The 144,179-nt window shown below is 37.4% G+C and overlaps 2 protein-coding genes across 3 annotated transcripts; both read left to right on the top strand.

Annotated features, from left to right (window-relative positions):
• The first annotated feature begins 4,776 nt into the window (after positions 1 to 4,776).
• Positions 4,777 to 70,909, top strand: POT1 (protection of telomeres 1). Of its 2 annotated transcripts, XM_039383589.1 has the most exons (22): positions 4,777 to 5,091; positions 5,809 to 5,894; positions 9,421 to 9,533; positions 11,612 to 11,745; positions 14,884 to 14,956; positions 16,389 to 16,480; positions 20,072 to 20,182; positions 21,922 to 21,990; positions 23,123 to 23,237; positions 32,146 to 32,276; positions 39,643 to 39,933; positions 44,689 to 44,844; positions 50,923 to 51,083; positions 53,819 to 53,907; positions 55,001 to 55,045; positions 55,491 to 55,647; positions 60,463 to 60,668; positions 61,707 to 61,842; positions 64,249 to 64,343; positions 65,911 to 66,002; positions 67,878 to 67,983; positions 68,995 to 70,909. In XM_039383589.1, the coding sequence occupies exons 4-22, from the start codon at positions 11,623 to 11,625 to the stop codon at positions 69,105 to 69,107; spliced, it is 2,361 nt and encodes a 786-aa protein (XP_039239523.1). In that variant the 5' UTR covers positions 4,777 to 5,091; positions 5,809 to 5,894; positions 9,421 to 9,533; positions 11,612 to 11,622; the 3' UTR covers positions 69,108 to 70,909. The 2 variants fall into 2 exon arrangements, with proteins under 2 accessions (XP_039239523.1, XP_039239521.1); XM_039383587.1 differs by lacking the exon at positions 9,421 to 9,533.
• A 34,737-nt stretch (positions 70,910 to 105,646) lies between these two features.
• On the top strand, positions 105,647 to 120,883 carry GPR37 (G protein-coupled receptor 37). The gene is made up of 2 exons (XM_027720883.2): positions 105,647 to 107,128; positions 117,960 to 120,883. Exons 1-2 carry the CDS (start codon positions 106,430 to 106,432, stop codon positions 118,776 to 118,778), a joined length of 1,518 nt encoding a protein of 505 aa, XP_027576684.1. The 5' UTR covers positions 105,647 to 106,429; the 3' UTR covers positions 118,779 to 120,883.
• The last annotated feature ends 23,296 nt before the right edge of the window (positions 120,884 to 144,179 follow it).

The raw sequence follows: 144,179 nt of genomic DNA on the forward strand, positions 1-144,179 counted from the left end.
TTAAATAAATCAGATTTATTTTTTCCAGTAGCCTTCTTAGCCAGTGTAAGCTTATAAGCATCACTGAAGGAATCACAAAGTTCTATAGATAGTCAGGCAGCTGAGGCTTTAGAATAAAGAACAGTATTTCAACATTCGTAAAGCTACTTCACTTAGTATTTCACTTAAAATACAGAAAAAACTACTATGCAAAGAGATAATAAATTTCCATCATTGTTCAGTTCTACAGTCGGCTTTTGGGTAGCTGCCTCATTAGAAGATAAAATCCTATTGCTAAGAATATTAGCTAAGAACACAACCACATAGCAAACATACTTAATGAGTGTATTACATTTTGAAAAGAAAAACATGCCATTCTAAACAAAGAAGCATATTTAATACCTGCAAACAAAAATCTAATCTTCAGTATCTGTGATGATTCAATAAATATGAAACTCCTGAAACCAATGGAAACACTAACACTGACTTCAAACAGCTTTGGGTCAGCTTCCAAAATTTACACTAACTGCAATAAGTCCATATATTCTACTAATATCTATCTTAATAATGCTCAAAACCCCAGTAAGTTTTGAAGTGGCCAGTAGGCACAAGAACTAATTCTTTATGAGAAACTCCTTGTATCATATATCATCTTCTTTTACAAGAAAACCTGGAGATTTTAACATGTATTTTACAGTTGCTGAACCACAGAATTGCCACAAGCAGAGATATCTCCAGAATCACAATGGTAGAGACTTTCTTCATTCCCTTACCTACATTCAGTTTCTTGCTTTTCCCTGGATCCTCTCCCACTTCTTTTTCTTATCCCCTACATAGAGGAGAAAATTGTCTCCTGCACAAAATGAGTCTTTCTTCACCCACTACCTCATTAGTGAGTTATTTAAAGGTGGCTTCTTCTGATCAGGGAGCCAGTCATGAACCTGTTCTTGATTGAGATACTGAAATATCAGCAATAATCTGTGAAAGTGTTCCACTGCTATCATATAACTTGTACAATCTATAACCTATACAATTTTGTCTAATAAAAGATTTATCCTCCTCTGCAAATATTGCTCCCTATCATAACATACCCATTAAATACTTATTAAATGTATGCTCCAATTATTTTTACATCCACATAAGCTATATCCATGTAAGTGAGCTTCAATCACATAGAACACTAATATAAAACAAATAACAAAGAATTACTTTAGTCCTTCATATGTATTTATTTCAAAGTACTCCAGTTCTAGCCTCTGTATTTCAGGTTTGCCAGCAGTTAAAACAAAAACTTCTGTTCTTTACAGAAGGAAAATCCTTTAAGCAGAGCACTTTGTAGGGAGAAGCATGCTATAATCATATGATTTTTTATTGAGTCATTGCATGTGAACTATATTTATAAAGATGGAATAAGTCAAAATGCATTCCTGGAAATCATCTAGAAATTGTTAAACATTTATACTGTAATATTGTCAGTAATTTTAATAAATCTAGATTTTTGAGTTCTATCAGCCTATCAACTCATAATTTCAGATGTACTGCAAGGATCTCTGCCTGAATTTGGCTTGTACGCATAAAATTTACTAAAAAATCAAGTGCTATCTACCAAAGCAAAGTTAAAGAGGTAGAAAAGAGCTACCTTTAGCTGTGGAGGTATTTGGAAATAGTCTTACAACAGCTCTCAAATGAAATGAAAGTTGATCCTTTTGGGAGCTGCATTATATAGAATCTGAGTATATACTTCACATTTCACATTATATCAGCAGCCTGTGAAATGTCTCATGCTGGACTTGGAAAATATTATACAAAGGCAGCTGCTAATGAATCCCATAGGACAATTCCTTTGCTACTGTTCAGTAAGATATCAGAGTAAAATAAGCTTGAATAGATAGAATTTTCAATATTGCTGAAGGAATCGACTGTCACTTCAATGCGTGCTTTTCAAAACATACTTGAAAATCTTGCCCAGTACTCTTTTTTTGAAAAAAACATGGGCTTGAGACTAGTTTCCAAAACCCCTATCTAGTTTCCTGCCTCATTAAGAGTACAGTTTTCACAAGCCCCTGTGCCTAGGTATTGATTTAATTTATAAGGCTTCTATTTCTGAAAGCTTTGATTCAATGTGTTATGTTACATATATTTTTGTTGCACAGGGGGGAAGTTTTGGTCTTGCTTCAGTGATTGGAAATTTTTTATCATTTTCCATGGGATCCAAATTTCAGTTATATTTGGGATTTTCGAAAATTCCTAAACTGCTTATGAGTGTGGGTAACTGTTACATGTGGACCCTCCTTACAAGTCCCCACTTCAAAACAGAAGTTCAAGAAATAAGGCTGTCATGTTATTTATTTATGGACTTTCATTTTGTAATGTAAGCTTTAAACATGATTTATGGAAAGCCACAAAGCAAAACAATGTTAAGATCAGAATTCTGATTTTGGGGATTTTTTTTGTTTTCTCTGCAGAGGTACTATTTTCTACTATGATATGTATAAATTGCAGCACATTTCAAGATTACTGAAAGTACTATGAGAATATACAGCACACACTTACTGGAACATTAAAAATCACCTCCTGATACAATGTAATTAATCTAACTTCTCATATTGACTGTAATATTCTCCCAGCAAAAACTGGAAATTTTCTTGAAGAAAAATGAGTAACTGAAGAAGATGACTACCATTATAAAACATTTCTTTAATTAAAAATTAAAGAAAAACAGCTTTCAGGCAAAATTTCTGACAGACTCAATTACTGTTTTGTTGACACATAAAACTGGGATCTTCTTTTATCAAAATTCTGCTTTTCTACATCTTCTTCTTAATTTTTCTCTTTTGATTATATATAGGACAGGACATAAAAAAACTCCAATTCCTCTAGGTTTAGCATTACTTTATAAAATAATTTAATAGTAAATTTAGGAAAAGTAACTGGAAACAAAAGCAACAAAAGATGAGAGAAGTAAGATGAGAAGAGTAACCATTTAAATTACTCTGGAGTGCTACTTGACGTTTCCAAATTATTTTAATTTAATTCACCTATAATGTATAAGCTTTCCATGATTTCACTTCACCATAATTTTAATTGCTAAACAGTTCTTTTACAGACATGAAACCAAGAAACAAAACAAAAAAGAGAAATGCATCAGTGGGTTAAAGCATAATTCCCTCACCTTGCACTCTTTCAAATTATCCAAGTTTTTTACCTAACGACAAGAGGCTCTAAAAATGTTTAATTTCTGAATGTATCCTTCACCATTTATCAACTTTTTTTGCTGATAAATTTTTATGATCAAAACTGTTGTTTTTAAAATATAAATTTAAAAACAGACGTCGTAAGAGAGGACAGACAACATTCCACCAGAAATGCTCACTTGGCAGAACTTAACAGCCTTCAAATAAGGTTGATTTCTCAAAACGTTTTGATGGAAACAAAGGACGTGGGCAAGTGATGTCCAACTTCTCAGCCTATATTTTCTGCTGTAGCTGGCTCTTCAGATGGCCAAACCATTACTCCTCCACGTAACCAGGTGTGCTTCAACTCCCAGCTTCATCTGAGCTCTAACTGGGGGCTATTTTTATCACGCCTGCATAACAAGGTCTTAATAATATTTTCGCTTATAATCAAGCATGCTACATTAATACCCAATGGAAGGTACAGGATTAGAATTTGTTGAGAACAGTGATGATCAAAGAAAAGAAGCCTGTTCCAGAAAAGGTTGTCAAAAGTAAAAATGAGTATCAAGCATAGATGTCCCTCCAGAGGCTTCCTGAACATGGGTGGATACAAGTTCCATTTTTTTAATTGAATTTGAATTCCAAGTGTAACTGTAAAACACTCCAGAGACATAACTAAAACAGTTCCAAAACAGGAAAAGGGTTCTGAAGAAAACAACTTAAAGGTAGAGAAAGAAGAAAGTTATTTCCAGTGGGACTTATTTAAAGTTACTAACTGATAGGAAACAAGAAAAGGAGAGCTGTCCCAGATATCCAGGACTGCAGAGATGAGAAAGGAAAGAGAGTGAGCACAGACTGGCTGAAGACATATCTGTGAAGTACTAGAGAGAGCTGAAGTCTCTAAAGGAAGTCTTGCTGTTGTGATGCTGAGCCACAAATGCTCTAATTTTGAATTGGCAAGCACTGCAAATGGGATCTTGGCATGTCTCAATTTGCAGCATCCAAACATCAGCAAGCCTCAGCGTCCCCGTGTCGCTGTCAATGACGAATACTGGTTTCCAAAGCCTGGCCTGATGCCTCCCACCCTTTAAAACAACAGACGCCAACAAGCAGTAGGATGTTTTTTCCCCCCTATTTTTTAACTTTCTGCACGTGACAGCTCTTAATTGCGCCCGAACTCGGCCTCGGCATCCCCCGGTCCGCGGCACACTCCATATGGGTCCGGTCCCTGCCGGCACCGAGCACCCCGTTCCACGGAGGCTTCCGGGCCTTCACCAGCTCGTCGGCAGCTCGAGGAGAGCAGGGGAAAAGCCGTGAGGAGCCGCCCGCGGGGCCGGCAGGGGGCCTGCCAGCGGCTCTGCACCGCCGGGACGGCCCGTGCTCCCCGCCAGGGGCTCAGGGACAGCTCCCCGCCTTTCCCGCTCCTGTCCCTGTCCCTCTCCCCGCCCCTGTTCCTGACCCTATTCCCGTTCCTGCCGCGTCCCCATTCCTGTCGCGGTCCCTGGTGCGCATGCGTGGGCGCGGAGGCGTAGGGGGCGGGAGACAGATGCCGCCTGCGCGCGTGCGCGCGCCGCCCGAGCACGCGCGGTTTGGGGCTGCGGGCGGGCGGAAGCGGCGCCGTGGGCTGGGCCGGGCACTCGGGCGGGCCGGAGGGACGGATCGCTGCGGGCTGGAAGTTTCTTCTCGGGCACCGAGTGCACTGAAAAGGAGTTTCTGTTGTTACTACGTCTGTCCTAATACGTCTGAGGTCTTGGTTTTAAAGATCTCGGTTTCTTGCAGCTGACCGTTTGACTCTGAAGCAGTTAGTTCATATCCCGAGAGGATCCGCAGTGTAGTCCAGGCGGCCCGAGGTCTCTCTATTTTCCAGTGGGTTGCTGCTTTCTAGAGCTTGAAATACTGTTGAGATAATGACTGTGTAAGAATCCACTTTCCTCAGGTAACGTTTGATTGTGACCTCTTTTGCATAATGTCAGATTAGTAAATTTTAATCTGAACTAAAGACGATTTTGGTTTGATTTTTTTTGGTCTGTTTGCTTTGGTTTGGGGGTTGTGGGTTGGTTTTTTGGTTTATTTGTTTGTTTTGGTGATTTGTTTTTGGTTTTTTTTTTTTGAGAATTCTAGTTGTACTCTAGTGAAAGTAAGTGCCAGCTGTGTTATGAATAGTAAGAATAGGCTAGGGCTTATTTCCAGAATAAGTGCCTGGAGATCTGCAGCAAGAGCAAGCTGAAGCCTTGCAGCTAAGGAAACCAGATGTCATGCTACTAACTTGGTTTCTCCTATTTTAGTTAGCTGACAGTTCTTATTTTCTCCTCATGATAATTCTCAAGGAAATCATAAGTCACAAGATGAGACTTACAGAAATTCAGATTGCACATTTTGTTCGTTTAGGGCCCTCTTGATTTCACTAAGACTGCTGTCTGACGAAATACTTCTCTTGTTGACTGCAGGTTGAGTTTAAGGTAGTTCTGTGTTGTCAACTCAGTTCAAGGTGTAAATATTCATTTTTATGAGAAAATTTTGCATAAACTATAGTAAGAGTGTATGACTGTCCACACATGTTTGCTTTTAAAATGACACATTACCTACATTGTGATTGTTTTAACTTTTGTACAGTTAGTTTGGGTATCGCACTGACTTGTATTTGTATTTACAGGGGCTTCATATATCGACCATTGTGACTGACCACATCAATGAGATACTGATGCTCGTGGCTGTTCCTTCATTCTTCACAAAACTGTGGTGAGGTTTCCTCCAGAAGTCCACACAGTCATGTGATTTATTCTTTGATTTGGAGAATGAGTTTATCTGTCCTCTACAAGTAGTATCTGCTTTGATAGATGAGGAATCTCTTCATGCCTTTGACTACTACAGTGTCCTTTTCACAAAAAGGCATTAATCCTCTTTATGTCATTTTTGTGTATGACTGAAGTATTTCCTGTTTGTAGAGAAGGGAGTAAACTTTCCAATTTACCTCTCACTTCTTGTGTTTTCTTTGCTTTTGTGCTCCAAAGCTAATTTCTCATTAGTTCTTGAATAAAAGTAGTGTTCTAGAGGAGACTACAGAGGAATAGTCTGTTTCTTGTAGTGAGAACTAGAGTCAGGACTCAATAGTGTATATCTTTGTCTCGAACAAAGGCTTAAATGCTAAGTGGATCTGAGTAATCCAGGCAGAGAGGTGTTAATTACGTGCTATTCTGTGGATTAGATTGATGTATTATGATGATACACCATAAGAGAAGAACAGAACTAACTTTGACTTCCTCCTCAATTAGATTAATTCTGGAGTCAAGGTAGAGAATATTAATATGCTTATTTTTCAGTTTTGTTTTTTGCAGCATTAAGTGCTTGCAGTTTTTTACAGTGGAACTGTGTTGTCTGTAATATTTATATTTTGATTTTTTGCAGTATGCACTAAAAGTGGTAAAGCTTATCTTATTTATAATTTAGGAGGCTAATAGGGACTCATTTTTTGTTTGTATTTTTTTTTCTTCTTTTAAGTGTGTCTTGATGAATTTTACTGAAGAAAACAGCAGAATTACAGTGTTTTAAAGAACTGGACTTGGAAGACATATGTCTTCAAATATATGAAATCTATGATGGGACATCATTCCATTACTAGTGAAATGACTTTTCTTCCAATTTGTTATAATCTGTTAGTTCAGTTAATCTTCACTGAATCGTAGTGATTCTCCTTGCTCAAAAAAATTCTGCAGCTTCTCTATTCAGAATGTACATGGAACAATTCCTGGTTCTGACAGGAGGTCAGCTTGATCCATCTGTCATGGCTAATAAAGTGTTTTTCACTGCTAGAATGTTCTGTTTGCTTTAGACAATTCTAAGGCATGTTGGTACCTTTAGTTTAACATTGTCCTTTTATGACAATGTCTTTGTGTACCGAGTTTACTACCTACAGGTTTTTGTACTGAATTGTTTTAGAAACTTTGTACTGCTTTACTATGTTAATTACCATACAAAATTTGGCTATTTCATGTTGCATAGAGAATCATGGAGGAAGGGGCGAAACAGTGATGAATTGTCTTGATGATAAGAACATATTAGCTTTTTCCATGTAGCTTAGTTTTCTTTTGTTCCTGTCTTTCAGTCATGTTGCACTGGTGTTGATGTCAACAGTTCTGTAGTGTTTGTGGCTGCGTGGTTTTAACTTCACTTGCAACTGTAGCTTTTGGTTTATTAATGATTTTTAGTGTGCGCTGAAGGGTGGTATAACAAAATTTTGAGAGTTTAGATTCTGATGTTTTTCCAAACATAATTTAAGATTTTTTTTAATTAAAGTGAAAGTTAAAAAAGCCTAGAGGAAAAAGAAGGCTTACACATAAAGACTTAAATGGTCAAGTTCTTCCTACCATTCTGTTTTGCAGTGCAAGGCTCAAAAATTGCAGTCTTTAAAAGCCACTGTCTGATTCTATAAGTGCATAGATCTTTGCATTTATGCTTGAGTTTTAAGCATTGAAGTTACCAGGCTCTCAGAGCATGTATCTGGGCTGTGCTGGACTTAAAAGGAAATGCTGATTGTTTTTCCTTTCTGTGGGAACTGATGAAAAGATTGTGAACCTGAAAGCTTTTCAAGTTTCTGTGCATGCAACCCAAACAATACCTAGATGCCTAATTCAAGTCTGTGGGTGTGTGTATTCTCAAGCTACAAATGAGAAGGATGGAGTCAAGTTCTTCAGAAATATAGGAATTTTTCTCTTGCTCCTGGACCTAGAGAAAGAGGGATTCTTTGCAATATTTTGATGGACTAATGTCCTCATTCCAGAAAAAAAAAAAAATAAATGACTGCTTCTTTCTGTCGAAGGTTAATCCTTGTTCAAAGCCATTTCTACTTAGCAATTGTTTTCTGATGTACTGTGGTTTGAGTTTTATGCTTTTGAAATACATGCTACTATTCTGTAGGCAATACAGACAGTTATTGTATTGAGGTAGATTGTTCCACTGTCTGAAATTTAAGGTCTAGAAAATTTGTAGGTAGAATGTCAGGGACAGGCAGAGCAGCGCATAAGAGTTAAACCCATAGCCATCCTCAGTGTTATATTTCACTTAAGCAAGTGAGATATATCATATTGTCATTTGGGGTGTTGACTGGTGGGTTACGTCCTATATACAGTATACAGTCTGTATATCCTTTCTGGTTTCTCATACACTGTACATCCTTTCATACAATTCTTTGTTAAAATCATTAAGCTATTTGGTTACTCCCTCTCTATATTTTTGTCACTTTAATTACTGGAAGGCAAAAGTTACTTGTAGTTCACAGACCTCCTCCTTCACTGTGTGCATGTGCTGTATGTCCTTCCTCTTTTAGAAGTGTCCATGATGCTATCTACTGTTCTTGCAGTCTCTGTTGGTATTGTTTGGTTTTTTTAACTACCCATCCTTATGAATAGCTCTGTTTACACCACTTACAGGCTTTTGTGCAGCAGACTGAGGTTGGAATGATTCTTGTCAGTGTTAAAGTCAGTCTTTTGAGAACAAGAAAGATACTTGACAGACTTATTTTCACTTTTTTGCTCTTCAGAAGAGTTGTGAACACCAAGAACAGCACTAACAATATCTTCACGTAGATTTGGGAAGCCAGTGCCTATCAGTTGATTTTTGAAAATTTACTTCTATGGCTCTTAGAGCTGCATATTCATGTCTTAGTTTTTTAATTCCAGAGAACAAGAATATGGGAGCCTCAACAGTTAGCAGTTAAAACACATGGCCTTAGTTTTATATCTACAGAAGTTTAATATCTGGGAAAAAAACCCATTTGTTTTGTACCTGAATATTAGTTACATAAATAAATTGTAGGAATGTACAGTAAGTAAATAATATGGGCAGGTCCCACTACATCATCCTACATATGGCTTCTTTTTAGAAATTCTCCTTTGTAATTTTGAAGGCACATATGGAATATTTGTCCCATTGAAATAAGTGGCAAAGGCTGTTTTTAAATGAAGGGATAGGAGCTACAGAATTGAGGGTAGTCATCAGAGAGATGAGTTACTAAACCTCAGTTGATTTCTTTGCTTTGTTTTAACAGTGATGTTTGAATTATAACAAAATGTTCTGTGTTGTTAGATATCTTTATGGGGAAGAAAAAAAAACAAACAGAAAAGTCTATTTAATTGCTCAAGTACCGTAAAAGAGAAATAGGGAAAAAAAAAAGTGTTAATCTGTTATGTTGTATATCTCCCTAGCTCATTATACTGTTGCTGGGTGAAGATCAATATTGCTGATTAACTTTGAAGTTGATTCTTTCTAGGTGGAATAGATCAGCTTCTCAGCCTGCTGGAATAAAGTGTGAAGTGAATACTTTGAACTAAAAAGCTGTGTAAATCTTCTAGTTGCTCTTTTCACTAGAGGCTTGGAATCCTGGTAAGCTAATGACAATGCTCTCCTGGTTGGTGTTTGAAAACATACAGATAAAGGCATCATTTTTAGCCTCAGTGACATTTCACAGAAATTGCAACTCCTAATACCTCACTAGTTAAAGCAATCAACAGAGACAGAACAGCATGTGCCCCTCTGTAGCAGGCTGTGACCTCTCCTTCAGCTCAAGTACAAATTGAAACCTGTCTGGTTTTGTACCTCCCAGCTTTGTGCTGTCCTAGGTTGACACTGGCTGTAAGCTGTGCCCACCAAAGCCTCAGGAGGACAGGGGAGAGAAAATACAACTAAATTTTGTGGGATGAGACAGGGAGATCACTCACCAATTACAACTATGGGCAAAAGAGACTCAAACAATCTAGTTTAACTTATTGTTGATCAAATCAGGATAGGATAATGAGAAATAAGAAAAAAATCTAAAACCACCTTTCCCCCACCTCTCCCATCTTCTGGGCTTAGCTCCACTCCCAACTACTCTACCTCCTTCCCCTGAGAAACACAGGGGACAGAGAATGGGGGTTGTGGTCCATTCATCTCTGCCACTCCTTCCTCCTCATGTAAATTGGAAGCTAGGAAAAAACAAAAACCAGTCATCCTATGTATAGTCATTTTGACTGAGAGATCCTTGAGCCGAAGTATTTTATTTCATGGAATGCTCATTTAGTGACTGTGACTTCTTGCTAATATCTGTTAGAAGGGGAGTTTCCTGGAAAATGGAGAAGAAAGGAAGATCATTCACAACTAGAGAAATAGTCATGAGTAAATAGTGAAGTCTCATATCTTTAGATACTGTTTTTTCTGAAGAATAAGGTATTTTTTTAAAGAATATCTATAATGTTGCCATCAGCAGCTATATGAATGGACTCATTTCTAACTTATGATCTTTTCATTTTGCAATGGTTTCCCAATTCCATTTATTATAACTGAATATTTTGTAAGAATTCAGTCTGCCTAGCACTGAAAAAGCACTTTTGAACTGAATTTGAAATGTATTTTTAGCTTTTATTGAGTAGAATACCCAGGTTTTATGTCCATTTAAAGGACAGGAAATATTTTTTTTCCTGTTCTTCACTGTCATATAAAACTGTCATTGCTAAAACTCTGTCTGAAATTAGGACTGTGGTTATGATACTGCCAGCTGAGTTTTAGAAAACAGGTAGCATTTTTTCTTAGTTTATTAAAATGTACTTAAAACAGAAGACTGATAATGCTGTGGCTTTTATGTAGATACCCACTTGAAATAAAAATTGTACGGCAAAAAAGCAAAGATAACCCAAGAAGAATGAGATGACCATGTAATTAGAAAATATAGCAATAGCTACTTATTGCTACATCGCTTCTTTCTGTTTCTCATATGTGTAACTTCACTGTAATAGACTATTCTTCCTATCCCCCATTCTCAGCATTATAACACTATCACCAAAAATTTACTTCATTGACTTTCAGCACAGTGAGTAAGCAGTAGTCCACACAGTTGCACATTTTCTAGCTTTTTCCCAGTGTGTTCCATGTTTAGCAACTGTAGATGCCCATCTTATATTCTTTATTATTTTTTCATTACTGGAAAATTGATGAAAATTTTTAAATCTGTACATAAGTTTTTATTTTTTTCATTATAAGTTGATAGACATTTTATTTTCATGTAGTCAAATTTTCTTATAGGGAAACAACTGAATATAGAGACTTCTTATCCATGACCTTATGAGGAAGGAGAAGTCTCTTCTTGGTTTTTATCTGCATTTCTGTACATAAAATATTAACATTGTTTACATTGCCCTTTTCATTTATATGTAAAGCAATATTTTCTTGCCACTTATGGTGTTTTGGAATGCTTGAAAAATCAAGTAATTTGGATGACTGTCTATTGCCAAGGAAGTGTTACTTTCTTCTTGCCATTTATGGTACTAAGAGACGTGACCAATCCCTCTGAAGATTCTTAGTCTTACATAATTAAACTTTCCTGTTGTGAAATAGATAAATATTCCCCTTCTGAGTAAACTGCAACCTCTAGTAATTTTTGATTTGAACAAGATGAGTATCTTCAGGACTCTCTATAATTTTTTAAGATAAAGGAGCTATGCCTGTTCAGTTGCTGAAGATCATGAAAGAACAGTCTGAGACTCCACTACCAAGCCATTTGCAAAAGGAGGATTTGAAACACTTGCAAGAAGGCTCTGATCATACCAACAAATATATTCAGGTAACTGACTAGTAAAAAAATTTTGTCCTACTTTGAAATAGCTCCTGTTATATTTACAAGGCACCTCGATATTCCAGCTCAGCTGGAGAGATTCTGCAGCTCTGTGACTTTGTGTTCATCTGTTGCATATCTTAAAGCAATGGAGAATTATGACCTTGTTGAACTTCATTACCTGTTGCTAATGCCTTCATTGTTTCACAGTCCTGCCCCTTTCTGTGACTTTATCAAACTGAAATTTTATAAGAGGTTTTATTTTCATAGTTTATAAACTATGGACCTATTTAAAACCACAATAATATGCAGAATGCTGTGCTGAAAATGGATGGGTTGTGGCAGGTCAAGTGGTACTTTTTTTAAAACCAATATTAATAAGCACCCCCATCCTGTTAGATATCAGATTTCGGAGTAATAATTTCTAAAGCAGTTCTCCCTTTGTATGGAGCAATGCAGTTTTATGAGAAGAATTTGTAGCAACTACCACCATCAAGATACAATTGGGTTTTTTATCACTACCAGGTGTTCACTTACATTTTGCAATAACCCCAAATATATTTCAGATTGGAAGTACAATGCTGCTATACTAGTGAAAAGCAGAAATATTTTGTTCTTACCTAAAACATGTATTCTCTGTAAAATGCAGTGTCAATTCTTTAGGGTGTTCTTTTTTATCCTGTTTAACTTTTTTTTTTCCTGTGGCTCTTTTTAGTCATCCCTGATGCTTAAGTGTCAGGAAATAGCATTAATTGAGGCTTGCTTTCAGACTGTTACCAAAAAACAAGGAAAAAGAAATTAAAGCAAGATAACTGTAGAAAACTTTGAGTGTCTTGAATCCTTAAAAAATGGCACAAACACTTTAAAAATATAAGCTGAAATGGTTTAATGTTTTTCTGTATCCAGAAAAACATTTTTATTTCCCCAGCTCTATAGTCCCAGTTCCAGCTCTAGTGCTTATCTGACCTTGTGTTTGAGTCCACTAATGAGAAATAAACTGAAGAAGACTATCCGTATAGTCTATATACGGATTCTAATGAGAAATAAACTATAGAAGACTATCCGTATGGAGTGAGAGAGGATAGTTTGCTGCTCTCACTCTCTGCACTGGATCATTGTGGTGTTGAAGAGATGCCAGGAGTACTGCACTTAGGTATAGCAAAGGAACAAAACTACCCCTTTTGGAAGCAGGCAGCAGTTGAGTGTAATGGGAGGTGATTTGGTTCAGAATGATCGAGCCTCCTTTAGGTCTTGTAAAGGAACGAAAGGAAACATCAATAACCAATGCTGCTAGCAAACAGGGTTTTATTCCTCAGGGTGTAGTTTCCTGTCCCTGTTCACTTGGAGGATATATAGGGTTTCCTGCTTTGAAGAGCTATGTCTGCAAGCAGCCCTGACATGGAAGAACATGGATTCTTATTCAGAAGGAAATGGTGAAGGAGACAAAAAGGAATTATAAATTAGAAAATGTTTCTGCCAAAATAAATGTTTCCATTAGGAAAGCAGAGCAATTATTAGCAGACTATGATTTAAAACATATATACAGTGCTATAACTGATGGCTGAAAGGAAAAGTGTGTAGAATGTCTTTCTTAGACTTCTGCCTTATGTTAAGAGAACATGCTACTGCTGACATGGATTAGTAGGTGACTAAAACAGCTTGGCATAAAAACAGTGCAGCTGCAGAGCTGATAAAACTGGTGCTAATGCAGCATTAAATATGTAGGAAAATCCACTTCTGCAGTCTGAGCTTGAAGTAAGCCTTAGAATACACTGATGTTAGGTTGTCTTAATGGCACAGCACACTCACTCTAGACTGCCAAAATAAGGATCAGATCCTGCTTTGACAAAGGAGGAAGGGCAGATGAGGATTTTTATGAAGCGTGTTCTGAGAAAAAAGCAACAAAAAACATTTGAGATGCTTCTTTCTGACTTGTGTGCCTCAGTCCTGTCATTCTTCTGAAACTTTTTTTCTTCCTGACATCCCTCTGAGAAATGCAGATTTTAAATTTGTGGAACAACAGCACAAGCAATGTTCATACATCCTCAGACATCATGTCTGTTAACTAAACGTGATGCCTTCTCTCATTCGTTCATCATCCCCTGGATTTTGCTGTGACAAAGCTGAAAATCAGCTACCAAATCAGCTATGGGAGCAGACTGAGGGGTGAGGCCTGACAAGGAAGGAGACAGAGTCACTAGAGGAATTGCACATAGTCAGTTTGAGAGTGAGTCTAGTAGCATATGGAATGTGGAGGGTTTTGAAAGAAGTTTGCTTATGAACTCAATAAACAGTGCAGGATTTGTGGGGGAAGAGTCAATTTGAGCAAGTTTTACAAAGGTAGTTTTTGTTTAATTTTGGAGCCCAAGTGTTTTGGGCACGTGGAGAAAGCAGTGGGTAAAAGTAGTATGTCTGCTGAGGAATATAACTAAAGCATAGGTGTTTGGGATACAAAGGAAAGTGTTGGGGCCAGACTATTATAGCAAAGAATGTGGTCCAGAATTTGAAAACTCTTTGGAATATACTGGGATGTAAAAGGAAAAACAAAAAGCAAAAATAGTCAGAAAGCACTTGCTATCTCATCACTGTATTCTGTTTGTAAATAGCATGCTGGTATGGATTGAAATTTCCTAGTAAGAAGAAAAAAAAAAAAGATATAAACGTCAAGTGTTCCTGAGGTGACTGTTTCATTGAAAAGACATTATTAGATGAAAAAAAATTTCTAGTCTTTTATTTACCCGAGTACAGTTCAAGAGAATCTCAGCAAGAACAATTACATATATTAGTTGAAATTTTAATCAAAGTTGTAATTTTGAAACCAAGTGACAAACCTTTCTGTTTTTAACAGGTTAGCTTCTGCTTTTCACAGAGAAGACTGATGAGTTTTGTAAGGAGCCTTAAGTGTCAAATTATTTTAAAAATCAGCATCTGCAAAATAATATTGAGGTTTTGTGGAGTCTTAGTATTTCTTTATAAAACTGATAGTAAAATGTTGTTGAATTTGATTTAATTTCCTCCTCAATTAGCATGTTGTATAAAAAAATTTTACTCTGAAATGCCTCTACAGTAAAAACTCACTGCTGCATATTTTATCTTGATTTGGTTTAGTCTTAGTTCACAATATTTTATTTTATTTTTGCTTTTTAGGGAATAGTTGTTCTTTCCTACCCATTAACAAAACTCGGAGATGGGACAGACTTTTTCAAGATTGTTCTTCAAGGTACTACATTTAAGTATACATTTTAAATTTATGGTATTACATCAATAGCACCTGCTCTTGTGTTCAGTAAAATGTTATATTTAAAATGTTCTCTGAAAGTGTTTATTTCCTACAAAAAAAGCTTATCTTAAACTTAACCAACTAAAGTAATGGAAACAACGCAGTCTTTATATTTTAGTAGACTTCTTGTTGCATAATCTTTTAAAACACTTTCCTGGAAATGTATTAGCTATATATGCAGCTTTAGTTGTGTATTTTCAAACTGCTTATCATAAAGAAGGACTGAGAAAATTGCACACATAATAGTTAGCATGCAATATACATAGCATATACTATGTAAGTGAATGTTTAATATAGGTCATTATGTTGATTAGCAGCAAAATAGTTGTGTTTCATTCTGTTTTAATATAAACAGTTAAAAAAATTGAACTTCACCTGATTACTCAAGTATTTGAATATCAGTAGATATCCTAGAGCCTTGAAAGATCTAAGTTTTTCATCATGTAATAAATATACTAAAAATAATATGTTCCTTTTAAGTCTAAAGCTCATGCCCCCTCCAGCCAGGAAGGTGGAGAGTGTCATTTCTCAGGTGTCTGTTGGATTCAAGGAACTTTGCATTTCCTGCCTTTTCATACTCAGCTTACTCCTTACAGTGGTTAGAAAATCATCAGTTGCTCCCTCTGAGTCTCCTGATTCCTGTGACTGAGCATCAGGCTCAGATCTGCCTCGGGGTGCAGATCCTGCCTGGTGATACTGCTTGTGACCTGTGTTAGCAGAGGTGAATGAAGTTGATGGGACCTGAGTCCCTGCTGGCTTCACGGTTCTCTGAGGGTTGCTAAACCTCCCTGAATGTTGCTAATTTCATGTGACTCTTCAGGAGGGGGGAAGAGTTTCTGCACATACTCCACGACCTGGAAATATAAGTTTGCACATCTAAATCATTAAGGTTGTTTCTGAAACAGTGAGAGGTAGAAAACTCTTTAAAGTAACAACGTAATTTCTGCTTCAGTCCTTCTGGAAGGCTATTAATTGATATGTCAACGTCCTGGAATATCTTCAGTTTATAAGTTCTGCGATAGGGTCTGTTTTAATGTGAAAAATCAAATGTGACTGAGTAGTATTTCCTCTCTAACAATATACGCTCAGTTGTCCAAGTGGAAATCTTTGTCATTTGTATGTAATGTGCACTAGTGTACAACATGTGCACATTTTAAATGATCCTCTTATGAAAACTATTCTGAACAGTATACCTATAGTTATCACATAAAAGCAGTTTTATAACTATTTGAAAAGATTTTCTATTTGTAGATTAATTGAAATGAAAAAGTGTTAGACTCTGTAGATTAACTTGTTTCCCATCGCTTCCCATTGCTGTTTTGTTTTGGAGAAGGTATGGTGATTGGAATCACTTCTGCTTTTTTCACTCTAGGTGTGGATGACTTGTGTTCCCGGATCAACAGCATCAATATTTTAATATATGGAAAAATGGCAGAGGATTGTGCGAAAGTTACACGCCATGGGGTAACAATAACCAAAAAAACCCATATTATTGTTTTAGGAATTGTTTTTCACAGCTGTATGTTGACATCTTGTCATTGTCTGTCTGTCACTAAAATTAGAAATAGTCTGTTCAGTCCCTTCAAATCTATAAATATGAACTAGAGAAAAAATTTGCTTATGAAAATTCTTTCTAACAGTAATATTGAAATAAAGCAAGTCTTTTTGTCCGTACCTTTTACCTAACAAGTAAAGGATCATGAATACAGATAATAGGGAAGTCATCCGTTTATATTCATATTTTGAATGTTCTACCATTTGATAAGATAGATTTTAGAATTTAATTGATTTAAAAGACAATTACACTGAAACCTTTTTTTTTTTTTTTAGAAAAAAGAAATAAATTCAAAACTATGCATACAGTTTTCTTCACTGGCTGGTGTTGTCCTTTGTCAGGAATAAAAGTTTGGTTTGATTAGCTCCAGGATAAAGGACTTCACACTAAATCGTAGAGTAGTTTGGACTGGAAGGCACCTTTAAAGATCATCCAGTTGCAACCCCCCCTGCCATGGGCAGGGACATCATTCACTACACTGGATTACTTCAAAGCCCCATCCAACCTAATTTTGAGCACTTCCAATGATGGGACATCCACAACTTCTCTGGACAAATTGCAGTCTATACAGATTTCTCAGTTCCATGGAATTTTGATAGTGAAGCCAGGAAGGGAGGTTCCTGAACTAATTTGCTAAATATACAAGCTTCAGAATCTTTTTACATTCAAAGAACAAATCAGTTTTGTCCCAATTAAAAATACAAATCTCAAACAAGGCACTAAGCAGCAGATAGAAGATAAAAAGATCAGTGCCAAAGAGCTGAGTAGGAAACCACAACCCACAGGCAACACCCCTTAGGTGGCCAGAGTGCACTAAAACCAGAGTTTGTTCTTCCACAGTGAACTGAACCTTCATGGTGCTTTCCACATGTCTCAAATGATCTTTTAAATTTGGAAGAACCTGAACATGAGGAAACAATGATTTCTGAAACTAGCAGAGTTGCAGTTCAGCAATTATGGACTAGATTTAATTTTAAAACACTACCAATTTTCAGCTGTTAAAAAGTTACTTTAGAGAAGTCCAGTACTTTCTGTTATTTGCTTGCAATTTCAAATTTTAGTGTTTTTTTAATTTCCATATTGTTCTTGGCATACTGTAACAACTTCAGCTAAGTAGCCTAGCGAGAGGAGCAGGCTATTTCCAAGAATGTGAATAACCGTGTTGTCTCCTGAGAGTCTTCTCATTCTGTAACAGAATAACCATCAGGGAAAATATTGTTCTTCCTGTATTTCACACTTTTTGAATGAGGGAAGTAAGATTTCTTTTTGCTGTTTAAAGATGTTGGTTGAATCTGATAGTTTACCTATATATGTAATGTAATACTCTTCTGTTGAAAACCCACCAATTTATGTAAATACCTTTGATTCCCAAGCCAATTATAAGAACTTCTTAGCTAAAGATGAAATGGAAACTAATTGATATTGTAAACTAATGCAACATTAAATTTCAAAGCACTATGCAATATTACAAAAATTTTTTGCATGTTTAGAAACTGTAAGTCACAACCTGTTAAAATTGACTGTGAATTTGTAACAAATCTGAGAATATACCTGTTCTTTCTCCTAGTATAACTAGATTTTGAGGTTTGTGCTGTCTTTTTTTCCTCATGGAAATTGCACAGTCCTTTGAAAGGTTTTGGGGTTTTTTTTATGTCATGATACATATGGCATATGTATTACGTGCAAGTAATCAGTAGTGATTAATTCACAAAAAAGTTTCCATTTATTATCAGCCTGTATACAGGCTGAGTCTATGTAATTCTGAAGTTCCTTCTGACACAGGAGAACAGGACAAGTCAAGTCAACTGTACAGAACTTCACTCCTGACTCAGCAACCAAGTCCCAGAATCTTGTGCAGCCTGCAATCTAATAAAATGCTGAAGTGGGAATAATAGCAAGGCGTAGCTTTTTAGCTGAGGGCTGATTTTACTGTTGAAGGAACATACTGGGTAGCATCAGCAACAGTGAAAGGAAAGACACATACAAAAGAGTTTCCTAAAGCTTGTGTTTTTGTATCTGGAAAGAATGAAAAAACTTTCATATATGTTCGTAGGGTGGTGTCTTCAGAGATTCAAGGCATACTGAGTTATGGAATTGTTCTGACACATTTTAACTTAGCTCTGAGTGTAGCTTACTTCTAGGTGACTTCCTAGTACTTTTTAGACAAAATATACATTGTATTCCCATTTATGATACTACCTAAAAATCACCATGCCCTACAGAGTTTCATTGTGTATTAAACTGTCTGATTAGGCTTACATTTTCTGCAGAAATTTTTTCCCCTATGTTTTAATAACTAAATATATCACTGTCACTTGATCTAGCAGCCTTTCTTTTTCTTGCATGAAACATTAAGGTTTTGGATCTTAAATCATTTAGAGAAGCATTGTCAGATTGCTGAAATAGCAAAAAAAGAACCGTCATAGGACAGTATTTGGCTAAAACTGTCAACTTTAATCAAAAAGCACTTTTATTTGTTGTAATCAAATAAACACATGAACGAAAGTAATTCAGTAAAAGTTTATGGAAGTGCTTTTGGTAGAAGCTTGAATAGAAACAGAATCCAAGTCTAATATGTTTATCAGAGTGGATCACACTGGTACAGACCTGCTGTACAGTTCTTATAGCAAGGAAACTGACTGTAAAGGAATTTTACATTGTATCAGATACCTTTTTTTAATCACATCTGATTTCCTAAATGTATTTTATGTGTTTTCTATCTTCTCCTGCTTTTTCTTTTTTATTTGGTGAGGCTGCTGCTAAAAAAGTGCGTTGCTGCTGGGACTTGAATCACGTACCTTTTAAATCCTCCTTTTCTTGTTCACTTTGTGGTGTCTGAGGAACTTTATACTGAAGTGAATTTTATACTAAAGTGAAAGTGCAGTTATAATTGCTTGATGTGCCAGAATCTCAGAAGTTATGCCAGAGAAGTTTATAATGTCTCTTTTGCTACCAGAAACCTACCTATTGATTGACCCACCTATTTGACCCTTAAAGAAGAAATTGGAAGATGTTGGTCCAAACAAAACAGAAAATATTTACAAGGAGAGTTTTTTCAAAGTGCAACTGTAACTCAGTGAGAAAGAAGCTCCAAGAAAAAAGGGTTTTGTCACTGCTGATTCAATGTGTGATTTCTTTTCTACCTTAGTTAAGCTTAAACAGAAAGGAGTCAGTCTTCAGTGTATTCAAAGAGAAATGATTCTTTTGCTTTATTCAGTGTGAATCTTCCCCTCTAGGCCTTGTCAGAAATAGCACTCAGTCACAGTAGCATCAAAAGTGCAAAAATTTTAGCAGAATTTGAAAAGAAAAAAGCTTGCTGGCATTGGTTGAAAATATAAATTCCATGGGTAGAAGAACCAAATTAGTTTTTACAATTTGTTTGGTATTTTTGTTTCTTCAGTGTCGTGAGACTTTAGGGTGAGATTTCACATCACATACATTTAAAATAGAGCATATGATACAGTCTGTGTAATTTTCTGTATATTATCCTGTCCCCATAGGACACCTTCATAGTTGCAGGATTTAAGGTGATAAAATCGCCTACAGCGAGAGAGGATGGTAGACATGGTTGTCACCTGGAGGTGTCTGAAGAAGACGGATCAGCCATTTACGTACGTGGGTACCCGATTTTTTTTTTATCCCCCCCCCCCCCAAAATACTAACATTAACATTTTGCTCTATAGTAGAGAAAACATAAAATCTATTAGAAACTAAAGTGCTACAGATCTTTTTACCTTGTTCATCAGGAAACGTGTGTGTGTGTGCATGCAGTTTTATAATAACACTAACCAAATTATTTCCCACTCAGCTACTTGTTGAGTGCAGAAATTTGGCTTTAGTTGGCTTTAGATAGATTCCCTAGAGCTGCTTAAATCACTGTTGGGCATAACACATTTCAGTAATGCAGACAAGGTAGAGGGTGCAAGAGTGGTTTCAGGTCTGTAATTTTTAGTTTTCTCAGGACTATGGGTTTGTACTGCTTTGACTCACATCATTAATTGTTGCCTTTGAAATACATGAATTCCTAAATTCTAAATTTTTAAAAGAGAATTTCACTCTTTTTGCCTGAGTAAAATATTCATTCTTTTATACTATTCTCACATTATTGATGTTCATTTTTATCTGTATAGTTGTTGTCTAATTAAATTTTAAGAATTTTTTTTTTTGTATTTCAGAAAGGCATTTTTATTTCAGAATGTACCTCTGTATAAAATTAAAGCTTGACACACAGCTCAGTTAGAAACTAAATGATTTAAAATGGTAGTGCAGACTGTTTCATGAAATTATCTGTTGATAGTGATTAAACATAGGTAAAAAGAGTATATTTCATTGAAGATAATAGATAGCAAAACTGTGACCTGAATCTGAACAGGTGTATCTAGACTAAAAGTACCTAAATTTTAGGAAATACAGGAGGCATTCGATTGAGCAAGACCCCAGGACATACAGTCTAATCCCAAGGACTATGAGCCACTCACTGAATGCCTGGGTTGTGCTGAGGAGATGTCTGTCTCATCATTGACCACAGAATGGAGCTTGTGGCACTTAATTTACTGACACACTTGTTGGATGCTTAACATTAATACCAACGATCAGACTTTTTGTGTGCTTCACATTCTCAGTTGTGACTTTTGCCTCACCTGTTTAAAACAAAAAAAATGAAAGTAAAATTAGCTTCAGGAATGCAGCTGAGGGTGGAGAGCAAAACCTCCCTAGCAGGAGTCTGCACTCCTGGGACAACGCACAGCTGAGACATGGGACCCTGTGTCCAGCAGACAGGTTGTGGTGTAGCGTTGGGATGGTAGCTGAGCCCTGTGTTTCTCAGAGTGAGTGGGTTTGTCAAGTCACCAGGATTAGTTCTGTAAAAGACCTTACACTGACCATAAATCTGGCTTATAAGTATGGCTCGAAAAGCTTAGAAACTATCTTTAAATAGAATTTATCCCATTCTGATGAATTTGCTTTGCCTTTTTTTTTTTTATTTTTTTTTCCCTGAAAGGAGAGTTAACAAGTCACTGAGAGAGTTCTGCTCTAAGCACTGACATGTACAAAACTTAAACCCATTTACATTCTATGTTAAGCAAGTACAGTTTTAAATTTGTGGCCTACAACTTGCAAATGCTATTCTGCTAATGTGACCTAACTTATATTCAACTCATACAATGTATGTATTATTTTGAAGTACCTTTTGTCTACTGTTGTAACAGCAGTAAATATTTTTTTCTTCTATGGATAAAATTTTACTAGATTCAGAGGTGATTCATATGGCAAAATTGTCTATAGGGCTGTTTTGTATTTGCTTATAGTGTTATATTTGCTTTAGAGTTATCAAATGTTGTTATATTTGCAGTGCCTTCAATTTTGTAATCAGATTTACACTAAACCAAGAACAGCTACTGCTTCAGAAACTGCATTTGTGGTGAGTTTATATTTGGGATGTTTTTAAATCACATGAGACTAACTATGTAAATAAGAATGTGTGGAATTCATTTTTGTTCCTGTTTAATTTACTTCCATGCTCTTATCCCTGCGGTCACTTGTTTTGCTTTTAATTTTGCAAATAATATACCTGAAATACAAAATAAAATATGAAAAAGTAGTACATTTTCTATACTCGAGTTCCCATGTCGATCTCCAAACAGACTGCATGTTGGTAACTATTGTTCTAAATAAGACTGTATGCTTGTGCTTTTAAAAAAGGAAATAAGGATCTTCCTTTGATTTAAAATCAGACTTCAGGTACTGATCTTAAAATTTGTTTTGATTACTTTTTGGAACAAGCCTTTATGTGTCTAAATTAAAAATCTACAGGAAATATTAAAGGCATAGAAATTGGTTTATGAAATTTTTTTGGTCCTTATCATGACGTTAAAGATTCAGTACTAATGATGATACAGCTTGTTTTCAATGTTAATTTTTTTAAGAGTTGCATTTTTTTCCCTCAGTATAGTAGTTGAAAACCATAGTTATCAATCACTTTGCCAGAACTTACATGCTTTAAAAGAGTATAACCAGCATGTATTACAACCTTAAGACAGAGGAGAATAGTCCTTAAACAGTAGAAACTAGTCCTTAATGTCTTTAATTCTCCAACAATTGTGCTATTTTAATTGGAAGATATGCACAGTGGCTGTGAGAGGTAAACCCTCTCCCAGCCCAAGACAATGATTCTGTGTGGTGACACTGCCAATAAGAAATACAAAATTATTTATGTATGTGCTTTAAAAAGCCTTTTCAATGGACATGTTAAAATGGATCAGTAGAAAATTGTCTTTTATTGTTCTTAATTATAATGACTTTTACTCACCTTCATATATTGAAACTTACTTGAACTAACTGGTTGATTGATTGTAAGGAAGATGCAACCACAAAAAGTAATTAAATGTCTTATGTGCTTTCTGAATCTAAAGTGAATAAATATAAAGAAATAGGTAATATTTTTTTAAGATGAAATAGACATGTCTAAGGATGAATGATGTTAAAAGACAAAATTCTGTGTGAATGTTTGAATAATTTTTCTTCTGTTTCCTCATTTTCTCACGCCTTTCCAGTCTATTGCTCCAAAATATGTGTATACTCCCCTGAATCAACTTAAAGATGGAACTATAGTGAATTTGTATGGCGTTGTGAAATTCTTCAAGCCTCCATATGTTAGCAAAGGCACTGGTATGTACTATATACAAGAGATTTTAAATCTCTTACTATGTTCATTAAAATACAACCAGAACAACAAATCCACATAATCTTTTGGCCATGGTTCTCAGCTAATATCAAGGAAACAGAACGACAAATAGTTAAGGGATATCTGAGTCAGTTTAGGCAGAGTGGTGGAGATAGCAAATGAAGAAAGTATTAAGCTAGTACTATCAGAGCAAAACAGGGAAAAGGACCTGTAAAAAAAAAAAATTACAAAAACCCTGCACCTGTCCTTGTAGGAAAGGATTCTTGTGTAGCTGTGTGCAATTTTTCCTTGAGGTTTTGACAAGAAGTGTTATGATGTGCTACAAATATAGCAGTATATTCGTTACTTGTAAAGTTGTGGAATAACTGAATATTTTTTTCCTATCAGGTGAACACATTACTTATTGTGCTAGTTTTGCTAGAAGATTGTGCCCTTTCACTAGGTGCTCAGTAAGTACACAGCTAGGTGACATCACTGCTGAATTTGGATAAGCAGTAGAATTTCGTACTTAATTCAGAATTAATCAAAATATTTTTTGCTTATTATAAAGTTACTGTGCATTTTGAAGTTGTTTTTTTCCCCCCTTCTGAATGTAATTCTAATAAAACAAAAAAAAAACAGATTATGGTGGTGATTTTTGATTTTTATGATCTTAATTACACATGCAGGTCTCTTAAATAATGTCACTAGCTGTGAATTTAGCTTCTAAATACAGAAATTTTAGAACTGAGAACCAAGAGTTAGTGGCTTGTCTGCAAAGCCTTTTGCGAACAGATCTGTTTGATCTTGTTCAAAACCTGCCAGCAACAGTCTGAAGGTGATGTGCTCAAGGCAGAGAGAGCACAACGCTTGCTCCACCTGCAGTGGAGGTTTGCTACAGTTAGGTAGCTTAAAACAGCTAAAAGCTGCACAAACATGGTGGCACAGCTGAAAAAAGTTCCAGTCCCAGCTAAGGTTCAACTAATGGCTTCACTTTTTGAAGACCAAGCAATCTTCAGCCTTAGTTTGAATCAACTTAGTGTTTGAGTGGGAGGAACATCTGGGGAGTCTGTGCAGATTTGTGTCTGCCAGCTTCAGTATGTTCAGCTGAACTCTGCTGAACTCAGTATACTCTGCGCTGTGGGCATGCTTAATTACTTCCTTTTGGGGCATATAGTATTCTTCTAGTTAAACAGATATACTGGTATGAAAGACCTTATTGACAGGAAGTACTTGCTCCCACTTGTAGGTGAAGTGTTGTTTTACTGTACTTGTAGCTGCAGTTTGGTCCAGCTCTTGTTCACAGAAAAGACAGGATGTGCATGTGCTGGTCCCTGGGCCATTGTTCAGCAAGTGTCAGCTGCACTGAAGGCAGCCAGCAGCCTTATTTAACTTATGCAGAGCAGCATAGGATTTGTCAAGAATATATTAGATTAACTGAATAACTTTGGGGAACTCATCAGCATTTTTGCATAGTGTTGAATGTGTCAACAGAAGAAACAATGTCTGGACAGCACTAGGGCCCAGTGCCCTGCTCTCTGCAGGACAGCAGTGCTGTGCTTCCCATACAGTTAGTTGTGGAAATGTATTCCAATTACTGTTTCTTATAGTAGTTGGCATGGCTTGCTCGTAGGAAACCTTTCTGCTCCACATTCTTACACAACACTGAGAAGGCAGTAATGTTCTGCAAAATAACTCTGAAACATAAAAAAAAACAAGTCTGAAGAATATGGGATAATCAAATTTAAATGTTAACATTTAAAAATAGATGTAGTCATTTAGTTGGGAACTGAGCCAGTAATGGTCCATCTGTTTTTATAGCAAATAATAGTGTGTGTTTGGTTTTTTTCCTTGTGACACTGTTATACTATTATCATGTTCTACATAGTCCTTGATAACATTACAGTTATCAATTGCATTTTTTAAGATGAAATATGATTTTGATTGGTTTCTCTCGAAAAAAAGCAAATGCTAGTTGTTAGAGAAAGGTATGGAAAAGATAGCTGTCACAGTTCAGGAAAAAAAAAAACAAAAAACAAAACAAAAAAAAAAACAACACCACAAAAAACACACAAAAAAAAAAAAAAAAAACAAAACAAAACAAAAAAAAAAAAAACAAAAAAACAAAAAAACAAACAAAAAAAAAACAAACAAAAAAAAAAAAAAAACAAAAAAAAAAAAAAAAAAACAAACAAACAAACAAAACAAAAAACAAAAAACAAAAAAAAAAAAAAAAAAAAAAAAAAAAAAAAAAAAAAAAAAAAAAAAAAAAAAAAAAAAAAAAAAAAAAAAAAAAAAAAAAAAAAAAAAAAAAAAAAAAAAAAAAAAAAAAACAAAAAAAAAACAAAAAACCAACCAACAAAACAAAAAATAGTTGGTGTTTGATAATACTGTAGCCCAGTAAAAGCAGAGAAGTACAAATTCCAATTGTTTTATGTTAAGAAAGTTACAACACAACAGATATTCCTAGATGTAAATGAGGAATAATGGTAAGTGAAAGTACCTTCAAGAACTCAAAGCATTTAGACTTAGAAAACACAAAATTTGTTCTGACATCTAAATAGAAATGCAAATATTCATAAGATACTAAATTAAGCCTGTGCATGTTGGCTGTGAATATAGCAAATGTTTTAGCTGCAGTTAATACTTAAATATTAATATAAATACAATGATAACACAGTCTTTATGCTTTTTCAAACAGAAGGACCAAATTTAAAAATTAACAAAACATTTTATTTGTGTGTGAGATCTTACCACTGATACTCCTTCCTACTTGATGTGCCATTAATCTGTAAAATACTTCATTGTAAAAGGTGCAAGTATAATCTTGACCTGTACAGAGCAGAGAACAGTCATCTGGTATTTAAGGTTGATAGATCTGTTTTGCACAGGCTGCCAAACAGCATCTGTCTGTCACTGTAGCAAGCTTCTCAAAATCTTGATTTTGTGATGGTGTCTGGTAAGTGCTTTATCTGTAATAATCAAGGATATTAGCAGTGAGGAATGGAGGTTCTTTCCCCTTGAAAAATAAGAGACTCAGACTTAAAAGCAAATAAACAGGCAAAACAAACCCCACAAAATCTTTTAAAGATTCTATTTCCTTTTTTCACATTGCTGACATCAAAAAGAGTAAGGGAATTAATCAAATATAGAAAGTACTATTTCTGCTTTCTGAGTAAATCATGGAAGGGCAATTCTTAAAGGATCACATGGTTGAGATTTGTCATTTGTCTGCCTACTTTAGCAAGACTTTAGAGAACATCCTGAAGACGAGCACTGGTTGCTGGAAGTCAGTAGGACAACCGTTTTTTCCAGATATGTAAAAACAATGAATTTAAGTGCACTGACTTTCCAGACAGCATGTCTCTGAAACAGCTAGGACAGATTTTTGCAAGTGAGTTACTCACTTCCATTTCATAAGTAGTAGAAACTTAATAGGGAAAGTGATTATTTATTTAACTGCTCCTTATTACATATATTAAGACTGAAGCTTTGCACTGTGTTCCCACAAAGTGGGTACCACTGGAGTGGTACCTAGTGGTACCTAGTTTAGCTTCGTTAGTTTATATAATCTATAATTAAATATTCATCATTTCTGTTACCAGTTTTGCATTAGATGAATATTAAAACACTGACGAAGAAATGAATTTTCAGTATGAACATAAATCGTTTATTCCAGAGAAAGTTGTTTTAACTAAGCATGCTTCAGCTCAAGGCATGTAGTTTGAAATGTCTGTACATGGGAACTTTGTGTTCTGAAAACTGTCTGAGGAAGTACTTCCAGTCCTGCTTGGTACAACAGACAGATGGGATTTTGTCTGTTGTGAGTGTTCAAAACTATATTCTAACTTTTTTCTCCAACACTTTAAGAGTCTTAAGATACTTTAAATTTTTAACAAAGGTGATTTTCTCATCTCTCCTCTTCCTTAATCCCAAGGACATCTCAAGTATTTAACCTTGAGATTTACTGTAAAAACAGTCCATATAGGAGAAAAAGAGCTTCTGTCTTTGTAGTGTCCAATTACAGAGATTATGTACTTGACCATGAAAGTTTTAGGACATTGCAATATGACATTACTGCTTCCCCAGCTCTTTGTTTCATGTAGATATTCGTTAGTGTTTTCCATAATGCAAGGAAGAAGTATAGCAAGAATAATCTTTGCTGCTGGTTAATACTAAGTCATAGAAGTAATGTCCTGTTTTCATGGGGAAACCTCTACGTAGCTTATTCTCTTAGATACATGCAGTTAATTCATATGTCACATGTTGAATTAAACATTTTATCCTACCTAGACATGCATTTGGATTGTAACTATTTTATTTTTATGAAATATTTCTTAGAATCAAAATCAATAAAGGGTAACATTTTCAGAAAACGCACTTCTAAAAACCTTGAACGCTTCCAGGTCAGCATTCTACATGTTCAAAGTCCAGCTTAAGAACCATAAATCAGATTCTTAAGTGTATTTTGAAGCCCTACTTTTTTATTTTCAGTTTTTTATTTGATCTTGTGCCAAGTTCACCAACATTTTTAGGCTAGAATTTGTTTAAAACTATGTAGCTGAAAGAATTTACTGAACTGTACCAATTGGTCCACTTCAATTAAAATAGTTTTTAGTAAGTAATAGCAAACCAACTTTAGAATGCAAACCAAAATCTACAGTAGTTTTTTCTTCAATGTATTACATTTCATTTTATTTTTTTCCAAATCAAAATGTTGAGCATTTATTTAAATTTTGCAGAATGGAATAAAAACCGTTGCAGAGGTAAAGATAGTGATTTCATTTCTCGACCCCTGGGGGTTAATTTTCTGTTCCCTTCAATTCACAGTGGTTTGTATGCATTTCTTTTTTAAATAACCACTGTTTTTTATTATATAATATAAAAGATTAAAAAAAATTAAAGGAAATGAGAAAATAATTAAACAGTTGAATAAATAATTAATAGAAATCACAAGACAATCTCAAGTTACTTAGATCTACAATTTACAAATGATGGCATTAAAGCAGATGCTTAACAGATGTTAAGCCAGATGTTTCTGGTAGTTACTGAATTTTTGTATTTCTAAGGGGTATCACCATGTTAGAAGTAACAAGGTCTAGTTAAACATCTTCAGTTTGATTTTTTAGAGGTTTTGTTTTGGGCTTTTGCAATACATATTTGTATATAAATAAATATACATACACGTGGGAGTGTGCGTATATTTATATTACTTCTTGTCTTGATGAATGTGTAGGGTAAATTAGCCGGTTCAGCTGCTTGGTGTTAGTACAGATATTTGTGTATTGAATGGCCTCAGTAATTCTTGAACACATTAATAATGTTTCATTTAGTTATGAAGAGAGAATTTGCTACAGAAATTTCTGTCTTTTTTGTCTGTATTGAAATATAAGAAACAGAAGGCAATCTTTAGAGTCCCTAATTGCCAATGACATTGCCAAAAACCTTTTATCTCTCTGCAGTGGAAGTTAACAAGTTCAGGACAGTGGGTTTTCCCCTTAAATATTATTCAAGACTACATATGTGATTGCCCAGAAGGGGATTTGTAATGTGACCAATTCTTTCCCCCTTAAGAATTAATACAAGCATATTTGTTAGGAACTGCTGAAGTCCTCAGTAAAACTAAAATAAATGTTTAATCAGTAAGTACTAAACAACTTGTCAGTCCTACAACATAAGTAACTTCTAATATGGAAAGCAATTCTGTTTTTCTTAGGATGACCAAAAATAAATTTTTATGTGAAGCCATGGGGTTTGGGATTTTTATATGTTTGTTGGTTTGTATGTATCTGTACACTGTGGAGAGATGCTGACTTTCTGAGCATGCTGATGACTGATGTAACCCTCAGTGCATTTATGAAAGGAAAGCTATAACCTGAAGAATGACCCTAAACTGTCATGGTAGTGGAGGAAACTTTAGCTTTTCAATGGTTATTACAGGGCAACAAAACATTTGCATTTCAAACTATTTAAAGTCAGAACCTAAAGGCTTGTCAAATCAGCATTCTCCATGCAGATAATGTAACCTTCTACTGATCAGCACATAGTTGTGGGTTTTTTATGAGATTAAATAAAAAACTAATTAACAAAGCAATTGTTTTCTTAAAGAACAATAAGGACTAGTCTGAAAGGATATAAAAAGCATGTAAAACAGATGCATCACTGTACTTTCATTTAAACCAAACATCGCTTATCTCTCCTTGTTTTCATAAAAACCAACTCTGAGGTGCTACAAGTAGCATCCTTACAGATAGCTGTCCATAGCTGGTGGTTCCTCACATGATGATAAGCCTGAGTGAGAATACCACTTCATAACAATTAAGTATATTAAAAAAAATAGGGTTTCAGTTTGGAGTTCTCTGTAGTGTCAGCTGAAATCTGGTGCTTTTACTGAGTCAATCTAGTATGAAAGTAAAAAGCTTTTTTTTATAGTATATAAATTTACTGAACTGTGCATTTGTTGTGTCATGTTTTTAAGACAGATTATTACAAGTAAAATGTGTCAGTGGTAAAATTTTCTTTTTAAAGAAAAGTTAATCAGTGGAGTAAATTTCTAGAGTAAAGGAAAATTGACTCCAATATTTAAAGTTCCATTATTTACTTATTTATTTATTAGCTTGGTAACTAAGGGATTTTACTTTGTTGGAAAGTGTGTTGAGAAAAATCAAAAGTTGGACCAATGACATTTACTGTATTGCTTTGCTTAACACCAGGACATTATTTGAATTCCACAGTTCTGTTTAGAGTTTGAATCATTTTTTTCAGAAAAGTGAGTTCAGTCACTGAACTATAATGATGCTGTGGAAAACAAAATAATTTTCACATTTTAGCTGGAGAAGAAAAGACAGGTGGCTTTTGATTTTTAACCTTCAAACAGGACTTGCTGGATGAAGATTTCATTAAAAGAAAATCAGTCTTTACGCTTTGTTCTCAAATACCTTTACTGTAATTAGGTTTACTGTAGAAGTGATGTTTTGAGGTGATGATTAGGAATGGAAGACTAAAGTCAGACAGAGAATCTGTGTTATGTAGATGATGTTTCTAGATATATAAAGCATGTGTAATATTTTATACTGCTTTGACTAGGATGATTATCAGTCTTATATAAGTGTGCTAATTGCGCAGAAAATTAAGGCAGTGTGTTAACTTCTGCTATTAAATAGGCAGTTGCACATGTGTGAAGCTGACTAGGTTCTATAATCACAGCATCAAAGAGTAACCACCATTTAATGTGGAGTATTTTTGTTATTTCACTCTTGATTCCAATGTTGGAGTCTATCAATGCACTGTAGCATGTTACCCTGTATCCTCAAAGGATTGTAATTCCATGAAACATAGATTTTTCTTTTTAATTGCTTATTTTGCTTGTATTTGCAGCTGACCTGTTAAGTTAACCTCTAGAATTCATACCCAAAGAAATACAACAATCCGTCTTTGGATTACGGTAGTAAATACTTGCAGTTTTTTCAGTCTGTGACTGAGCAGTGTACATGCAAAGCAGGTATTTTAATCCAGTCTAACATATCTGTCTTCATATTTGGGAAATCTGTTCACAGAGTTTACATATGACGATTGTTGTCTTCTGACTGCCTTCCTGTACCTTTTATACATAAGGCAAATCTGTCAGTTTTAGTGGACTGATAGCATTCTCTTTCAAAGCAGTCTAGCAACAACTTACATGTCTGCATCTCTTTAAAATGCATGATGGAGCTTTTATTGACTTTGTTTTAGAACTGTGACACCTTTGTTCAGTTCCCAGATATGTAAACTCTGGTTTAATGTCATTATCGCTAACGGCCTCATAGATTTATAACTAAAGGAAGGTGGGGATTTTGATCATTTGGATTTTTTTGTTTTTCTCTTTGGGTTTTTATTTTTGAGAGATGAAAAGGTGTCTGTCAGGGCAAAACAGATTTGAGTTGAGGAATTTACTTCATTGCCAGTTAACATAAACATTTAATAACTTATTCAGAAATTGAGAAACAAAGAGAAACATTTGAAAACTTAGGGAAAACACCTTTCCTCCACCGCTTCCAGGATCAGCTTCACTCCAGACACTCCTCCTCCTCTTTCCTAGTCTCTACTCCCCTTGCTGTGGTTGCAGGTTACTGTGTCTCTTGGAGGGACAATGGGTGATGCAGGAGATTGGGGTCAGTAGGTAGCATTCTTCAGACAGGTGAACCAGCTACTACGTTGTGAAAGAGCAAGTGTGCTTTGACTCTGCTTTTATAAGCTGAAATGGAAAATACAGGTTTCATTTATGTCATCTGCAAATGCTGCTCTATTCTGGGCTGGTTTGCATTGTCATATTTTTATCTTTTTTTGATTTTACTTTTAAAGTCATTAACAGAAGTGCAGTTCTATGAAGTTTAACTTCAAAAGGGCATATTTCAGATTTTTGCTCTATTTTCTAACTACTGCTGTGTGACTGTATTCTTGCAGTATATGTATATATCTCCTGCATATTTTGTTGAAGTGAAAGATATGTAATTTATGTTTTAATTTGCTTTTAGAACTTGTAGAACTCATTACCTCTTCAGAAGGCAGTGCAAAAATAAATCTTAGAAAAGAATTTCATAAGATTGTACGTATGCTCCTCATTTTATGGAGAAAGTAATTGAAACTTGAAAGAATAGCATACCTGTTGTAGACAGAAGAAAAAGTTTTGTGTATTCCTGGCTCACAGACCTGTGCTTAATCACAAATTTCATTTTCAGTTTTTTGGGCTAATTATCGGCAAGATGGGCCACACTTCAGTTGTTACGATACTGTAAAAAAATTAACTTTGGAAGAGTTACACAGATCATAGCAGGAAAAAAATTGGCCATACGGGTGCTCATCCCAAATTTAATATCAGTGTGTTAATAATTTCATAATGCCTGTTACTGATTCAGACACTTTTTCATTTTACAGATTTTTGCTCAGTTGTAACACTTGTGGACCCATCAAATGTGAAGTTAACATGCACTCTTTTTAATGGAAATCCAGATTCCCTACCAAAAATTTACAAAGTTGGAGATATTGTTCGATTTCATAGAATAAAGGTATGTACTAGAATGTTGAGGGTTTACGTACTTGTTTTTCTGCAATGACAGGACCATAGGAATAATTTAATTCTACATGTACTGAAATTAACACTTGGAGCTATTGGATAAAGCAGTTGATTGATAAAACAGCTGTGGTTATGGTATGGACCAAAACTGAAAGTAAACTATTATTTTTTTTTTCAACAACATTTATTAAACTACTTGACAGAAGTCATGTGATGATACTTCTAGATGAACAGAGTTTAACTGACATAAATGTGCACGATTTATTCTTCAAACTAATAGGATTAAGGAGTTTGTTTAGGGCTTCCGTTGTGGAGCAGTTTAGGTCAGCTGGAGAGTTACTCTGGTAAAAGGAATCTGTCTGGCGTTGTTCATGTGCAGAATGCTCGAGCTGCTGCTTCTCTGTTTTCCTGACTTACACCCTATTCATCTGTATCAAAGGTCATGCAGGAAACAGTGTTTATTAGCTTTGATACTGCTTCTGCTGGATGTTTTTCTTACGTCTGCTGCAATTGTATAAAGAAGAGGAACCACACTACAGGGACTGAATAGAAGTCTTGTAATGCTGGACTGTACTTAAAGAGGTGCAGAACAGGACCAAAAACATGATTTTACCATGTTGCATATTAATTTGTAACATAACCATACATAACTATATACTTTCTTTTTATGTAAAATAATTGTAGCAGAAATGAATAAATGTCATGAAAGAGGCCAGTGGAAAAAAATAGTTTGCATATTTGAACACTCTTGAGATATCTAGAAAGTTTAAGATTTTACAAAAGGATGATAAAAGGGATAAAGATCCGTAGTACTAAGCATGTACATTTTGATATGCTGTAGCAGGAGAACAAAGAAGAAAACCCCATGACAATAAATGTAAAAAGTGGTAAGATTTATCCAGTGTTTGAGTTTTGTACCACTGAGATTATTAAGAAAGAATTTGTTAAGATTCAGAAAGAGTCTTCTGTTATTCATGTATATCATAAATATTTACAATTGAGAGATAAGTTAGCTAGCCTATTCTGGGTTAGTATAAAGCTTCCTTAAGGTCATCTGTATGTATAATTAGAACGGAATGAGACTGTATTTAGATTTTGAAGCCTTTGTTGTTAATCACTACTTGAGATGTGTTGTTAGTCTTGGAAGTTCATTAATTTAACTTCAGATGGGAAAGTCTTATGCTAAATTTTAATATTTTCTCTGCATCTGTCACTGTGAGAGTTACACATATACAGTCATTTCTGAAATTCAGTGGAGATAAAAACTTGTTTATTGCTTCTGAAAACAAAGTACATATTTTATAATACTTATGTGAAAAAGGAGAAAGTAGAAAGGAGTCTGGTCAAAATAAAAGAATTGAAAAGTTGCATGGGTATGGTAGGTTAATATTGGATTTTTTTGAGGTATGGGAAGTACACATTAAAAAACCAAACAAGACCACTGTCAGGGAAGTTATCTATGCACTCTCTTTTATGCAAACATAATATTGTCTCAGTTCTAATATTTATTTTTAACACAAACTTATTTAGGAAACCTACTGATACAGCACGTGTTAGGAACCTCACCGTTCTCTTGATTTGGCATCAGTTTTTTGAGGAGATCATTCTAGAATCCTTGTCAATTGGTACTTCACCATTCTCCAAGATCATGTTCCAGTATTTAAAGTTAGGGTCTATTAATTCCTTCCCCATATACACTTTTTTTCTCATCACAGTTGAGCTGTTGTAAGTGGTTTCCAGTCCTAACAGACGTCCAGCTGCTCACAATCCAAGCTGACAGCTGGTTTAATTACTTTCTAAGTTAGAATGATCTGGAGTCACTAAATTGTCTTTTTCTGAATGGGAATGTTTTGACTACCCCTGACAAACAGGCTAACAAACAGGTACTTTGGAAGTTTTCATATCTAATCTGCGCAGGTAGAAATCTGACACAAAAGGCTGGTGCCAACTGCTGGGAATAAACTGGGATGGGGAGGACCTCTTCCTCTCTTTCACCCACAACCAGCATAGTAGGTGTGATTGCTGTGCAGCAGTTTTCAATTAAAAAAAAAAAAATCAACTCTGACTGGAGTTCTAATTACACTTCCTCATTCACTCTCCTCTGCTTTTGTCTTCAGACCTTAATTACTTTCTATTCTCAAGAGCAGCAGAGGCCATAGTCTGTCAGAGCTGTGCTTAGCAATGAGGGCAGATAGATATACATAGTCCTTACAGCATGTAGTTTACATTTCGCCTGTCCCAGATATGCTTTTGAGAGACTTCCAAGAAGTTGACGTTGATAGCGAACATGTTTTAAAAATTGCTGCTTCCAGTTACACTCTCAGCTACTAACTTGTAGAGATGTTGCCAAGGTCCAATGGACAGACCTAATAAGAATTTAATAGAGAGCACTCTGCATGGGTCACTCTGCATAGAGAACAACTTTATTTGCTCAGTATTTGTTGTGGAGAAGGAAAATTTTAAGTGTGTTAGTAACAGAACTGAAAGATTACCTAGTTTTGATTGTATTACTGTTAATATTTCTTGAAGTACATTTTTATGCATTTCATCTTATTATGATTTCTCATGAATTATAAAATTTAATGATTTGCAGTACTGTACTTGGACCTTCAACCACAGTCAGTGCTCTTCAGAGATTGCCGGGGGGGGGCAAACCCCTAAACCAGCAGTTTAAAAGCCAGGCCTGAGATCTATTTGTCTTGTATCCTACATTCATGGCAAAAGAGGAGTTTCCTTAGGTGGACTTTTTCCTGGAACTTTTTTGATATGGTTCACTGTGGATACTCTTAATATCTTAAAATTAATGCCTAATGGCTACACTGTTAAAGAGAGGGAAGAGGCACTTCCAGTGAAGTGAATTGGCATTGAAGTGAATTGGTATTTCATTTCCATTTTAATGTTTGAGAATTGGAGAAAAATGAAGTGCATTCTTATTTATGTGTTCATTTTGTTCAGAGTAATCTAGTTCTTTAATACAGTCACTGTCCAGGATGTGTTCTGGTGGTTCTTTTTCCTGAATACACAGCATTGCAGAGCTGTGTGACTCATATGAAACACTTGTAGAATGAAGACCAAGGGAGTGCCCTCTCATTATAAACTTTACTTGGCATAACGCAATCTCTGTACCAATTACAAAGCCTTAATCCTCTAGCTTTTTGATAGTATTGTATTCTCCTCTTTTTGTGCCTTAACTTCTTCTGTACATAGGCTCCAATTGCTGTAACAAATGAAGTAGAGTCTTAAAGTTGTCCGCCTGTTATACAGCACTATTTCATGACTGCTGCACTTCTCAAGTCGTGCACTGCATAGGAAAATGTCCTGTAGAAAAATAGGGTAATGGAATGTGATATCATAACGTAAATGCACCATGGTCTGAGCTGAGTTTGCACAGACATCAGTAACTGTGTCACCTACTAATTTTGGAATAATTATGGATTATAATCTTCTTGTTTTATTTGTGTGGCCAGATTGTAGAATCAGAGAATCAGAATCAGAGAAGGTTGGAAATTACCTCCAAGATCAAGTCCAACTTTTGACTGAATACCACCATGCCCAGTGCAGCATCCTAGATATTTAGAGAAACAGCAGGAAAAACAAATTCCTTGCATGCTATCAGTTGCATATTCATCTGATTCAAACTCATTTGATCTACAATATAAATGCATTGCCTCTTTGAGCAAAAGGATTCCATAGCCATGATATAGATGTTTATTCCTTCCACGGGTCAGCAGGTTGACAAGTCTAAGACATATGTTTTGCTAGAGAGTTTCTAAGCTGTTTGCCTGTCCACAGAGAAGTGGGAATCTGAATATCAAATATATGGAGTGTGGCTTCATGACAATGTAAAGTATCACACTCCCTTTTTTGTTATCCTTTCTATTTCTGTTTTGTCTCTCTTCTTGTCCATCATTCTCCTAAACATAATACTTAACATAGCATTCGTTCCACTATGTTACCTACTTTGATCTTTGAGCCAGTCTGCTGGTATTTCCAGGAGCAATCTTACTTCTGTACTTTGCTAGCAGTTTTCCTTGTCTTTGTATATTCACTCCTTTAGTTTAATCCAGTTTGTATGATGATAGTTGATTTCTTTTCCTTCTTTCTATTTGATACAATATAAAAGGCACTGAGAGAAAGACACAGAAGAAGTATTTGCTCACTTCTTATTCCTGGGTAGCTCTGGCCATAGCTGTCAGGTTGATAAGGATCAAAGTCTGAAGCTTAGATATATAACATTAAACTTTGGCAGAATTTAGCTCTCAGACTCTTAGTGTCTTCTGACTAAATGTGGTCCAAATATATAAACTTGGCCAAAGTTAAGTTTGAGACTTCCTGCTAAAAAGGATGTCAAAGAACATATTGTTTGTCTGTTGCACTGCAACCCTGTTTCCAAATTCTTGCTCTGAAGAGTGGAAGAAATTAAATTTCTTTTTACTAAACAGTAAATTATATTCTTTTTAATACAGAGAAATCAACATTTTTCTCAGAAATACCACTATTACTATTGCTTTTGGCTTCCCTTCAAAAATTCTGTAAGGCATGAAACTCACTTTGAATGGAATTTAAATTAAAAACAAGTATTTTTCCTATAATAAATAACTTCAGGAAATACTGAGTGTAGGCAGTGATAGTTTCTCTGTAATTTGAAGTATTAAAAATTTGCACATGTATTTTCTGAAATTTTCATCTCAGTACTTTTGGTCAAGTTACCTGATCATATTTTAAATATGTAGAAAATATTCCAAAATAGTAATTTTTTAGTTTACTAGAATTTTCTTAAATTTACCATGCCACTTTCTCTGAGGAGTATTTCTAAAGCATATCACAATGCCGGCTGTTTTCAAAAATTATTGTCAAAATAGTAATTATTTCAGCCATCTTAAGTACATATGCTTTTTGCATACGATTTTTTTCCAAAAATAATTGTATGTTCAGGTGAATTGAAATGGTAAATGAAATCTACAATGTTTTGGTCATTTTCTTCTTTAATTTGTATTTCCATTGCTGCAGATGTTTCTGATAATCTTATTTTGCAGACAGCAATTCTCAGGAATGCTAGAGAATAAACTATAATTTATGGTCCTAATATCTAGGTGTGTTTATCATGTCTTCATAAAAATTCATTTTATTTCCATGCGACTATCGTTGTTAACTTTCTTTTTGCAAGGTGCCTGCAGAGAGTTTTTGTAGTTCAATTTTCTTCTTTTCATGTTTAAACATATTCAAAATGGCTTAATTTATACTTCAAATGGCTTCTCTGTTTCATTACTACCTCTCTGTTCTTATAGCTGGAGGTACAAGTACACCAGGATTACATTATTAAAATATAAGAAAATGTAATCAGTATTATGCAAACTTGTTTAGACTATTTACTTAAGATGAGAAAACATTTGCAAAAAAACCAAAATATACCAAATGCATTTTGGTGGGGTTTTTTTGACAGGAAACTTTTTGTCATACAAACATCAGTGACAATCATAAAAAAAATCTTCCTTCTTAATATAGAAACATATACATTATCTTAATGTTATGTTGTTTTTTGATATTCTGAGATGATCTGTGACTGCAGTGGTTTCACAATAGTCCTTTGCTTCTACAGTTTAACAGTTTTGATAGAAAACTACCTTGGAGATGCTATTATTCCAGCTTTATACACTATTTACTATCACACTTTTCCATTTAGTGAGAGGAATAACACCAGCTTCAGTTAAAAAAAAAATCAGTTGTTTTAGGTTACTGTAAATCTATTTATAACTATTTTAAGATTAGCTTCTTTTCAATAACCATATTCAAGATAGAGTTGTACCTCATAGAAATCAATAGAGTTTATTGTCTGTACAGTTTGTTAGGGTGACATTTCACCTATTGTTCTTTAGTTTACAGAAACTATGCCAAAGACTCCTTCAATATGTATTGGAATTCACTTGTTTGCTTGGAACAAGGCAAATGCATTTTATCTGCTCCATTTTTGTCCTAGAGGATATTTTTATTTAGCAACCATTATTTATTAAAAGTATTTAAAATTCTCAAGAATTTTTAAAGTCATCGCCATCTGCCCCACTTCCCTGTTTTTCCCACACACACACTCCCCCCACCAATTTAAAAAAAATATCCCCAAGGCCTCTAGAAATGACAGAAAATGTACTGAAGGGGAATTGTTGTCATATACAAAAGTCCGAGGTTGGCTCTTTTCTGTAAGTTTAATTCAATTTCAAAATCTCTTTTGTGGAAAATATAACACGTGTACAGAATCATTGCTTAACTTGATCTGAGATCTGCTTAAGAATGCTATAATGGAATAACATTTTCCCATGGATTTTATTCATTTTACACTCCAGTGATCCCTCATTACTTTAGCAATGATTTGTTTTTAAAGGACAAGTCTGGAGAATTTCTGTTGACCATCATCTGTTCTGTGGGTCTGACATAAGTAATTTTCCAGCTATGAAATACTTTTTTCTGTAACCCATTCTACAATTACTTCTTCTGTTTCCTTTGTTGGTCACTAAATAATATTGTTGAATTCTGTTTATCTTTGAGAGCGCTCAGTGGCTTCTCTACCTTCCTATGCCTAAGGACATTTCATTTTCCTTCAAAATCATTGGTAATATTCTCATCATGACAGTTGAGGTTTACCTTCTTATATATTTTATTTCTTTTGTTATTTTTTAATTGCCTTTCCATACATAAAGGCTGATTTCAAATTCACTAAATGGGCATACTGGGAGATGTCAGAAGTACAGTATATTTGAAGACAACCTCTTGCATGCTCAAAATGTGACATAAAGGATTTGGGAAAAAGGTAACATAGCTTATGGTGAAATATTAGGGGAAACCCAGGAAGACAAATGATTTCCTGAAAAGTTTGGAGTCTTCACAGAGGACTAGGACAGAATTTTTAGTAAGAAAGAAGTAAAAATATTTTTATGATGATTTAAAACAATAAGTGAAAAAATAAATGAGTAGGCAAATTGCAAATTAAAACACTTTGAAAAAATTTGACATGTCAGATAAGATACTAAAAATATTCTTGAAGTGTATTTTGATAGTGGATGAATGAGTAAAAGTGATGAAAGAGTTTTCCTCCTCACCGGATGTTACCTGTTTAGAGAAGCATTAATCTACCTCTTCAAAAATTTTTTGTGTAAGGTTATATTTTCTGCCTACTTATTTTGTTTTCTTATGTTAATGTTAATTTTATTTTTTTTGTTTTGTTTTTTTTGTTTGACTCTGTTCTTCCCATAGCACTAGAAACAAAAATGATCAATGGTCCCTTCTTTATGCACATGATAAAGCAGAAATGTCTTTTTATTTCCATGCGGTGCAAACTTTTCTTTTTCATTCATATTTTGTAACAGATCAGGGAATACAATGGACAAATGCAGGGAATTACCAGTGGAGGATTTGCATCCTTGACATTTGATGGAACTGTAGGAGCGCCAGTAGTTCCTCGAACTTCTAGCAAAGTGTACACTTTCATGGATGAAGAACATAAAACAATAGAAGAATTACGTGTTTGGGCAGCCAGTAATATTTCTGTCTCTGGACCAGCGGCAAAATTGTCTAGTGTTCAGCCAATGCTGTTCTTTGATCTCACTTGCCAGCTGGTAGGAAAAGCAAAAGTGGATGGATCTTCTTTTCTTCTAAAGGTAGACTTATTTTTTTTAATAATTTGTTAGATTTATGTATTCAGATGTTGTGATACATTTTTTGATAAGGCAGACATATTAATTTATACCCTGAGATTAGCTCACTTAGAGCACAGTGCTAATAACACTAAGGTTGTGGGTTTGATCCCTGTGCAGGCCATTCATTCAAGATGATCCTTGTAGATTCCTTCCAACTCAGAATGTTCTGTGAAATTCTGTGAAATAATGTTATGTAGATAAATGTTCTGACTGTAAGCAAATTTGTGATCCTGGGCCATTTTATTTCTATGAAAACAAAACAGAAATCACAGTACTTTTTGAAGTTGTTCACATGATTTGTTTTTTAAGAGAAGTTTAGTAAGATGGCATTGTATGGGTCATCATTTCACATTTGTAGATAAATATTGCAAGATTTCTTAACCTTGAAAAATGTTTGGTTTAAACTTCATTCTTGTTTTTTAGTTAGCATTTACTGCTTGTTTTTCTAGATCTGCTGAGTATGATTAGTGCAGTAAGTAGCACTATCTAAAAAGAATTAATATATTAGGTTATCTGTCATGATGGATTCTAGGTAGTTTCTCTTAGTTATACATAAGCACTTTGGGCATCAGTGCTCACTGAAAATACAACATGCCAAGTGCCACACAACAGGATAGTAATATCCAAAGGTGATCCTTAACATTAACTAAATAAAAGGGAGGTCTCCATAATATTCCTGGGTTCAACTCCAGATGTATCAGTCTGAAGTTATTCTGAAACTCCTCTGCCTTTATTTTTCTTTATTTTTTAAGTTGATTGTTAAAATGTGAGTGATGATCAAGCTGTTATTTTCCACTTTATGACTTCATAAAATTGGTTCTACTGTGTTAAACTGTATTGTTACAATGTTTTTAGAAATAGCATGTGGCATTATTCCTTCATTAAAGCAGCAAAGATTTTTCTAATACAGAACAATGCATACACTACACAGAAACAAACCTTAAGTGTGTACTATAACATACTCTGCAACTGATACAGACATTTCCATTTAATTATCCCTTGTGAAAGGCATATCAAATGAGACCCAGTAAAATTTCAGAACTTTGCGATCTGTAATTAAGTTGTTAATTGATAAGTGTATCTTCAGCATTGAAGGACCCTTTGCAATGACAGAGACAAGTGCTTTCTTAAATTATTAATATTTCTCTACACACTTTTCTGTGTTGTAAGATTCGAAGTCGGTTTTGTCACTTTTGCGTAGTAAAGGTAATGACTTAGGGAAATCTTAGGGTAGACTTAGGAAAGTAAAAGTTTGAAGTCAAATAATGATAGATGAATTTTTCTGATACATAATTCCTCTGACAGTATATATTTTTAGCGTTATAAAATATTAAATACTTAAATCCATATTAAAATGCAGCAGACAAGCTTAAAAATGCTACATTAACATTGATATGCTGTTGGTAATTCCCTCCATTTTTCAACAATGGCAAAATCCATATCTTACATCAAATATTGGCCATGATAGAAGAGAAACCTTTCTAAAAACTTTTAGACAGATCTCTAATTATTTTGTTGATTTGTTAAACAAAAAAAATCAAACAAAACAACCAAGTCAATGCCAGCTCATGGAGTGATCATTAAATACTATTTTATTGTATTCTTTTGGTTATGCATTTTATAATAATGATTTACATTTATCATGTTATTCCAAGTACATCAGTTATAGTAGTGGCTGTTTATAGTATGAAATATCATGATTATTTTAAGCATTAAGCCGAGGTATATGAGTGGGGATCGCTTCAAAGACAACTAAAACGAATTTCAGCAATTTTGTGCATCATCATTATAGCATAACATTTAAAATACACTTGATAAATTAATTGCTACATGCACAGCAGCTGAGGTGGATATGGCATAAAGATGGTATCGCTGACTTGATTATTTATTACCATTTTCTGAGAATTTTCTTATTCAAACTGATGGAGACTAAAGAATTCACAATAGAAATTATTCTGTCATTTATGCCTTTCATAAGAGTTTTACTGTTATTCTTTTCTTCCCTTCTGCCTGTCAGTTAAATTATGTACATTAAGTCATACAATGAGCATACTCTGCTGAAGAGAAAAACAGGTATCATTGTGTCTCTTTCATTTCAGTGTTTTGCCAACCATGGTGATCAAAGGTTATCATTAACTTAGCTCCAGGTTGTTCATGACTAGTAAAAGAAAAATTTGTTGTTTCTCATCCAGAATTAATTTAACCAGTGTTGGGTTTTCATCCAGTGTTTGTTTTTGAAACCAGGTCAGTTTGAAAACAGGGTGTTTTCATGTTTGCATAATTTGAGTAAAGCAAAGCTGCCAAGCTCCTGAGGTAGAGAGCTTGATCTGTTTTCATATTTGTGCAAGAAAAAAAGAGAAACCAACTACTTCCGCAAAGATTTTTTTTTTCTATTAGAGAAAGCTTACATTATTATAAATTCCTCCAAAAGGTGCTGGTGCTGGCCCCATTAGTTCCTCTGGTGAAGGACATTTCAAAACTAAGTCACCATCCCTTTATCTGAAAAGGGAGCGTACAGGTTATTTCAATCCATTTGTCAGATCCATCTCTCCAGTGTAGAATTAAACTACCAAAGTGTCCCAAGTAAAGCCAGCTGAAATAATAATGAAAAACTCAACAAATTTAAGATTCTTTATTTTGTCGAAGTGACTAAATTTGTAATAGATATACACTAAATCTGTTTCTCAAGCTCAGTTCTGGAAAAGATTTGATAAGCAATAGATAACCTCTCTTTCAAAGGTGGTTTCAAGTATTTCATGGTGCACGATCAGAAGATTATAGGCTTTTTTTAATCTGTGGCAGCACATACTGTCTCATTATCTGGTCCTTCAGAATACACTCTTACTTGGTGTATTAGGGAGAGTTCATAGCATACTGAAGCTGAAAACCATAACACCGTTGAAAGCTCAACAAAACTGATATTTATTACCAAGAGGTGGCCAAAAAAACGAACAAATCCAAAAGAGAGGAAGGAGGAGAAAAATAAGCCCATCAGTATGACTTCCCCAGTCACCCAGCTGTTGCTTATAAAATTATCTTACTGACCTAGAATGCCTGTAATTACCCCATAGCAGAAGCTACATCCTTGGAGAGTCAGTAAGTTCACAAATTGGCTGGCATCCCCACCAAAAGGCAACGTTGTCCTTGAGGTGAAGCTTGCTTCTCTCCAAAAAAGAGCTATCTGCCTTTATACAATTAACTGAGTGACCTCAACCTAGGCAGGTGTGGTCAGCACTGCCCAGCCAGAGGCCCTCAGTCCCACCCCCCGTTATACAAGTAATATCTCTTCTGCTCACACGTGGCTTTCCCTACGCCTGCGTATTGCACCTGGGGCGTCTTTCTTAATTGAGTTGGTGGGTTTAATTCATCCTCTTCCTCCTCAATCTCACCTTCAAGCAACCTTGAAAGGCGATTAGCCAATCATAGAACACCAATTAAATATATTTATACAAGATTCTCCCTTTCAAGGACGAAATTCCCATTTATCAGTGTTTGTTTCTCAGTACTTGTCAGAGAAAGAACAAAACTTTTACAGGTGGCTGGGCCAAACACAGACCAAAAGTATCAGCGTAATTGAACCCTGATACACTTGGCAATATTAACTTGATGTTATGGGTCATTTTCACTGTCAGCAGTGAAATTCCCTTTTTTCTCTTGATTTTGGATGGGTATTCCAGCCATGAATTACTCTCGGTGTATTTATACATAGCTTTGCTGATTCTTAGATCTTTTCCTGTGGGTCTGTTGATCCAAAGCAGTTAAGCATAAGGGGTAGAAACCCTTAAAAAATTGAGCTTTGGTGTCTTTTTTTCTTGCCCTCTGCAGTACGTAACTTATGGGACAAAATGCCTTAGTATCACAAACTATGAAAATCAGCTTCTGTTGAACCTATATGCATGAAATCCTATGAAATACAGCATTTCAGAATAATGATACAAATGCTTCTATATTTTCCTTTTACTGTACCAGTATTTCAGACCATTATTCTTGTTGTCTTTGAGAAGAGTATATCTCTCAGGAAAGCATAGTTAACAGAATGATATTTCATTTAAGTAGTAAGATTTTGGTACCAAAGTGCTAAGCCTGTTGGTAAACTTACTTTTTCACAATAACTTTGATAGCTCAGAAATAATTCTATTGATATTTCAGTACTAGGAGTATATTAAAGGTTTAGCTTTAGGCACACGATTTTTAGAACCTTTGTTAATAAGTGTATGTTAAGTACTGACGTTTTTCTGATATGTTCTAGATAACTGGTAGTGTATCCTGATATAGGAGATCATCAGTAATGAAGTCAATATATACTGTGTACTCAGTCTTCACATACAGTAGCTGAAGTGGTTAAAAAGCCCCTATACCATGATCGAAATATTAAGTATAGACAGTGCTGCATATGATGAATTCTAATGGTTGTAACTTCTGGCTAAAAGTTGAGGTTTTGCTAGAGCTGATTTTTTTTTTAAATATTAACAATTCTAGGTCTTAGCACTTGATCATATTCTCGATAGAGGTTATTTTATGCTCTGTAAGGAATAATAATTTAAAAAACTCCATAAAGTCTAATTTAAGTATTTTAAGGACTTTTAGGCTAAGACTACAATTGGGATTTCTTATTGTTACTGATTTTTAATCAAACAAAAAATTTTAAAAAAAAGTTATTTAAAATCTGAATCTAAAGTATTCTGAGTACATTGAAGTAGTTCATTTGCATTACAGGTATGGGATGGCACAAAATGTCCATATCCAACGTGGAGAGTACCTGTGGAAGCAAAGGACCTGGAAGGAGAAAGGGTTCTTCTTCATCAACTGAGAAATCTAATGGTGGACATTCTAGTCTATGATAACCATGTACAACTGGCAAAATCACTTAAGGTAATGCACACTTTGGTATTTCTGTCTCTCTTTTTGTGGCCTATTTTCTGCTTAGAAGTCACTTCAGAGAATGTATTAATTCAATTCTGCTGTAATTAGTTTCATGTTCCTCTTTATCTTTCACTGTATTTCCTGTACCTTTTATTTGAATGCAAAACTCCTTCAACATATGTTAAACAGCCTCATTACTCGAAAATTACCATGAAAAAAATTCTTCCAATTAAGCCGTTTTTTTCAGACACTGTAATATAATATATAATCCTGTGAAAATAATGAACTCAGAAAATGTATTCTATGCTTTAGAATTATTTTTAAATGATACAAAGTGGAGTTAAACTCGTAGTCCTATTTAAAACTCTTAATTCTAATGTCAATAGAAGATTTTCTGTTCTATAAACTTCTGCAGTTTGCAGTGCAATCTTCATTTAGTGGATCAGTAATGTTGATTATGCTTAAATAGAGAAAACTACATAATTAAACATTTGATCTTCAGCAATACTGCCATCTTGCTTCTGAATACAAGAAATTAGCAAAGAATACATCTTTCATTTCATGCCTTGCCCTCTATACCCAAGATCGTTTTTAAGAAAACATTAACTAGAAAATAAAGATAAGTGATAAACATTTGTTAGGCTGGGGCTATTGGCAGACATGAAATCAATTTGATAAATTAACATCCATTCATAAGTAAATGACAGATAGCAATATAAGTGTAAGGATTTGTGTAAGAATTCATAACAAAACCGACAGAAATATTTCATTACTTACAAGTTCTCTTCCAGAATTTTTCTCTTGCTAACTGGTGTAATCTGTTGATAAATAATTGATGTTCCAGTGAAGCATTATGTTATGAAAATTAAGGGGAAAATATTTTAATACTAATAAAACATAATTTCTTGAGTAGTTGATAATACTTCTTTTATTACTCTCACCCTTTATGTTCAGGAATTCCTGTTGAATATGTGATAAATGGGATGTTTTCATCAGCTCTCTCATATTTTTACTTCCTATAAGTTTGCCCTTATTTCTAAAGCATTTGTACCTTTGCTGGATACTGCACTGTGTAGTAGAAGCTCTAATTTCATAGGAAATTGCTAAAAAACCTCCTTTGTCCTTCTGAGCAATGCAGGCTGTTTTTCTCCTGGCTATGTCCAAAGTTGCAGTAGTTTCAGTCATGAAAGCTGTAGAAGTTTAAAGTTAGATCATTTTCGAACACCACTTTTTAGTGGATTGTCTTAGTGAAGTTATCGAAGAAAAGGGGCTGATATGCTAACAATTAACTTCAGAAGTATTTATTCATTTCAGGTTGCAGCATGTAGAATTAATTTTATTTCACAGAATAAAATAAATATAATAAAATTTTGGGGGAGCTGTCTCTAAAATGGAGGGGTTTTAAATACTAGTGGGAATCATGTCATATCATAAGAAAGTAAAGTGAAATCTGTATATTTTATTGAGTTCAGGGTCTTGTTATGCAAAGATTTTTTTAAAAATTCATCTATGTAGAAATATGGAACTGGAGAGTGTTTAGTATATCCATATACACTTTCCCAAGTGTGATTAGATGTTTTGCCAGTTTATGGTTGCAGAAACAGTAAAAGTATGCTAGTTTTCAGCCATGTCTTCTGCATTTGACAGTAGCTTAGAATTGCCGTTTTTTATGTAAATTGTTATGGAATTGTTAGGTTGTTGTGTACTGTTTGCAGTGACAGTTGCAGCTCAGAAATGATATTTTATGTAGGTGCAATCCCTTTTACACAGCCTTGTTAACATGAAGGGCAGGTTGAAAAAAAACCTGAAATATTTTAAAATTGTATCTGTAGGCACATGTTCAGACAAGGAAGCTCTGAGTAAGCACTACACACTAGAGAAAGTGGGTAATGTACTACAGTGAATTTTTGGCAAATGCTGGAGCACAGAGTAAGTAATATTGCTGCAAGAGTTTGTTAAAAACTCCTTGTTTAGGTCATCTGTCCAGAGAACACTGAAGATTTGAGCATTTTATCCCATTTTCCGAGGCAGTCAAATAATACTTACAGTTTTCAATGGAGAGAACTTTAGTAACATTGAAGATATGTTGTTGTTGATACCGTATGTAGACTTTTTGTTCCTTGTATTTATTGGCCTCCCTTTCCTACTGGGTAAGATTGTGGCTTTTCAGTATTTGGTGCTTTGACAGAACACAAAAAGAATTTTCAGAAATCTCATCTCTGAAGTAGATTATTTCCTGGGGCATAAAGACACAAGCAAGAACTACAATTAAGCAAAGAAAATGATGTTCACTGCTTTTGCTTGAAATTGCCTCTTCCTCTGGCTACCTGGGGTGCATGAGGCTTTCTCATTACTCTAGGAACCCCAGCCTACAACTGACTATCTGGAATACAGTTGCTCCACATAGGTTGCAGTTTGTTATTCTTCAGCCTTTCTTATGCCAGTTTTTCCAGAAGTTCTCAGGATTCACTGACACTGCCATAGGATTTGGGAATAGGTCTGTGATGTGGGTTTCTCCATCTTAAGCATTTTGCTTAGATCGTTAGCATCGAGGTGAGTGAGCATCAGTGGTCAGTCAATGCATAGTAGGGGTACAACTGTCCTCAGCTGGTTAGAGATTTCCTTATGTTCCGTCATTCATTGAATATGTGGTACTGTGCCTTCCTCTAATGGCTTGATAACCATCAAGTTTGTGTTGCCATGCATTTTCTGGATAGTACAATTAAAACAATTAACCTTGAGCATATATATGAGTCCTAGTCTGTAGTTTCACAGCATTTGCTTTGTGTTACATATCTTCAGATGTAGAATTTGTATATTTTCAGCTGTTTCTCCCACCATATAAAATGTCATCTCTTTTTTGATAGTAGTATGGACCAAGAAGTCTCACTTTTCTAGTGCCAGAGTCACATTTTCAACTTGAAACTTCAGTGAGTTACTACATGGCTGTAATACCTAGCTTCATATTTTTCAGACATAGGTAGCATTCCTTTGACCTGTCAGTGGTATTCTCCACACCTCTGTCTTTTTACTTATTAAAAGGGGAAAAAACAAAAGATGACACCCTCTAATCCCACCCCTGAGTCTTTCAAACTCTTAAATGGATTTAGGTTGGTATTTCTAACTGCAAAGGACTGTGCCCAAATGCTGTGTATATGCTTCCTCTAATTTTCAAGAAGTTTTGCACCATTTACTCAGTAAAATTAGACTGTTGATATGATAAAAATGATGACAAAGAAATCCCATTGAATATAATCAGCCATAAAAATAGGTATAAAAATGACTACAGATGAATTTGTTAAGTGATTCCTGTAGATAAAGACACCTTCTTGTCATGAGTGCCTTTCTGGTCCAACATGAACATTTATCTGCCATGATAAATGGCTATTCTGAATTCATCAGTGTGAATGTCAACACAACCCTATAAGTTTTGAAATAATCATGAGAATTTCCTATGCTAGAGTTTTATTAGTTGACTGGTTATAGGGAACTGCATATGTGACTTCTACATTTTAATTCTCTCTAGCCTTAATACATATTTTTTAAATAGTCATATTTGAATTAGACTGCAAATAGGGTATTAGTATATTTTATACTACTGCAAAAAATGTTTTTATTCTGCTTTAATTCATTTTAAATGAACTTGCTCTAAATGAAATAGGTAGTTCATAAACAGAACTGCTGTAAAGTCAAGTAAGGAGCTGGTTTTGTACTATATTTTAGTGATGGCTCTGTAAATCGTGTTGTTTAATGTAGATTATAATTTCTTCTCAGTCAAGTATTTAAAGTGCTCAGTCTGCAGGCATTCTGTAAACAACAGAAACACAGTAACATTTTTATCCGTAACAACCTGCTCCCTGCTCTTAACTGTAAGCAAGGCTGCCGCCCGAAGGAATCCATGGAAATGGCACCCTTTTTGCACAGGCAGCTCTGGCTTGACATTCAGAACCCTACGGACTTTTTCAGTATTTGGCAATGCTGATTGTAATGCTTCTCTTTATTATGGTTCTAAGTAATATTCAAATACATAAAATAACATTTTCAGAAAATAATCTAATAAATGCATATATAGAAAGATTATTTTATAGTGATGACAAATCTTGCAAAGTGAATGCTGCACTAAAATGTGTAGTTCAGTTGACTTTTGCATGAATTTCAGCACACAAGTTTAGAAGGCAGACTCAGCACTTCGTATTTTTTGCTTCTGAGCTCTCGTCTCCCATGTTTAGTTTTTTATATTTGTACATAGAGAAAATACTTTTTTCATACATTTTTTTTAAAAGAAAAAATCTGTCAATTATAATGAACTTCTTCCTGTTTATATGCAGATTACTTTGGGGGTAGGAAGTAGTTTGACACTGTTTTATTAACTTAAAGTTGTTTCATAAGCAGAACTTAGCTAAGAATTTAAAAAAAAAAAACTTTCTCCCAAGGCATTTGTCACAGTCATTCAATTACTTTGTAATATGAGTGCCCCTTGTATTTTTGGATATTCAACATAATTAAGTGAAATCAATATCTGGAAAGGAGAAAAACCCAGACTTCTGGATAAGCCTCTTAACTACCATCTAAATGCACAAGCTGTCCTGGTAATGCTTTGAATGAACAAAATGAGCAGCCCCCTAACAGTGCAGATCAATTAAAACTCTGGTAAGAGCTCCATGCCGGAAGCAAAATAGGTGCAGGCTGAAGTGCAGTTTTTATGTCCCTGCTGCCTGAATTGGAAAATATGCTGCCTTTTTCGTGTGTGATTATTGTTTAAAAGTAGTTTGATACCAGCATTATGTAGTCACAGTTTGTTCCTTGATACAGAGGAGGAATCTAGGCACAGGTTGCTGCTCCATCTACTTTTATGCATGTATACATAAATTTGTAAGTGTTGTACTAAGACCTGGCCGATCCAATCTAGGTTTCCATTGGTTAAAGTTAAAGCTGAAATAAGACTTAACAGACTTGACTGCTGTAATATTAATTTTAATTGAAGTAAATTTAAAATAATTTATCATTTATATAGGATTATTTAAAAAATACTTAGAATGAATATAAATCCAGGTTGTTGAATGTGTGTAGCTTGCCAGCTATCCAAGTGGATCTTAGGTTACATATTTAAAAAAAAAATTTTAGTAACTGTATAGTGAAGTCTCCAGATTATCTGCCTTTAGAACCTTGGGTTTGATTTTATTTGTTTGGTTGGATGTGTGGGGTTTTTGGGGCAGGATAATGGATATGATATTTTGAAATAAAAACAGAGTTATAAAGGTGTGTTCAATGTTCAGATCTCCATGATTTTATTTTTTAATAGGTATTTGTATAAGTTAGCTTAAGTCCATTTGTGTAACTTAACAAAACTGTTTCAGAAAACACAAAATAATTTTAAGCAAAAGAAGCATATTCTCCGTGTACCTGAGGAGAAGATCTAACAAAGTTAGGAAGAGTGCCAAAATGTTTCAGTTTCTAATATGTACTGCCTTTTCTTCTGGTGCTAAAAAAATGTTATCTGTAATGTAAGTGTAAGATCGGATAAAGAAATCTGAGTGAACAGATGTGTTTGTATGTACACCTGAAGAGATAAAAAGCTGTGCATGATGATGGACATGAGGTCAATTGCTGAATGTGGCCATACATGAACAAATCACAGGACTTCAGTCCCCAGAGGACTGTGTTCTGAAAATAGAAGGGAAATTAAACCCTCAGGAAAGAAATGTATAGACTCATTTGATCTGTCTTCTGAACTGTGTTTGAGAATTAGATTTATTAAGAAGGCTTATGCTGGTTCTGAATCACCCTTTGCTGTCAGTAATGTTGTCTGATAAAGCAAAATAAACAGGTCACCCAGAGAGGTTTTGCAGTCTCCACATTTAAAAATATTCAAAACCCAACTGGAGACAACCCTAAGAAGCCTGCTCTGGTTGACTCTGCTCTGGACGCAGGGGTTGAATGAAGCAATCTCCTGAGGTCAGGAGATTGTTTAACAATCTTTAGCTCTTATGTGATTCAGTTCAAACAGGGAAGAAGCTTTATGAGGCCTAGAAGCCTAGAATTTTCCGCGTAAACAACTAGCTTTGTGCTGTTTTGTTTTTTTTTCAGATTGGAAGTTTTCTGAGAATTTACAGCATTCATGCGAAACAAGCAAGTGCTGATAATGAAGATGTCTCACATATAGAATTTCATCTTCATGGTGGCACCTGTTACGGTCGAGGAATAGGAGTCTTGCCAGAAAATAACCCCGATGTTAAGGAACTAAAAACGTAAGTTTTATGTGTAGGTGTTTTGGGGTTTTTTTCCTAGGTGATTCTTGAAAACTCTAGGCTAATGTAACAACTGTATAGTTTAGAGTTGCAAACATATCTAAGAACCAGAAACTCTGGAGCAGAATATGTCTTTAGCACCACTAAGATGAAGAGTATTTGGAGGGAGAGGTAAATAAAGGCTATTTTTTCAAATTTTGAATATAGTAGGTATCAAGATTTCTATTTTATAGTGCTGTAATAATAAATTCTGGCTATATTAGCATACTTACTCTGTATTATGGTGGCATATAATCTTCTGAAGACAAAAGCCTTGTTTCAGCAAATAAATTAAGCACATTTTAAGCATGTACATACGTGTTAATTGAAAGTGGTGAGATTTAAAGATGTTCAAAATGAAGCAGATAATTTACATGCCTTACTGAACTGTGATATATTCATAAGGAATCACAGAATCATTTAGATTAGAAAGGACCTTTAAGATCATTGAGTCCAAATGTAAACCCTGTCCAAGTCCATCACTAAACCATGTCTCTAAATGCCACATCTACACATCTTTTAAACACCTCAAGAGATGATGACTCCTCCACTTCATGGGCAGCCTGTTCCAGTGCTTGACAACCCTTTCCACGAAGAAATTTTTCTAAATACCTAAACCTCTCCTGGCACAGCTTGAAGCCATTTCCTCTTGTCCTATCACTAGTTTCCTGAGAGAAGAGGTCAACCCCCACCTTGTCATAACCTCCTTTCGTGTAGTTGTAGAGAGCAATAAGGTTTCCCTTCAGCCTTCTTTTCTCCAGGCTGAACAACCCCAGCTGCCTCAACTGTTCCTCATATGACTTACTCTCTAGACCCTTCACAAGCTTCGTTGCCCTTCTCTGGACTCACTCCAGCACCTCAATGTCTTTCTTGAAGTAAGGAGCCCAGAAACAAACTCAGCATTTGAGGTGTGGCCTCACCAGTGCCAAGTACGGTGGGACAATCACAGCCCCGGTCTTGCTGGCCACACTATTTCTGATACAAGCCAGGATGTCATTGGCCTTCTTGGCTGCCTGGACACACTGCTGGCTCACGTTCAGCCCACTGTCAACCAGCACCCCCAGGTCCTTTTCTGATGGGCCACTTTCCAACCACTCTGCCCCAAGCCTGTAGCTCTGCATGAGGTTGTTGTGACCCAAGTGCAGGACTCAGCACTTCACCTTCTTGAACCTCATACAATTGGCCTTAGCCCATCAATCCAGCTTCTCCAGATCCCTCTGCAGAGCCTTCCTGCCCTCCTGCAGATTAACACTCTGGCCCAACTTGGTGTCATCTGCAAACTGGATGAACCCTCAATCCCCTCATCCAGAACATTGATAAAGACATTAAACAACTAGCCCCAATGCTAAGCCCTGAGGAACACCATGAGTCACCAGCCACCGGCTGGATTTAACTGCATTCACCACCCCTCTCTGTACCCAACCATCCAGCCAGTTTTTTACCCAGTGAATAGGCACCTGTCCAAGCCATGAATAGCCAGTTTCCCTGGGAGAATGCTGTGGAAGTGAGTGTCAAAGGCTTTACTAAGGTCCAGGTAATCTACATCCACAGCCCTTCACTCATCCACTGACTGGGTTACTTTGCCATGAAAGGAGATCAAATTGGTCAAGCAGGACCTGCCTTTGATAAACCCATGCTGGCTGGCCCTGATGCCCTGGTTATGCCTGATGCCCTGCTCATGCCACATGATGGCACTCAGTATGACCTGCTCCATGACCTTCCCTGGTACCAAGGTTAAACTGACAGGCCGGTAGTTCCCTGGATCACCCATCTGACCCTTCTTGTAGATGAACATCACATTTGCTAACTTCCAGTCAACAGGGATCTCCTTGCTTAGCAGGACTGCTGATAAATGATGGAAAGTGGCTCGGTGAGCACTTACACCAGCTTCCTCAGTACCCATGGGTGGATCCCATCCAGTCCCATAGACTTGTGTATGACTAACTGGTGTAGCAGATCACTGATCATTTCCTCTTTGATTATGAGTGCTTCATTCTGCTCACCATCCGTATCTTCCAGCTCAGGGGGCTGAGTACTCAGAGAAAAACTGGTCTTACTATTAAAGACTGTGGCAAAGGCGGCGTGAGGTACCTCAGCCTTTTCCTCATTCTTTGTCGCTATGTTTCCCCCCGCATCCAACAAAGGATGGAGATTTTCCGTAGCCTTCCTTTTGTTGATGATGTATTTGTAGAAACTGATTTTGTTGTCTTTCATGGCAGTAGCCAGATTAAGTTCTAGTTGGGCTTTGGCCCTTCTAATTTTCTGCCTGCATAACATCCTTTAGTACTCCTGAGTGGTCTGCCCCTTCTTCCAAAGGTTATAAACTCTTTTTTTCCTTAGGAAAGGCTAAGTCACCAAAGTCCATATTCCTTTATCAGAAATTCTGTTTCCAGTAGTACATGTTTCTTTTTGGCACTCTATTGTGCTTAATGTTCCAGAAGTGATTTGGAAAGGAGTATCTTATCTGCATCATTAATATAATTCCCTGCAAATTCTGGCTCATCTGAGTTTTATATCTCTGCTGGAACCTTTATGAGTGAACATTATACCTGTGTATTGATAATAAATAGGCATCATATAAGTGTCTCTGTAATCCCATTATATATATATGTGTGTGTGTGTTTTGTGCATGTGTGTGTATGTAGATATATGAAAGATTTCTCTAGATTATAAAATATTTAATCATTTATTTTTAGATTCTTAGAATCTGTGGATCTGGCAGACAGTCAGAATATGGAAAGCATGTCTTCAATGGAATTAGACGGCACTTTTAGTGATTTTACGGGTAAGAGCAATTGGTCTTTCTTCTAACAGATATATATGGTCAAGATAAGGTCACAGTTACTGCTTCTCTAAGTATGTAATGTTAATTTCACATGCAAAGCCTTAGAGAATTATTTTGGATTATTAGACTGGAAATTTTCATTACCCTATCTTTCTGTCTCCCAGCCTTTCATATTACATGGAAAGATACTTTCATTGGAGGTAGTGAATAAATTCTTAAACACAGATGGTGTTCTTAATCATATTATATTAGATCACAAAGCAGAGTTATGTAACTACCTTCCTCTAGGATTCTTCAGGGACAAGCACTGAAAACACTGCTGAAGAGCTGTGTGTTGAGGAGCCCTGAAGTCATTGGATGGAAAGCTGTGTCAGTGGCAGAGCTGTAAGGTGCAGTGCCATGGAAAAGTAGCATCTTACAGACAGTTTCACAGATCCCATATTATTCTTTGAATGGCATTTTTAGCCCAGGATAAGAATAGCTAAAAGGGAATTAAACTCTAAAGGTGGTTGGACATAGCCTCTATCTTTGCTTCTAGCTTTTAAAATCCTGTGTTACTTAGCCATTATTAATGTACTGTGACTGGATATTTCTAAAAGAATGTAAAAGTCAAGAATAAATAAATACTTCATGTCCAGTCCATAACTGCAAATTTAGAAAGAATTTTGCTCTTATTTACTGCACTCTGTGTGTGTAGTAGAGGTTGTTCAGAGGAGGAACCAGGCAGTCCATTGGAATAATGTTTATGTTCTTGTCCCAAAAGATTGCAAGGGATGAAAACAGTTTATGTTAGCAGATCATTCACAGTATGCTTTTGAAAAGTGTTCATTTGATGAGCATTACTATTTAATGTATATGTTAACTTCCACTCAATATATTAACTCTTGATATGTAATGTTTGCCTCCTGCTTACTTTGCTTTTTTCTTTTGCTATGTTATTTTCATACATTATTGGGATTTCCATTTTCCTCTGTTCAGCTTTTGGGTTCGTGTGTGTATCTATCTGCCTATCTACCTACCTGTTTTTGTGTGTCCACATAATAAAAAAGAAAAGAAGGAAGGAAAATAATTAGGTAATTCTTCTTGATTTTAGATCTTGAATCGCACTTACAGAGATGTCAGCAGTTACCTGTTACAGGTAGGTAACATTTTGACCTAAGGTGAATTTGAATTTTGCTAAAGAACAAAACAGTTTTGAGATATTGTCTCAAAGGCTGAAATAATCTTTTACTTATTGTAGGAAGAGCTATTCTAACAGTATAAGTGTATCTATGTTACATTGGTTTTATTTGGCTTTTTAAGGAATAGAGCATATTTTTATATTCTACTTTCATTTGTTTTTTCTACATGTTGAATTTCTGGACCCTGAAGTACACCATGCTCCTGCAGCCTGTTTTAATTTATCTTACAGACTGTAGTAACATGTTGTATTGATAAAACTGAGGCTGCAACTGGGAGGGAAAGAAAAGTTGGAAATTAAGGAAAAATGCAAACCTGCAATTGCCATTTCCTGTATTCTAAATATTATGGTGTTTAATAGGTATGCATGGTGCTTTTTTGTGTGTGTGTGTATTGTTTTGCAGTATTAACAGATCATCAGGATTTGAATAACACAGAACTGAAAACCGTTATAAACAGCACAGCTCCTCAACAGTATCGCATTAGAGCAAAGCTGAGAACCTATAAACCCCAGAAGCTCCATCAGTCTGTTAAACTTCATTGTTCCAAATGCAACTCCTTGTAAGTGTTTCACGCAGTGTAAGTAATTAGGAAATGTTCTGTATGTTTTGGGCTGCCTAGATTTTCAGCGTGTTTTCATCTTTTTTGTGTAAAATGAGCTGAATGTAATTGAAACTCACTGATAATAGGGAGGAAAATTTTAAATCATCAGATGAGTTCTATTTACGAATCCTTTCAGTGCTCTCAAGACAGTGGCTTTTCTTTATTTTCAAATGCAACAGTGCAGTTTTTCCATACCAAAGTTGTATTTAAGTACCTGTTTCTTACTTGCAGTTTTAGAATAGGATATGCAAAGAGGTATGATAGTCTCCAAGTGAATGAGTAAAATATCTTTGACTAAAGTCATCTCCCAGACAAGGCATCTTTCTTGGATCCAAAAATATCGGAGAAATCATAGAATGGCTTGGATTGCAAGGGACCTTAAAGATTATCTTGGTCTAAACCCCTGCCATGGGCAGGTATACCTTTCACTAGACTGGGTTGCTCAGAGTCCCATCCAACCTGTCCTTGAACACTTCCAGGGATGGGACATCCACACTATTCACCTTGTTATTTTTGTCCTTTTTTCTGACCTGTGTGACTTCACTGACCATTGTGTCATTGTTATTTCTCCTTTAATGCTGTTTGTCATTGTATCAAATAATGCTCACCTATTTTTGATTAAACTGCTGAGTGGTATGCATTGAAGTGCTATCCATGATCATCTGTATCATTTTTTTGCCTGACTTAACATCAGTCCCAAACAAACAGCTTTATTGTTACTGATGTGAACTATTGCTTTCTTTAATGATGGCACATTAGCATTCTCCTAGCCTTTTGTAAATTTTTGCACAATCAAGATTTATCAGATGCAAACATCACTGAGACAAGAAAATGGCCCTGCTGTCCTTCTCTTAGAGCTTTTGGATGCAAAGTATGCCTGCAGCTTTAACAATATTGGTCCTTATCAGATATTCATAATGTAACAGAAGTACTTCAGCATCTTCAGAACATACAAGGACATGGACTTTATTACCAAGTATAAAAAGGAGATAATTACCTATAATAACTATGTCTGCCACTTTTGTCACTTGTTTATATATTTGTCAAATCTTTATAGTAATAAGCAGGTACAACTGATAGAATTTTGTTTGTTCTTTATGAACCTTATCACAAAACTTTCCATAAATATTATAGTCTTTTTTTATATTCTTGACTTGTTATGATCTTTCTTTCTGTTCATTTGAGTCATCTCCTGTTTCACATATTGTTGCCTTCTCTTTGCCACAGAATTAGGACAGACTTTATTACATAGGTTTCTGATGGTTTAGTAAGCATATTTACTATTACCACCATCCTGTGGTAATAAAACTACTTGCAGTGCTTTTGTAGATATTTAGCTTCTCTTCTCAACTGTGTGCATCAAGTGAAAGCAATCAGTGAAATATAGTGGGACTGTACTTCAGCCTGGATTGAGTAGATTAAGAGGCCCAAGAAGGACACATGATCCTTCTCTCTTACATATTCTTCTGTGTCAGAAGTTGTTTCATGTTTTAGCATATGCTGAAGGGCCTGGCTGAACAAAGTTCATTGCAAGCTTGATCCTTTAAACTTTATCCAGTAAGATGTATATATGCTTAGGGTATAAAATCCTTGTGAGAGATGTATTTTTAATGTTTTTAGACCTTGGCTGGAAGCCTCTTTGTAAATAGCAAAATACCGATATAGATGGATGTAGTTTTATTCACGTATCTGGTTTATAGAATTTTCAACCTTTTGTGTAGCTTAGTTCAAAAACAACTCATTTCATTCCTGCCTCTGAGGGAAGTCTTCAGACAGGCTGTAGAAGCTGGAAGAGTTGTCTGGACAGGTATGTCTGGACAGATGACCTGCTGTCATAGGTTGAAAAAGGCTTTCCCCCTGGAGCTGGAAAGTAGTTAACCCCAGGGGTGGTGTTCTTGGTGTTGAGCCAATCAGCGGCCTTGCGAAATTAGCATATTACACAGACCGAAAAAAGAAGACTGGGTACTTAGCTGGAAGGAGAGGCAGCCATGGCTTGAGACACCACGCGTTAGAGCTGAGGGGCCAGCGAGCCCCGCTGGGGGCCAAGGCCCCCAGCCCCCGGCTGGGACCACGGGAGACCCAGTGTAGTGTTAAAACTGGACCGGGTGCCGTGGCCAAAGGCTGGAGGGAGTTTCTCCACTGCGAGTGGGCAGCAGAAGACACTGAAGCGATGGCAGAGGCAGCACTGAATAGAGAGCTGTGGCTGAAAGCCAAGAAGATAGCCGGCGAGCAGCAATATGGCACAGAACCATACTGAGAGACGCAGAGATGTCCTGCAGAGAGAAAGCCGGCAACAGAGCAGAGAAAGTTCAGCAGAGACTGTTTTGGGGTAAGACTGAATTACATCCCCAAAACCCTGAGACCTCCTTGGAAGGAGGGGTGGGCTTCCAAATTTGAAGGGAGTCCTGAAATGCGACAGCAGCTAGAGAGAGAGAGAGGAGCCGAGAGCTAGACCAGGACGGTCAAACCAAAGAATGCGGGGGAAGGGCCCCCTTCCCCCCCACGTTTGCAGCCGAGACGGAACAGAAGAGCTCTGCTAGAACACTTGGGGAAGGAACTGAACTGAAAGCCCCTAAAACATTCTGACCTGGGGAAACTTGACTCCCCGGGGAAAGGGACTATGATGGAACACTTTGCCTTCCTTGATATGACTGTGATGAGTTTTGTACCTGCTTTGCAGTCCACGGGTGAGACCTTTGGTTAGAGCCGAAGGGCAGGGAGGGCTGAGAGAGAGACCCCTGTGTTGAAATGAAGAGAGATTTTTTCCAACTATGACAAATTGGAGCTGCTGCTTTGAAGAGGAAAGACTGTGCTGCCCTGAAAGTAAAAAAGACTTCTTCTTTCCTTCTGGACTTCTATGGAGAGAAGGAGGGATGATCTATATATATTGTTTTACCATAAGAGATAGTTAGGATTGGTGTGTGTGTATATATATATTATAGTATTTATTGTGTTAGTAATAAATTTTGATGTTATTCCCCCATGTTGGTAGTTATGCATGTCTGAAAACTTCTCTCACACTGAAGTAAATAGTGGAGAGTTTGAAAATTAGATTTTTGGAGAGTCAAACTACGACACCTGCTATGTTAGGTCCATTGCCTTTACGTTTAAATTAGTAATCCAGGAACACAGGCAGAAAGAAAAGTTCATGTGAAGAGCACTATGGTCAGGTTTGGGAAGATCTCTTGTTTGCCAGTTCTGCATTGATTGCAGAAGAATATCAAAGTTTGGTTTCATAGGAAAGAATTGTTCTATTCAGTGGTGAAAGCAGATGCTCTTGGGTTTGAAAGTGAAATCATCAGAATAATCTGCAGAAGCAGGAGTTGATGGCATTTTTCCTTTAGCTCCACTCTAAAGTTTGACACCTACTTTCTTGCAGTGTTTTATGAAATAGCCCATTTTTGCCTTTTTTTATTATCCTTTTTGTCACAGTTTATATTCCACCTGAAGCCAGCGCGTCTGTTTTGCTTAGGATAAACATTCTAGTGCTGCTTAATTTGTGTGCCAACTGCTGAGTTTTTGCCTGTTATTGGTAAGTCCCTTAGCCGCTCTCCATATTTTATCACCAGTCCTGGATAACTGGGGAGATCCCAGATGTTTGGAGGTTGGACGAAGTGACACCCATCCCCAACAAGGGCTAGAAGGAGGATCTATGGAACTACAGGCCTGTCTGGAGCACAGATCCTATGAGGAATGGCTAAGGGAGCTGGAATTGTTTAGCCTGGAGAAGAGGAGGCTTAGGAGAGACCTTATCACTCTACAGCTACCTGAAAGGAGATTGTAGGCAGGTGAAGGTTGGCCTTTTCTCTCAGGCAGCTAGAGACAGGATGAGAGGAAATGGCCTCAAGTTGCACATGGGGAGGTTTAAGTTGGACATTAAAGAATTTCCTCACAGGAAGGATGATTAGATACTGGAATGGGCTGCCCAGGGAGGTGGTGGAGTCACTGTCTCTGGAGGTGTTTAAGGAAAGACTGGACATAGCACTTGGTGCCATGGTCTAGTTGACGTGCTGGTGTTGGGTCATCGGTTGGACCTGATGATCTCAGAGGTCTTTTCCAACCTTATTCATTCTGTGATTCGGTAATACTGGTAAAAAGTGAATGGCCTGCATTATTGCTTCTCTGTGAATGACGAGCGGAAATGCACAAATGGTGCGCTCTAGCAGGACAGGAAAGAAAACTGTGGTGCGGAGTTGCAGATTTTCCCTTTACAGTACATATGTGAAGCTGTTCTGCTCCCGTCCTTTTTCTTTTTTTTCCCTCTCAGTATATGCGAAGTCAAATAGACTAAAACATAAACCTTGAAATTATATAGGCTGATATGGCCTTTCCTCTCTGAGGAAGTGGTATGCAGTTGTGTGGCCTTTAAGGCCCAGCTGAAGTCACATAAAGCTGATATTATTTGGTCTTCCATGGATACATATATATATGTGTGTGTGTTGTGTGTGTGTTGTGTGTGTGTTGTGTGTGTGTTGTGTGTGTGTTGTGTGTGTGTTGTGTGTGTGTTGTGTGTGTGTTTGTGAAGCCATTAGGCTACCTCTGCCTTCTAGGTAAGTTGGCACATAATTTAGCGTATTTATTAACATGAAAAGTCATTATGTACTATACAACTCTAAATGTTTGAACTGATAAAACAATGAGGATATTTTTCCTGTATGTACTTTAACGCTCATGACTGTATTCTAATATTTATTTGGAGTAGTGTCATCCTTGTAGATCGATTTTTAAGGAGAAACTGTTAGGATTTACTTACTCACCTTGGAAATGTTTTAGGCAAGAAGTTCCAGATGGAGATGTGTTTGACTTTATTTTACAACGCTCTGCCATGACTGCCCCAAACCCAGAATTACACAATACATCCTGGTATGATTCTGTAATGTGGACTACACAAGACCAGAAGCAAAGGGAAATAGCTATCCATTTCGTAAAGCATGATGAAATGCTTCGACAGCCTGAAGACACCTTGCTTATGATAGAAGGTAAGGTAGATTGCAAATATACCAGTTCTTATGGCACAGTGTCTGCTCTGAGGATGTACAAAGTGAAGATATGTTGAGGTTGTATTCTGTGTAAATAGTGGTGATCCTAAAGGCATCTTCAAAGAAAAGAAGAACTTCCCTGGAACTGTAGGTCACTGTTGTGCAAATAAGAAAGGGTAATCTTTGAAGGTCTTGTAAGATGCTTCTATCTATTTTAAAACTAAACCTATATGTTTATTGTTGATTATGCTAAAATTAACACCTGAGTTTATTTTTTCTGACTTGTACTTATTGTTTTTTTCAGTTCTGATTTAAAAATTCACCGAGTCTTCTAAACAAACCTGTTTTTAGTATTGACATAGAGAAGTTTTGAAAGGCTTCTGGTAATACAAGCCTACAATTAACTTTGTCAGCCTCTGGATGTCAGTGTTGTTTCAGATTAATAGAGTTTCTCTCACTGTTTTTTTGGTTTGTTGTGGTTTTTATCAGATTTCCTCAGAGAAGCAAAATAGCCACTGATTTTTAAACAAAACAATTTAGCAAGAATACTATTGAGGAATTTTTTAATATAATAAAAATAATAAATAATTGCAAATAGTCCCATCAGGTTTAAAACAAAGTCTTCAATTGTGCTCAACTAATGGTGTGAATAAGCAAATGTAAGTCAGGTGGTCCTTTGTATAGGGGTCAATGACAAAACCCCTTCAGTTTTCTGCCTTGTATTATAAAATTGCTAGTAAAATCATAGGAGAAATATATATGAAAATGATACTAACTAAATACAACTTCTTGGTTACAGTGATAGCTATGAGGAAGATATTAAGGCATGTCCTTTTATGAATGTCAGTCTTTGATTTTTTATTGAGTCTGTTGTTGAGTAAGAGTGAAAAGGTATTGGGCTATTTTTTGAGTTTTCAGTGGTGGATCTCAATTATTAATGAAGGTCCTGAAATCAGTATCTAATCAGCCAAGAAATACGAGTTGTTTGATTTATTTGTGATTACGCTTTAAGAAGCCATGTTTTTCTGTTTTTAATAGGTGGAACACTGAAAGAAGTCTGGAAGCTTACAAAAAGGTTTAAGTGTGTTATTCCTGTGAGATCCACAGAAGTTGATCTGGAATTATTAGATCTTTCAGCTCCTTTTCTTTTACAAGGGAATGTAAAATATTATGGGTAGGTTAAAAGTATTTGTTGATGTTTCAATAGTTGCAGTAATAGATACCATTTTCTTCAGTAATTCAATCTGCAGTGCTTAAGGCATAACTTACCCAAAGATTCTTTGATGCAAAATACGTAATATGATGTGCAGTACCTAGTACCTAAAGTACCTTAATCTACCTCTTTTAGTCCAGGTCTTCCATTTTGTCGTCTCACTTAAAGTCAAAACACATGTTGCTTTTAAAACTGTGTGCTGGGTTGTTTTTTTTTTATATATTAACAATATAGCAGATAATATTTAAATAGAGACCCAGAAAATTATCTCAGGCTGTCAATCTATATTTCATTCTCTCATTCTTAGTGTTGGGAAAGCTTGGGTTTTGGAAGAAGTAAGGGATTTTGGACAGCCTATCCTTACTATTTGTCATTTATTGTGATCCTCAGCACTGCAAAGTGCCTTACCTGTTTGTGGATGTCATTCACTGTAGAGATGACTTAACAGGTTCTGAATTCCACAGTTCCAAGGCTGTGGAATACAGTACATACATCTCGGTGTGGAATCTGTGATCTGCTCAATGAGCACCAGCAGCAGTGTGTTCTCCCAGTACTGCCCAGCAGCATGCAGTTACTGAGCTCAGAAATACCAGTTACTTCATGCAAGCTATTGAGTCCTGTCTCTCAGCAGTCCTAGTAAGTTCAAGCAGAGCACAGTGCAGTGGGGCACTACGTCAGGTCTGTAGGCAGTAAAAAAAATTTCTGTGCAGAAATATTGCATGTTTCATGTGAACCCTAAAGTTTCCCATAAGGGCCATCCATAAAATGAATACAGGTTATTATTTCTCTTTGTCATATATTGTTTTCCCCTTTACAGATATGGCTGTCTACAGCTTTTTTAAATAAAGGCAGTACGTGGGTACTCCTACTGGGACAGGATCTTTACCAATACAAAGTATTTCCCCTTGCACTTTCATAATCCATATATTTCCCCAGCTACACACAACTCACCTTCAGATGATGTTCTCTCTTCAAATGGCTGGATTGTAAAAGTAAATGCTTTATAAGATATTTCATGATTGTTTATAGGATATTGAGGAAGGAACCTCACAAGGATGCTGACATTTCAGAATGATATTTCATGTGCTTTTTTTATCAGTGGCATATACTTAGCAAAGTCTAAAAAAGATCCTATATAGTAGAATGAATTTATATGTGTGTGCATGAGCATGTATATTCATTCGTGTATATATATAAATAGACATACTTGCAAAATTCACAGCTAAGTTACTTTATTGGAGTTTGAATGGGTTTTTTAAAGGAAAAAAGTGACTTAGCTCAGCTTGACTTTATATCACTGAAGCACAAGTAGTTCTATTGATTTTTATGACATACTTTGCATATAATTCTAAAATATAATAAATGTTTATTTCAAGTTCTAACTGTAATATAGTAGCAGAGCAGTTTATTTGGAAGAATAGTTGTTTTTTAATTTTATTCCTTGAGGGAAATGGAAACAGTTCTTCAATATTTTCGTCCACTTGCGGCGTTTGCTATGTCACGTGTAAAATTTATAATTATTGGTGTAAATACACCAGTAATAAAATAGATTGTTCTAATAACTCATAGTTAATATTCTCAACATAGGGAAAGCCAAATTTCTCCTCAAACCCTGTTGTGGTTTTAGAGTGTGCTACAAGTTCAGATTCATTCCTGCTTCTGCAAAGCGAGTAGTGAATATGAATATATGTTTAGCAGTGTAGTGATCTTGGAATCATAGAATGGTTTCGGTTGGAAGGGACCTTTGAAGATCATCTAATCCAGGCACCCCCTGGGAAGGGACACCTTCTACTAAACATGGTTTCTCACCTCCATCTATCCTGGACTTGAATAATTCCAGGGATGGGGCATCCACAGTGTTTCTGGATAACCTGTCCCAGTGCCTCACCACCCTCATTGTAAAGTATTTCTTCCTTCTGTACAATCTAAATTTACCCTCTTTCAGTTTAAAACTGTTGCTCCTTGTCCTGTCACTATAGGCCCTGGTTAAAAGTCTCTCTCTGTCTTTATTATAAGCCCCTTCTATATATTGAAAGGCCACAATAGGGTCTTCCCGGAGCCTTCTGTTTTCCAGGCTGAACAACCCCAGCTCTCTCAGCCTTGATGTGCAGTTTTACTCCTGTCTATTCACGGAGTTGGTCTTTTCCAGATTTATTTCTTCTCAGGGATATTTCAGAAACAGCATTAAGGGTTGACGTGGTCTAAAGCTGGTGTGTCTGGTAAAATAGTTATTTTAAGCAGCAACAGAAATACTTTTGCACTCCCACTGTGTAAGAAAATCAGAATTTTTTTTTTTTCTGTGCAGAAAGCTTCTAGTATAAATAGATAAGTGTTTGGTTAGTCTCAATATCTTATTTTAAATGGTAGGTGCAAGCAGTGTTCAGCTCCAAAGCCTATCAAGAGTCTAAGTTTCATGGCAGCAGAACAGCAACCATCATGGGACCCAACTGAAATAGCACAAGGTCAGCTGACATGATACTGTCCTGATATACCTTGATTCTAAAGTGTTTATGTGAAATAGTTTTGTTTGCAGTTCTGGGCTGCAGTTTTTTACAGAAAGCATGTAATTTATGGTCACATTGAATATAATGCTGTAAAACTTATTCACCTTTTACCAGTAGAAATAACATATTTACTTTTGAAACTGTTGCAGTATGAATTAAAGGATTTTATGTGTTGACTGATTTCTTTTACCGTAAGTATCAGCAGTAACACCTATCATAGTACAGATGTCATGAATTTTTGGTTGCAGGTTGTTAAACTGTGTATATGCTTGCAGTCCTAGAAGTTAGTCTTGCTTTTCCTTTTGAAGATACAGTTTTTCTGACCTGAACTAAAGAGAGTCTTAGTTAATGACTCGTAAAAGTTAGATTTTTATCTTCTGTAAGCCTTAGGCTAAGCATATTCCAGAGAGTCTGTAAGAAGTAATATTCAAATTAAAGGCACTATACCACAATATTTATGTGTGTTCCATGCTTCGTGTGTTCCTTGTGTTACTATATGCAGTCAATATGTTAAAAAGCTGGAAGTGGAGCTTAAAGTTTTACAACACATTAGGGAAAGAGAATGTTTTTGTATTTATTGATTCATATTCTAACATATTGTCAGAATATCTAGCAGTACATAAGTTTGGTAAAGATTTTATAAAAGAAAAAAACTATTTGAGCAATAAAGTGATTCTGTTAAATAAGCTGTTATAATTGTATTCTATTATATAAATGTAAAGTAATATATAACTGGCAGTGATTGACATTTATTCTCAAAGTGAAACCAGTATTGATTAATGCCTCCCGAAATTTACACTATTTTATATATATTATTCTTCTATCATTTGTGTTTTCAGACTAAATTATAACCTACAAGTATATCAGATCAGTTAAACATAAAATGACTACCAGTTTAAATAGGTGTACCCAGAAAAGAGTGATACAGAGTTGTAGGAACTCTGTATGTTTAAGTTATTTTATGTTTGCAGCATAACAGTTACTGCTACGAGTGAGAGAGACTGTAATCGTTTACTCTAAGCTGGAATACTTTCAGAACTGTCAGCAAAGTTTTTTTCTGAATAAAACCACCTAGTAGCTTTTCCGATATCATATGAAACAAATTTTTTTCCTCAGAAGATAGTTTTCAGGTGGAATGCATTCTTATTATCACTGAATTAAGAGCACCTCTCTTTTAATCTCCCTTGGATAAAAAAACAGGAGTAGGAGAATCCTACAAAGGTAGGATCTAAGATCCAAGCAAATACTAGCTTTTGTTTACTAGTATGAGAATACATACTTAAAAATCTTTATCCATTTTTATAGGCTCATCTATTACAGTGTTTACAGGCAAATTGCAATGTGGTCTTAAAATACAAATGACATTTTGCTGTTCACAGCCACTATGTTTTGGTCTGTCAATTTATACTTTTAATGAGACTATTCAAAATCAGTTACCTATAAAGGAGGGATGTTGTTAACTTGAGTTGTTATAGTTTGTCTTGCGTATTCACTCCAAGAAACATAAATTATTTTTTTTCTTCAGTTTTAGGTATTGAACTTCTTCAGTATGTTTTTATTATGAAGTTTACTCTGGTTGATGGAACAGGAGCACTAAATGCATACCTTTTTGATTATGTAAGTAGATCTAGGTAAAGGTAGACTCTACAGATTATGTGGGTTTGGTTTTGATTTGTTTTTAAAATAGCAAATGTGCATACACAAATATTCATTATATGTTACCCGAAGTGGTTTTTTGGGGACAGTTAACAATGCTGTAGGCAGAACTCTGCTACATCTGTACGGATATTTGTCTTTTATTTCAGAAGCAGTTTATTCAACTACTTTATTAATCTTAGAATTAACCTATCTTCAGTTTTCTGTGAAGCTACTTAAGACCATTCCTGCTACCTGAGACACTGAAGAATGGACACACTACAATTTGGGTGTGACAAAATGGGACAGAAAAAGAATTTAGTGGGGTTTTTTTCTGCGCTGCAATACTGTTTAATGTGTATATATCTGCATATTTTCCACCATTATACTAAATGACTTTGAATGGGACTTTGAAGAGAATACTTTTCCTTGTTTAATTTTAAGACTATAAGTAAAAGTAATATCAGGGAAAACATAAGCATGTTTTCTTCAAATACACAATGTATTAACAGCAAAGGAGGTCAAAAACTGCAATCACCATTTCAGGTAGTCATCGTTTCCTTCTACTGATCTTTTTCCTTTTTATGTTGAGAAACTAAACTACAAAAGGAAGGTGGGGGGAAAGATTTTAAACCATCTCTTGATGCAGAATTCAAAAAATTTCTAATTCAGGGTGGCTCACATTCTTATCAGATACTTCTCAGAACTACAGTTTAGCTGCAGGAAAAAAACGCAATTTCCTCTGCAGTGCCAGCTGCTCGTATTCTTGCTGAAAGGACTTCAAAGACAAGCCAATACCTCCCAAGCCTAAACTCTAGTCCTTTAGCACCACCTAAGAAGGAACTGGGCTGCTTTGAAGTGCAGCTGTACACTAGCTTCCAGTTGCACTTCTGTAGGAATACACTCAGTTCTTTTATTTCCTCCTCTCTTTATAGGAGAAGTCAGTGAAGGAAAAAATAAAAAAGTTTTGTAGTGAGAAGAATTGAAAGAGTGAAAGGAAAAAGCAGTTGTCTGTGTCAGTTTTGCTGCTGGATTATCTGCTAACTTCTGATCAGTGCCGTTAAACATATCATACAAAAATTATACAAAGGGAAAATTATTCTGTATTTGTATCTTTTAACAAAAACAACAAATTGCCATTAAAACCTTAGCTCACTCTGAGAACTTATAAAATTATGAGCCTTTAGAGATACTAAATCTGGTGACAAACTTGGAAAGAATAAAATTGGAGTTTTGTCAGTCATACTTACTGCATGTGGTTTAATAATACACAGAAAATGTTTATTTAATGTTTTAATGTTCCATTCTTTATTTGATGTCTCCATTCAGAAATGTACCCCACAGTATAAGCCTTCCTTCGTAGTTTCTGAAACTGTCAAAAAGTGGAACTCACACTAAGGGAGCTTTACTGGTATGAAGCCAGGTTGCAGTGCCCCTTGTTTTCAAGTGACTTTAGTCCTCTGAATATGTTCTACTCACTGCAGTGAGGGACTGTTGAGGGGACTGGCCATCCTCTCCAGCCGTAACATTGTCTGATTATAGAGATTTATGAGAAATATCCACCAGTTATGTATAGAGACCTACATGTGTGCTGTCAGGGTGGCTGTAATTCCTGAATACTCTGTACTTAAATACAGACTATTAATTTTTTATAATAATTTTTTTATTAATACACTGTACTGAAATGCAGACTATTAATTTTTTCAGTTTGTTTTTTTCTGTATCTGAACAGTTTTTGAAATAAGATTATTCTTATGTTACCTAATTTTAAGCTGCTAAAAGAACATACAGTGAAGGTCCTGGCTAATGATTTCTGATCCCTCTTTCAACACCTCATACTTATCTGTTCTCTTCCAGGAAAAGTTTTTCCAAATTCCTGCCTCTGAAATCCTAACTAACAGTTTTCTTCAGGAAAAGATGCAGATGACCATGAATATGCTCTGTCCTCCAGGAAGAAAATTAGGTCAGTTTGCGCTTATTTTTAAAGGGAGGTGGGGTGGGAAGAGAAGGGATCCTTCGGTCTGCTACTGTATATGCGAAGTCTTAGAATTCAACTTATGCACAGGCAAAACTCAGAACAGAGAAATGCTGGAGTCTGTAAGCAGAGTTCCAATTAATTTGTTCTGATACATTTCTTTAATATTGGAACTCCCTTTGAGAAAGAAAAGTAATGAGTCAGTAAATTCTCCTGTAGTACGCAGTGATGTGTGAATACAGTCATGCCTGTGCAGGCACTAACATGTCATTTGTATTCATATGGAAGTTAACTAGAACACCCTCTTACTGAATGTTGCAGCGCATTAGGGAAGGCTGAAAGGAAATTCAGTGTATGGCATGTGCTTTGGGTGATATTCTGCTTTCCATTGCACATGTTGATTTAGACCATCCCTTACTACAGGAAACATCCATGGAAATTGAGCAAATACTTAATCCGAATCCATTCACAGAGCTTTTTGTGCAGTGTTTGTGTTATGAGAGAAAGTGGCTCTGCCTAAGCTACACATGTCCAAGGTAACCGGTTATGTGGTGCAGCTCCGACCTCCGGAGCGTACTCCCAGTACACAGCTGTCAGTGACCACTGCAGCCATGCTGCAATCTTTACCCTGTTGTAAAGATTGTAAAGGATTGTCCCTTTGCAACCAGTGAAATTGTCTCACTGAGACACAGGGAGATTAATTTTTATTATTGGAAAGTCTTTACATATATATTACATACTGTGGTACAACTATTGGGTCCAAGTGTTTTGGGAGTTGCTGGGACAGGGAGGACGAGTCATGAAAGACACTCACTGAACGCCATTTCAGATATTGCTGGAAACTTTGGAGATACCAATTGGAATGTCAAAGTTAGTAATTAATTTTTCTTTCTATTAACTATTGTATGCATTTAGATATCATAGCTAAGATCCTGCTCAAGTTGTCTCTTATAAAAGTTAGAAATGAGTATTGAACAGTAATTTGGGTTTTGTTGGTAGGTGACTTGCCATGGCTGGAATGCTTCATCAAGTCCTATAATGTCAGAGATGCGATGAAACATCAAGTTTGTTACCAAATTTTTGACACTACAGTTGCTGAAGATGTTGTATAGTCATGTGTTGCTAATAAGAAGTAAGCCAGTAAGGAATTTTTGGGGGTGGTTGGGATCACAGACTGTATTAAAAGAAATCTTTGTTCCTTTCTCAGAAATTCAAGCTGTGTGTATGAATTTTTAGTTTGTGTATGAATGTGAATGGGAATTATGCTTTGATGTATTTACATACAGCTTTGTGATGCGAGGGCAAGTGGAGGTGCTAAGCTTTTCACTGGAAGCTGCTTGGCTCAGGTTGATGGAAGCAATCTAGTACTCATCTATCCTTCAAAAAGGCAGTCTTGAGGTTACTGTAAACTGATGGGTTTTACTCGGAAAATCTAGTCAGAATTATGCTTCTTGTTATTTTTGTATAATGTCAGCAAAGATAGAAGGAGCTTTTCAGTAAACTCTTTCAGATTACTTTGTGCAAGCCTCTGTAACTGTTCTCAGCCAGTTTGACAGGGAGATTGTTGGTTTTTAGAGACTTCTTTGATTTTGCACTGATGCGTACATTTAGACAGAACTCATCCTCTTAAAAATACTGAAGTAACTGCTACTTATACCAGTTACTATAGATTCTGATGGGGTTATGAGCATAACCATGTAATGATTATCACTAAAATTAAAGTCAAGTCATGAAAGTAAGGTAGTGTAAAATTGTTAAATGAATATTGACATTTGGTAGATGGTAATGACTTTTAGGGTGACCCTGTTGGGTACCAAAGTTGGTAGCATGCTTATTAGCTGGGTCTGTGTTTTCAAAGGCTCTCATGTATCTGGCTAAATGTACTGTCAGATTGCACTGCCTAGATCTGCCTTTTCCATCTTAAGTAATCAGATTGTATGACTAAATTTAGAGATACAGAATTGATCGAGTGCTATCATGGATTGAAAATTCTGCGGGACTAGAAAAGTGACTTGGTTGTTTTCCTTTGTGTTCAGAAGTCCATAGAACAAATTCAGGACATTTTTCTCCATGGATTTTTACATTAATAATCCATGGAGAAAAATGTCAAATCAGATGCTTTCCATCAGAGCAAAATTACTTAATATTTAAACAGCTGTTTTTAATGAAGTTCAGGAGCAAGATGGAATATCTGTTTGTAAGTAGATTATTATTTTGATAGTAGATGACTTTTTTTTTTCCTTTTTCAGGGATGTTTAGTAGATTATGCAATTTGTCATTAAAATTTCATCAAATATTTTCTGATTATTTTCTAATTTCTGATAATTTTCTCTAAAAAATTATATTGGGGTTATATGTTGTGAGCCAGGAGATTGTTCCTTACTGATTGGTGTATAGGCAGAACCAATATTAAAAGTGGTTAGTGGATATCTCCTTTAAAAATTCTGAAAAATAAAACAACTTTGGACTTGAACAAGCAGTTTACCAAAGAGTCTACAGACTTATGAAAGTTCACCTGAATATTTGAATAAATGTATCAACAAAAATAGTTACAGCAAGTTACTAAATGATTATTATAAAACTTTGGACGCTGGCCATATCCAGATAACTTCAGAAGCTACGGGTTAAATTAAAGGCAATCTTTTTTGCTTTTATTGTATATAGTGTATGAAAACAGGAATTTTTATTTTTCTATTTTTGTTAACTCTGAAAGCTATTGGTATTGTACATTTTTTCTAAATAAATCTTTGTAAAGTAATAAATGAGAATATGTTTTGAATTTTGGTGCAAAATCAATATCACCATGTACCTTGTCTGAGATCCGTGCCCGAAAACTCTGCATATGCATCACATGATTTTTTTACTATTGAATATTGTATTAAAATGCTTAATAAAGATATCTCCAAATATTAAACTTTTGTTGTACTTGACTTTTAGTTACTAGTTCATAACTGTGAAAACTTTATCATCAGTAGCCATCATCTAACCAAATGCTCTAAATGAATGTTTATATAGTTTGTTGGATTGAAAAGTACACATTTAATTATCTTTCTAATTAACAATTGAAAATTATATATTTGGCAATACTAAAGATCACTGTATAGAAAGGAATTAATGCACAGACATTGAAAAAGATCTATGTTTCATTGGTAGCCTTTGTATGGAGCAATGGAAGTCACTGAGATGGGACTCGGACCTTAGTTCCCTATCCTGGTCAGCGCTGAGACCTGTGAATATTTGACTGAGGGGTGGAAATCCTGAGATTCTTTGTCCTAAATTTGCAGCACTGACAGGCTACGGTTTTGAAAGCTGAGCATCTCAGGCAGCAATGACTTTTAGCCATTGCTAGCAATCTCCTTAATTACAAAAAAAAAGTCACATTTCCTTTGGTGAGTTTCTTGACCAGGTATATGATTTCAGTTTCTAAAGACACTCAAAAGTTGAACCAATAGATCAGGTTAATACTGATATACTAAGGTCCAGTGAAAACTCCAGGCATATGTTCCTGGTTTCTCATCTTCTTTCTCCCTCCACATACATCCCAGCATATAGGGTAACTGAATCAAAATGTCAGCTTCTTACTAGAAATGGCAAATATGCATGGAATGTGAAGTCTATCTCACACAGCAAAATCATCACAGGTAAGGGGGAAGAATATCTGATTGTAAATGAGAAGCTGGGAGGGAAAGTAAAAAAATTTGAAAGACCAATAAAGGAACATTAACCCATACTCTGTTCCAATTACACAGGTAAGTGCAGAGAAATTGATAAAATTGTAATTAAAAAAAAAAAAAGGATTTTCAGAAACAGAAAGGAAAAAATAAATTTGGAATAGTGTTTTTAGGGGTGCCTGTGCAATTGGGCTCCTCGAAGTCGGTATTTTAAGGGGGTTTAAAAGCTTAAGATTGGAAGTCTCTCCAAAGTCAGCTGAATTTAAGCTCCTAGATGTGTCAGACTCTCGAAACTCCAATTGAAAAGACAGAATGTAAATAAATAAGAGACTGCAGAAACAAGGAGGCATTCCTGGTAGGTTACCTACTGTTCAGTGGAGATTGAACTTTCTCATCAGTTTCTGCAGTTATGGGATCCAGAGATTTACAGACAAGGCTTTGAAATGCTTAAATACTAATCCATTGGCTACTGAGCAGCAGGAAGCAGGATTGCAAGAACAGTAGAACCCACAGGCTACAAGCTCAGGTTTGCAACAGAAGGAAGAGAGTTTATTGTCTTAACAGGGATGAGTGCTTAGCTCTTCAATACCACATTGGTTTAGATCAAAAAAATTTATGCACATTAAGTCACTTTTTGGCCAAAGCCAAATGTGAAACTGGCAGGAACTGGGGTACTGCAGTAAGGGGCAAGGCCAAATACTGAAATGGATGGAATTGTGAAAAAATTAAGCAAATATACATGCTCAAGTTCTTCAGGTGGAATGGGAGCACTGCAGAAAATTTTATTCAGTAGAGGAGAGAAAAAAATTTCAAATAAGAATTTACTTCAGATAAGCATTATTCAAACTGTACTGAACAGTGAATGTTAAGAATTGGAAACAAAAAAAATTGTTCAGTAGAAGATGAAGAGAGAAGGAAAGAACAGACTGTAATAAAGGCAAAAAGAGGTAGTAGAGAGTCTTTATGAGACAATTTGCTGCCACTCCTGTTCACAGCATTTCCTATACATGAAATTCCCAGTGAGAACTATGGTTTGTGGAAATATTCATCTAATGAAGGATAACCAGATCCAGAGTGCTTGAAAAATATAGAGCAGAAGTAGGCTCTAATTCATATTTGTAGTAAAGTTATGGATGGACTACACCCCGGAACAATCTGCTACAATGTGTTTTTCCTTCTTGTTTTCTGCTGCAACATAAATGCCTACAGAGGTATCTCCTTAAAACTGCTGTTTTGTTACCATTTCTCTGCATATACTGAGCAGATTGAGAGTCTAGGAATAAATCTACATTTAGTAGATACTTGTTTTAATTTGAATTTTTGCTAGTAAACTGGGAAGAAATATTCTAGATGTGGAAATATGTGCCAGAGAGGAAAAAATTATTTTTTTAAATCTCCTAACTGTTCTATTAAACACAAAGCTTTAAGCACGGATTTGTTCTATACCTTTTACTGTGTGTGTGTACACCTGTGAACTGACACTGTTAAAAGAATACAATTTTGTGACGTACAAGCTGCACTTTTAGAATTGAGTGTGTATTTAGTTGTAATTTCAAAAGCCAGCTATCAGGTAGCTCTGATTTATGGAGCTGTTACTTCAGTGAAAGGAATTCTCTGGATGATGCCAGTTTATAAATGCTGCTTGAATTTTGTGGCTAAAAGAGCAGCAAAACTGAAACTGAAATCTGCTGCTGGAACAGATTTAACTACAGATTTTATTTCTTTCTTCAGTCTACAAATGAGCCATTAAGCAACTCAAAGCCCCTCTGAAGCAAAGTTTGAAATGACAAATGTGATCAGTTACTGGCAGGGTGTGTATTTACCAGAAGGGCTCTTTATTGTTTTTAATGGGGGTGGGTAAGGGGCTCGCACCAGACAGCAGTCTTTAGTGCTGCTCTTCTGTGATACGTTCATTTGATGCTCCATCATGGAGGATAATCTTTTCCTAATACATTTACTGGGCTAAAGATATGAAATCCTATTAATGAAAATGAAACTGTTGCAGTGATTGAGTTTGACATAAGCCCACGATATAAGGAGATGTCAAAGACCATCTAGAGATGCTGCCCTTTGGTCTTCCTTTCTGCAGAGGTACCCTCATACCTGTAGTGGTGTGCGTAAGGTCTTGCTGCCCAGAAAACTGCAGTTGTCTTAAAGGGAAACAGCAGCTTCCATTTGCTGTTTTGTCAAGAGTAAACCAAATAGCCTTAAAAGTAAGGAGAAAGTGAAGAATTGCTTTTCCCCTGCATATGTTAGCAATGTGCTGTGGCTTGGGTCCTTCAGCAGGAAAAAGAAGCAGAAAAAGCTTGAAAAGTTTCATTTGAAGGGATGAGAAAGGTAAGAAGTTATATGTGAAAGAACAGTTCAGATTGAGGAATGAACCTTAAATATGTAACATTGCACTTCTATAAATCAGATGTTATACCTTGAAAATCCTGATGCAGATCTGTTGACTGCTATGCTCTGTATGATTTGATATATTTATGATCTGATAATGAATAACTTTTTGAATGTTATTCCAATCTGTTGTGATTAACTAGAGTAATTCACAATTATATTTCTAAACAAGTTTAATTCCTCTCAATCCACTTACTGGAAATTGGTTTTATCTGAACTGAGAGAGGTCAGTTTGTTTTTCCTTTAAAAACTCTGAAAAAAAAAAATTGGCAAAATCACAATATTTGTCATTCACGAAGAGCCGTGGCCTGCTCCCATCAAATCATTTTTTCTGGCAAGAATGATATTCCACAATGATACCATGTAACTGTATCTTTTCACAGTAAGCTTACCAAGGCATTGTAAAAATAGCAGTGGTTTTCAAAGCTCATTTAGCTCTTCTGTAAGGCCTGGAAAAATGCGAACATCTTTGGCCTACTTTTCAGTCTGGGTAAAGAGGGAGCTGATCTGATGTGATGGAGCAGGGAATCCTGAATTCCTTTCTTAGTGGCTCTGGCCAAGGTACTCAAGCCTCATTTTAAATATTGAGGTCATTGGCTAATATGTGTCAGGAAAGCATAGAACTGTACCAAATACTCCTGTCAAGAACATGTGCAACAAGGCAAATCAGAATTAGAAGTCAATTCAAATAGAAACTGACAGAAGGAAAAATGTGACTGTGGTATATTCTGCTTTTGATAATTCAGCTTTCGTAAAGAATCTTGGTCTGAACCTTAAACCAAATAGTAAATAAAAACATCATCTGATGAAAAGCACAATTAAACTACTTGCTCAAATAGAGCAGAGACCCCAGAAGAGGCACTGTATTTAAAAGTGCTTTTTTTCTTTTGGATACCATACAAGAACTTTATACATAGCGTAACTTAGAGATATATATATAACAAATTCACAGGCAACAACTGCATGTATTCCGTATGTATTCAACCCTAATTATATGTGTAGTGTCTTATCTTGTGCACTGCAAATAATATATGCATCTCTGAGAACCATACCTTTAGTGAGATAAGAGTATTGGAGTGCACTATCCAAGGGACTCATCAAAGCTGAGTCCAGATTCCAAACCTGACAGCTGTCAGTGATGGATGAATCTGTACCTAAGAATTCCAGTGAACAAACTGGCAAGCCCCAGCCCCAACTGGAACACCATGTAGCATGCCATGACCCAAAAGGAGGAGCTCATCTGGCTCTGCAACAGCTGCACTTCCCAGCTTCAAGAGGGACATCACATTGCTGTCACCTCCTCTATAATTTCCATCGTTAGTAAATCGTCTATCCAGCTTTGAGTGTCTGTGCCTTTGTTATCAAGATCCCAAAAGAACTGGCACCTCTTTGGTGTAAAACCATCGATTTTCAAACCACATATCAATACTCTCCTGTTGGTCCTCAAATTCATTCATAAAGGTTGAATATTAAAAAATGCAGCAGTTGGTCTAGACCAAAAGGAGAGCACTGACAAGTTTAAAACAGAAGCAGCAGATTAAATCACTTTACAATAGCTGTGTCTAAACAGTTGCAAAACACATATAGACGAGTGTGCATAGAGACAGTTTGTACTGTAGTAATATAGCCCCTTAATTCCTCCTTTTCCATTTGTGCCTAATTCCAGGGTTTATTTTGTTGTAAAAGAAATTTCTTCTTGGTGAAAAAATTACTTTTATCCAATTTTTCCTGGTCAAAAAATTACATTTCCTAACTTCGTGTAGGGAGTAGAGAAAAACAATTGCCAATTGGCACTTTTTGAATGTTGATAAGCTTATTTTTTAAGACCGTAGAGAATTAGGTGTTGTAGCAGACAGGATCAGTAGTAATAGATATATTTTCTATCAGTACCCCAATACCCCAGTACACCACCATATTTCATCGCAGCCTGTAGTAGGGGGATGGGCTACATGCAGCATTCTCACTGCAGGTAAGTGAAACTTAGTCTCAACAATGTTATGACTTAGTAGTATTTTCTTAAATTTACCTCAAGCCAGGAATGGACCAGCGCTTCCTGACTCCCACATTAATGTCCTGGTTGAAAGAACAAGTGGTTTGCCCCTGTCTCACACTACACTGTTAAAATTAAAAAAAAAAAAAAAAAAAAAAAAAAAAACCCTAAGGAAAAGAAAACAACACAAAACCAATCAAACAAAAAAACCACTATCAAAGTTGGAGGGTTTCTTTCAAAGTAGTTGGAGTGGTGGATGTGCATAAGGCATAGAGGCACAGTCCTGCAAATGGCACCTGAACACACTATAGCAGTCTGCCTGGTGCTATTTATCAGTAGAGACGAGACGTGTGAAAATGAGAGAGAAATTTTTTGTTCAGACAGATTTTATCAGAGCACATTTCCTCATAGCCCAGCCCCCCTACCTGGAAGACATGTCCCACTCTACTCCGCACTGATGCAACCTCACCTTGAATATTGTGTGCAGTTTTGATCACCACAATATAAGAAAGATATTAAGCTATTGGAAAGCACCCAAAGGAGGGCAACTAAGATGGTGAAGGGGCCTTGAGGGGAAGCTGTATGAGGAGCGGGTGAGGTCACTTGGTCTGTTCAGCCTGGAGAAGAGGAGACTGAGGGGAGACCTCATTGCAGTTACAACTTCCTCGTGAGAGGAAGAGGAGGGGTAGATACTGATCTCTGTGACCAGTGACAGGACCCAAGGGAATGGCCCGAAGTTGTATCAGGGGAGGTTTAGGTTGGATATCAGGAACAGGTTCTTCACCTAGAAGGTGGCTTGTCAGTAGAACAGGTTCCCCAGAGAAGTGGTCACAGGACCAAGCCTGACAGAGTTCAAGAAGTGTTTGGACAATACTCTTGGGCACATGATATGATTCTTGGGGATGGTCCTGTGCAGGGCTAAGAGTTGGACTTGATGATCCTTGTGGGTCCCTTCCAACTCAGCATATTCTGTGATTCTGTGACATGAGGCTTTTCTTCTAACCAAATTAGGAAGAGGTTTATTCACTTTTCTTACAGACTACCCAAATCTGTATGAATTTCCCCACCTTCACACCTGTGCTGATGTCACAGTGGAACAGGAGGGGAGATCCCATTTCCCCACCTGTCTGTGGTGGGATGACCTTGGCTGGCTGCAAGAGGCCCACTCAGCTGCTCTCTCACTGCCTCTCCTCAGCAGCACAGGGGAATAAAAAAGATAGAAATGCTCAGGGGTCAAGATAAAGACAGGGAGATCAATTGGCATGGACAGATCAGACTTGACTTCAAAAAAATCAATCTATTGTCAATAAAAATTGAGTTGGATGGTGAAAAACAAAGATAAAAGCATAAAACACCTTTGCATTTTCTTCTTCCCATACTTAACTTCACTCCTCCTTTCCTGGCTTGTCAACCTCCTGAGCAGCACAAAGGGCCAGGGGTGGGGAATGGGAGCTGTAGTCAGTCCAGAACAGCTCCTCTCTGGCACTCCTTCCTCCCCATACTTTCCCCATGCTCTACTTTGGCTGCAGTCCTTTGGGATAAATCTGCTCCAACTACAGAGTGTTCTGAGTTGGAATGAACCCACAAGGATCATCAAATCCAACTCTTAGGTGAAGGCCTTTACAGGTGAACCCATGACCTTGGCATTATTAGCACCATGCTCTAACCAACTGAGCTAATCAGTGTGGATTCTTCCTGTCAGTTCCTGTCAGGAGCCTGCTCCAGTATGGGCTCTCCACAGGCTGCAGTTCCTTCAGGAAATATCCACCTGCACCCCATGGGTCCACCATGGGCTTTAGCATGGAGAACTGCACCACCGTGGTGTCCTCCACAGGCAACAGGGGAATCCCTGCTCTGGCACCTGGTGCACCTCCTCTCCCTACTTCTTCACTGAACTTGGTGTCACAGGGTTCTTTCTCACACATTTTTCCTCACCCCTCACTGCTGTGCAGCATTTACCCTTTCTTAAATATGTTTTCCCAGAGGCACCACCACTCTGGCCAATAGGCTCAGATGTGCCCTTGCAGTGAATCAGCTGGAGCCAGCTGGAACTGGCTGATTCGAACCAGGGGCAGCCTCTCCTCACAGAGGTGGCCCTGCAGTCCCCATGGCTAGTGCCTGGACCCCTGTGCCCAGTACAGCTTCTGACTTCATAGGCACAGGAGCAGGCACTTGCACTAAGACACTGACATGTGGCCATTAGTGGCTGAGGTGTCCTGATTTTAGTTAAAGAGAACAGCATGAAAACTGACAGCATAATAAATAATTTGGAAAGTTGTTAATCCAAAAATTCTAGCATGCTCACTGATGGAGCACAGCCAGGCTCTTGACGAGATGTGAGGTTTTGGTAAACACAGATAAATTTGGTTATGATCCATAAATGGTTCAATTTTTCCAAATTAAGAGTAAGAATAATGTGGGACAGAAATATGCAGTGTCCTACCCTTCAGTCCCCAGCTGTCTGACAAACACATTATTTAACACTGAGGGGTGTACCCCTCCCTGTACGAGACACACACAACTTAACTGATACTTGGCAATAGAGAGCTTGGGCATTTTAATCAAGAGAAAAACTTAACACTTAAGGCCTAATTGTGCAAACAACCCATCTGTTTTGTACAGTGCATAACCACAGCCATATTTTTAAGGTTAAATCAACCCCTTAGAAATTAGACAATATATTGCCGCTTTTACCCAACTGTGCTTCAGGCAATGGCACTATTATACATTATTTCATCTAGTACTAAGAGACATGCAAGTGCATGGAAAGGGCTTCAAAAAATTGAGCAAATTAGTATCACATCTCTTCTTTTAATAGTACTGGAACTACTGCAGCCCCAAAGGTGTATCTACTCACTGAAAGAAAATGTTTTTTTTATTTATAAATGTGTAAAAGAAGGAATTGAGAAACTCTTCACAGATTTCTCTTAATCTGAATTGTGTTATTATCTGCAGATATTGTACAATAAGTGCTTTCCTTGTAAATAAGATCTTCATGATAAACCCTCTAGCATGAGTGTTTTACTCTTCCTCTAGTTTGTAAAGGGAATCTCTTTGGCATATATCTGGAGGATGTTTAAGCTTTTCATTTTTACCCTTATTGTTCTGGCTGCAACAAGATGTTTTTAAAGGGAAACCCACTTTAAAGATATATAAATTGCGGATGATGACTGAAAATTAGCTCTAGAGAAGAGAATAAACAAGCATAGGTACAAGCACAATAAGTCTTTTGTGAGTCCTGCAGTGCTGTCCAAGAAAATTATGATATTTAATTTTTGGTATAAGTTTTGCAATAGGCTCTTTCATTTGGCTAGCCATGTGTCCACTTATGCAAAATCCAAAGTCCAAACCTATGCAGTCTTTCTTGAGGAATTGGCTATCGTCTGGACGGGTCAGTCCATTTATTCAGCCATTACCTTTTGTAGCCACTTGAATTACAAAGAGCATTATGAAACTGAAGAAAATTCAAGGTGTACCAGTAAATTTAGATATTCATTCATGACAGATGGATGAAACAAGTAGTCAGATTAAACTACTCTGCAGTATCTGAAGTAATTGCTAATATCTGAAGTAAACAATGACATTCCTGAATGAAAACTGTGCTAGATATAATACTATTTGAGAAATAAGATTTTAACTTGCCTTTTTTTTTTTTTTAATCAGCATAGCAATAGAGCAACTTAATTCACTATGGTCATACTTCAAACTTAGCTGAGATCATCAAGTGAAATTCAAACACAGATCAGGAATGAAAAAATAAATTCTAACACAACAAGCTGAAAGGGAACAATGATTAGTCAGAAAAGATGCATTTAGACAATCACAATAGCAATGATATTTTATTGTAATTTACTTAAAAGAGTAAGACCTCAGCCTGAGCAATCATATTATCTTGTTAGATGTGCATCTGAAGTATTTGCTATTTGATCTCTGTGGACAGAAAACATCTGACTAATACACATCATTTTTAAGCCAGTTAAGCCTAGAAACACAGCCAGAGTTGGGAATCACATATGCTATGTCCCTCACAGACAGGTATATGGAGACAGTATTTGCTGTAAACTATGTATGCTTATGAAAAGATGCAACCCATAAATGAGACAGATGAATGAGGGGCATGTGAAAGAAAAGATGTCAGGATTCAATATAATTATCAAACATGCATTGCACCTATTGGCCAGGTTATTGTGCCCATTTTACCAGAAGGGGTGTAATTCCATTCACAGTTCACTAGTATAAGACATTTAGTTTCCTTTTTTAGCTTTGCTACAAGTCAAGTTTCAAATACTGCTCATCTTCCAGTTGAGGAAGTAACTAGGCTTTCTAAAGAAATTTTCTGAGTTGTTCAAGTTGTCTCTTGAAGCAAGGGTTTTGCTCGATGACTTTGTTAGACACTTTCATTCAGAGCTATGAAACTGGTGAATTATTCCTCTTATTGAGGAAATTAATTCAAAGCAACAGAGCATCGTGCACAAAGTATGAAACAGATCTTTCTTCTGTGTTAAAACTGTAACAGGAAACACTGATTAAAGGTTGTCATTTAGTACTTGTAAAATAAATAGAAAAATCTCCTATCCTCTGAGGTTATACACAAGAAACTTGATATTGTGCATAATGTTCTGTGAGTATGAAAATAAGCTGAGAACTGGATCTTTACAACTTCACAATCATTATTCCACAAATGCAGCTGTGGAAAGAGTCACATGAAAAATTGGGTTATCAGAACTAAGAAGGAGTGAGAATAAGTGACAGAAATGGTGTAGGTAACTTTTTTCCAATAGTGCTATTAGTACATGGATAGGGAAATAAACATACCTACTTCCTAATACTTGCCTGTGTAAGCCAGCTCATAATGCATGTGTGGCCATGAAGTCTGCAACATGGATTTAAGTTTGTAACAAAGATAGTCTGTTCTTGATTTTGTAAGTAATAAGTACTAAGCAATAACTACCTAATTAAAAATGTCATGAGGAGGAGGGAAACAAGGAAGAGGGAAATGCGTTATAAAATCTGAAGTGTTGAGTAACATTTTAATAATCAGTGAATATTGCATGTCTTTTTCTTAATGGACCAGGAGGAACTTATATATAGATTTCATTAACATGCTGTAAAACTTGGCATATTCTAAAACATTGTTTACAGAGAAAAAGCAGCCTTAATATCTCTCCCAATCTGTCACTAGCAAAGATCTTGCTTGGGGAGCTTTGCTGTCTATCTAACCAACAACATTCATAACTGCCTCACATTTGAATAATTTGACACATTCTTTGTGAGACAAAAACTGCACATTTGTAAGTGAAAATAAGAAAAATATGTTTGTTAACAATTTTCATAAACCCCGATTTCAGATCAGACAGTGCAATTTATAATATATCATAAGAAGAAAACACAGATTGAAGGGTAAATTAGCAAAAAGCAGAAACATGAGAAAATAAAATCTTACCAGCCATTTGTATTTACTTTAACTATGTCAAACCTTCGATCAAGATAGTAATAAGCATGCAGGTCATTAAACAGCTTAATTGAATTTGAGTGACATCTGCTTTTGAACAATTAGATGGCACAGCATATTTTCATAATGAAAGAATTTCCTTAATTTTCCTCTTCTCTCACTGAAGGTTTATTAAGTAGTTCAGCCATTAAAGTCCTTATTTATTGGCGAAGCCCAGATGGCCAACCACTATAAGTGTAAAGAATAGCTGAGCCATGTCAGACCTTAATTAAGAGATTGCAAATTAGTGGAACATCACTCAAAGCATAGGGACTAAAATCACACTTTTCTACTATTATAATTTCATAATGGTTTGTGGAAAGAAAAAAACCCCACACCCTAAATATGACTCAGTCAGAATGTAACCACTAGATAAGGAAAATGTGTGATATCCCTGGTGTTATCCCTTTGCTAAAGCTCTGTCGCTGCTTCTGTTGAATTGCAACCCCTGAATAGTCTTTCCTATGCGTATTTGCAAGGTGCTATCACTCCTGTGCTTTGCATGACCTCGATGGGAACTGGGAGTATTCCGAAGCTGAAAAATTAGGTGAGAAATTTGTCAAACATATTTAGTTACAAAGCTATCGTGTTTTCTCACTCTGAAAGGAAATAACCACACACAATTTTTTTTCTAAATGTAATTAGTAGATAGGGATTGCAACACAGGGTGAGGCAGATGTCTTTCTTCTCTGATTCAACTGGTCTATTTAACATGTGCCAGCTCCTTTGGGATTGTTTTCTTGGGTGAACATAAAAGTAGAGACCCACAGCCCTCCCACAACCTGTCTTAGCACTTTTTCTGTCCCAAAATACCTTCTTTTCAGTGGACGGAGAAAGGAGTTGTGATTTAGACTATAATGGATTTGCATTTGCTGATGATCCACAGGTACTACTCAGGCCAGTTTTCTGCCTGCTTTGCACAAAGCTGGTGGAAAAGACCTCAAAACATCAAATGTATTAACAAAGGATCATGACAAATTTGAGCCCTCCATAGATTTATGGTTCCCATGAGATGTGCTTTACAACAGCCTGATTTTTCTGTAGCTCAACTTCTGTTTTCATTGCTTGTTTCTCAGCTGAGCACTCAGAAAAAACAATCCCAGCTAAAATAACAAAAGCCAGTTTTGTTTTATTTTAAATTTCCACACTAAGTTCATGTCACAGAACCACAAGAAGAGTTTTCTTAACAAAACATAATTCTACACCAAGATGGGAAATATTGCAACCCAGACATTCAATTCTGCTATTTAAAAAAACTACAGACACTAATTAAATCCACTGCCCGGGCCACTGATCAAACACTGAAAATCAATTTAAGCTTAATGTTGCACATAACTCTTCCTATTGTAAAGGCTGTGAAAAATCCATAACACATTTCACTTTTCCTTTCAACATTTAGAGATTTTCTGGATGCTGCCATCAACAAAGCAACTAGAAGACAACAACTTTTAGTTGAATGCAGTGATGACACAAACCCACCCGTCCTTTTATACCCAGCACTGGGTCCTTACTCTATGCAGTGCCACAGGGAATTATTTCTTAGGCAATGCATGAGAGGTAACATCATTGTTAAGTTCATCCTATTGTTTTTGTTTTAATTTTTTTCAGGTCCAAAGGCCAGAAGCAATGAAGACTGCCTTGCTGACAAGGTTTGTGTTACTCTACTGCAACCCCACCACCTCACTGCAGGAGACACAAAATCAATTTAGCCATGATTTTAGGCCATCAGTTGAATCTCTCAATATTTTGCTCTTGTGAATTGAAAAAGCTGCTGGTCACACAGCCTTTCTAGCATGAAATGGGAGGTGATAGTCACACTGGATGCATTAAGGATGAGAAAACAAACAGATCGAGGACAAAATGGCTGGTGAACTGGTAAATGATGCAGTCAATGCTCTGCTGATGCTGCTGAAGTCAATAGGCGTGTGAGCAGGATTTCACCAAAAGCTTTCCTGTGCTTAATTCCTGATGGGATCTACACCTACAGTTAATTGCTTAGCAGTTCCTACTGCAAGGCTATTCCTGACTAATTAGAAATATGAACTCTCTGGCACGGCATATGCCTAAAACACTAAGCCACTTCAAAGGACATTATTCATCAGCGCTGTTTCTTATACTCTTCCTCAGCTTTTGTCAGATGAGAGACACTTTCCTAATATCCAGTCTAAACTTCCTCATTCCATTTCCTCATGTCCTATTGCTGGTTCCCAGAGAGAGATTAGCAGCTCCCTCTCCACTGCCCCCCCTTGAGGAAGTTGTAGACTGCAAGGAGGCCCCCCTCAGCCTTCTGCAAGCTGAAGAAAGTGACCTCAGTTGCACCTCCTCAGTCAGCATATTTCATTATAGTTTACCACTGGGTTTTATAATGCAAAATAAGATAATATTATTAATGAAATTTTACTACCTTTTTTTTTTACAGCACTATAATGTATTTATTCTACAGTCAATAAACTAAATGGCCATCCATCTATTCGATCTCATTTTAAAAGCCTTGCTTTGTATTATAACATGTGTTTGGCTTCTTGTATCAATAACTACCCTCACTATTTTGTCTTTGCTAAAGGGATATCTTTGAAAGATCAGCACTGGAAGCGATGTGTGTATTTATATATTTGCGCACTGTCCTCAGCTGTGGGCCAGTGTGTCATTTGAAAGAAATTATAGCAGCATTATCAATCTGGTATTGATTATAAAGGTTATGCCCTTTATTGTGACTGACAAGTTAAACTCCAGAGTATGATGTGCAACCCAACAAAACAGTACCAACAACACCAAAAAGTAACTGCAGGTTTTAAAATATTTCATGAATGAAAAAAGGAAAAGGATACAAAGGAAAGTACATTGAGAACCTCATGTTACTCATTCTGCCAGGTTTACTACTCACATTCCAGGAATAATTTGGTAATGACTGTACTTCTTTGGAAAGCAAAGCAAATGTTAGATGTCAGCAGTGGCAGGTGGAGACCTTAAGTGCTTTGCATCCTGTACCCTACCTAGTGGCCAGTTCTCATGGAAATGAGAATGTACATGTAACCTGTGTATTGGGTCTGGCTGAGACAGAGGTAATTTCCCCTCCAGTATCCCACATAGTGCTGTGCTTTGTATTGGGAGCTAGAAAGGTGTTGATAACACCCCAGTGTTCTGGCTACTGCTGAGCAGTGCTGGCACAACATCAGTGTTCTCTCTCCAACACTCCTCTGATCCAACAGTAGGCTGGAGGTGGGCAAAATCTTGAGAGGGGACATAATCAGAACAGCTGACCCAAACTGACCAAAGGGATATTTCTTACCATATGACATCTGCTCAGATATAAAAGCTGAGAGAGAGGAGGAGAAAGGGAGAGTATTTATTACTTCAGTATTTGCCTTCCAGAGTAACCACTATGAGTGCTGAAACCTTACTTCACAGGAAGAGGCTGGACATTGCCTGCTGATGGGAAATAGAGAATAAAATCTTTTGATTTTTCTTTTGATTTTTCCTTTGCTTGCACATGTGCAACCTTCACTTTCGCTTTAGTAAATTGCTTTTATCTTGATCCATAAGGTTTTTATCTGTATTATTTTCTCCCTCCCCATCCTGCTGAGGCTGGAATGAGAGAGAGGTTTAGTGGGCCTGTTATTTTATCACTTATTTTTCTTCCAATAGTCAATTTTCTTCTGACAACTTCTCCATTAATGTGTACGTTTTACCAGTTGAAAGAGTGAGGATTTCTCAAGGTAAAGAAAATCATACTCTCAGAACCAAAAGAAACGCATTAGTGGAAGAAAAAACAATGGACTCTTCAGTAGATGCTATAGAGCAAGGTTAATAGCTTGTTCTGTGACTCTAGGCCTGCAAAATACATAAGATGACAATATACTGTAATATATTAGTTTCTAACTAAGGTCAACATATAAACTTCTTTGTTCAGTTTTAAAATCCAAGTGTCTCATTCCTGCTTACTCTGCCCTAGAAGGGGACCATTTTTATTCTGGGATGAGCAGGCTTTCATGCCACACAGCTGGACCTCCTCATTTATAACAGGCTTCTGGCCATTTAGGATTTCACTCAGGTGTTATTTGAAGCTAACGCCAAAACTTCCCTAGATATTAATAGAGTATGTTCAAGATTATAGTCTTCTCGTTTATTTTTGTAATTCCAGGAAGGCTTCTGATATGAGAGATTAAGCTTGGATGAAGAATACAACTGAACTAGAATAGTTTTAGGTAAATGGTTGGCTATTACCTTATAAATTCTTTCTTGGCCACCACAGACCACCTGCTGAGGACTTCAGTTTAGCTGAGGGCTACTTGCGGTGTAATTAATGCATTCAGGAGGAGAAATGGATTTTTAATACTCTGTCTGTTAACATCAGCAGCAGTCCAAGATTAGATGGACCCCAAAAAGATGTAGAAATATTTTGTGGTCTAAGGGACAGATAGAACTAGAATGCCATATTCTGACTGGCAGACCTCTGGAAATATTTCCTCTCACCTACTGGTCTGAATCTGCCTCAGCATCTTTGGCTGAGCACTAAAATACCTTTAAAAATTTGCTGGATAACTACATAAAAGTTCATTACTATAGATATTTTTTTAAAAAAATCCATTCTAATTTTTCTTGTAATTTCATACTTCTAATCTTAGGACTAGGGGAAGAGGGCAACTTTAAGCAATGTTCACATTATATTTATTATTTGTATTGTTGTTGTACCCAGGGGTCTCAATCAGTATGGATATTCCTAAATACCAGTTAAGAAAATGTAAGCAGAAAATATTATCTAAACCACTTTTCATCTTTTGTAAACCCACTAATTTACTTCTTAGGACAGACCTCTCACAGAGGATTCATAATCTGTTAAACTACTTCATGTGTTTTCTTGTAAACATGTGACGTATTACAATTCATGGGAATGAACCCTAAAGCCCTGATCCTTCAGGAAAGTGGGGGTTTAAGGGCTTTGGGGTATTTTTTTAATGAAAAGATTGCTCTCTGTATATGCTAATCTTACACTGTTCTCAAAGCATTCGAGAACTGACCCAGCATCTGCAATTCCTGTAGCATTTGCATTCTGACACTATTATGCTGTCTAAGTGATGATTATGAAACAGATGCTTCTTTTATCTTCTTTTTATTGAAAGACTGTATAAGACCTCCAATCATAGGAGGGTATAAGAAGTTTGTTTGTTTATTTCTTGGGAAATATTTCCTCAGTGAGCTGTTTCTATTGTGTTTCTTAAAGAGTCTAATTATATTTGCAAATGAATTTACAACCTAGATGTCTGAGTATGATTCACAAATTACATGGTCTAAACATAGTAAATACTGTATAAATGCATCAGCAAGTGCAATTTACCACTGCAATCCAATTAAACAGGCTGATTACCCCTTTGACACTTAAAGAACAGGATTGGTCCTCTATGGTTTGCAGCAATACCTCATCTTTTGCAGGGGAGGGAGCTATTCCCTACATATTTTAGGATGTGGATCCATAAAATCAGTGTGCTAAGGAAAAATATGCAGCAAGTGCAGCTATGCTGGATAGGTTAGTGGTGTCTGTGAAACATACATTGTTTTGTCCTATCTCCATGATAAAAACAGATAAATGAGATGATAAGAACAGGAGAAATGGTCTATTCCTGGAGACCTTCAGCCTAACATCATGTTCCAGCCACTTGCTTTGCCACCATATCCTCACCTCATCTAGGGACAAAGGAATATTTAGCTGAGCATTCAGGTCTGTTTATAGGTAAATGTGTCCGCACAGATTTGGTGACATTAATGCCAAACTCTTTTTCTGCCTATATAAACAAAATATAATGTGTAAACCCACATATAATTCTTCTACCAAATCTTGGCTATTTGTTGGCATCTGGCAAAAGATTTCCATCCCAGCTTTGTGCCCTCTTAGCTGATGTGGCCCCACAGGGAAGCTCACTAAGGGCCCTTAAACAATGAGCTGGAAAGTCACAAAGTGCTGAAGGAGAAGCTGTTTGTAAATTGATAGTGTCTTTAGCTGTAGTATCAGTAGCATGCAGCTCTTTGGGCAAATGACAGGTGTTTCTTGCAGGGCAGACACCAAGTGCCTTCTGTGCAAGTCAGAATGTGGGCACCACTGGTTGTGCTCTGTGGGTACATCAGTTTGTTCAGCTCTGTAGTACCTGGGCGAGCAAAATCTGAGTAAAAATGGTTTCCTGTTTTATCCATATGTAGTATGGATAGCATTTAAATAGTATTTAAACTAGTATTTAAAATCAGAGAAGTACGCATTAAAAAAAAAAAAGGAAATATTAATAGTGACAGCTGGAATTATCTCTGCATCTGTTCATTTAGTTCCCAATTCAAATTTCCATGCAGGCCCTATTTATGCTGCATAACAGTTAACACCACAAATTGATGTGATTTCAACACAGTTTAAACCACACAGAAGAAACCTATCCAAAACATATTCACTACATTAACAAGCAACATCAGTCAATCGCTTGCACTGTAAATTGAAAATCACAATAGGATAGATTGTATCAGCTAAACACTTTCTGAAAAGCCCTGAACACCCTCTGAGTGGGAGGCAGAGGAATGGAAAATAACTTCTTGGTGTTGGTAGCAAACCCCCACCCTTCCCTTCCCAAGATTGTGTTCATTAGTATAACATGTACATGGGGAACTGACTATTCCCTCACACCTGCTTCTTTGTACAAAAGGTCAAGCAAAAAATCAAACGTGACTCAAGTCTATAGAACCACTGCAATTTCAAATTAGGGAGACACTGTTGAAACTAGCAGGGCTGAAATGTAACTTCCTCTGGTCTCATTTTTGCCCTGTAATGTTAAAACAATTTTACATTTTTTTTAAATTAATCTCTTTTTATTTTCTCTTTAGTTTCCAAAGGCAAAATGTGAGTGCCAGAACCCACCAGTTTATCTCAGCCAGCCAACTTGGACACTAACTGGAGAAAAAGAATTGTAATAAAGAACAGATTCACTTTCATACAGACTGATGGTTGTCATGGAACATGCAGAAAGAACAAGTTCTACAGTGATTGTCATAATTTTGAATAGCATTGTCCTCGTCTCTACCCTTTTTCTCTCTTGGGCAATTGTACTTACAGATGCTAATGGACTTTTTATTTCTGTGCAAATTCTCCACCTGCAAAAACAGCTACAAACAACAGTATAAATCCTCTTTAAAGCTCAGTTTGCATCTATATTGAACACGTTGTTGAAGAAAAACATGAAAATTGTGCTCATTTTTACACAGAGAGGTTCTTCAGGCTACAGAAATAGCAAACCCTTACTTCTGCATTGGAACCTAATGTCGTTCACCACCTAATACTATTTATTACCTATATACAAATAATTTTCATATAGCCTTACATTTTAAGGCCATTACTGAGAAAAAGAAAAAAAGTGTCATATTCTTAAAGACAGATGCAGGATCAATATTTGCATTTTAAATGTGATATTTATGTACCATTCTTGGTAGAGTATTTTTCTGCAAGTATTGCTGTAATTCACTCAGTTTCATGATAAAGATACCTTAACAAACTCCTGTGCATTTCATTTTTGTATTGTAGTCTTTATTGGCTCAGAAAAGAGTTTTGGGAGCTTCAAAGCCATCTAATGCATATGCCTGGATTCTTTTCGTTTGATATTGGGATGAGGGTCTATTTGTTCCCTCCTGTTAGTTGAAGCAATGACAGCAACAGGATAAATAATCACTGCATATGTCAGGTTTGGGGTTCCACAAGATTGATTAATAACTAAATATCATTGCAAAACACCATCCTTTTGTCTCAATTTTAACAGCTTGACTCTGGTTTCACTCATGGTTATATGCCTGAACAAAACCAGGAAAAAACCCCTGGAGGTAATGAAACCTAAAATCAACAACAAACAAGCATCAGATCAAATGTCCGATCAGCCAAATCCTTTTCTTTTTTGCATGTGTATTTTTCTGGCTCTGGGAAATGCCTGTTTAGAGTAAAAGGGTACTGGACTGAGTTCAAGCTATAAACAAATACCTGAACGTTTGAATGGACTTTCAGGAGAAGACCAGGAGCTCAGCAGACCTCCATCACTCCCAGGGTTTCAGGTCTACCAGGATGGTAGCTCCCCTTTTTGAAGTGCAGCTGTCAAAGTACCTCATGTACTCCATCCCAAATAATTTTCCTTTTCCATCCACAGTGAGATTTATGTTGCCAGTAGTGCTCAAGAAGGGTTTCCTCCTCCAAGGGCCTGGATGGGCACCAAGCTGCTCAGCTACTGCTCAATCACCAGCAGGTTTCTAGAGCACAGGTTTTCACCTGGATGCTTAGGATCACTCCTCAGAGAGTAGGTAATCTAACATGCAGAAATGCCCTGGGGAGCAGAGATGGGGCCATGTTCACTTGCTTCCCAGGAAAGTCCTCGCCCTAGGATGCAAGGTAGGCAGGAGATAGGTGTCTGAATGACTCCAAACAGGGAACTGAAGGCAGCTTGTTATTTCCCCATGGACAGTACTAGTCACTAACTTGTTATTCAAGAGATGAGTGTCTAAGCCCTTATTTCTGGAGCCACTATTTCATCCTTCTTTTTTGTTCCTGAAACTCCTACATTCCTGACTACACAAAGGAAGAAAAAAGCTGTCTGAAAAGTCATCCTCCTAGCCAAGAACTTTAACCATTAGAATATAACAGAAAAATTGTCTGCTACTACTACAGTATCACCAACTTAAATTGGTTTGGATGAGACATTTAATGCGCTGCTACCTGTCAATTTCAGAGCTACTAAAACCTCTCGTCCCTTCAATAATTACCTCCCTTTGCTGCTTCATTTCTTCAGCCATCCATTATAGCCGCCCCGGCATTCACACTGCATGCTTCTCAGTAATCTCTCAAACACCTGTTGTTGCATTCTCCATTAGTTACAGCTATGAACTGCTGCACTGCAGCATATTTGAATAGTTCTCTTGATATGTTATTGTTAAATACTTAAGTTGCAGCTCATCACTTTAATTTTTATGCTGTTACAGCAGGATTGCTGAGTTTTCAATGGCAGTAACAGCAGCATCCTTAGAGGATTTTCAGAGATGCTAATGGTACTCAAACTTCATCGGTCTTGCAATGAGGTGAGTATATTTTTTAGAACAAAGTATCCCATGAAACATTGCTCTCTTAAAGCACATCTCAGCAGAAACGGCTAAATCCTCTCTCTCTTATTCTGACTTAGCTGCTATGGTAATTAAAAAGCCCTTGTGAGTTGCTCTGATCCCAGGGAAAGAGAAGAACCTGTTGCTCCTCCTTTCACATGTTATTAGCAATCTTACATCAGATTTCTTTTCCTTAGTTCTTTTTTCAATCATGCCAAAACATGTCAAGCGAAAAATTCAACAGCATGATCAGCGAGTAGGAGCATCTTACGGTAGCCTTCAAACATCCTTGATTGCTTGTTAAGAGAGAGGTTATCTCTTTTCAACTTATTGTAGCCTCAGGAAAAAAACCACAGGTAGGGTGGAAAGACTTTTCTGTGGGTGTATTTTGTTCTCTCAAGATTGCTCTCATGTCTTGGTCACTACCTTTAAGCAATCCAAAACAGATTGCTTTGACATCTCAATATAAAGCAAAACTCCTCTTTTCTGAGGCTGTTCCCAGAGAAGCTGGGAGATCTTTGCTGGAGAATTTCATAAACATGCTACACAAGTATCTGCTGGCGACAGTCATTACTTACCTCACAGTATTGCTAGACAATGAGGTTTTTTCAAAGGTGTTTCTCCAGTTTCCAGATCTAGAGAAGAGGATAATACTGTGTTATCCCACCATGGCAGTTTAAGACAAGACTGCTTTGTCTAGTCTTCCCTCACAATGTCTAGATGTTAAGATGTCAGAAATAGCAATATCCTGGTAACAGGAGAGAAAAAAAATAGCTGCTCCTACGCTTCTTGTGATTATATGTGGCAGGGGAAACCAGCAAGAAAAACTAGAAACTTGGTGTCTCAGTTATACAGAACTATGAACCAGCACCCATGAGTGACATAACATGTCACAGCAGAAATATAACAGACATATTTTTACAGAGGAAATGCAGCATTCATAATTTTGTATGTGTATTTATATGTGATAAACAGTGTTCTTAAAAGTAAAGCAGTAGGGTACATATTAATGAAATGACATTACCATTCATAAAAGTCCTGCCACTCTGAGCTGGCTTGTCTAACTTGACAATGACTCTCTAGGAAAACAAATTACTGCAGCCTCTGCACAGTTGGTACCAGCATGTATCACCAAATATAATTTTAGAAATTTCCTAGAGAGCACATAAGTAGAAAAGCACAAGTGTTCTGAAAAGTATGAATTCCAATGTAATCAGTAATAGCATCAGCTGAAACACTGTTATATGAAGACACCATATATTTGCCCTCTGGCTCTTTTGTGAATACATAAATAACATAATAGCATTCTTGTACTAATAGGCACCAATAATTTTCTCAATTGTTTTCTACTTGCCCTGACAATCTACCAAGTTATTAGTCCATGTCAGTCTGATATAAAAGGCACTTCAGAACAAGTGGATAGAAATACATCAAAAAGTGGTAATCAGAAACAACAATGTATTAGATTGAAAATGTGGTCACTCATTTAACAGGCTAGTCCCTAAAATTTTAGCAAGGCTCTCATTATTTTATCCAGCATGCTGTTTCAGGGAAGTGCTGTTGGAGATGTTAGCATTCAGATTTTTAAACATCTCTCGCTGCAGCCAAAGGTCCTGCTGTTTCTCCTTTATGATGACAGGCAAGTCACTCCCCTCTCTTTCACTTCATGAATACCAATCATAGAGACTCAAGAAAAAGACCATTAACAGCATATATGACTGAGATGGAGAGATATTTTGCTCAGAAGGGGTAAGATCTTGTATTTCACATGACTCACAAGCCATTCCAGTGTGTATTTGCTGTAGGAAGCAGGTACAGCATTAGAGGAGTTGTCAGTCCTTTGGGGGAAGCTGCTAATGGAGCCTTTGCAGTTCCAGCAGGGTACACAGAACAGCCCACACATACCAGCACTGCAGCACTGACCAGCATCACCTCTTCTAAATTCACCTGCATTCCCTCCTCCTCTATCTTTGATGACTAACAATTGCTATCATTACTAGCAGAGTAATTTTCTGACAGGATATGTCAGGGGCAGGATGTCCAAGACAAATGTGTCCTTGTGTGTTTCTGTGTGTGTGTGAGCGAAGAACTCCAAATGCAACCCTGTCATGAGCCTACAGTGCCTTAAGGTCCTGCCCTTACACCATCAAGAAAGAAGGGCACAGCTTGTAACTTGCAGAGAGAAAAAATTGCTCAAGTGAAATAACATTTCAGAGAAACAATCAAAGGGAACCTCTTCTTTCTCTGCCCTTTTGCAATACATTTCAAGCTTCTGCTTGAGAGCTTCCAAAGGAAAGAGGTATCAGCATTTCATAGTGATCAAAACAATATATAATTTTCTTAATGCTCTACCCAGAAACTTTTAAAGAAAATGGTCTAAAAATTCAGCAAATAATCCTACTCAGTTTTACCATTTCTAGAAAAATGGGAAAACTTTGGAATTAAATTTAAGGGAAGCATTAAATATAGTTGTCATTACCTGTTGTGTCCCTAAAGAAGTTTAGTATTGCTTATTTTTTCCTGAGATTCTTAAATAAAAAAATATTTGCAATTTGTAATATTTCCTTTTAGCAGACAGAGGAATTGACTGGTGTTTCTGAAGCTGTTCTCCAGCACTCTTATTCACTGTTCATTATTTGCAGCTTGGAAGTGCATGCAGGTTCAAACAGCATTGAAAGATCATGTGTTTGATACTTTATAGGTGTTTTGCTGCAACTGTGGGCCTAGAAATATAAGACAATTAGAAGACCAGAAAGAGTGATCCTCTTGTAAATAAGGAGTACCAAATAGCGACCAGTTGAAGCACTTACTCAAGGGCACACTAAAAGAGCTCTCTCAGAGCCAGCTATTGGGCTTTTATCTCCCAAGGTCTTCTTCGTAAGAGCATCCTTCCTGTTCCAACTGTCTAAAAAATGGGACGTAACTGGCTCTGCTGGGTAATTATATGTCAGAGTAAAGGAATTTGAAATGTGGTGTGCTTCAAGGCTCTTTTCCTTTCCCATCTCCCATGCTGTAAATACAAAGTCTCTTGGTAAAATCATTACTGAACACAGGACAGAGTCTTACCATTATGCTGAAGATGCAAGATATGTTACCCCGGCCTTGTAGCTGCAGGGCCTGGTCCATGGGAACTTTTGAAAGACACAGTTAAATGAATGCATCAGAAGTATGCATCCCCAGACCTGAGAAGATCTGTGTCCTTGGCAGAGGTCACACACCTCGAGAGTGTACTCAGAAGTCTCCAGCCTATTGCCACACTGCATATACTAACAGAGCCTTTTTTATTATTTTATTCGGTTGCATCATTCCAAGACCCCATCATAGGACTGTCAACAGGGCAGCTGACATCATTGCAGCTGTACATTATCTCAATGTGATGGGTTATTGTGACACATCCAGTAAGTTGTTTTTTTTTTCTTTTTGGTTCAGCTGCCGCTTATTATTTTTAAATCTTTCACCAGGCTTTACTTTGGCTATATTTAAGAAATACTTGCTGAGCTCTAAAATGGTGTGACTCTGCTCATACACCACCCACTGTTGAAAGTATCTACCATTGAATATGAAGTCAGCTGGGTAGCTTAATTCTGTTATGACAGCCCTCCAGACTAAAATTCCTTCTACATCACATCTATTCTCATTTACCCATTTCCAGTCTTATGAATTTAGACTGAAAGTATACCTCTATTTTCTTGGTTTTAACATTAACATTCAATGCAAAATAGAAAATGTGACATACACACTTTAGTAAGTGTATGACAAAGCACGTGTTTGTGTGGAACAGTACAAGTACATATGTCCATTAACAACATACAGTGTTATAAAAATGTAACTAATATTAAATTGGACTATGCAATATGTACAGAAATCTATTTCAGGATATCAGTGTTTTACATTTTTATATTCCCATTATAATTTTATAAGCACACCATAAAATACTGTGGAACTTTTCTATTTGCTCTTTTATGAGCACAGTTTCATTCCAAATGGTATTCAAGACTATACACTCTTGTACTCTACAGATGTCACATAATATGTAAATATTTTATTATACAATGCACACATGGAGACTTGTGCCCTACAGGGTATCCCCTAATTTATAAGTGCTTGATGAAGATGTTTAGATTTCATTTGGTATTATTTATTTTTGATAGCATAGCAGGAAGGCTAGTGTACAGGGGATAACCTTGATGGATTTGCTATGACAGATCTGGTGCTTACAAATCTTCTACCCCAAAGAAATCAGTTCTCCTGCAGTGATGGCTCATGGGAAATTTGGATCACTTCCATTAGCAACGATGCATTGGTAACAATACTGTATTCAGATGTTGGGAACTCATTTTAGCTTAAGATTTATACAGTGAACATAGAGAAAGCAGGGCGTTTTCTTGGACGGACTTAGAGCGGCTGCTGTGCATTACTTCCTGGCAAAAAGATAGCTGCAATATTTATATTTTTCCTTCCATTTGCCAGCTTTCCTTCAAAGTTGCTCAGCCACCACGCTGTATTTTTCAGGGAATAAAGCTACTCTCGTCACCAAGAACACTCCAGGGCCCTCTGACAGGAAGCCCCTTCCCCCACACATGGCCTCCGAGTCTCACATCTGTCTGTCTGAAGTCATTAATCCAAAGACTTCCATGAAGGCGGGACTCTCACGCTAACAAGCTGGCAGCTTGGGTTGTGCTCTGTTTCCCGGCTCCAGCTAAAGCCTTCCTTGCAAGAGGTTAGAAAGAGCAGCCCTTCATTTTAAGCAATGTTCCAGTGAGTGACTTGAGCTGAACGACAAGCACTTTTCAGAGCAGCTCAGTCTCAAAACAGAAGGAAGGATCTTCACAAACATAATAGCATGGCCCTTTTGTATTTAAAATATTAATTAAATAAATTTTTAAAATTCTTCACATAAATCACTCCTGCTGTCCCTTACCTTTGTAATGTTGGCAGGGACGTGGCAGAAGCCACAGTACAATTCAAGGTACAATTCAACCAGGCTCAGGCTATACCATACACATTTCACATGAAATGCATATGTGTTTCACTCTACAGTAAGCTAACATTTTGCCAGCATGCAAATGAAATACAGTTTCACGGTAGCCGTTAAGAAAAAAAAAAAGGCATTATCAAAACAGATATCATTAATTTCATAATTAGACTATAATAACTCTTAACTTTGAGACTGGAAGTAAAAGTGCAGAGAAAAATAATTGCCATTACCTTTCTTTCAAACCATAAATATTTCAAAGGGGATTTGAGATTATTTTATTTGGGAATTTGAATTATTATTTTTTAAACAATTTTAATAATCTCTTCCAGCCAGTAATATATTTTTCTTCCAGAAGACATATGGCTTTCTCTGCTTTCAGGCTTCCATGGAATTAAGTTCTTTGGGAGGTCAGTAACACATTTCTAAAGCTCTTTACAGTGATCAAACTGAATCCTTGACCTTTTTTTTCTGGTGCCCTTGTGCTATGAACTACATATATTAAAAAGCAGCTAAAACAAGGCAAGTGAGATTTTCCTGATTTAAGAAAGTTGCTGATTGCCAAATATCATCTAGAATGGCTTTGTGACATCCTTCAGGAGGAAAGAGGGCTGCAGATAACAGTACAGAGCACTATTTCTGTGAGCATTCCTGAATCTCAAAGCAGTTTTTAGAAGCTTTAGAATCAAACTAGCTAAAAGGCAACTTTAACTCCATCCCTGTATCTTTGCTGGCCTGATTAGCAAAGAACACCCACAGCCAAAAATGTGTCCCACTGTACATTCACTTACCATTCAAGTGAAGACATTTCTGCTGCAGGAAATGACCACACTCTCAATGTCAAGATATTTTCAGCATCCTGGAATTTATTAGTGGGCATGGATAACAAGTGCCTCCTGATGATATTTTATTTGACAGACACATTCTGTTAACAATGGTCCTTGCTTAAATGGGTGTTCACCAATGATTTCAAGGGAAGGATATACTAGCTCATGCAGCAAACTGAAGGTTTCCACCGAAACAGGCATAAGTGCTGATGCTATTTAGGTAGAAAAAGCACAGCCTAATTTAACATCACCACAGGCAGCTTTTACCAACACCCTCAGAAGACTTGTGTGGTCCAGGACATCTGTGATTCGTAAGACCAGAGACAGAAGAGCTGGCATTCCTGTCTGCTTCTTCTTCTTGATGACCTGCTGACACTGCTAGTGACTTTATACTGTGTCCTCATTAAGAAATACTGGCAAATTGGAACAGTGCTATAGAAGGCAAGGATTTCAGTCTTTAAAACAAATATGGAAATTAAGCTAATCTGGAAATCTAAAAGGGGTAACAGATATGTCCCTCACAAGGTCATAACATAAAAATGCACAAAAAATAACCCACCAGCTGCTAAGATGCAGTTAGCTGATCTCCCTATTCATTGTTATCCTTCAGAAACTATCAATTTATCAGGGGATACAGACATGGGAGAGAGGAAAAAGAAATAAAATAGAAAGAAAACTTAAACAAATAAACAAGAAACCCAAACAAAATCCCAAACAAACCCCAACAAACAACCCCCCCAAAACAAAATAAAAAACAGAAAAGGAGACTCCAACTGAAACAAAATATGATATTTGATAAGTAATGGTGTGAGTCAAATTCGCTGCAGCGAATAGAATATTGCCACCAACTTTAACATACTCTGGATCTGTCCTTAACTGAGAAGAAGACGTGAAAGGGAGAATGTTTATGATATTTTTAATGCAGTTTTAAGTAAATCTTCTCCCCAGAGTGTTGTGTTTACTTGTGAAGACAAAATATACAGACTGGGCTAGTATTTAGGAAAAGGATTAACTGTAGAAGGCAACTTGTATGAGCAAAAGCAAAGCATAAAAACTTGTGCTCAACCTGAATGTATGAATATTCCCAAAAATGCTGCATGATGACTTCAGGAATGAAAAGTAAATATATTCTTAGCATTTCATTAGACCACAGCTGAAATGTTCAGTGGCTTTCAAGATAAAGCCAAGAAGATGATACCAAAGGGAACTGTTAAAAGATATAAAATAAATACAAACATTTTCCAAACGTATGGCTAATTTAGTGGGAGAGAGGTGGGCAAAACTCATGATTCCCACATACATGTATTTATTATTTGTTCCTACTGAAAGCAGGTTTGACAGAAAACAAGTTTCACAGTTTAACCCCAGCTAGCAACTAAGTACCGTGCAGCCCCTCACTCACTTCTCAACCCAGTTTCCCTTGTGGGATGGGAAAGAGAATCAGAAAGAGGTAAAACCTGTGGGTTAAGAACCCAAGAGAAATAAGTTATGCACAAGACAATTGCTCACCACGCACTGACCAACGCCCAGCCCATCCTCAAGCAGCAATTGGTGGCTCTCTGACAACTTTTCCCAGTTTATACAGGGGGCATGATGTTCTTTGGTATGGAATATCCCTTTGGGCAGTTTGGGTCAGCTGTCCTGACCATGCTCCCTCCCAGCTTCTTGTGCAGCTCCTCACTGGCAGAGCATAAGACAATGAAAAGTCCTTGACTTAGGGTAAGCACTACTTAGCAACAATTAAAACATCAATGTGTTAAAAACATTCTTCTCCTACTAAATCCAAAACACAGCAATATACCAGCTACTAGAAAGAAAATTAACTCTATCCCAGCCAAAATCAGCACAACAAAACCAAAAAAATTGCTGTTGATAGCACACAAGTAAGAACAACAGTTGTATCCAGTCAGTTAGCCCAGGTTATAGGCATCCTTGAGTACACACTGAAAATACTAAGTCCTCGAAAATTATTTCTGAAAAGTCATACAGCATAGCAAATATAGCCTTAAACATCAATAAAGGGAAGAAGTGTGGTTTATTAAACAAGGAGTTTAATTTCAAGCATATTCTGTAATGAGAAAGAACAGAACAATTGCTGAGGGAAAAGAAAAAATAAACAGAAAAAAACCCAAAACAACCACAACTCCAAAACACACCTCTAAACATTTAAAGCATAATGGTACGATAAGCAATAAGCAGCCTGGGTTCATAAGGAGCACGTTGTGCCAAGGAAATATGATTGCTTTTTTGATAGAACTGCAGAAATCCTGGATGAAAGATACACAGCATGATTTTAATAAAGGATTTAATACAGTGTCTTACTAAGTCTCCCAAAATTAATTCAAATTGCTTTAGATGTAAGCACTGTCATGTAAATTGAAAGCAAGTTGAAGGATCACAAATACTGGCTGATGAGAAATGGCAGCACATTGCACTAAGTTGTGGGGAGGTGGGCAGTGGGTCTACTGCAAGGTATGAAGTTGCCTCTTGTTTTAATAAGTTCATTAATAAGCTTGAAGAAAAGGTAAACAGTATGTAAACTACCGTGGCAGACAAAACTACTGAGAGTAATGTTAAACTGGCAGAAGATAACAAATTAAGGTCTAACTTAAGAAAAGAAAAAAAAAAGTAAAAGTTAAGCATCAAGCTACTGCTTTGGAGAAGGGACAGCCCACAGCAGAAAAAACCCAAGCATCTTCTACAGGCAAAGCAATGGCCTCCACTAATCCTAAGAACGAAGGTAATATATGTTACTTATGATACATATGACTGTTTGGAATGCACTTCACTGGACACAAAAGCTAATGCATATTTGAGCTGCATATTTAATAGTTTAATGTGGCACAAGAAAGGAGAAAATCATCCGCACAGAGAAAATATAAGGTTTTAATTGTTTATCATTAAATACATTTTAGCATAGCAAAGTGGAGAAAAATCTTGAGACACACATAGAAGGGAGAGACAGAGACCACAACACCAGGAGGTAACAACAGGGGCTAGGGACAAATAATCTAAAGATGTCTGCTCCAAGATTTCAAGGGAGGAGGCAGCCCCTACACCACAGTCCCTTCATGTTACATTTTATTCCTTTATCTGTTCTCTTCCTCATATTCTCTCAAGAGAATCTGTTCTTCCTCACTCATGACTTTTTTTTTTTCTGACAGCCTTTTTGGCTCCTCTCATTCTTTTGTCTTTCACAAAGTCTTTCTCAGCTTTCCTTCCTCTCATTTTCTTAATTTCTTTTTATAGCTGGATAAGGCTGCTTAAAAGCAACTACTGAGATGTCATTCAACTGTCTCTGCCACTCTGAGATACATGTTATCTGGACTGGGTTGCAGGTAGGGTTAGAGGAAGTGCTCATATGCTAGGGAATTTTGGCCATCTCAAGGACAGAAATGCTGTCAAAACCTTTTGAAATTCTTTGGAATTTCTCAGCACAGTTGAAAGTGGAAATGGTGGAGCTTCCATTCTTTCCTCAGTTTCTCCACACCAGCTGTGAAACCTTTGTTATGGCCTGAGATTTTCCATAGTTCATGGAGCACAACTAAGAAGCCACTTCAGTTCAGATCTTAATTTCCCTTGCACTTCAGTTCTGCATTAAATAACAAACTAGGGCAAGTAGTGACTCGCTGGAGCAGTGTTCCTGCTGATTATCTGTATCACAATGGCAATCTGACTTGAAGCTCTAGATGCTAGTTTGTGCTTTTTAGGGTTTATGCCTCCAATTCAAATGAGTTGAAATAGTCAAACTCCAGTAAATAGAGGAAAAAAATATTTTGTGTAAAGCAGCTAGCAAAACCCAACAAAACCCCACACAAACAAACAAAAAAATAACCAAATGGGCAAATATCTAAGAATTCTTCGAAATGCAATGATCAAAAGAATTTCACCATGGTGGATGCTCTAAGAAAAATCACTGTTATGCTGAACACTAACCAACATTTTCAAAGTCTGTAAATGTTTAACCTGTGACCATATGATTCTTACTGCCCTTCTAAACTTCTTACCAATTACAGAGTGAAAAACTTAGATAAACTCTTAAGAAGGAAAGGTTTGGTTTTGGTTTGTTGGTTTTTTTGTGTGTTTTTTTTTTACTGATCTGAATTTCATAGCCAGACAAAGAAAAATAAAAGTTTTTGTATCTCACATCTAGTATTGTAGATTATTGAGACCTTTATTTGTTTGAGGTTTCTGCAGAGAAACTTGTGAAGATGATCACAAGTAAAAGGGATAATGTTAATATGAGAGAATAGAATGAATTTATGGGGATGGATATCACTCATGCAGCTTCACCTTCATTGTCTTAATCTATGGCCTATCAAGGATATCCAACAATAATAGATACTCTTTCCCACAGTTCCACACTATATAAATATAACTTATTTCACAAGTAATTCACTTGCGAAAAAAATTGATGACTTCTCTCTCCAATGATCAATGTTTTTAAATAGTCTATATATCATTCTGCCTTTTGGATAAAATAGGACAGAAAAGCAGCAAAGCAAGTATCAATCACATTTTAGTTTTCCCTGTAACATAGATACTCGTCTTTTTATTACTACTACTAATAGAAGAGTTGGTGGAATTTATCTTTAAAAACAAGGATAACTTCAAAACCAAATCTATTTGGACTGTGTGATATGAGCACTGATGCTTACCCTTTAAAACAGAACACAAACTTCAGCAAATGAGAAAGGTTAAAGGGAAAAGCATTATAATTTAAAATGTGAAACTAGACAGGAATAGAAATCCATACTCAGGAGCCATCAGAAGCTTTCCTAATGGATGTCAATAAATGCACGATCAGAATACTAATTACAAGAAATTCTCAATATTATCATTAAACTTTAGATTCCTTCTTTAATTTAAATTTCAAACTTTTCAACATTTACTTATTATTATTTATTGTTACAGAGCCTGGTCCAACCATATAAAAAACTGAATTCAACAACAAAAGTCCTTCCATTGATTAGATTATGTTTGTCTGACTGAAATAAAAAACCCAACGATACCACATCACAGTAATTATATTCTCTCTGAACTCAGACTTCTATGACAAAGTAATAGACATCAAAATCCAGTGGGATGTAAGATGATAGCGTAAACAAATCCAAATCTGTGTTTTTTATAAGAAAAAAAAGTTATCCTATTAAATTTACCTAAACAAGAGAGAAGAATCGAGTGTAAAATAGATAAGGACACCATATTTTAAAACCAAAATAAGGACAGAAGTTATTTTGGGCAATATACTCTTTTTCTTCTTCATTGATAAATTGTTGAATATTGCTAACCATATCCTGGGCTGTATCAAAAGAAGCCTGGCCAGCAGGTTGGGGTAGGTGATTTCTGCCTCTCTGCTCCACCCTCATGAGACCCTACCTGGAGTACTGTGTCCAGCTCTGGCACCCCCAACATAAGGACCTGTTGAGGTGGGTCCAGAGGAGGCCACAGAGATAATCAGAGGGTGGAGCACCTCTCCTACCAAGACAGGCTGGAGAAGAGAAGGCTCTGGGGAGACCTTAGAACAGCCTTCCAGTACCTCAAAAGAGAGACTTTTCACACACAAGGGACAAGGGGGAATGGCTTCAAATTGAAAGAGAAGTTTAGATTAGATATGAGGAAGAAATTCTTTGCTGTGAGGGTGGTAAGAAACAGGTTGCCCAGAAAAGTTGTGGATGACCCATCCCTGGAAGTGGTCAAAGCCAGGTTGGATGGGACTTTGAGCATCCTGGTCTATGCTCAACATACGTGGCAGGTGCATGTATCCAAGGTACATGGCAGGAGGGTTGGAACTAGGTGATCTTTAAGGTCCCTTCCCACACAAACCATTATATGATTCTATAAACCCTCAGCACAGTTAAAGAGGACACCAATAATCCCTTCTTGCTGAAACACGGTAACATGTTCAGTATTCCTTATTCAGGTAATGAATATTGGAGATGTCAGAAAAACCAGCACTGAAAGCATTGAAAGCCTATTGATTTTTTTATCATAGTTGAAACATTGTAGAACACCAACAAAGCAGAATAAATATATCTGGAAACCTTTCATTTTTATTTATTTTTCACGTAGGAACATGTTTATTGCTGTTCCTTTTATAGATTTTCGCTGCAAAAACATCTGTGAATTTTAGTTCCCTCATCTAACAGAGTAAAATGCTTTGAGTGTTTTCTGGTTTTCTTTTTAATGTGTTATAAATATAAAAGTCTGCTTTTGCTTTTTGAGACCATTTATAGGCTGATGCATGGTAGAAAGACTGTCAAAACATGTACAATTTCTTTAGAAGAGAAACACACTACAAGTTGTGAAAGCCTGAATGAACTGTAGGCTGTATCAGAACAGGATAGAGTGGAAGCTTTATCCTAAAGGAAGATCTTATCAAAAGAAGTAACAAAAATATTTGAAAGGCACAGGACATGTGCGCCATCACACCCTAAAAAACCCCACAACAAACTCCCCTTCCCCCCTCAAAAAAAACCAAACCAACAAAAAAAACCAAACCCTAAAAGTCAGAAATTATATGGACTGCAGCAAAATTTCAATTAAATATTTGAGACCAAAGAAATCGGAAAAATGCAATTTTCAGACACTAACTTTCAGTATCTAACAGGGCAGCAATAGTAAATAGGGGCAAATTAACTGTTTTTAAAGCCAGCAAAAGAGGACCTTCTTAGACCGGCTGAAATAGATAATTATGATGCAATAACATCATTCCTCTGATTTCCTTTGATGTAAATGTTCTAGCAAGACAAAAGCCCTGAAGAAAACACCAATCATGCCTCTATAAATACACAAAACTTCTCAAATTCAGGCAGGGTGGTTATATGGCTACAGTCTAAAAAAATTCAATTTTTTTTCAAGTGCTCTTCTTTGCAACAAACAAAATACCTAATGAAGTAAAAGAAATGTGACAAAATGTAAGCATAAAATAATAGCTTTTAAGAATTTTCTTTGTGTTTAGAAAGAATTTTTCTCCATTTTAAAGAAGGTGGAATGCTGACAGTGAAAAATCTATGCACAACTCAGCTCTTATCTCACCATTAAAGGATCAGTGATGTAAACCAAATACTGCTTAACCTTCTTCTTCATGATCCATATTTTTTGCACTATACAGAAGGGCAATATATCTGCTAACTCCTGTACACTCCTTCTATATAAAAGCCAGCAGCAATATTCCTCAGTACCCTTTAAGAACAAGCAGTGAATTTATCATATCTGCTTGTAATGCCCTTTGGGACTCTTCAGGAAGAAAGGCACAGTAAATGTAAGCTCATTAGCATCATTAACTCCTTTTATACACCAGCTGAGCTCAGAAGGAACAAATGGGAGAAAAAATATAAGGGCAAAAAAGGTTAAATATATTTGCCATTCTCTTCCCGGTAGGTACTGTTAGTTTTTAACATTCATAGATACCTTTATTAGATGAAACTTATTTATTAGGAAGTTTTAAAATTAGCTTGATCATTTGCTTCCATGAGATGACTCTTACGTTGCTAAGGAAGAAGAAGAAAATGGCTTGACTTATGTTAAGGGGCATGCAACACAGCAGTGCCTAACTTATTACCAGTTCTCCTAAGACTTAAGGTTCCCACAGGTACACCTCACCTACATGTGTGAGAGAACAGTCTGAGGAAAATGAAAAACTTTTGGTTTGTCCTGTTTGTGTGTTTTCTGGGTTACTGTCATGGCCAGGAATGACACTTGGAGTTGAACGGGACAGGACTCACCAGCTTTAGCCATTGAAAGATCACATTTTTCATCCAAAATAATTTTCTAAGCTCCTCCTAGCATAAACATGTCTGAGTAGCACCTGCAGTTAGGATTTTATACCACACATTGGACATCACTATCAGATAAATGGCCTCAGAAGACACTTTTCTCTCTCTGTTGACAGCAAGGCCAGCCCAGTGAGTACCTTCATGTACAGCCTACCTCTCCGACAGCTAGGTGAACTTGTACAGCTATATTTTTAATATCATCAAGAATTAACAATTCATACAAAAGAATCCTTCTTACACTACAGTTTGATTCAATCTCACTAAGAAAAAATGGTACTAATCTTGCGTCTGTTGTTGCAGCCAAGAGACTGGGTTTATGTGTATATGAGACATGTATTTTCTGTTACTGTTGATTTCCATAATTTTCTTTGTTGATCATTAATACAAAAAAGATAGGGCCCCAACCTGCAAGCACATCTCAGGTCCTTGGGATCTCAAGATTTTAGAAACTGGCCCACAAGAATTTACAGGACTATTAGATCCACAGTCCTGATTTCAGTCCCTAAACCAGGGAGCTCTGGCATCTTTTACTAAATTTCTGATCTTTACATCAAATGGGTTAAGCTTGAGGGGGGAAAGAATGCTTCTCAAACTGCTTTATGGGAAACGTTTTAAACTTTTCAACTGGTTGGGCATAAGTTGCAAGAAAATTCTTAAAAATGGAAACAAAGGCGATGGAGAATCCTTAACGGTACTTCTATAATATTTACTTGCATGTTCAGCAAGCTGTCACCTGAATGAAGTAAAAATCAGAGGAACAAGAGGAAGTTTATCTGACTGTATAAAGCCAAGAAACAAAACCACACACAAACGTCCAAAGCAGGAGAGAAATCCGTGGAGACGCTTCTGATGCTGTTCTGCTGCGGGCCGATGTTTCCTTCAGCTCCGCCTGGTGCTTCATGTTGCGCTCTCACCCGCCGCCTTCCTCCCTCGCTCGTCGTGGCCTCTGCCCCTGCAGCGCGGCTCCTATGCCGTCCCGACGCCGACAGCTTCCCACACTGCCTCCCACCCATCCACCCACCCACCCACCCGCAATTTGTGCAGGGCCCAGACTCCCGGTACCGTCGCAGGGCGCTCCGCTCTCCTATCGCTCTCCTCGGCCCCGCTGGCACCCGCGGGCCGAGGTGGGCAGCCAGACCCTGACACCGGGGCGAGCCGGCAGAGACACAGCGGGCCGACAGCAGGGTCTCACGGACCGGCTCCGGGGGCGGGCGGGGCGGGAAGGGCACGGCTGGCCCGGCCCCGGCCCCTCCCCTCGCCCCGGCTCCCCCGGCGGGCGGGCGGCGCCTCGGCCCCGCGGCGCCGCTGGGCGGCGCTTGCGCACTGCGGAGGCCGCCCTGCCTGCCCGCCTCCCCGGCGCGCCCCGGGAGCCGCGGCGGAGCCTCACCGGGCTGAGCGGGGCCGTGGCCGCGGGGAGCCGGAGCAGAGCCTGCTGCAGACAAGCCTCTGCCTTCCCGGGCGGCCGTGGCTGCCGCCCCGCTTCTCCTGTTGCCCGCACGACTGGGAGGCAGGAGCAGCCCCGAGGGGTCGGTCCCGATGCTGCGCCTTCCCGGCGCTGGCAGCAACTTTGCCGCTCCGGCCGCGCTCGCTGCTCCCTGCCGCCGTGCGAGCGTTCGGAGGGTGCAGTGACCGATCCCAGCAAGAGTTTTGCAAAGCTCTGATATACCCTGAGCTGCGCGCAACAACCCGTGTTCTCCGAGGTGCTGGAGAGAAGGAATTATGTGTTCGCGACCGCCCGGCGAGGGGAGGTGTCTTCCTCAAGGGACCTTTCCTCACCCATAGAGCTGCCGGCTGCCCGCGACGGCGGGAGGACGCAAATGGGCAGAACGAGGCCGGTGTGGCTGCTGGCGAGGAGGCAGCGGTCCCGGGAAAGGGCGGAGCGCCGGGGGGGGGTCCTCCCGGCGCTGCACTTGCCACATTAACTCGGCGCGTCGGAGACGGCGACACAACTTTCTGGGTCTGCCCCGGGTGGCGGCGAGAAGAGCCTCTTCGCTGCTCTGCTCGCCGCACCCCCAGCGGACCCCGGCGGCAGCGGGAGCCGCGCTCCGGCGGCAGCAGAGTCGCGGTTGCTCCCGCTCTGGCCCCGGCGAGGAGGGCTGTCCCCGGGAGCCGGGCGGGCATGTCTTTCGCTTCCAGCCCCGCTGAGCGGGGCGCACGCCGCCTCTGAAGGGGAGCGTGTGAGCCCCGCCGCCTCCCGGCCATGCGGCCCCTCCGCGCTCCCCTCGCCTTGCTCTGCCAGGTGCTGAGCGCCTGGGCTGCCTGCGCCCTCGCCCCGGCTCCCGTCGCGGCCGCCGGGCCGCCGGCGCCCCCGCAGCGCGCCCGCTCGCAGCCAGCCCCGACGCCCCTCGCCCCGGGCCGGCGGGCGGCCGCGGCGCTCCCGGGGCGCGGAGCGCTCCCTCCCGGGGCCGGCGGAGCGGCGGGACCGGGCGGCAGCTGCGCTCCCCACGGGGCGGCGGGGGCCGGGCGGCGGCGGGCGCGGAGCAGCGATCCCGGAGCCGGCGCGGCGGCGGGGAGGGGCGGGGCGGGCGGGCCCCGCTGGCTGCCCCTGAACGGTTCGGCAGGCGGCGAGGGCAGCGCCGGGGGCCGCGGGAACGCCACGGGGCGCCGCGCCCGCCTCCGCAACCCCTTCTACCCGCTGACCGAGGAGTCCTACGGCGCCTACGCCGTCATGTGCCTCTCCATAGTGATCTTCGGCATCGGCATCATGGGCAACATGGCAGTGATGTGCATCGTCTGCCACAACTACTACATGCGGAGCATCTCCAACTCTCTGCTGGCCAACCTGGCCTTCTGGGACTTCCTCATCGTCTTCTTCTGCCTGCCGCTGGTCATCTTCCAGGAGCTCACCAAGAAGTGGCTCCTAGAGGACTTCTCCTGCAAAATCGTCCCGTACATCGAGGTAATGTGGGTGGGGATGCGCGGCCCCGGGCGTTTTCGCGCAGTCCCCGGGCGGACTGGCCGCGCTGGCCCGCACGAGGGAACGCGAGTCCCGAGCTCCTCTCTCCGCTGCTCCCTCGCCGCAAGCCTGACCTGTCGGTCATTGCTGTCGGCCCGGGGACGTCTCAGTGCGGCGTGGTCTGGGTTTCACGGGCGCTCCTGCGGCAGAGCGGGGCCCCGGCACGGCCCCGCAGTCATCGGAGGCGGCAGTGGCCGCCGCGGTCCAACGGCACCGGGATTTCTGTGGCTCAAGCTGAGCGCGTCCAGCGCTTCCTGACACTCGCGAGAGTTCTGCCAAACTTTCCTTGCTCCCAGTGATCCTGTAAGGCGTCCTCTCAGAATTAGGAGGAATTTCAACTTTTTTGCTTTGCTGTTTTCCTAAAGTCGAGTGAATCAGGAAAGCGGATGGAGGGAATGAGTGGAGTAGCTTGTAAGAAAGTGATTGTAAAAAGCACCATCAGCAGGATGTATGGGCTCTTAATTTATATTTCAGCGTTCAAATCGCACATTTATTTAGCTTTTTCTTTTTCTTTTTTTTTTTTTTTCTCTTCTCTTTAAAAAAAATACCTCAGCTCCATTTAAACTGCAGCTTCTTGGCAGTTATTCAAAGGCTCTGTCAGAGAAGCTCCCAGACAGCTGGCCGGAGTCCTGCCGGCAGCGCTCAGGTTGTCTGCTTTATTTACTGGAACTGAACACTAAGGCTTGTTGGTAGGATGGTAGCCTGTAGTTCTGGTTGGCTCTGCTGTATTCCCAAAACCTTATGTTCAACATTATTCTGTAACTGAAAGCTGATGAAATAACTGTTGATCCTCTTGTCCTAAAAATGAGATATTAGAGAAAAAACAAACAAAAACCTAGACAAAAAGTCAACACCCCATCCTCCAAAAAATGAATAACGCAACCTAGTATTAATACAGAGTATCAGTTTCAGCAGAACATTGTTACAGAGTAACACACAGTTAACTTTCAAGTGGTATTTTTAAGAAAGTGTTGAGAAAGATGACCTGTGTAGCCACTAAATTGTCATTGCTTCTTTCATACGTGATCCAGTTATTACTGGTGATATTGAACAAAGGGTGGAGCTGTGCTACGCTTAGATGAATTCTAGGCTGGTAGTATACCACTGAGTTTGAAAAACTCAGAGTACACTTGATTTGCATTTAAGAAGACGTGATGCAGTAAATATGTGTTTATTGAGAAACTGAAAGGAGCTTCTAAAATTTCTGAATTGGATTAGTGGTGTTTCAAGAGTAACCATTTCAATTACAGTAGATACAGTAGTTTGCGTGTCAAGGACTTTCCTACAGCCACATTTCACGCTTTCTAACATTTTTTGGTGCATCCACATGCAAAATAGAAGTAATTCTTTGTAATGCCCATTCTAATTAAAGATCAGTAATTTAAATGATTTGCATGACCACACTGTTCTTCAAACTTAGTTGCTTATGCTGTGCCTGGCTTTGGGCAGTAGAGAGTTTGTCAAACTGAAAGCAGTTTAGCTGAAATGTAGTTGCTGAAATTCAAAACTGTAATCCTGAAAAATGTTCATCTGCTACTGTGTCCCTTTATACTTCAATATAACCTTATTTTTTCACTTAAAAGTTCTGTAGATGTCTAGAGTTAAAGTCTTATTCATGAACTGGCACTAGTCCAGTTGGGATGGACCAGTAGCTTGGTCTCTGTCTTAGGCTTAATTATTACTGGTGTCCCTAAGGTAGTATAATTAACGTAGATCTAAGGTGCAGATATAAAAAGATACAGCCTTGGGGTTCTGCGTTGCTCCCAGAATTGTATATTTTTTATTCAGTGGTCATTAAATATAATATGTATGTAAAGTATATTCATCACCTCAGAAAGTGTACGTAAAAGGCTGGATTTCCCCCTCTATAAATTGTAAGAATGAGTGGCAGATACTGAATGCTACTAGTGGATCATGACTCTTCTTGGTTTGCCTTGAGCTTGGCAAGAAGGAAACTCTCCTGTAAATCAGAATTTGACCCTGCTGAGGCAGAGAAGGCAGTTAGAGCAAAGGTTCACCACTTTCCAAGTGTTTTCTAACCTCACAGGCATTACACAGTGACACTGACACCACCAGGAGCAATGTAGATGGGGAACATGTCATGAAATCCACCCATGTATATGAGCAGCTGCTGTTCCTTGCTCTGGATTGTTCACAGGAGTACACTCATCTGGCAGCTGAACAACACTGTCTTTTCCCTTGTAACTCACCTGGGCAGGCTCATCCCCTTCTCACACAATGGGAGAAAGATGAAAGGAAAGCTGTAGACAGCTATCTTCAGGAGAGGTTTCCAGACCTTCGTGAAATACAAATAGAAGCATATTCCTGCAGATGGACGAATTTTAAGCTGTCTGTGTTTTCTCTAAGTTTGCCTAGTGCTTGGTTCTTTTAAGTGTCTCTTAGTTCCGTGATTTGCATCTCTTTTTGTTACACATCAGTTTGCCTCATCCACTGTTTAGTGAGCTGTATGTCTCACCCAGATTTGTATATCCAGAAATATCTTACTTTCAAGCATCAAAGACCCTTATTGGCTTGAGCCCTCTGTCATACCAGCTTGTACTTTCAGAACTAGGGAACAGGGGATGTCTGATTATCCAGATCAAGGGATGCAGTGATCACAGCATTTTAACATAATTCAGGCATGCTTTGTTTTATGTCAAAGGTTTCAAGTGATTCCGGTGAGATACCTTGAGTTTTCTTTGTTTAAACCTCTTGAGACCAATTGGTTTTTATTTGTGCTGTTTAATGGGTACTGTGCAGAATTTCAACAAAGCATCTGTTGCCAATGATAACACATATGCACACACAGTCTGGGGAAAATGTTTTATGGTATCTTCATGTACATTTGTATAGGTAAAAGTTGAGTTTCCGGCAGTGGAAGGTCTCCACAATATTTAATTTAAAGCGCAGTTTTCCTATACCTAATAAAGATCTGTGACAAGTGCATTAAGTAGTCATTTCAGCCATATATTGTATCACAGTTTGTTCATTCTAACCCTCAGGTTTGAGTGTACTCAGAGGGAACTGAAAAGAGTATTAGAATAACTAATGCAGCTACTCTGCCCATAAGGATGTGTGGAGATGTGCTTTTCCTCTACAGTTTTAATCCTCTGCTGAACTGTTCTTAAAATTTTGCCACTTTTCTGCAGATGGCTCAGAAGTTTAGTTTTTGTGCATGTCTGAAGTGTTTACGTGCACATTGTGCTTATTTTGTTTTTCATATCATTTTCTCAGCATCACTCAGAATCAGGAGATATGGGGTAAATCACAATACAAAGACAATGACTTTGGCTGATATCTGCTGATGTGGGACCTTTTTCATTTTGTTTAAGCACACACAGTCTTTTGAGCAATGTATTTCCCTACTTACAGATTTATTCTAGGCCTTATGTAGTGAATGTAGACAAAATCTGTACTGGTACTGTGCTTCTGAATATTTTACAACTGTTAGTACTGTGAAGTAAAATTGCTATTTTTTTTATTTTAATTCTGGAAGGTGGTAATGAAGAGATTAAATAAGTTGTTTAAGGCCCAAAACAGCTTGCTCGATATGACAAATGTCAACTAGGACTAGAAAGTATCTTTTGGAAGCTTGCTTAATTTGTGTGCATTCCGCTCTTGGAGATTACACTGGAAGCTCAATGAGTTGGGGGGGGTCATTGGGAGTAGGCATCCCATTCTATACCAACAAATTGCATCCAGCTACTTATAGTGGAGTAAAGATTTAGAACTGGGGAATAGTCTAGAGTGAGGGTTTGGAGAGGCTGATTTACTGCCCTGTGCAGTCCAGCACAGACCAAGAAGTTGCTGAGGCCAGTAATGGTACACAGCTCTCTGCTCAGTTCTGGTAAATATGAGCCCCTCTGCCTTTCTCATACACCTCACAAAGAAGAGAAAGACAAAGTTTGTGGTGTCCTCATATGGACCATATCATGCATATGAGATGGGCATGGCTCTGGAGCAGGCTGACAGGGAAAGCCTCTGAAAAAGGATGCTCAGTCTCTGCATGTGCTTTTGGCAATCAATTTGTGGCATCACTCCTGTTTCTGATGGGTAACTTCCAGCTCAGGAAAGCTATCACAATTAGTATTCTTAGTGGAAAGCATAGGGATTGATTTGGCCTGGAATATGAATTACTCTCCCTGGAGCTGACTCTCCAAGGCAATTTGAGGTGAGACTTTTTCCTCTTTCTCTGTTTTACTTGACAGACGTAAGTTAGAAGCACAGAAAAAGTGGCCATTCTCTGCCTATTCCAAAGTCAGAAGAGATCCCTATTTTAAGTTTTACTTTGGGGAAGCAAATATGTTTTTTATGGGAGTATATAAAAGCTGTGTATTTTCTGTCTTTTCTGTGTCTTTTGATGTGAGGCATCTTCTTTGTGTCTCTGCTTTGACTCTAGTCAGAGCTATGTTCCTGAACCTCCAGTGAGTCCTCTGGGTCATAGGGAAAGATACTCAGAGATGTTTGCAGTTTCAAAGCTTCTTCATGAGAGTTTTCTAGGGCAATGGCTACATGTGTCTTTTACTGAGCGGAATAACTTCAGCACTTATCACACAATAAATAATTATTTAAAGCAGAAGTGTTAATATATCTCTGCCCTTTAGGTATTAATGGCACAATGATAGTGTCTGCCATGTTGGTTGTTCTGTTAGTCTTTTTTTCCTCTGCAAACCCTGTCTGCAGGGTCTTCTAAGTTGTCCATAAAAATTTGCCTTTGGCTAAACTTTGCATATGGCATTTCAGCATGGAAATGAATTTGTGTCAGAGTAGGTCTAAAATTGGGTCAGTAATATTTAAGTTACATATGTGTGGAGAGGAAAAGGCAGCATCTGCTATCCCAGCACCAATGACTGCTCTGAGCATTGGGATGTCATTTCTCCATATGACAGGATTTTTTCCTGCAAAGCAGGAAGAAGCAGATTTTTAACAGTAGTTCATGTTGTTAATATTAAGAATTAGTCCAGGAGTCCCTTATGTAGCATGATGAGAATTAGATCCTCAGTGGAGATGACACTTGTTTCTGTATTAAAAAAAAAAAGTAAAATAAATTTACCGATATGGTAGCATGGTAGAGTGCAAACAGGAAAATGAACAAAAATTAAATCCTTTTGTGTTTTGTGATTTTTCCAACCCCCAGATAAGCATGTAGTGTAATAATGAGTATTTCCAGTGCCCTGATGGTCTGGTTGGCTTTCGCTTCCAGCAGAATTCAAGAGCAGCTCATGGAATTGGATTCCAATTCTGAACAGTATTACTCTTAGGATATCATCATGGCTAGGCTTGGCGAACGAAGATTTGGGTCTTAGGATATAGAAAAGGATAAATATCACACAAAGCATGTGTACTCTGTGTCTCCTTGATGCAAATGTTGATAGTACTACAGAGGAAACTACAGCAATTGTACCCATTGTTCAATATGTGTAGAACATCTCTGTGATAGTAGTTTCCAGAATTACCGTCTTATCTTTTAGATAGTTAAAGTGATGTTGATTTTTATCCAGGATGCATAAGTGAATTGATAATATCAGAGGGGTACACTGGCATCAGTTCTCCTTAGCTACTGAATTACTTTTGCCACACCACAGTAGTGTTTTAACTGAGTGACCCTTCCCTATTTTAAAACATAAAGCCATTAATGTTTAATAACACTTCTTGGAAGAAATACTGTGAGACTTATTTTTTTTCTTTCATAGTAATGACTGTTTTTCTTGCTTTTGATTTGTTGGTTTTTTTGTTTGTTTGTTTGTTTTTGTTTGTTTTGTTTTGGGTTTTTTGTGAGGGGGTGGGACTTTTTTATTTGAAGAACAGAAACCATAAATTTAGATAAATGTTAAATAATTATTTGCAGTAAAATGATCTTATTTTGCAATAGTCCAGTCTTGTTACTGGACTCTCTACTGTAAGTGTAGAGTTGCACAAAAAAAAATGTATTGTGATTTGTTTATTTATCTTAGGCAAAACTGACAAATTTGGAGGAGCCCCCATGGTATGTTGCATTAACATGCTCTAAAGCTATGAAGTTTGATGTGCCTATAGAACAACCATAATAAAATGATAGACTATAATGGCTTCAGGGAGAAATTAGTCGTTTATATGATATAATAGGAATGGATATAAAGAGTCTACTGGGTGTTACTGAGAGCTCAGAGATGGCCTGGCTAGTAGTTATCAACCTTTTCTGTAGTTCAGCTTTCCCATTACAACAGGAAAATGTTTCAAATACCCATCTTGCCTTGTAACAAAGGAAGGAAGAGTGCCTTGTGATTTAAGAAACTCTGTGTTATCCATATCAAGTATATTCCATCTTAGAAAATCCGGTTTCAGCTGGTAGAAGCAGCCACTTCTTGTAACACTTCTAATTTGTCTTGTTCTGTATAAATTTAGTCTGCATTGTTTCCCCTCACTTCTCCATCAGGTGTGCTTGAGAAGATGATGCCTGAGATGATTAATGGTCCCTCTCATTTCCAGCCTTGAGTTGCTCATGGCCAGTTGATTTGCATTTTGTTACATTCACTGTCCTTTGACTTAAGTAACTTTTGTATCTCAAGATAGATTTATCTGTAGATAGCAGCAATATCACTTCTTGGTTTTCGTCTCACTGGATGGAATGACCCAACCTCTGTTTTATATTCACTTACAGAATTTGGTCTTTGTTGACCTTTTCACCCAGGTCACCTTTTCTGATTTCCTTTCTGCTTTTCATCACCTTTATCTGATCAAGCAGAAATTAGTGAGAGAGAATTGAGTCTCATTTCCACAGCCCTTGCTCACTGTACTACATCTTCACTGGTCAGCCAGAGGCACTGCTCCTAGAGGCCAGGGCCAAGAGCCATGGGACCACAGTGAGGAGAAGTAGGACAAGCCAGGAAAGGCCTGAAAACATTTCAATAATTGTTAAAGTTTTTAAAAGGGGAATGAATATGTTGGAGGGATGGGCAGGAGAAATGGTACAATAACCTGAGCATTTCATGAGTATTTACTGGTGGTTTTCTCTGGGCTCAGTTGCACAAATCAGTTTGGACACAGTTGACTAACAGCGTGGTGAGCTAATGACCAAAGGTTTATGCAGTGTCTGGAATGAGCATCACAGTGCCCACTAACATCCTTGTCAATGCAAGAGACTCTCCTTGTAACGATAATGTCATCCTGTGTATGTGTATGCTGTAGCTGGTAATCCCTTCTACAGTGATTCTCTGCCCAAATAGTGTGGGTATTTCCTCAAGGCAGGGGTTCCTTCACCACCTTCTCAAAGCAGATTGGTGGTCCTTCAGTTGGAAACTTGGGGACTTCTCTGATTTCATGTAAAAAGGGAAAGTTGTAAACTGATGTCATCCTGAATGTCTAGAGACTGCAGGAGAATCTTCATAGGGACCATATGGTAATAAATCAGACAACTAAGTGATGATCAAAAACTACTGAGCCTGAGTTGCCCTTGCCTTGCCTCATTTCCTGCCATGTTGTTGGAATTAAGACTGCAACAGCACATCGGACACTCAGCTGTTACAACAAGAAGAGCACCATTAAACTCCATGCAGCTTTGTACCACTTTACGACTTGTTAATTTGTGCTTTACCTACTCCCTGTCAAGTGAATTATCTTCATTCAGTGGTTATTTCAAGGCCATGTGTCATATTAAAAAGGAAGCTTCTCTGACTTCTTCCACACTTTCAGCTTAACTCTAATTATTAGTATGACTGGTATGAAGAAATAACCCTAAACTGAAATTGTGTGAACATGCAGAATGCATGTTCAGTTCTCACCCACATAGGTTTTGAGCAGCACCCATTGATTTTGCTGGCTATTACTTATAGTCTGCGTTGTGGGTAAGTAATCTAACCCTTAAATTGCTGTACTGCATTTAAACAAGTCAGCCGGAGTGAATCTGTGTTCATCTGCTTGTGTGATTGTATGGTTTTTGCAAGCTTTTCCATTGCTTCACTAACTCCACTGATCTATAGAAAATAGGAAACCATTGCCTGTTCTGGAGAAACACTGGCTTTGTTTAGCTCGTTTCATCAGTAAATCTATAGGAGAGTTTTCAAAGCCATCTTCCAGTAGTCTTAGTTGTTTCCTCTTGCTCTATTTCACTGTCTTAAACCTCCAAGTTGCTGGTCAATTAATGTGACAGGAGCCCCGTAGGTTATGTTTGTTCACGGTAGGCATGTCTTCTTTCATTAGTCCAGCCCTAACAGCTGTAGAGTTTTAATGTCTTAGCTGCTGTGTAACAGTCTGCAATGAAATGCTAAAGCAATAGAAGTGTGTGTGTTGGGGGCAGAGGAGAGGCTTATGTAAGAGCTGAGAGGGAAACTGTTAATTTACAAAAACTCAGGCTTTCTTCTGTTCTGCTGAATTTTATTTCCATCCCTATTTATTTCTGAATTTCAGTTATTTTCCTGTCTCCTGTAATTGTAGCAAGCTGTCCTGACACTTTTGTTATTCATCTTGCATATTCAGGCTAAAGGTTTTGCTGTCACTAAGAAATTTGAATACTGCTCACACATTTGAATGTTTTGGAAACAAAGTCACTAATCTTGAATTTACAAATGTCACTCTCAGCTGTGATGTGGAAAAATCATATTTCATTAGCTAGGTTTATCACTGTTCATTGAGATTTCCCTGTAACTGTAATTTTTCTTTAATTGTTTTTATTTTTTGCTGTATTTACCAAGCTTTCTTTGAATCTTGTCAGACAGTTTAACTTCCTAAATCAATATGTTTGCCTATTAAAAATGTTTACAGTACTGCCTTGTCATCATTAAATATTCCTGCAAGTTAATTAGTAAGAGATTGCATCTTACTTGTTCAATCTTTCAGGAAGCTGTTTCAGAATTCTCCAACCAAGCCAATGTCTGACAGTTCTAATCCCAGGTGCCTAATATTTTCCAGTGATATTCAATTTTAGCAATCTGATATGGCCATTAAATATGGAAGGCCAAAATTAATGATACATTTATATAAATGTGCATAATTGTGCTATCTATCTTTGCAGAACGTTTTACAAGAGATGCATAAACAGTAATATTTCAATATTATGGTGGAAATCAGAAAGTGTTTTTTTATGTCTGCCTGTATGAAATTGAAATCTATCATTACACATCAAATTTTGATAAACAAAATTATAGTGAACTGCCCAGTATTACCTTAGATTTCCCAGTTAATTGCACAGACACATGGTTTATTCATGATAAAAGTAAATATTCTTTACATTTTTTGGGAATGTTAGTTAACAGTTTCTTTTCTTCTGCATCAACACATTTGCAGCATAACACAAGCATACAAACCCAAGAAAATAAGTGAATTAAAATGCAACAGGGCACTTAATCTTTCTCCAATTGAAGTTAATGGGCATTCTGCTTTGAATTTGAACTGAAGTTGAATTTATTGTTAATAGAATTAGGCCAAAATGTATATAGTCATTTTGCAAATTTCGTTTTTAGAAAATTGAATTATAAACAGGAAAAAATTATAGGAATTGATGACATGACAGTACAAGATATCTACTCATACATAGAATGATGGTTATTAAAGCTAGAGAACATAAGCATTGCTCTGTACTTTTTTCTCACAGTATATAATTGAGAGCTCTGTCCAATCCGTCTTTAAATCATTTAAAGAATGAAACTTTGTCCATTTCTCCTGACCTGCAGTACACTCTCCCACAGGATGTTTCCTACTAAATTGAGCCTGGATTTTCCTGTAATTTTTTTTCTAAATAAAATGTTGAATATAGATTATTAGAGCTCAACTATTATAGTGAAGGTTCCAAAGTTAGACTTGGGAAGTCTGAGGATTTCAGGTATGATTTCTTTGAACTGACAATATGGGGTGGCTTTATGTGCCTACATCCCATCAAAATTTCATTTAAAAGTCTAAGTCCACAAAATTAGTTGTTGGACCCTACTCAATTCAGTAGATGCCTAATCCAGTCCCCAGGGTTTCTAAGTTTTGTAGATGTGAAAGGTTTCAATGTTATGATCCCCTGCATGGTTGATAACTTGTGTTGGTAAGTTCGTCCTTCTGATGAAGGAAGACGCTCCTATCTCCCCTTTTGATTTAAGATTCCAACCCCTGTGGTAGAACCAATCTTTATGAAAAACATCCCTTAGAAAAAAGTGGGGAAGGAAAGGGTTTAGTTTTAAGTTTTGCTCAGTTCTTCTATTTTATTTTCCACTCAGAGTTGCACAGGTGCTTGCTTGGGTCTCCAGGAGAGGATGACACCAAGCTGGAACAAGTATTTTTAGGCAGAAAAGTAGAAGGATGTACTCTTTCGGAATGCATACTGGATGACAGCTGAGCGAACGCTGGAAGCTAAGTTCTGTTTGTGATGTTTCTTTTGGTGGTGCTCAGCACCATGGCGCTTAACTGTCTCCTACACTGATACCCCTAAACTATGTTTGCCTTTGCCTTTGCTGGTCAAGTGGCTAGACTTGACTGGTGTTCCAGAGTACAAATTGAGCTATCTCTATGGAAGAGTATAAACCTCTTCCAGAGAACAGCTCAATGGTAAGAGCCTTCATCCAATGTACAATATATTAATTCCCCCTTCAGCCTGAATGAGTTCAGGCCTTCATCTTCTGTCTCTAAGAAGACTGCCATCAACAGGGAAACAGGGGACTTTTGAAGGATATGATGTTTTCCCACTCTCCACTGATTAATGGACTGTACCCTCGTAGCTGTCTTTTCTCATTTCCCCCTTTTCCCCCTTTTTCCTTCCTTTTTTTTTTTTCCCCAGATAGCACCTGTATTAACTTGTGTTTCCTTTCCTCCTTCTCAGGTGGCCTCTCTTGGAGTCACCACATTCACGCTGTGTGCCCTCTGCATTGACCGGTTTCGTGCTGCCACCAACGTGCAGATGTATTATGAGATGATCGAAAACTGCACCTCGACGACGGCCAAGCTGGCTGTCATCTGGGTAGGTGCCCTGCTGCTGGCACTGCCAGAGGTGGTGCTGCGCCAGCTGGCCAAGGAGGACCCCGAGTACAGTGGCAGCCCCCCGGGTGAGCGCTGCGTGGTGAAGATATCCACCGCACTGCCCGACACCATCTACGTGTTAGCTCTCACCTACGATGGGGCACGACTCTGGTGGTACTTCGGCTGCTATTTTTGTTTACCTACCCTATTCACTATTACCTGCTCCCTGGTGACAGCGAGGAAAATCAGGAGGGCTGAAAAGGCTTGCACAAGGGGGAACAAGCGACAAATTCAGCTGGAAAGTCAGATGAACTGCACAGTGGTGGCTCTGACCATTTTGTATGGGTTTTGCATCATTCCCGAAAACATTTGCAACATCGTGACTGCCTACATGTCCACAGGGGTCTCTCGACAAACTATGGACCTCCTCCATCTCATTAGCCAGTTCCTTTTGTTCTTTAAGTCCTGCGTTACCCCAGTTCTCCTCTTCTGCCTCTGTAAACCTTTCAGTCGGGCCTTTATGGAGTGTTGCTGTTGCTGCTGTGATGAATGCATCCAGAAGTCTTCCACAGTGACAAGTGATGACAATGACAATGAGTACACCACGGAACTGGAGCTCTCTCCTTTCAGTACCATCCGTCGCGAAATGTCCACTTTTGCCTCCGTGGGGACTCACTGTTAATTTACCTTAGGACTTTTTATTTCCTGTATCTTTTTCCTTTTTCTTTTTTTTTTTTTTACTTTATATTTTTCTTCTTGAAACAAAATGCAGGAAAAAAATTACTGTTGAACACTACTCTCAAAACCAATCTGTGTATTAACAGTCATGCTTTGGAAAATAATTTGTTTGGTTATTAAAAGGAAAGAGAGACAAGGAGAGTCAGCACTCAGTTTTAAGTCATGATATTTTGTATGGTGCTAAGATTTCATTGCTTGGGGAGGAAGGTCCATATCGATCCACTTTTATTTAATTCCATAGTATTTTTTTTGATAATCACTGCAAAATGATTTGTAGACATTGTGGACTTTGCAAGATGGTTCACGTAAAAGTTGTGGTGGAAAGTATTTGAAGGTAGTTTTAATCTAATTACTGTACACTGTTGTGAGAGGACTTGGACTTCAGAAAATTTATAAGTAGCATAAAAATAAATGAGGCTTTATTCTTTAACTTCCTTGTCAATCTGCATTTAACAAAGACATCTATGAGTACTATTAAGTTCCTTTAATAAGTAAAAAAAATCTTTGCATAAAATAATATAGATGGCCATATTTAATTAACATTTGGGTACTTACCCTTGGAGGATATAATTACAGTGTTCAAGGAAGATGGTTATAATGGTATTAGATTTATATGAGTGGGTTTTTTTAATGTTATATTATGAAGGTCCAGTATGCCTCATTGAAAATTTTTTTAACCTGCAGGTATACAAAATCTGAGTTATTTTATACTTCTTACAAAGAAACATTCATTTTATCATTGCATTTTGTCTTGTGTGGTTTTAAAATCAAGTTTCTTTCCAGTTTGCTATTGGTTTTACATTGGAATTTTGTCCTCAGTCTCTGTATATATAGCTCCTACTAGCTTCAGTGAGTCTCATTGCAGAGGAAGGCATTTTTTGCCAGAGGTTTGCTGACAATAAATGTGAGGGACTGAAACATGTGGAGAGTGAATTCGTTCTTTTTTAAAAGGTGTAAACACACTTGGATGCTTGGGGCTTGACCCAGAGCCCATGGCAGTCAATGGAAAGGTTTCCATCAGTTTCAGAGGGCTTTGAATCAGACTGGCATCTCCTATTTATTCTGGGATGTGTAGCATGAATATTAATCACAGGGACTCTCTATACTGATTATAAATCATGCTGCCCTCACAGAGACGGCTATTCATGAGCAGCTCACAGCTCTGGAGCTGTTTTTGAGAGCCACAGTGTGTTTTGCTGATGGCTTCTTGCTGTTCACAGAGTCGTTAAAATGAGGGTATGTCAACACTGCCAGCAACAGTGTGATATAATAAAATTTAAAGTTGTTATAAGCAAGCCAGGTTAGAGACCGAAAAGTGCCTATCCTTACCAGCGGAGCTTATTTGCCCCACTTCTTGGCTGAAGTAGACAGGCTATTCTTGGCAGGCAAGCTGGCTCATACTTACACTGGGCAGCAGGCTGAAGTGAACTTACAGAACACTAAGGAACTGAATTTGTTATAGTTAGCTTATATTTTAATACTAATTAAATAAATAGTGCAATTGCAATAGTATGAGCGGAAGTAAAATCACATGCATTCATACTTTGAAATTAACAGTAAATGTAACTGATGTAATCTTACCTCCTGATACCTGCCTCTAACTATGTTAAAGAACTTACTGTAACTTCTGGCAAGGAGTCTAATTTTTGTTTGTAGACTGTGGACTTATTATGTTTAATCTTTGTATCTGCTTGGGCAAGCAGTATTTCTTCTTTTTCTGTACCATTTTAACTTATGGTCATTTCACCTGAAAAAAAACCCCAGTTTAAATTAATTAATATGAATATGAATACAAACATACATGCACTTGAGTTCTTTTTCTGACTTTTGAATCAGACATTGGGCCCTAGCAAAGCAATCTGCTTTAACTACAGGCATTTTTTTCTGTTTAGGACTTGCTAAATTACCTAAATTTCTAAAATCCTGTTGTAACATAGTCTCTTACGATGACAAGGGAACTGTCTCTTCCTTATAAAACCCTTCACTGACTTTGCTTGATTACATTCAATAAACTATGAAAGGGATTAAAGAGAAAAGATGAAAACGAAATCCTCCTCACTGTGGTGCTTGTGTTTCCTCAAATACATATTCCTGTGTCTGCATTTTGATTTGTACTATTCTTTTTTACATGCCAATTTTTATAAAGAATGGGAATAAAACCTCCATTTTTGTTCCTTGCTGAGAGAATTGTTTCTCTCAGCTACCTTTTCTGTTATAGCATGAGCAGGGACTCGAGGATCTGGGAAAAGAAGAGCAGAATGGGAGGAAGCACTTTTAAAGAAACAAACAAAACAAATAGAAAATTTACTTGGGAATATTAAATCATCACGTTTTGCTATTTTAGATGCAAGACTCACCAGGACAGGGAAAGTCCCTACTGCTTTGGATATAAGATGCTTCCAGCTTTCCAGTCTGCAGTGGGTATGTGTCAGCTCTGCTAAGGACTGTTTCTAGCTCCCAGGTTATATGTTGTGTGTCCCAGAGAGCTGCAGTTTGTATCTCCATTTAAACATTTCCACAGTATGTTTATGGTAATCCTACTGGGAAAAACAAACAAACAAACAAACAAGAAAAGCCCAACAACAAAAAATTACCCCCCCAAAACAAACAAACAAACAAACAAACAAACAAAAAAGGCACCTCCCCCCCCCCCCAAAAGATTTAATGAGGCCATTGGAGAAGGTAGAATTTGAAAATCAATAATGCTATGTTTGGAAATACATCTTCCTGCTTGTGTGACAGAGCATTGTCCAGCCTGGTATTCAATGGTGTTTCTTTGTACCCTCTGTAACCTTGCCTTTTCTGCTGCTAAAAGAGCATTTTTTCACAGCTGTTTCTCTGCCTTGCCTTGGATGTCCATAGCAATTTGACATGCAAGACACCCTTTTATTCTAATTTGCTCTCTAAATTGGTTCAACTAATACCACATTAGCAGATTTGTATTGTCACAGCCGTTCAAGTGTCATGCTAAATGATTCCTTATGTTAGAGATGGAGTGCTGCATTGCTTTTCTTCCAGCTTTTGGGATTGATGCTCTGAACTCTTGAAATTTTCTTGGTGTTTGCTTTTCTTACTTTATTTAATATTATTAGAAGCCATTTCTGTCTGTTTTGAATCCAGTTTTGTAAGACATTTGTCTGTAACAAGAGGACACTTGATTACTGGAGTTTTGGAAATGCTTATTGCAAAGATTTAATTTTTTAACCTAAACCAGAGAAACTTGCAGAGCATAGTGATCAACATAGGAGAGTGATGGAATGGAAAATCAGATTGTGAGGCAGGAAAACCTTATGCCTCTCAGTTATGTAAACCTTTAATACATTAAAACTTGTCATCTCTGCCCTGGTCCCATTAAGAAATTAAAAACCATAAAACTATAGTATAAGTTCCAGTATCTCCAATGAAATGACGTTTTGTGACCTGTATCAAAAATACAATGTTCGTGTAGGCCAAAGTAAAAATGGTAAATTATTGAGTAATATTGCTGAGTTAGAAGAAATCTCTTATTTTACCCCTTGCAAGATAAATTCCTACATTCAAACTTAACTCCTGCCTTTAAATGACCACAGTGACTTGCTCAGCTCCTGTTCTGTCACTGGGACTCTGATGCAAGCTTTCACAGAGCTCCAGCAGCTCTGGGAATGGCTCCTAAAGACACTGCAGAGGTTTCCAAGCATGTTGTCCTACGTCTCTTTATAAAAGGTTCTGTGATGTTAGGCTACATGATGAGACTCTCTTATTATGTTTGTGCCACACAGAAGCAAACTAGATTCTAAGAAATGTGAATTGCTGTTGAAACTGAGTAGCTTCTCCAAATTCATTGAACATTCATATTCAAAGCCTCTCTAGTATCTGTGAGCCATTGTATTGGGAACAGTGCAAATACATGCAGCTTTGCCCTGTGGGTGCCTAACTGTTGTAGATGTGCTCAGATACATCGCTGAGCTGCTTCTGGTCTTTTTTTGCCAGGTGACATTAATAGAACTCCAAAACCACTTAAATCATCCCCTTGTCATTGGGCTGGAATTAAGACTGAAGCCAAAACCTGCCCAAAATTAGTCTGTCTCCTTAGCTGGGCCCTGTCTTTTTTGTGCATGGCGAGCACCTCTAAGGTGGTTGCTGACTTTCAGTAGATACAGGCTTAGCAGAGCATATATAGGTTTATGCACATTCTGATGAACCAAAAATTTAAGTTCAATTATTTCTAGGATGGAAAAGCTAGATTTAAAGTCCTGCTCTGCTTAATTTATAGGTGAGACTTGAAATCTGGTGGCTCAACATCCCATCAGAAAGGCATAAGGCATAACTGCTGTAGTAACTGCTGACCATATTCTGGAGGGGAGAACCTATATGAAGCAAACTGCCTGCAGGAAGCTGGCTCACTTCAGTTCCATAAGAACCTAGACCTAATGATTTGCCCAGATTACGAAGGCAAACTGGAACTTTGACGTAGATCTTCCATGTCTCTTCTGTGTTCCTTTTCTTCTTTCCGACTTTTTTTTTTCCATGAAATGCTCAGCCAAAGTCAATGTGAGCAGATGATGTGAATCATTAAAACTTAATGGTATCCTACATGCACTGTCTCATGCTTCAGGAACTGTATTTTTTCACTACTATTTTGTATTTGATTGAGTCGTTTAACACCTATCCTTGGCAGATGTCAAATTTTCAAATGCTGGATATGTTTTGTAGTGAATAAGAAACAATGAAAAAGACACAGACTGAGACACTCCAGGACACCCAACCATCTCTGCTATAGAAACACTGACTCCTGTTGAGAGCTGAAGGTTCACCAAAGAATCAGGAGGAGAGCTGTGTTTAATCATGTACTGCATTTAACCCCTGAAATCCAGGCTGCTTGCTTTCCGTATTTGGCAGGTTTGGTTTCTGTTTTTCAGGCAGTAAAATTTGGGACAAAGACTCCCTGCCATTTTCAACATGACAACACAGAGAGCCAGTGCTTTGTCTCCTACTGATATTACATTCCCTATGTAGTGTCACCTGGAGTGCCAGGATCCATATGCCTGGATGTCCCAGCCTCTTTCAAGAAGGAAATCAAACATTTCTGTCCTTGTGCATTGTAGCTTTAGTTGTGCATCGCAGCTTTTTATTACTGAAAAGTAGAAGATATTATCCTTACTAAAATATGTGTGGGATTTTTCTTCAAGTAGAAATCAGGCCTGTCAGAGTTACAGAATACTCAGTTTAGAGCATTTAATGTAAGTGTTAGTGGCAGCATTATTATTCAAGGTAGTAGGTCATTTTTAGGTAAATAGAAAGCTTTTATTTTTCTTCTTTTTTTAAAAAATATATTTTATCCATTATTTTTGTGTGATTACAAAGTAATTATTTTTTTCTCAAACAAAATGCAAAAATCGCACAAGAACTTATTCCTTTTTCAAGCCATCATTAGCTTACATCAGACATCTTCCTTTGTATCCACAGTGAATTTAGCCCATTGTTCTTTGAGAAAAGAAATCAAAATACTCAATTAGAAACATGGTCATGACTAACTTGATCTTGAAGAGATTAGATTTGAATAAACTTTTAAGCCTGTGATGGTAATGTAAAGGTTTTTTTAATAATTATGGTCATGCCAACCTAAGCTTTTTAAAGAGATGGGAGATACATACAGTTCAACAATAGCTTGTGGTTGAATTTTGTAATTGTCACTAGGGACTCCAGAATACATATAGTCTGGAATAAAATGATCTAATAGCAGCTGGATATGCATGTGATAGTCCCTACTGAAGACAATACAAGTATTTAAGTGAACAAATAAATTTCAGTCTGTTAGCTATTATACCAGAAAACTAATTTTTCCCTAGAATGTGCTTCCAATTTGATCTAATATATATATGTGTGTGAGCTAGAGGAATCTTTTTAGTGTTTTTAGTGTTGTACAGAGAACACAAAAGCTTAAGAAAGAAGGTATCCCATCTGTATTTGTAGCCAGCAGTTATACTTCACATTTTTTCTTCTAAATTCTTTCCTTTGTCTCTTTTGAAGCAATTTCTGCTGACTGTTCTTATCAGTCCTTTCTGTGTCTTATTCCATTTGCTAACTCTCCCCTGAGCAAAGGAAAATCCTCTTTTGTTTTTCTGATGATCAGTTCTTTTAGATTGAGCTTGTAAGTAAGTCTCATTCATTTTTCACAATCTATCTACTGGAAAACTTGAAGGTGAACAGTCTGTGGGAAGTATTTGCAAATAAGGAAGCTGCAGTCTATCTTTTTCTAAGCTAGCAGAACTAAAAATGCCTCATCAATCTGTGCAAGACCTGTAGCCAGAGTATCAACACTACAGCATGAATTTCTGACTTAAAGTGGGATTACCTACATGCAAATCACGAGACAACAGACAACAACAGTGTCTCCTTGCCAAAACATGGGAGGTTTCTACATGAAACTTGCTCCAGTATTTTTATTTCGTATGGTGGTGCTCTACTGAGTCTCTTTTTATCTATAAAAAATCCTCTTGTAGATTGTTAGATGCCTTTGTTACCTCTGAGTAAACCATTTCTAATTTAGGCCTTCATTTAACAGATACCACTCATGAGCTTAAATTAAGTCTTGTATGATTAAGCTGGGGGTTAACGTTAGTTGTAGACCTACCTTTGATATAAGCTATGCTTATGTGTGGACAGCACTGTTGGAAGCTGCATCTGGAAGGTGAAAGGACAGGGATCCCCCATAGGCAATGCAGTACATCTGCATCCTGCCTCCTGGTGGTCGATCACAATTTGACGGCAAGTCTGCCAAAAGCTGGAATTAGTTTTGAGAGGTCTGCATAGCACTGCTTTTGAGAAGTTTTAAGGGCTAACCAATTCCTTAAGCTAATAATTGCCCCTCAAGACATTCTTGTTGCATAGGGAGGAAGACTTGCCTTTGGCTTTTGACAATAGAAGAGCAAGAAAGGAGGTAAGAGAATTCTGCTCAGATAAGCTTGCCTTCTGTCTTTTGGGATAGAATTCTGTAATTGTAATTGTTTCTTAGCTTCTCAAGGTTAAAGCAGATTGACCACTGAATCCTCAACTCTAATGTAGACCCCCATGCTGCTGCTGAGGATGGAGCCAGTGACCCTGGTAAAACCAAAACCCCAGAGAAAATACCTGACTTTTTTTCCCCCCAGACTTGTAGGCCTGTTTGAGTGGTAAATCCATTCAGAAAAGCAGATCATGGAGAGCATGGGAGTCAGCCTGCTTTTCCTGATGTTGCCCCTTGGTGTTGAAAGGGTTAACAGTATTAGTCTTTAGTCTAGCAGAGCCTAGTTTCAGATGAATAGGGGCAGTTTGTGCCTTCTCAGTGCCTGTTTCTGTCTGTCCTCATCCTGCACAAGGCAGCACTCTGTGTTATCCTGAAGGTTCTGCCGCCTGCAGGGCTTGACTTTTTAAGCATTTTTTTTGTAAATAAAAAGAAAAAAATAAAGTAATTGTTAATTCTTTGAGGTTTGAAGACTTTTCTTTGGATAACTTTTTACTCCTAGAGTACCACTGTAGCATAAATCAGAATTTGCAAGTATGTCTATGCCTAGCAACTACTCAGAAGCAACTATACAGACCTGAGCACTACAAATCATATAAAATAATGCAAAATTGTGGATTTACATTGAATCTGACAGAAAGTAGTCCGACAAGTGGAAAATACACCAAATATTTACCTTTTTCTACTTTGAATCCACCACTCCCCATTTATAGAATAATATTTCTTTACTGTCAATAACAATATTACTGCTTAAGAATTCTTAAAATTTCTTATTCCTCCTTTTTGTTTATTTTATTTTCATTTATTATCTTCTAACATTCTATTCTCCATCTTTGTTTTTCTTTTTAGCTGGAGAATTTTAATTTTTTGTGCTGTCCTCTGTATACCTCATGGTGACCACTGTTTAATCCGAACTTGAATTCAGGGAGTAAAACGTGAGTTAAAAAAGACAAAAAACACTTCTAGCTCACTACATTACCATGTACCTATGTGTTTTGGGTCTTAAATGAAAATAACTGAATATGAAAGCTCAAATTTAAATCAGCCTCCCAGTAAACCAAAAGTTATCAGAACCTGGAGGTTGGTAAAACAAGCATTACTTGTGGGCTTCTCTGCAGCTGTTCAGCAGCCAGCTGCAGAAGTCTGCCTTGGGATGGACCTGCCGAGTCACAGATGGACGTCCCTTGAAACTAATCTTGAATACAGTGAAAATTAAAATATTAGGTATTTTAAATGAAATATACTGTCCTCAGCAAAGTAGCATTTGAAACACCACGGTCTATTCCATCAGAGCAGACCTTATCTGCTCTACCTCCAAGCCACTGTCAGGCTGTCAAGTTTTTGGCCCTGCTGGGGCAGAAAATCTATTCTTTTGATTCTGGCATCCAAACCAAATATTAGTGTCAACCTAAAAGTATTAAAAGATGAGATTCCTTATGGGCAAAAGTAATTTCATCTTGACACATTCCTAACAATCACTGGCTCTGGAAGGACATTGTGTGGTCAGATTTATGTTTGCCTCTAGAGAAAGCTTCTTTACTCAAATTAAGAAAAATGAATCAAGATTTGAACTTATATCCATAATATATATGCTAACTAATTTAATATGTTATATAGGAAACAGGCATGATTCTTGCTTTACATTAGAGATAAATAGTCATTACTATTAGCGATAAAATATTTTATTTTTCATAAAAATGTAAGGAGAGTAAGGCAATAAACTAGTCTAACTCTTGCTTAACAAGCCCTTACAATTTCATCCAGTTACGCCAGTGCAGAAATCCTGGTTCAGTTTTGTATACCAGAAGCAGATCTAATTGTTCAGTCAAGATGGAGACTCCTGAAATTCCATTTGCTTCTAGTGCTAATTGTGCTCATTAAGAAAACAGCAACCCTGTGACTTCTACAGAGTTTTCGTAGTTTTGATAGTTCATGTTCAAATACATCTAGTCATTTAAATGGAATTGGCTCTGGAATAGCTGAACACAAGATTAGATCTTCTTCACACTCAATTTCTGAAGCTGAACAGTTTCTAACCTCAGGATCCATAAGCTCGTTACTGGATATTTACATATGGGGTTTGGTGACAATACAAGATAATTACCAGTAGTTTCTTTCTCAGCTGAAGCTCTTTTAGTGTTTCCTCCTCCTCCCACGTAGTCAATCCTCATGAAAAATATCTTGTGCGCATTGCTCCATTTAGTATGTGCTTTGTATGTGCTCTCAGGACAGCACATCGTCATTTAGGCAAAGTACTCTTTCTGACTTTATCAACTGACGATAGTCCTGATTTTTTTCTTCATCCATTTTCTGTGTATAGCTTTTTTTTCTACTTCCAATGTTTATTTTTACAGTGAAGTTCATCAGTAAGTTTCCTTCAGTCTGTTATAGGAAATTGTTTGCTGAAAGACACATTGTTAAGTAGCAAAAAAGCTCTTGCTGTCAATAAGCAAGTTAGTATAAATTCATCAGGGGCATTTAGTCATTTCGGAACATTACATAGTCTATAGTCTGCTCTCTTAAAGATAAAGTTTGCTACATTTCAACTATCATTTATGCTAATACTAGAGCTTAGAAGCAGAGGCTAATCTCAATTGTATGGGTGTATGCTGTAGGGGGTATTGCTCCAAGAATGTTCTAATATAAAAGTACACTGTAGGGGTATTATTCCACGATTCTTCTAATGTAGGAGAACCTTCATGTACTGAGGGATCAGCAGCAAAAGCCGTTGCAGAATGAAAAAACCTCTGCTGCATTACCGTGGCAGTACGGTGTGTTGCACTGCACAGCCTTTCCAGGCAGCACAAGGTTATGGCTCCTGGTGATGGCAATGCTTCTTGCAGATACAGCAAAGCACTTCTGTCAAGACCAGAAAATACTGTATTTCTGTGGTGTCAACATGATAAACCACAGCAAGGGCAAAAAACTAGATTGTGCCCTTCGGTCTGCATGACTGTTACGGTTTTCTGGTTAGGGGAAATTCCAGCCCCCAAAGATTGGAGATTTATTTTGAGGAAGGAGAACATTCCTGACTGAACAAGATGAGTAATTCTGCAGTTGCTATACTTCAGAAATGCTGTGGCCTTAGTGGAAATAGGCACTCAATCCTTTTTTTCTTTGATTCCAGTAATTTCCTTGGTCTATGCTGAATCAGACAGGAGATGTCTACAGATAAGCAGGTGCCTTGTCACAGTCACCAAGAGCAGCCATAGTAAAAGTAAATACTTTTTTCATCAAGGAGATCCCACGTCTCAGAGGAGAGAAGCGTGGTGAAGGTCACCAGGAGGGAGATAGGTGCAGAGGTTTTCAGTCGACCTTTATTTGCATTACGAAACCATCATCTTCACTAGCACAAAGGAACGGCAGGGCTGACAGCCTGCTCGGCCCCACAGCGATGAGCATGGCACAGGGTGGGGATCGCAAGCACTGGCTGCGCTGCCGAGGGATGGTTCACACATTGCCCCCATCTCTGAAACACTTGGCTCTAGACAGTGCTGTTGTCTCTCACTTTTAAGAGTGTAAAAGGTTTTCTCTCCTCTCTGTGGGGAGTGAGCAAATGCAATTTGAGTAAGTATGTTTCTGCTGAAGTACCAACATTTTTTATTGCCATTTGTTATTCTCCTTATAAAGAACCATCTTTCCGTTAAACTAATCTAAGTGATCACTTGAAGGCTGCAAATCTGTATGTCATTTTTTAAGCTACTGTATCACAGTGGCCTTAGAAAAATTCTACAGATGTCTTGCCACAATCCATTTCTTCCTCATGAGGAGCTACCAGGCTAGTTGGTTGGATTCATTTGCCACAGCTGTTTATTTCTTCGACCTTAAAGCTACAAAGGTATGGTGCCAGTGTAATGAAAGGGAGGCTGCCTTTTAAATTACTAATTATAAGAATTATTTTCTAAAGTAAAAAGGGACAAGAGACAGTGTTCTTATGGCCAAATGGACTTACTTGTGTGAGTATTTTGTCTTCACCTTTTAATAATTTTCTTTTTACTTTCCTTTTTCTGTTAAACTGTAGACATAGATAAATGAGCAACACAATACTAATGTGCTTATTAGTCTGGAATAATTCAAGACAGACTAATATCTCCCTGACATAAAATTGTCAGCTCAGTTCTGTCATGGTATCAGTCATTGCACGCTATTAAATTTCTGAAGCAGAGCTACTAGGTAGGTACCTCATTTTATTTATTTCTGCAGTTCAAACATATCCCATTTCCATTTTGCCATTTTTCCTATGTGGTTGTGCTTATTTATTTGAAGTTATTTATGGGTGATACTGTCCTCAGCTAACAGCTCAGCATGCAAGAGATTATGAATACTAAAGTATAATTTGTCTAAAAACCAAAGACAACAAATCTAGGTCAAAGATATTGCCTCGGGCAAAGTCCGCACAGGTTTTTTGCATCACTGAATATTACAGCTCCTGTCTTTCTGTTTAAAAATACTTGTACCCGATCAGGCAGGTGCCTTTTTATGCAACGGACATACCATTTAAAAGCATCTCAAGAGCTAAGTGTGCAAATCCTGGGGTTTGTGTTGCAGAAAAAAATCAAAATGTTACTCCATAATATACATTAATGACTGATGCTTGAGATTTGGATTTGTGTTTGCTGCTTGTCCCCTTTCAAGGAAGAGACTTGCCCCAAAACATTAGGCGACTGATCTAAACAAAAAACTAGGGGAATTTGAGGAGCTCCTCACATTCTCACTTGTTGAAGGTGTTTGTTCGTATAAAAATTCACTAAATGCCTCTCCTCTGTCATTTCACTTTTATATCTGTTTGCTCATAACTGCTAGTTTCCTGGCCATCCATGCTGTGTTTGTACTATGCTACTCGTGGTATCTCCTCTGAAGTGAATCAGTTCCCTCCTGATAGAGGCTAATTTTCTTCTGGGTCCACAGAGAGCATGTCTGAAGTCAGCTTTCTGCAGGAGCTATTAGCTTTGAGCAGTAAGAATGTAGACACATCCACACCACTTGGCCTAGGAACCAAGGTTCATTCCTTCACAGTCTACAAAGACCTGTAGATATACCCAATGAGCATAAAGTGGATAATTTCAAACCCTGATGACAAGGATATTAATGTGGAAAATGAAAAACTGAGGCTCAGTTTTTTTACCGGATGGCACTAATCAAGTAGCAGATTGTTGCATGAAGGGTATAGGAATTCAGCAGAAAATAAGCCCCCTTGCATTCCAGCTGGTGCCCAGGGATCAGAGGGACTGGGTGCAACTGGGCTTAATTTCTGATTATAGCCAATTTAGCACTATGACTCTGGTTAAGTTCAAAAGAAGAGCTTGCATGAGCACAGATGCACAAACATGCAGTTTACCAATCCAGTACTGTAGGTTTGATCACATTCAATAAGGACTTTGCATGATCTAGATTCACAAATAATGCAGTTTATTGAAGCAACCAGAAAGGAGGTTCAGGATTGCCAGTGATAAATGCACTTACTACAGAGTGTTGATATGTGTCATGACAGAAAGCATAGTAAGAGAGATCTATATATTATATACTTCTGGGTATACTCCAATGCAGTTTGAGGTGTCTGAATTATGTGCTGCTGCCTAGTTAAATATGCAGTAGTGAGGTTCTGCAGGTCACTGTCATGACTTTGTCTTAATAATGAAAATAAAAGAACTGCAGCTCTTACAAATATCAATAAACATTTTTAACATCAGCTTCAACAGGAGTCATACAATGGGTGTCATACAAGGTGTCATGTTGTGTGTCAAAGGATGGCACACGTTCCAGGTTCATTTTCATGTCCTGAAATGTCTTTGATTGCCAGCGGCTGAAAATCCTTTCAAAGGCTTATAGAGAAATGTTTATGGAATCATAGAATCATTTAGGTTAGAAAAGACCTTTAAGATCAACGAGTCCAACAGTAGACCTGACACTGCCACATCAACCACTATATGTATACATATAGTGTATGATAAATTTATATAAAAATAAAATATGTTTACATTTATTTGGTATTTTTTATGCATGTACTGCAAAAGTGTCCAAATAAATGCAACCTTCAGATCTGTATTCAAATTCTTCTGTTTCACTTCCCATACAAGAATTCTAGCTCTGGGCTTAGCAGGAGCTAAGAATTCATTAGAAAAAGGTTGTTCACCGAGAGGGTGGTTGGTTGCTGGAACAGGCTCCCCAGGGAAGTGGTCACATCACCAAGCCTGACAGAGTTCAAGAAGCATTTGGATGATACTCTCAGTCACATCGAATGTTGTGAATATGTGGACAACTGCACATATTCAAGCACAATGACATAAGTTTTGTTGCTCTCTGGGCTTAGTTTTAGAAGACTAATTAAGAAAAAGTAAACAGCCTTTCCTAGAAGTTTCCTGCCAAGACAACTTTTTAGTGAGAAGCTTCTCTTTAGAAGGTCATAGCTGATGTCTGCATAGAAATTGCTGAGGGTACCAAAGTTCTCTTCAGACTGCAGACATTGAATTCTTCTGTTCTCTTTAACAAAAAATATTTTATACTTACTATACTCTTTCTATAATAAAACTATACATAAACATGGCTCTTTATATTTTTTACAGAATTTATTAAATCTGTCCAGATGATTTAGAAATATTCTTGACTCTGTAAGAAGCTATAACAAAATACTTTGGTTGACCATTTGAATGACACATATCTTTTTGACCCTCACAAAAAGTTATATCCACATGCTCGCATTTTTTCTATGCATCCAGATTTGAGTATTATAGGAAATGAAGTGGAAATCTCTGGCAGAAAACTTTGACGTTTTAAACCAAAAGTGAGTTTCCTTGTCCTTTTTTTTTAACTGAACTTAACAAATGAAGCTGCAGAGATCCTATTAATCAAATTCCTGCTAATGAGAAAAAGGACTGAAGTGAAGTATTTAAATGCATGCCTATAACTTCCCTGATTGTGCTTCCAGTAATATAATGTATTTACATTCTTTGGTGATGAAGCATCTTCTGCATTCATTTATCTTAGAAGATCTATGTTGAACTATTTTATGAAATAAACAGAGATCAAATGCCTCTTAAATGCATGTCTAACCACGAGAGGAGGTAAAAATTTGAGAGATTTCATAGCTGTCACACTCAATCCTTATTTGCAGGATAGCCCAGGGACATACCTAGGTGATAACAGCCTCCTGTCCCGTGAGCTAAAACTGCAGTACATTGCCTTTATATTTTCAGCTTGTCTCCAGCATTGGAGAGCTTGCATGTTCAATCCAAATCTGTCCTGTAGTCTTGAAATAGAGCCACATAGGTGTCTTCTGCAGTTCCTCTACCACTCAGAGATGGAATATCCCATGCCCTGGTTATACACTGACACTTTGGTTTATCATAAATTGGTTGTTGCACAGGAAAAATCACATACCGTGTCGCAGAGAGGAACCGCTCTCACCTGCTTTTCAACAGTGTTTGTCTGGCTATTGTGCTACAGAAAATGTTTTTCTTTTAAATAGCATATTTAATAATCATTCAGAGTGACATAAAAACACCCATAAAATATTTTGTACTACAAATATTTTTAATGGTCTCAGGTAGATGAAGGGCATGTTTTAATATATTTGAATATTGCTTAAAAATGTTTGATCTTAACTACAACTTTCTTAATTTTAAGTTATTTTTGTTATTCTCTCTGCTAAAAACAAAATTACATCTGTTTCTTTTATAAGTCCATTTGTTAGTACACCTGTCAGCCTTCTTTCTTCTAACTTATTATTATGTTTGTTTCCTCATTAAAACTGAAATAAGCAGCAATAATTATGCTGTTATACTTATTTTGATACATTAAAAGCTGGCAGTTTGGATAGTAGATATGACTTTGTAGCACGTCCATGCTTTCACCACTGCAACCACTCCACAACTTTGCCCATTCCCATTATTTACTAAAGCATATATTAAATTCAACATCCAAAAAAAATCATATTTTAATAAATGAAATGTTTCATCATGCAACAATTTTTTTTCATGTATTAGACCTTTTGTTCAAAGGCATGTAGTATCTAAACATGTCAGATGTTGATCCAACCATGCAGAAGAGCTGTATCTAATGAAAAACACTCTTCCTTAAATTTCTTGCCTCAGCAAAATTAATTTTTTTAATGAGATAAAAACCAAACCACACTTAGGTAAGCAATGGCTGATAATACTGGAAGGACATAAATTCAGGTAAGAGAACTATTTCGTTTTACCTCATTCAGGTGGAACTATTTATTTATTTTTACATGTTCAATTCATTTTTGCATTTATAATTCCTATTATAGACTGTCATTCCCAAACTATTTAAGGGCAAGTTTGAATGCCATTAAAAATTAGTTAAATATGCTTAAGTGTTTTTCTCAAGTAAAGCCATCCAAAAATATTCCTTTGACAGAAAATCAAAACATTAACCTCTCAGTGGTATGAATGTTTGTTCCTCTCCTAATTGTTGATTGACTGAATCTGTTCCTTGTACAGCCAGGAGCAGAACTGTAAATCACCTTAATGAGGCAAATCAAGGCCATCATCTTCACCAGGATGAGCACATTCCTTACGAGTTCACCTTCCTTGCCCACCACGCAAAAAATTATAGCAGTTTAAATTATTAAACCCATTGATATTTAGCAACTGTTATGTGAAGCATGAAGATGCAGATGGAAGATTTCTTCCATTCCATGGGAGCTGCCAGAAGTCCATGTGGATTTCCAGACCAGGAAGCAACCCACCCAAGACAATAAGTCAAAAATTATAGCAATCAGCTGTGGTAGAAAGGGATCATGTATGAGCATATGTTTGCATATCAGAATTTGTTTCTACCCATCCTTTACTCTCAAAGTTCTGAATACTGACGACTTTACTAGTTCAATTGGCTTATTCAAATTGCCTATTATTTTCAGACAAAAATGGCTGTAGGTGTGTAGACAAACACAACAACAACAAAAAATATCAATACACAAATTTTTGATTTTTTTTTAAATTATTCATAGACTACAAATTTATATAATTCCCTTAAGAAAACCTTTGAATAGGAAAATAACTGAAAATATAAAATTTCCTTCTATTGGTGATTTTACTATAAATGGGAAAAAATTTTATACTTAAGCTCCAAGAGCAATTTCAAAGAACAAATTTTTCTTTAATAATTCTGACTCTGAAAAGAGAACTGAAGGAAAAAAATGTCTTATAACTGAACACATAGGCTCATTTTTTTCTTAACAGTGAGTTGTAGGCTGACATCTGCATATTTTCTGCTATAGTATGTCAGATCAGATTATTTCAATTTAAGTTTTGTACACTTAAAATTGTATTTCTGAAAAACTGGCTTGAAGTTTGTCAGCATTAGAAATCTTATGATTCTGATTCACCACTCTGGCACAGAAAGCATTTTTTTATTGATGATAATCTGATTGTTATTTTACCCTTGAAGCATATTACTAATGTTAATGTTAGTGTTAATTTTCTCCATATTATTACTATTTAATATTGTTGATACTTACGCTATAATGATACATTATAAGCATAATATTCAATAATGTATGGTGATATGCAGTCATATAACAAACCAACAGCAATAGTAACAAGGATAACTGATAAATAATAAATAGCATTTTTATAATACTCAAAGCCTCCAATCAGAGTGAAGTCTTTTCAGCTTCTAGAAGCTCTTAGAAACCCACAGTCTTTCTCCCACAAAATATTTATGTAAATCCTCCTAAAACAGTGAAAAACATGCCAATGTATACAATTTCTGATCAGTGCAAAATGTAAATTTTTTCAATCATAGTCTTGTTGAGGAAAAAAATATCTCTGATGTGATGCCTATTGTTGCTTTTCTCATCCTTATGTAGCTTAGTTTTCCCAAGAAACGGCATTAATCCTTCTCTGAGACTGAAGCAGCACACCACAGGGGAATTGGTCCTCAGGGCCTTTCTGGAGCATTTGTTTCTCCTGTGCAGCCTCTGCTGACTGTTTCACACAGTTTCTCTCTCCCACGTAGCCTGTTGGACTTACTGAAACATTCTGGTTGCTTTCTTACCATCTCTTGCTACCGAAGATAACTGCAAACAACTATATTACATAGATGTCACCTTAGAAGTAAATGAAAAAGCCTTTAATCAGAATTATAGGGATTTTTAAAAAGCCTCACAAACCTTTCTATGTCTTCAGGCAACTAAGAAATAAAAAAGCTCACAGCTTTTCTAATTGGAATACTAGAATTATTTGAAGTGAATACAGCTCCTGGGTTTGTCCTGTCTCAGAATACATTCCTTTGAAAACCTCAGTTAAGGGCTTTAATAATTTAAATATTATCTTCCCTTTTCTATTTTTTTTTAATAATTCTATGGAGTAGAAGATATCAAATATCCAAACCACTGATAATGGCTGATGGCATTGTGGATGTATGGGCCTGCTTGACTTTTGACTCTGCTATTTAATGTTTCTTATGTGCTCAGTATATGAGGAGGATCCCTTTTCCCTGGTATAGCTCAGTACAGTGGTTGAATGAGGAGAAGGAGGGGAAAGTGGTGGTGTACTTGTCCCAGGTCATTAACTGCTCTCTACTTCACCTCCATCAGAGCTCAACTAAAAAAGAATTGACTTTACAGTCAGCTCCTGTGGGAATACTGGGAATAAGCGATATGCACAGGTATCATTAGGCACAGGATGTCCTGCTGGAAGAGTGTTACCCTTCAGAGAGAGGAAAAAGCCAGAATGTACGCTTGGTTACTGGGGCCGTGTGTTGTGCTGATGACCTGCAGAGGACCCCCAAGAGAACAACGTTAAAGCTGAATTATCTCACTTCCCTAATAAATCAGGCCAACAGATAATTCTAAGCCACAACTCCAAATCTTAATTGTCCAAAAATCTAGGTAAATTTTATCCCTGGATCACAAGACTTGGGGCTGCAGGTTTTCTTAGCCCACAGCACTGATGTGAATAAGAGCTACCAGCTATCATTTGTATGTCAGCCAGGACAGTCAACTCTAACTCAGGCACACCACAAGAATTTCTAAATTAGGTTGGTTACAACTCAGCCTCAGTTGTAGGAGAGAAAATGTGCTCTCATGATCTATCTATCTATCTATCTATCTATCTATCTATCTATCTATCTATCTATCTATCTATCTATCTATCCATCTATCTTTTTTTGTGCCTATACCAGCTGATTAAGGCAACAATAAGGTATAGCTTAGAAATATGGACTCAGAAGAAGCGGCGTAAACATTTTCATACCTCTGGGAATACTGTATGCCTTCTCCAGGAGCACTCTAGGCATTCTTAACCCTATGTTTCGCTGTTATCTTTTCAGAACAGCCCTGGTCACAATTATCTTCCAAATGTCTCCTTGAGATATCTAAGGAATACTGTTCACTGATCATTCCCAGATGCCTTGCACAGGTTTTGCTCTGAAAATTAAGATAGTTAATAGCATAGACACAGGCTGTTTGTGTCAGTGGGCCTCATTGTCAGGGTGTGCTCATCTTTGGTGTTTTTATTCATATTTTATTGAAGGAGGCTTGCTAGTTGAGCTGTTCAGGAGGCAACCACGTCAATAGAGGTTTGGTAGGAACCAGGCTCTTGGTTGGCGACGTGCATGCAGCTTTGTGGTCACAGCTTATGATGTACAGAACTGTAGCTGAATGAGGAACACCTTTGCCTCCAGCTTTCAAAGTTTTTACAAAAGTACAGATGAAAATGAAAGGTCTATTGTATTCTCTGTGGCTTTTCCTTCTCTAATGAGTCATTCTGTGTTCCACATACAAAGCAATGCCTGGCAGCCTGACACGAGATTATGGGATGTAATTGTATTTTCTCCCCCTAGCTATTTGTGATGAATCTAAAGGGAAGATCATTAGATAGAGGAGGAGTGGCATTATGCAGTTTATGGTAGAAACAAGAGAGTCTGTGTTTGTAAAAGTGTGGGAGAATGAGAATGCTTTCACCACTGGGAATGTGAACGTCTCTCAACCTTGCATATACATAGTCCAAGAGCAGAAGAGAAGAGGTTCCTAGAGCCCTGACACAGCTGGTTGTTCTTCCAGACTGAAACACTCTGGAGATTTCAGTCCAGAGCTAATTTCACAACATCTGGATTGGTTTGAAATTCATTTGGATTCATTTTAGCAGCCTGAACAAATAGCTTGGGGAGTCTTAGGAGTCTTCGTCATTGGAGGTCGTCGCCACAGCTTATACAAAACACATGTTTAGGACTGACCTAGGTGTAACAGAGTCTGCCTTGGGCAGACTGGACAGCTCATAATTTGAGGTCTGTTTCAGCCCTGTTGTTCTAAGTTTCTATGAATATAGGAACATGAAAAGAACAAGACCCTGACTAAAGTCTGAAAAGACACCCCTTTCTCTTTCATTCCAGAATTCAAACAGAGTCTAATAAATTTTTATATGCATCACACAATATATTAATAGCAGACCATTTTTAGAACATATTTACATTTTGTATGTATCAACAAAGCTAGTGAGACTTGAATTGCTGGACAACACACGCTTCAGTATTTTTTTCTCTTCCCTCCCATTTGTCTAATAAAGAGCTTACATGTGGAAAAGTAAGATAACCACGTAAATTTTAACAGGACAGTAAAAATAGCTATTCAGAAAAGTTCAAAATACTAGTAATTAATTTGCACACTCCCTTTTCTTGCTTGTTTTATATATGGACATACCTTGCCTCTATTGGATTACCCTCTCCTAGCAAGTGACTTTAAACATTAATTACCTGAAAAATTCAGGTCAGGTACTTTAGCAGCTACCTTAAACACATTGGGAATTCAATACTACTTCATCTAATGTTGTAAGCTAAAGGATGGGGGATAGAGGTTGCATTAAGGTTCACAGAAAGATACTGTAATAGTAAGGAGTTAGAAAATATTCTGAACACAATTGCAGATTGCAGATTCTCCCTGTTGGGAAAGTTACACCCATTTTTGGCAAAGCTCTGCATCTTGGAATAGACTTTAAGTCTTTGAAAGCTAAGTAAACAGACAACAAAGTCAACAGTCACATTATGATTAAATAATTTGAAAACATGCATATGTCTGTGTCTTCTTATCTGTTTCTGTGTGTAAATATTATGTATTAAGAATTATCAGTATTAGAATTCAGGAGGGTGATAATAATGTTTGAGGATAAAGACATAAATAAAAAATCATATGTTTCTCGTTTGATGTGAAACAGTAGTTCCTGTAACAAGTTTTGTCCTTGCAGGAAGAAAATAGCATTTTAGAAGAGATTAGGAATTTTAAAATAACTTTCACTCATTGTACTACAGTAATGAAAAAGAAAATAATGGAAAATTTTCTTTGGTCCAACTAGAAGGACAAAGCAATTCTACTGAGTTTAGCAATTCCAGCATGTGTCCATAAAAGTCTCTGGAAAGGCGTTTCGGGGTTCTGCCTCCTAGAAAGACATATATTACTGACAGATTTGGGAAAAACCGTTATGGAGAACTTATAGGCTCTGACTTACCTCTGAACTGCATGCATGTGGTCCTTGCTGCCCCTTATATCCACCATAATGACATATCTATCCTCCTGTGGAATCAAAATCATGATAGGCATAGGATGAAAGGCACTGATGTGGTATATACTTACTTTGCTGACTCAAGTTTATTTTAAAATATTAACAAGCTAACTCCATATTGCCAGGCTGCCTGCCAGATCAAGTATTATCTGTCTGCATCTCTCTAACTTATGCCAGATCAGGCTTTTTCTCTGCTCTCCCAACTGGCATAAAACCAGCATAAAAGCATGTAGCCAGCACAAATGCTATACACAGATAACATTTGCCCATGTGTCATCCAAAACAAAGGTGTGCTGCTGTGTGCGGTAAGATCCAGTTCTAACACACGTAGGACCACGGCCTGACTCATGCTGTATGGTAGTCACCACAAGTTACAGCCGTTATCACTGAAGGACTTCAGCAGAGACCAGGGAGCCAAGAAAGCCCCAAAGAGTCTGTGGAAAGAGACTTTTACCTCCAGGGCCCAACCTACGTAACATCTTTCTTACCGAAGTTTTGTGACACTTTGTGTCATGGTAAGTCAGGGACTTCTGTAATTCAAACTGTATATCTCATCACAGAATCATCACAGGACCTTGAACTTGGTCTTGTTGAACTTCATGAAGTTCACCCAGGCTCACGTCTCAAGCCTGTCAAGGTCCCTGTGGATGGCATCCCTTCCCTCCAGTGTGTCAACTGCAACACACAGCTCAGTGTCTTCAGCAAAGCTGCTGAGGATGCACTTGATCCCACTGTCCATGTTGCTGACAAAGATGTTAAACTGGACCAGACCCAATACCAACGCCTGAGGAACACCATTCATCATTTCTCTTCACCTGGATACTGAGCCATTAACCACAATTCTATGATGGTGGCCATCCAGCCAATTCCTTACCCAACAAGTGGTCCATACATGAAATCCATGCCTCTCCAGTTTAGAGACAAGGATGTTGTGCAGGACAGTGGCAAATGTTTAGCACAAGTCCAGGTAGGTGACATCAGTTGGTCTTCCCTTATCCACCAATGTTGTAACCCCATCATAAGAGGCTACCAGATTTGTCAGGCATGATTTGACTTTAGTGAAGTCATGTTGGTTGTCACCAATCACCTCCTTTTTCATGTGCTTTTCCACAGTTTCTTGTGAGCACAAACCTGAATTAGCTTCAAAGAAACCAGCTTGAATACCAATAGCAGATTAGCAAGATTTCTGTCTGCTCTGGTGTATGTTCCAGGCCTATAATATATCTTTTTCCATTCTGAATCTGTATGATTTTCTGTAACAGGGTGAGCTGGTATAGAGAGAGCCTGGTATGTCTATATGATTAGCAAGTCATCCACTTGGATTTCAGTGAAGTACTCAATCAAGCATAACAGAGTTTCATGACTCACTACTGAGTGTAATGACTTAAAAATGAGTGTAAGAGAACAAGGTGAAAGCCCCAGTTGGCCATGGGTCCTATTTTTATTGTATGGTTTGAAGCCTATTTGCATGAAGGTAGTATCTATCAAAAGTAATGTGTCTGGGGGAAAACTGTAAATGCTGACTGCCTACAGTTTGACATGCTAAAATTACAAAACAGCAAAAACATCCAAGTCACAGACATGGTGTTTGTTTTTAACAAGTTAGATGTTAACATATATGAATGTATGTAACATACATTCAAATATATAATATATGTATTGAATACAAAGAAATTAGCTAACACTGCTAAGATTTAAGGCCAGCATACTGAATAGCCCTATATGTATTTTATGTTATATTGATTACCACACTGATGATGCAAGAATCTTATATAGCATTTCAATATTATAATAATTTTTATATAATTGTTTGACACTAATAATAAATGAATGCTTGTCTCCAGAAACAAGTCAGACATCTTGCTTATTTCTCCCTTCCTTGCTTTATTATAGTGATGTTGCCAGTTAGATTCAGTGAAAACATAGCTATGTATTCCAGTCCAGAATTGGTTTAAATTATGACTACAAAAGCTGTCATTGGTTAATGTACTAGGAGATGGGTAATTTCAATTATAAGTAATAAAAGTCTGTATAGTCTTAGAAAGATTTCTTAAAATTTACTTCCATGTGAGGTAACAAGAGCTGGATTCCCTGTTGTTTTACTTATCTGTTAAAACAAAAATGACTGTGTATCTTTGAAGACAAACATTCAGTTGGAAATAAAAACTCACAAGTTCAGAAGAAGGTTCAACCAATGTGCATCAGCACTGGAATAAATATTGCCCTCTGGGGCTATTATAGAAACACTTCATTGCTGGAGGAAGAATTATTCAAGTTCAAAACGTTGTCCTGTATCCACCAGTCCTGTGAAAGAGAAGTGTGAAAATTGAATCCTTTTAAAATCAAAAGTCTTGACTAAATACTGAAGTCAATGGAAGGCAACATAGGAATAATTCTGTTTAGGAATAGACAAGGAAACTCCATTTTAACAAGGCATCAAATATAATATTAGAATACCACAGCACCAAGGAATTCAAGTTCCTGAGGCTGCTAACATCTTAATGTATTCAGCACTGTGTGGCTGGCTTTTCTGTGCTGGGTGTCGTGGCTGAGAATACATCAGCCTTAAGCAAATAATGAGAGTGTTGCTATGGGCTTCAGTGAGAACAGGCCTTCATTTAATGTGTTAAGACAACATCCTAGTAATTTTCTTCTTGCCATCTTCGATTTGGTGTAGTACATTATCATAATAAAGGGAGCTGGGACCAGCAAGACTTGATTAAGTGTCAAAATGCTCTTAGAAACTCAAAAAAATCAGTTTTAATGACAGTGCTTTGGTTTTCAAAGTAGACAGTATTCTTACAGGACAAAAGAAAAATGGACAAGAAACAAGTTGTAATACTTATATTTAAAAATAAATATACACAATAAGATCCTTGAATTCCTGTTGTAAACACCACAGGACTGGGAGGGATTGATATACACCCATTTGTACTGTTGAGTCTTTGGTCAAGACTCTAAAAAGTAAATAGGGGCTGGGTGTCAAGCTCCTGCTTGTTTCAGTATTCATGAGGCTGAATGCAAGAGTTTGGGCCTTCACAAGTTTATGGCTCTACTTATCCACATTAAAAAATAATATTTTGCACTAAAATTATTCACACTTCTCTTGGAAGCTAACATTCCTAATAACATTTTTGCAAATTACTTTATAATTTTATCTCCATTTTGCTTATGAAAAAATAGAGCTATAGAGCAACAGTGATTTCCTGAAAGTTACATCCTTTTTTTCCCTTGTTTTGCCATCACCTCTCCTGAGGAATAGTAATATCCCCTATCTGCAAGCAGCATGGGAAGGATAAATTAATTAATATTTGCAAAGAGCTTTGGAATCTTAAGCTGAAAGGTGCTAGATAAATGTAAAGAATTATACTGTAAATTATGCATAAGCATTGTGAATGCTGCTCTTTCAGATGTGTCTGCTACAAAGATCACTCAGTAGTTCAGACATCTAAAACATGGATGAAGTAGGACTGTTTAAGAATTGATTAGTATACCTTTGGGGGTATAAGAATGGCAGTCTGCAGCAATGCAGGAGACAACAGCTCCTATATCATGAGGAAAATGACATTTCAATACCATAAGAAGTTCCTCAGGCCTTTGAAGTTGTATCTTAATTAAAAATCAGTCAGTCTTCTTTATTTTTCATATAATTATGAAAACAGTTTCATATCAACAAGTGATTTTTTTTAAAGTGAAAGCAACCTAGATGGAGCAGTTAAAAATCCAAGGGAAACACTCTCTCTTCTCTTTTGCTGTCAGGCACAATTTGGGCTGATATTCCCAGCCCTCCTGAAAACGGCTTAGGAAGCTTCTCAAGCAACTGTCCACAGCTGTATTATTTTAAAAACAGGCTTAATTTGAACCATGAAGTATTCTATTTTTCAAAGGCTCAGAGAAACAAGACTGCTAATGAGGCAGAAATTATGAAAGAAGGATAAAAATGTGCATCTGGGCAATTCATAAGAGATTTTTACCAAGGAAGTGGTCAAAGAGCCCTGGGCAAGAGGGACAGGTTTTGTCTAAGTCTTTGGACTTAGATAAATGAGCAATGAGCAAACTGTTTCCAGAGAATCACTGACTATATTGACTACTGACTGGACTAGACAGCTCAAGGCAACTGTCTAGGGCTCAGCCTCTCTTGGTACTGACTGGTACTAAAATGGGCTTGACTGCTCCTATGGGATTTTCATGCCACAGCAGGAAGCAAGGAATTGTCTAATGATTATTCCATTAGCAATACACATTTCAGTAATCATCAGAAACTGAAAATATGACATAAATTAAGAACAAGAAAGATGAAAATGTTAGCCATTATTCCCTTTTCCAAGCCACTGTACGGGCGAAGATGCCCAGTTGATCTTTGAAATACATCTTTCTTAGTGAAATATCTGGATAATAGATGGTAAAAAGAAAATAAAAAATGTAAAACATCTGCCACCAAAACAAGGAAAAGGATAATTTCTCCAATTTAAAAGAACACACCAGTAGAGCTGTCCTGTTCCCTTGACAACCTCAGTCTTTCCTCTATGTTTCGTGAACTTTCTTCACCTCCGCAATTAACACATTGGCTCCTATGCCTCCAGGGCTGCCATCTCCTGCCAACTGAGTGGCACAAATTTGGTGTCACTAGCAAATGTCTAGTCCTAATGGATGTATTCAAGCTAATAACAAAAGGTGACCTACTAGGCTAGTAGCAGAACACATGTAATCTTGAAACGTTGTGGTGGTCTGAGCTGCAGTTAAAGCCTAGATTTGAGTGGGAAAATTAAATTTGTGAAGATAAGCATTAAAGCAGGGAAGAAACACAGAAAATCCAAAGCAAAAGACAGACAGAAAATTACAG

Source organism: Pipra filicauda, unplaced genomic scaffold (assembly GCF_003945595.2).
Source record: "Pipra filicauda isolate LSUMZ 115617 unplaced genomic scaffold, ASM394559v2 scaffold113_size4260070_pilon, whole genome shotgun sequence".
In the NCBI taxonomy this organism is placed as follows: domain Eukaryota; kingdom Metazoa; phylum Chordata; class Aves; order Passeriformes; family Pipridae; genus Pipra; species Pipra filicauda.

What these genes read in the sequence shown, in the direction of transcription:
- GPR37 (XM_027720883.2), top strand. Translation starts at nt 106,430, where the DNA reads ATGCGGCCCCTCCGCGCTCCCCTCGCCTTGCTCTGCCAGGTGCTGAGC. An exon ending in AAATCGTCCCGTACATCGAG is followed by an intron (nt 107,129 to 117,959) that starts GTAATGTGGGTG and finishes CCTCCTTCTCAG; the next exon opens with GTGGCCTCTCTTGGAGTCAC.
- POT1 (XM_039383589.1), top strand. Translation starts at nt 11,623, where the DNA reads ATGCCTGTTCAGTTGCTGAAGATCATGAAAGAACAGTCTGAGACTCCA. An exon ending in CGAAAGTTACACGCCATGGG is followed by an intron (nt 16,481 to 20,071) that starts GTAACAATAACC and finishes CTGTCCCCATAG; the next exon opens with GACACCTTCATAGTTGCAGG. An exon ending in AACTGGCAAAATCACTTAAG is followed by an intron (nt 44,845 to 50,922) that starts GTAATGCACACT and finishes TTTTTTTTTCAG; the next exon opens with ATTGGAAGTTTTCTGAGAAT.